The sequence below is a fragment of the Grampus griseus genome (assembly GCF_964374135.1).
Source record: "Grampus griseus genome assembly, chromosome: 6".
Lineage (NCBI taxonomy): Eukaryota > Metazoa > Chordata > Mammalia > Artiodactyla > Delphinidae > Grampus > Grampus griseus.
The window spans coordinates 56207984-56329879 of NC_139000.1; the positions used below are offsets into that span (position 1 = coordinate 56207984).

The following is a 121896-nucleotide window of genomic DNA, read 5'->3' on the forward strand; positions in this document are numbered from 1 at the left end:
TCCCTTATAAAGCTTGAGAGTCCTAGAAAAGGAAATGCTTATAGTGTTCCCCCAGGTAGCAGCTAGGAGTCTCTCCAGGGTCCACCAGGGGTCCCTTGCTTCATCCTAGCTTCCTCCACTGTCTATCTTTCATTGCTGGCCACTTGGATTTCACCTCTCTCCTCGGTCTTTTTTGATGGCATCTTAGTTTTGTTTTCATCCCTGGATGCTGCCTCTTGAATTAATTTAAGCACTTTATTCAGAAGTCTCTTAACAGTTGAACCCAGGATCTCGGGATCCTACTCCTGCATGAGTGGATTGAGAGCAAAGCAATAAAGACAAACTCTGCGACACTCCCCTTCTCCCAGCCACCTCCCCTCTACTTACAGCTTCTTCTCAACACTAGGGGGTGCTACTCACACTGTCATTTTACCCTATTTTGTGCTACACAAACCCCACAGTCATGCTCTTCATCCCTAAACTTCCATCAGTCACATCTAGTGACGAAACATTTATCATTAAAGCCTAAATCTATGACTCCCACTGAAATATGGATAAACCTTGCACCAGTTCCTCATGTAGAAAAAGACTTACCATTAACTAGGGTTTTGACCTTAACCTATAGAACCTACTTGCAACACTGAGAAGAAGGTCGGGGGAAAATTTTTTTGTTAATGTCATAGAATATCTGACTCCATGTATTCTGTGTATTCACTTCAGGACCAGGCAAGTACAGGGGACTCCTTGTTCTGATCCAAAATGAGAAGAGAGATATCCTTCTCTGAAGGAAGAGGTTGTTTGTGGCAGTAGAGGGAGAAGGAAGAGGATCAATAATTGGGATCAGTGGATGAAAAGAAAGAAAAAAAGGAAGGTCACACATGCCGAGGACTGAGGGGGTGGAGGGAGTGCAGGCATGGTGGGATTTGAGGGCCACCTGCACCTAGGAGCCTTGGGTAGGTATCGCTGGTCAGCTGGGGTGCTGTGGGCTGGGAGTGTGGCACGTTGTTCCGAGGTGGTGGTGGTTGTGGGAACAGAGGAGGAGCAAGCGCCTTGCTGAGTTCTTTGGGCCAAGCGGCTGTGGTGGTTGTTGCCATGGAGACATCGAGCAGTCAGAACAAGTCTGTTTTGGTTTGTATTGTAAATACCTGGGGGCGGAGACAAGATGGTGGAATAGAAGGATGTGACCTCACCGCCTCTTAAGAAAACACCAAAATCACAACTAACTGCTGATCAACCATTGACAAAAAAACGCTGGAACCTACCAAAAAAGGTATCCTACAACCAAAGACAAAGAAGAAGCCAAAATGAGACAGGGGCAAACAGCAGAAGCAAGAACTACAACCCTGCAACCCATGGAATGGAAACTGCAATCACAGAAAGCTAGACAAAACAAGATGGCAGAGGAATATGTCCCAGATTAAGGAACAAGATAAAAGCCCAGAAAAACAACTAAGTGAAGTGGAGATAGGCAATCTACCTGAAAAAGAATTCAGAGTAATGATAGTAAAGATGTTCCAAGATCTCAGAAAAAGAATGGAGGCACAAATTAAGAAGTTACAAGAAATGTTTAACAAAGACCTAGAAGAACTAAAGAACAAACAGAGATGAACAGTACAATAACTGAAATGAAAAATTCGCTAAAAGTAATCAATAGCAGAATTAGTGAGGCAGAAGAACAGACAAGTGAGCCAGAAGACAGAATGGTGGAAATGACTGCCATGGAACAGAACAAAGAAAATGAATGAAAATAAATAGGGACTTCCCTGGGTGGTGCAATGGTTAAGAATATGCCTGCCAATGCAGGGGATACAGGTTCGAGCCCTGGTCCAGGAAGATCCCACACGCTGTGGAGCAACTAAGCCCGTGCACCACAACTACTGAGCCTGCAATCTAGAGCCCACAAGCCACAATTACTGAGCTCAAGTGCCACAACTACTGAAGCCCATGCACCTAGAGCACGTGCTCCAGAGCAAGAGAAGCCACCGCAATGAGAAGCCTGCACACTGCAACAAAGAGTAGCCCCCACTCACCGCAACTAGAGAAAGCCCGCACACAACAACAAAGACCAAACACAGCCAAAAATAAGATATAAATTAATTAATTAATTTTTAAAAAAGAGATTCAAATTTTTTAAAAAAGAGAAGAAAGACAGTCTGAGTGACCTCTAGGACAACACTAAACACACCAACATTCGCATTATAGAGGTCCCAGAAGGAGAATATATAGAGAGAAAGGACCTGAGAAAATATTTGAAGAGATAATAGCTGAAAACTTCCCTAACATGAGAAAGGAAATAGTCACTCAAATCCAGGAGGCACAGAGTCCCAGGCAGGATACACCTAAGGAGGAACACACTGAGACACACAGTAATCAAACTGACAAAAATTAAAGACAAAGAAAAAATAAAAAGCAACAAGAGAAAGGCAACAAATAATGTACAAGGGAACTCCCATAAGATTATCAGCTGATTTCTCAACAAAAACTCTGCAGGCCAGAAGCGAGTGGCACAATATATTTAAAATGGTGAAAGGGAAGAACCTACAACAAAGAATACTCTATCCAGCAAGGCTCTCATTCAGATTTGACAGAGAAATCAAAAGCATTACAGAGAAGCAAAAGCTAGGTGAATTCAGCACCACAAGACCAGCTTTGTGACAAATACTAAAGGAACTTCTCTAGGCTGAAAAGAAAAGGCCACAACTAGCAACAAGAAGATGACAAATGGAAAGCTCACTGGTAAAGGCAAACATACAGTAGAGGTAGGAAATCATCCACACACAAATATGATATCAAAACCAGCAATCATAGCTGTATTTACAATAGCCAGGACACGGAAGAAACCTAAGTGTCCATCGACAGATGAATGGATAAAGAAGATGTGGTACATGCATACAATGGAATATTACTCAGCCATTAAAAGAAATTAAATTGAGTTATTTGTAATGAGGTGCATGGACCTAGAGTCTGTCATACAGAGTGAAGTAAGTCAGAAAGAGAAAAACAAATACCACATGCTAACACATATATATGGATACTAAAAAAAAAAAAAAAAGGGGTTCTTCAGAACCTAGGGGCAGGACAGGAATAAAGACACAGACATAGAGAATGGACTTGAGGATACGGGTAGGGGGAAGGGTAAGCTGGGACGAAGTGAGAGAGTGGCATGGACATATATACACTACAAACTGTAAAATACAAAGCTAGTGGGAAGCAGCTGCATAGCACAGGGAGATCAGCTCAGTGCTTTGTGACCACCTAGAGGGGTGGGATGGGGAGGGTGGGAGGGAGACCCAAGAGGAAGGAGATATGGGGATGTGTGTATATGTATAGCTGATTCACTTTGTTATAAAGCAGAAGCTAACACACCATTGTGGAGCAATTATACTCCAATAAAGATGTTTAAAAAAGAAAAAAGAAAAAAGCAATCATGAGGAGAGTACAAATGCAAGATATTGGAAATGCATTTGAAATTAAAAGACTAACAACTTAAAACAATCTTATCTATATATAGACTGCTATATCAAAACCTCATGGTAACCACAAATCAAAAATCTATAATATATATACACACAAAATAGAAAAAGGAATCTGAACATAACACTAAATATGGTCACCAAACCACAAGAGAAGAGAATAAAAGAGGAAGGGAAGAAATAACACCTACAAAAACAAATCCAAAACAGTTAACAAAGTGGCAATAAGAATATACATATCAATAATTACCTTAAATGTAAATGGATTAAATGCTCCAACCAAAAGATATAGACTGGCTGAATGGATACAAAAACAAGACCTGTTTATATGCCGCCTACAAGAGCGCCATTTCAGATCTAGAGATACTTACAGACTGAAAGTGAGGGGATGGAAAAAGTTATTCCATGCAAATAGAAATCAAAAGAAAGCTGGAGTAGTAATACTCATATGAGACAAAATAGATTTTAAACTAAAGATTGTTACAAGAGACAAGAAAGGACACTACCTAATGATGAAGTGATCAACCCAAGAAGAAGGTACAACAGTTGTAAATATACATGGACCTAACATAGGAGCAACTCAATATATAAGGCAAATACTAACAGCCATAAAAGGAGAAATTAACAGTAACACAGTAATAGTGGGGGACTTTAACACCCCACTTTCATCAATGAACAGATCATCCAGACAGAAAATCAATAAGGAAACACAGGCCTTAAATGACACATTAGATCAGATGTACTTAATTGATATTTATAGAGCATTCCATCCAAAAGGAGCAGAATATACATTCTTCTCAGTGTACATAGAACATTTTCCAGGATTGATCTGGGCCACAAAATGAGGCTCAGAATATTTAAGAAAACTGAAATCATATCAAGCATCTTTTCTGACTACAACATTATGAGATTAGAAATCAACTACAAGAAAAAAAACTAAAAAACACAAACATGTGGAGGCTAAACAATATGCTACTAAAAAACCAATGGATCACTGAAGTAATCAAAGAGAAAATCAAAAAATACCTAGAGACAAATGAAAATGAAAGCATGATGATCCAAAACCTATGGAATGCAGCAAATGCAGTTCTAAGAGGGAAGTAGCAGTATAGCAATACAATCTGACCTCAGGAAACAAGAAAAATTCTCATATAAAGAACCTAACCTTACACCTAAAGCAACTAGAGAAAGAAGAACAAAGAAAACCCGAAGTTAGTAGAAGGAAAGAAATCATAAGGATCAGAGCAGAAATAAATAAAATAGAGATGAAGAAAACAATAGAAAAGATCAATGAAACTAAAATCTGGTTCTTTGAAAAGATAAACAAAATTGATAAACCTTTAGCCATACTCATCAAGAAAAAAAATGGAGAGGACTCAAATCAATAAAATTAGAAATAAAAAAGGAGAAGTTACAACGGACACTATAGAAATATTTATAAAGGATCGTAAGAGACTACTACAAGTAACTATATGCCAATAAAAGGGACAACCTGAAGAAATGGACAAATTCTTAGAAAGGTACATTCTCCCAAGACTGAACCAGGAAGAAATAGAAATTATGAACAGACCATTCACAAGTACTGAAATTGAAACTGTGATTTTAAAACTCCCAACAAACAAAAGTTCAGGACCAGGGAATTCCCTGGTGGCACAGTGGTTGAGAGTCCACCTGCCAATGCAGAGGACACAGGTTCAATCCCTGGTCCGGCAGGATCCCATATGCCGTGGAGCAGCCAGGCCCGTGCATCACAACTACCGAGCCTGTGCTCTAGAGCCTGCAAGCCACAACTACTGAGCCCACGCACCACAACTACTGAAGAACACATGCCCTAGAGCCTACACGTCGCAACTACTGCAGCCTGCGCACTCCAGGGCCCATGTGTCGCAACTACTGAGTCCACATGCTGCAACTACTGAAGCCCGTGCACCTAGAGCATGTGATTTGCAACAAGAGAAGCTACCACAATGAGAAGCCCACGCACTGCAACAAAGAGTAGCCCCCGCTCGCCGCAACTAGAGAAAGCCCGCACACAGCAATGAAGACCCAACACAGCCAAAAAAAAAAGTCCAGGACCAGATGGCTTCAAAGGCAAATTTTATCAAATATTTAGAGAAGAGTTAACACCTACCCTTCTGAAACTATTCCAAAACATGGCAGTGGAAGGAACACTCCCAAACTCATTCTGTGAGGCCACCATCACCCTGATAGCAAAACCAGATAAAGATACCACAAAAAAACAAAAAATACAGGCCAATAACACTGAGGAACATAGACACAAAAATCCTCAACAAAATGCCAGCAAACCAAATCCGACAATATATTAAAAGGATCATACACTATGATCAAGTGGGATTGATACCAGGGACTCAAGGTTTTTTCAATATCTGCAAATCAGTCAGTGTGATACACCACATCAACAAATTGAAGAATAAAATATGATCATCTCAATAGATGCAGAAAAAGCTTTTAACAAAATTCAACACCCATTTATGATTAAAAACTCTCCAGGGGACTTCCCTGGTGGCGCAGTGGTTGAGAGTCCACCTGCCGATGCAGGGGACACGGGTTCGTGCCCCAGTCCGGGAAGATCCCACATGCCGCAGAGCGGCTGGGCCCGTGAGCCATGGCCGCTGAGTCTGCACGTCTGGAGTCTGTGCTCCACAACGGGAGAAGCCACAACAGTGAGAGGCCCGTGTAACGCAAAAAACAAACAAACAAACAAAACTCTCCAGGAAGTGCGCATAGAGGGAACATACCTCAACATAATAAAACCCATTTATGAAAAACCTACAGCTAACATCATACTCAATGGTGAAAAGCTGAAAGCATTTCCTCTAAGATCAGGAACAAGACAAGGGTGTCCATTCTCACCACTTTTATTCAACATAGTTTTGGAATTCCTAGCTACAGCAATCAGAGAAGCAAGAGAAAAAAAAGGAATCCAAATTGGAAAAGAAGTCAAACTATCACTGTTTGCAGATGACATGATACTATACATAGAAAATCCTAAAGATGCTACCAGAAATCTACTAGATCTCATCAATGAATTCGGTAAAGTTGCAAGTTACAAAATTAATACACAGAAATCTGTTGAATTTCTATACACTAACAAGGAAAGATCAGAAAGAAAAATTCAAGAAACAATCCCATTCACCATTGCATCAAAAAGAAAAAAATACCTAGGAATAAACCTACCTAAGAAGGCAAATACCTGTACTCCAAAAACTAAGAGACACTGATGAAAGAAATTGAAGATGACACAAACAGATGGAAAGATATACCATGTTCTTGGATTGGAAGAATGAATATTGTCAAAATGACTATACCAGCCAAGGCAATCTACAGATTCAATGCAATCCCTATCAAGTGGCATTTTTCACAAAACTAGAAAAAAAAAAACCTTAAAATTTGTATGGAGACACAAAAGACCTCAAATAGCCACAGCAATTTTGAGAAAGAAAAATGGAGCTGGAGGAATCAGGTTCCCCTGACTTCAGACTATATTACAAAGCTACAGTCATCAAAACAGTATCATACCGGCACAAAAACAGAAATATAGATCAATGGAACAGGATAGAAAGCCCAGAAATAAACCCACACACCTATGGTCAATTAATCTATGACAAAGGGGGCAAGAACATACAATGGAGAAAAGACAGTCTCTTTAATAAATGGTGTTGGGAAAACTGGATAGCTACATGTAAAAAAATGAAATTAGAACATTCTTTAACATCATACTCAAAAAACCCCACAAAATGTTTAATCCATTTTGACCTAAATGTAAGACCTGATACTATAAAACTCTTAGAGGAAAACATAGGAAGAACACTCTTTGACATAAATCACAGCAATATCTTTTTCAATCCATCTCCCAGAGTAATGGAAATAAAAACAAAAATAAACAAATGGGACCTAATTAAGCTCAAAAGCTTTTTCACAGCAAAGGAAACCACAAACAAAACGAAAAGACAAATCTCAAAATGGGAGAAAATATTTGCAAATGATGCAACCTACAAGGGATTAATCTCCAAAATATACAAATAACTCATGCAGCTCAATATCAAAAAAACAAATAACCCAACCAAAAAAATGGGCAGAAGACCTAGACATTTTTCCAAGGAAGACCAACAGATGGCCAAGAGGCACATGAAAGGATGCTCGCATTGACATCACATTATTAGAGAAATACTAATCAAACTACAATGACCTCACACTAGTCAGAATGGCCATCATCAAAAAGTCTACAAACAATAAATGCTGGAAAGGGTGTGGAGAAAGGGGAACTCTCCTACACTGTTGTTGGGAAGGTAAATTGGTACAACCACTATGGAGAACAGTATGGAGGTTCCTCAAAAAACTAAAAATAGAGTGCCATATGATCCAGCAATCCCACTCCTGGACATATATCCGGAGAAAATGATGGTTTGAAAAGACACATGCACCCCAACGTTCACTGCAGTGCTGTCTACAATAGCCAAGACTTGGAAGCAATCTAAACATCCATCAACAGAGGAATGGATAAAGAAGATGTGATATATATATACAACGGAATTTACTCAGCCATTAAAAAGAATGAAATAATGCCATTTGCAGCAACATGGATGGACCTAGAAATTGTCATACTGAGTGAAGTGAGACAGAGGAAGAGAAATATCGTATGATATAGCTTATATGCGGAATCTAAAAGGAAATGATACAAATGAATGTATTTACAAAACAGAAATAGACTCACAGACTTAGAGAATGAACTTATGGTTACCAGGAAGGGAAGGGTGGAGGGAAGGGATAGTTAGGGAGTTCGGGACTGACATGTACACACTGCTATATTTAAAAAGGATAACCAACAAGGACCTACTGTATAGCACAGGGAACTCTGCTCAATGTTATGTGGCAGCCTCAATGGGAGGGGAGTCTGGGGGAGAATGGATACATGTATATGTATGGCTGAGTCACTTTGCTGTGCACCTGAAACTATCACAGCATTGTTATTTGGCTATACTCCAATATAAAATAAAAGGTTAAAAAAAATAGATAACCAGCAAGGACCTACTGTACAGCATAGGGAACTCTGCTAAATATTCTGTAATAACCTAAATGGGAAAAGAATTCGAAAAAGAATAGATACACGTATGTGTATAACTGAATCACTTTGCTGTACACCTGAAACTAACACAACATTGTTAATCAACTATACTCCAATATAAAATAAAATTTTTTTAAAAAAAGAAAGTAAAAGAAAATTGTGTCAGGAGCTACTCTGAAGCTAAGCAAGGGAAAATTCTCAGCTTCTCACATCATTCTCTGGTCCCCAGACTCTGAAAGCCTCCAGCTCCACACCTCATTACCCTCCTCCCAATCATCTCTTAGGGAGATTCACTGCCCTAGGCAACAGAGGCTCAGAAATGGGGGATGGAAAGGAGGGAAGATGCTCCATTCCTGGCATGCTTAGTTGGACCCCTGAACATATTTCGCTGTAAAAATACTGCTTGTTGAATGGCCACGTCTTATAGTTCTGTTGGAACTCCACTTCAAAGCATTATAGGTTAAATATAGCTAACCACCATGTACAACATGGTTTCTATGGAGAATGCATTCTGAGTTCCACATAACTCACTTCTACAAACAAACCACTGGAATTCTGGCATTCCAACAGGGGGACTGCCTGTGCAACTCTCAAATGAGAGAGGAAGATATATTAATGTGTTTTGGGACTGTTGGCTTCATCAGACAAGGAAAGACTGTGTGTCTTTTTTGCTTGAGAGCCTTCTTATATTGCCTCCTGATCATTCTAGAGATAAAGAAATACAAGAGAACAAGTAAAATATAAGAGAACGAGTAAAAGTCGGAAGGAGGTATAATTTTAGCTTCTTTGGGCATTTTGATCATGAAAACTACTAAAGCAAATTGGATAAAAGTAAGCTCAGAAAATTAAGTTTACCTAAATTCAGATTATTAAACTGTACTTTAGCCACTTTAGTATAATTATGGGGGGGTGGAATTGGGGGAAAGTGGAGAAAATGACTCGTGCAGTCTTCTTACTGAAGCTGAAAGTCTAGTAAACTCTGAAAAGATGCCATTGCTAAGTGAGCTATAGCTCACTGTTTATGTGCAAGCTTAGACACCAAATCATATTTATCCTTTTTGGGGGCCCTTAGCAAAACAAGACATTTAACTTCTAGTACCTGGAAATATTTCTACATTGCAAGTTTTTTTCTGGGAAAAAAAAAAAACATGATTTGAAAATAGCAAGAGACAAAACAGGCTTTTTAAAATGATTCTTAAGTAATTAACATTTTTACATATAAGATATGTCTGGCAAATATTTAAAGAGCATTCGTAAGTGTCTGGACAGTGATTTTTTTTAAAAGTCCAATAAACCTTGATATCATTCATCTGAGCACTTCCTATGTGCTAAGGACTTTACTTCTATTATGTTCTTTAATCCTCACTAAAGTCCTTTAAGGAAGAAAGTAACTCTCCCATTTCATAAATGAGAAACTTAAGGCGGAGAGACTGAAGAACTTGCCCAAGTCTTCGAAGCCTGCAAATGGCAGAGTGGACACTTGAATCCAGGTGCATCTAACTCAAAGCCAGGCTCTCAGCTACTCTGCTGCCTCCCAAATGGCAGAAGTCCAGCTGCCACTATTAAACATTAGCCATTATTACCAAGGATTGCCCAGGGGCATCTTTATAGGGCAAGTATCATGTGCAAAACACTCCCAAAGGGTTTCTCTGCAGGAAAGAGTGTACTTGCCAGAGGAAGATGTTTTTGAATATTATTGCCAGTAACAAATCCTTAAAATTAATCTATACTTTTTGTGCAATTAACGATCTTTAAGCAAGTACCTATTTAGAAATAGACCATGAATAATGCAATCTGCATAAAAATAAGCACAATGTCTTATAGGGATATAGGTGTCCTGCTTGGGGAAGCTGGCAAACAGAGGGGGGACAGGCAAACACAGGTGCACGCATGTGTGCACACATATGCGTCCACCTTGAGGAGTGGTTCTGTTATCACCCAAGAGAAAGAGGGAGTCATGGTATGTTCTAGTTCCATCTCTAGCCTTATACAGAGGCTTGTTAATATTGGAAGGCTCAAGCCTGGTGACCTGAACTAGTTTGTTGCATAATCCACTCTTGAGGCTGTCGCTAAACTGTGGTGGAAGTTTGGATCATTTCCCCCAGGATAGCCCATAAAGCTCTAGAGCTGTCAATTCTTTCTCCTGGCAGATGAACAATGCCTATCAGTTCTTGTGGGTGGAACTTCATTGCTCCCTCCTCCCCCCGGACATGACTGCTGGGCTTCTAAAGTTATCACCCTCCACATCTCCTAAAATGCAGTATGTCGGAAATGCAACCAGTTTGCACCCAACAGCATTCCCCACCCCAACCCCCCACCAATTCCCAACCAAAGCTCTGGATATTCATGAATCATTATGACTGCTTAATCTCAGAGAGTTTTACTCAATTCCCTCTAAATCCCTCTGGATGGGTGAACAGGGACGGGCTTAGCTGCCCACAGCAGCTGCTAGACCCAGTATCTGTTAAAGCAAGGTCTGTATCTACATCTCAACCTCCAATGACTGAAAGGACCCAGCAGAAATCTGTCCTCAGGACTCTAAATTTTCCTTCTGTAGTGTCATATTCCCCAGGCCTAGGGAGTAAAGGAAAGCAGAGCCGTTGCCTTTTTTCCAGGGCAAACAAGCAGGTGCTCTGAATCCAGCGGTTCATAGCAAAATGTTCAATTTCTCCTTGTTTGGGAGGAAAGGTTGTTCTAGCTAGGGCAGAAGCTAGATTCCAAGTGGTCAGAACTGGAACAGTGTTTTCCATGTGGCATCAGGAGGTCAGATGGGCCAGCTAAATCACAATCCAGTAGGGAAAGCTTACATTGGAAAGTTGGCAAGACAAGGAGCTAATACATAACCCAAAGGCCGCAGGTTAGGATTTCAGAACAAGGACTTGAGAATCAGACAAAATGTGGTTCAGTTTACAGGGAGGTAGAGAGCAAAGAAAGGTGTCCAAGGGGACTGCTGTAAAGAACCTTAGAGTGTTTGTAAGTGAAACCAAAAGGATACATGGGCAGCTTCACAGCAAAGTGTGCACCCTTCTACCTCCTGCCCAGTCTTCAGGTGAGTTGGAACAGGTCCTCTTTCCAGTTCCAGGCCCAGGGGTATGCATCATACTATACAAAATCTCCTTCCTCAGAGCTGCGATATCACCTTGGCTCCATCTGAATATTTTGGTCTTCTTTGACCTCTGCTTGACCACAGACTAGCTGATATCTCATGTCCCTTCTTTCAGAAGATCTTCTGTCCAAAAGCTTTGCAGTTATGCCTCAGACAAGGTCCCAATCAACTCTCACTTAAGGCTCCACAGACCTGACTGCAGTCTGACTGGCAAACAAGATACCAATAAAACAAAAATCCCATGCCGCAGAGCAGCTAAGCCCGTGCGCCGCAACTACTGAGCTTGCACTCAAGCTTGTTGTGGCCCACGAGCCACAACAACTGAGCCCACGTGCCACAACTACTGAAGCCCTCGTGTCTAGAGCTCATGCTCCGCAACAAAGAGAAGCCACCAAAATGAGAAGCCCATGTACAGCAACGAAGAGTAGCCCCCACTCACTGCAACTAGAGAAAGCCTGCACGCAGCAATGAAGACCCAACGCAGCCAAAAAATAATGAAATTAATAAATTGATATTTAAAAAAAATCCAAAAGTCTTTTCATGGTCTTCAGAGCTTAGATCATCAATCTCAGCTTATTACCACAGCTTCCCATGCTTACCTCCTTCTAGCTTCACTAGTCTTTTTGTTCCTTGATCATTCCAAGCTCCCTTTCCACCCCTAGACCCAGGCCCTGCCCTGAATCCTGTACTTTATAAGGTCCCATCTAGCCTTCCTTCATTTATGTCCTTCCCTATAGGGCAAGGTCCACAAGACAAGGGACATGCCCACCAAGACCCAGTACCTCCCTATTAGATCACCCTATTAGATCATACGTGGGATTCCTAGGACAACAGAAGGTTCTAACCAAACAGCCTCAAGCCTGCCCCTAGAGCTTACAAGGACCTTTTCCCTATGTTCATCCTCCTGAAGGAACCACTCCCACTGGTATGTACATCTCTAGACTCTGTGTTACACAGCATGTTATGGAATACAGTGACACAGAAAGTAATTATTGAACAAAGAAATAAAATTACTCAACATATTTGGTTAGGTCTTCCCTAACCAAAGAAAAGAAGAGTTAAATTAAATGCAGTGCCTTCAGCTGTGCCCTGCCTGAATGTCAACTCATTAAAGCTTAGTTAAACCAGAAAGCCAGGGAAACTCAAAGCTCAAGTTACCCCCAAGAAAACTTTCGTTCTTGCCTCTTTTGATGAAAAGCCAGGAACTTGCTCCTAGTCTTCCAATATACACAGTGCTTCAAGGTTTGAGGATTAAACCCAGCATTTCACAAGGCTGTTGCCGAACTAATGCTGCAACACAAACTTTATCATTCACACTAAAGACCGTCTTTTAAAAATATTTTCCAAATCAGAATGTCAATCATATTTGGATTCTGGTGCAAAGATTAGAATAATTAGTACCTGCAATCTTGAAATAATTGCTCATGGACACTGGCTTGCTGACACAAACTAAATGATAAATGTAAATTAAAATGACCAGATGCTACGTGGCTATTCAGAAGGCCTATATAGAGAAGAGCAGCTGTCTTTCAAAACTTATCTCTGCTTACCTACATATTTATGTTTCCCTTTCGGTTAAACCACTTGGAGTGTGTGGAGGGCCATTTTCTTAACTCAGATTTATTAGAAAACAACATGAAGCAAAACTTTCTGCTAATTCTTCATTGGAGGCAAGGCAGTCCCAGGTAGGCAAAAGTGAATGGAAAAAGGCAAGTGAGGCAAGGAAGGAGAAAAAGGTAAATATTGGTTTGGTCAACCCAATACAATCTTTTTCGTATTTACTGAGCTGGCCATACCTTTAAAAGAGACTTAACAAGTTGTTTGGTAATGTAGGATATCTCCAGAAAGGCATTTTTGGAATTACTTCATCTTGGAATCTTTGAAGGGCAAGAAATGTATTTTTCAGCTTTTTTTCCATCTCCTTTTTCCCATAGGGCATTACTTCAATGCTGTTCCTGCCATGTAAAGACAAAGAGATTTTGATACTTCCTACTGGTGGGAATTGGAAGAAAAGCATTTATTAACTGATACTTGCATGGCAAATGCCAGAGGATAAATCGATGTGCTTCTGTAAAGATAACCATATCCTGCCCACCAGCCATGACTGGGACTGTCACCAGACTGGATGCATGGTGACCCACCATCATCCACCATCATCCATCTGGTTTTGAGAGAACATAGAGGTGAACTGAAAGGGAATATGATGGGGACCGACATCCCCACATCCTTCAAGTCCAATAGTAGCACTAATTGCTGCAATCCTTTCTCAGGTGAGGCACTGTTTCTAATTTACATTCTTGAATGGGGGTGGGAACGGTCAGTTTCTGGCACTTCCACTTGGCCTTTCTAAAAATAATGGCCCTTAATCTACATAGTGCAGGGAACCCATGTAAGAGTTCTGATATCTATTCCAGCTAATACCTATTCCATTTATACACTCAAGGACTAGGGAACTAACTACAGACTACCGGGCAGGTCTGCTGACTCACTGGTCCTACTGTGAATTGGACTTGGGCTAATACCCCACTTATCATCTGGTTATCATAACTTCCATTCTAACTAGAAGACCAGGATGGTATTTTGGGTCTCCTAATATCAGTGCCAGAGCCACCTCAGACCTCATATCTAACAGATTTGAAAAGCCTGAGTATTGCCCTTTCCTCTGGCGCAGTTACTCTGGTAAATGACCAAAGGTCCCCTTAGGGAAGGATCAGAAAAATATATTTCATATATACTATGGTGGCATTGCCAGACTCTTCCTCAAGGGGACCTGGTCTCCCCTTCAGTAAATGGATTCTGGGTCTATAAACCAATTTAGTTCTAGAAACTGGGTGATTTTTTCATTGTAGCATTGATGTCAGCTTTCCAGCTCTCAATTTTCTATTATACAAATCAAGCAATGCCCTGGTCAGTTCTCCATCTATCTTATCTCTAAAATCACCATAGATCCATGTAGGCCAAGGCACTCTAATTGCTACTCTGATTTTGATTCCCATTGCAGTAATTATGTCCATTGTGCCTCTGAGAATTGTCCTGCCACTGGTCTCTGTCATTCTGAAATCCCATCAACCTCATTGATATTAGGCAGCCTAACTTCCATGCCACGTATGCAGGCATGGCCTGCAGAGAACAGGCACCACCAAGCTTCCTAAAGAAACTGGCATACCTAGCACTAGTATATTTCTTACTGCCTTAGAGGTGGGAATGAGCTCTGGGTCCTTCAGGAAACATAATCAGTGATAGATTCTCAGGCTGTACATGGTAAATCCATTCTAACATTCCTGCTTCCCTAATGCATACGTCCTTTTTGCTTAATGTAATACCAAGTTGACTAGCAACATCACCTCACATACTCTAGGCCACTGTCATGACCAAGTTTCAAGGCGCCAACTTGACAGTGTGCTTAAACTAGCTCTAAGTCCTAGAGCATTGAATCCTTAATCATGGGAGAATACCCCCACATCAGTGAATTCTCCCCTAACCAGCCCTATATTATTCCCCCCATCTAATATCCCCCAAACCCACTCTTACACATATTCCCTTGTTTCCTGCTGATATATAGTGGCCAGATCCTGTCATTTGTTTGATAGGTAGTCTATTTCTCCCCTAAGCAGAGACTATACCTTTCCTCTCAGGCTGTGTTGAAATATAATCCTGGTTACTTGTCTGGAGCCAATAAGGTATAGTAGAGGCAGTTTTGAAGAGAACAAGCATCATCTTGTTAGGCCATTGCACAGCCTCTAGGAAAGGGGAGGCTGCTTTCCTCTGTCAAAGAAAGCAGGTAGATTCCACTGGCCTGGGAACATTCCAGGGAATTTTTTAGTTCAGGGTTCTTAGGTTTATCCACTCAAATATCCTCATTACACAGGTCTTTCTGCCCTCTAGCATATTCATGGAAGCTACAAATTTAATTTCCTTTACATCTCTACTGTCTTTATAATTATAATCTGGATCTGATTTTCAACCCATTCTACCCTGAGACCAGACTGCCAGTGACATCTCTGGTTTTCAGAGAATCCTTTAAGTTAGCAGTTAGCTGCCCCGAGTCTATCATTTTCTTTTAATAAGATTTCCACTGCCACCAAAAGCAGCCACCCCACATAACAAGTCTTATAATTACCAATTTCCACATAATGATCTCACAATGCCTTGCCTTCTGCCTCCCAATTAATCACGGGTGAAGTTTCATTAATTGTGATCCCACTGCCAGGGGTCATTATTACTGCAGTTACCACTGGGCAATAGGGTCTCAATTGCTTTTAGTCGAGTAGGCAATCCAACTCCAAAATTCCACCCTGCGAGTTTGTTTTTTACGGCTAATCCTGGAATCTATTTTCTTAGCTTCAATTCCCTAAAACACAGAGCCTGAGGCAAAGCTTTTGTGCTACTGTTTTATTGGGAGTGCAATTCCAGGGAAGCAAGAGGAAAAATGAGAAGTCAGCCAGAGAAGGAGAGAAGGCAAATACAAAGTAGAGCATTACTAAGTTGACCACAGCTTCATAAGGCATACAGTGGATTGTCCAGTGGTCATGGGACCTCTCTAGAAAAGCCATAAGAACCACTGTGTCTTGAAATCACCTGTTAGGGAGAAGAAAGGTAGGCAATTTATCCACTGATTCCTTCCTGTTTCCTACTGTATTTAGACAGGTTTGCCTCTATAGCATTAATGCCCCTGTATTTCTACATTCCCTCTGGACATCCACTGGTTCCAGATGGATCAGACAGGCCATAGAGTTACTGTGATAAGCAGCCAAGAACAATGGAACATAATGGATCTGAGAAGACATATAACCTAGGTCTTATGTACCCATAGCATAAATAGGGGAAAATGTCATCTCACAGCTAGAGCCATTCAGAGTCATTGTTAAAACTCTCAAAGAGAAACAAAGCTGGATGCTAGTTAAAGGCAGTAAAGACAGATTTACTCAGTAACTATGCTGTAGTTAAGGGAGTCCAGTGTAAACCAAGCTCAATTTTGATCCATGTAGAGGTGACTGGGCATTTTAAAGGGAGAATAAGGAAGTAGACAAAGAGTATACATAGGAGCTCAACAGAGTCAGGGAAGAGGGAAATTACAAAAAGTGGGTAGGGAGGTTGGTCAGTATGATTAGGCCATCTGAGTTTTCTAACTGGTTCTTATTGAAGTTAGTTACCCTCCCACAGAGACTGGGAGACAGGGGCCCTATCTTCAGATGTTGACTGAAACAGTAAATTCTTTTGGCATTTTGAGCTTTCCCAGGTAGGTACTTAAGGGGGAGGGGCTTGAACATCCCAGGTATATGGGCTTGAGCTGTTAGAAACCATGCTTTGTTTGTTCAGGTCTCTTAGTGTGGAAGGCAGTGAATGAAATTGTTTGTGCTGAGGGTCTGCAGTCCCTATAGGGCAAGTTTAAGGCCTAATTGAAAAGAGGGCTCAAAGGAACCTAAATTTGGTAAAGGAAACAGTCTTTGTCAGTACATCCAACTAAGGACTATGATACATATCCCTATCTGACATCAGCCAGTTCTGTAGGCTAGAACATCCCATACTATAGATGCAAAAGCAAGTCTTATAAAGGTGGTACATTTTACTGCAACACTTTTGTCTTTTATTTCAACCATTTTTTAACTTCCTGAGGGATGATGACAATGTTAAATGAGAAGATGCATATAAGAAAGCGTTCAATAAATGTTAGTTCCCTTACCTGTTAAACTTTACCAAGAGAACTTCTTTGCTCCCAAGGGTGATTTCCTCACCAGATGACCTCTTCAGTGGAGCCCTGGCCTTTCAGACAGATGCTCATGTACATTTATTTCCACACTTCTCTAAGAAGGTTGGGGCCTTTAACAGTTCAGGCCTGACTCACAGATGGAAGCCTCAGCCACCTTAAAATAAGACCCCTACTAGAGCTGCACATAGTCTCTTCAGATTTCAACTCTGTCCTGACCTCTGGGCATTCTCTTCTGACATCCACTGACTCCAGCAGGCCAGCCCTGGCTCTCCAAGCTAACTCAGTGTCCTAGAGCCCTAGTTAGGAAAAAAAGTTCAGAAACCCCAGTAAGAAAATTATCTTCCTTTGCAGTTGAGTACCAAGCGTGACAAAACAGCAAGAAAACCTGATAAACATCCCCTCACCCCCGACTCTGCTCTATAAGACACTGGTTAGATACACTGCAATTAGTCAAGATTAATTAAGCTCCTAAACCTCCAGAGGTGTTAATGACATAACTCTGGTTTCCTATGGTACAGAAAGAAATGGGTATTTTGTTGTTGTTGTTGTTGCTGCCGCTGTTTTAGGGGAAAACAGGCATTACCTCCTATTTATTATAAATTCACGTTTTAGTATCATTGACTTATTAGAGATATAATTTTTAAAGAACAGTTTCCTTCATTTAACTGGCTGTTAGTTTATTTAAATTCAGTTTAATGGCAAAGCCACCTGCGTAAAAAATGAGGGGTTGCCCCTCTGAAATTGTTTAATACAGATACACAGTCAAAAATCAGAGTAACCTCTGAATCCTAACCCAACTCTGAAAAACCTACCTGGTGTGCTTCAGAGGATCTACCCCCTACTGTTAAGATGCATTTGGACTTTTCAAACATCTAGCTTCAATTTTTTAAAAGAAATCTGAATATTAGATTGTGAAAATCTCTATCACAGAAAACCTAGACCAAGAGAATTATTTTCCGAAGAGTCATTTCTCTAGTAATAATACATTGGATCAAGGAGGGAAAATAACCTAGATGGGTTATTTTGTTATCTTAACCAAATTTTGTTAGAAGACTGTGGGCAAATGAGAATCATAGAATCTCATCCTTAACTTAAATATTTTGACTAATCACCTGCCTAACAAATGCTTAGTTGGTATTTTGCAGGTTCTTGGGACTTGTCCCAAATCAGAATCTATTAGAATAGTGTGTAAAGAATCTGCATTTTTTTTTTTTTTTTTTTTTTTTTTGCGGTACGCGGGCCTCTCACTGTTGCGGCCTGTCCCGTCGCGGAGCACAGGCTCCGGACGTGCAGGCTCAGCGGCCATGGCTCACGGGCCCAGCCGCTCCGTGGCATGTGGGATCCTCCCAGGCCGGGGCACGAACCCGTGTCCCCTGCATCGGCAGGCGGACTCTCAACTACTGCGCCACCAGGGAAGCGCCATGCATTTTTAACAGGCTATCCAAGTCATTCTTATGGCCATTGAAGTTTGAGAACTAGAGTAGAAGGAGGTAAGCACTCTCATACACTGCTGATAAGAGGGCAAATCAATAGAACTTTGTTGGAAGGCAGTTTAGTAGAAACTCTCTCAACCAACCCTGGATTAACTATGTTATTAGATAAACTGCACTCTATTCTTTCTATAAAACACACTGCTGGCCAGGACCCATCAAGTCCTTGATACCAGTATACTAGTCTTTGATCTGCCCTTACCATTCTGAACTATCTGCTTACCAAAAGTCAGTGTTTTTTATAAAAAAAAAAACAACTTTTATGCCAATTATACTTTTTTTAAAAGATTTATTTATTTTTGACCCCGTTGGGTCTTTAGCTGCTATGCGGGCTAAAGACCCAACAACTCTCTAGTTGTAGCAAGCGGGCTTCTCTCTAGTTGTGACGTGTGGGTTTTCTCTCTCTAGTTGTGGCGCAGGCTCCAGGGTGCATGGGCTCTATAGTTTGTGGCACGCAGGCTCTCTAGTTGAGGTGCGCGAGCTCAGTAGTTGTGGCGGATGGGCTTAGTTGCCTGGTGGCACGTGGGATCTTAGTTCCCTGACCAGGGATCGAACTGCGTCCCCTGTATTGTAGGGTGTTTTCTTTACCGCTGGACCACCAGGGAAGTCCCTGTACTTGTTTTATAATTATGTTATTTGATCAATATTATGTAAAAGAAAAGAAGAGTTCTTTCAGGGAAAACTAATTTGAATGATTTGGACAGATTCTAAAGGCACACATACAAACGTTGTCAAATTAGGAGTAACGGAACGGAATACTACTCAGCCATAAAAAAGAATGAAATTTTGCCATTTGCAACAACATGGACGGACTGGAGGGTATTATGCTAAGTGAAATAAGTCAGACAAATAAAGACAAATACTATATGATATCACTCATATGTGAAATCTAAAAACTAAAACAAACTAGTGAATATAACAAAAAAGAAGCTGACTCATCGATATAGAGAACTAGTGGTTACCAGTGGGAAAAGGGAAGGGGGGAGGGGCAATATAGGGGTAGGGGATTAAGAGGTACAAACTATTTATTATGTATAAAATAAGCTACAAGAATATATTGTACAATACAGGGAAAATGTCAATATTATATAATAACTATAAATGGGGTATAACTTTAAAAAATTGTTAATCACTATATTGTAGACCTATAACTTATATAATACTGTACATCAACTATGTTTCAATTAAAAAATTAAATTAAATTAAAAAGAAAATGGGGTTATGGATAATAAACAATTAAAATGAGATAAAGTTTTTTTTATACAAAATTCACTTTTCTTTACTACCAGAACTTGTTTAAAAAACAACAGTCTAATGTCTTTAATTGACAATTGAGAAGTTTAAGCTATTTGTTAGAGAACATCTATGTCTAATTACAAAGGTTATTAAAATCAATTGAGAAAAAAAGGAAAACTACAAATCCTAAATAATTCATTTGGAGGTCATTTATCCAAGAAACATTACATGAAACTTTAATCAAGGGTCCCATTGTCAAAACAATAACAACAACAAATTCCTTATATCTGTGAGTCTGTTTCTGTTTCGCATATAGATTCATTTGTATGATTTTTACATTCCACATATAAATGATATCATATAGTATTTGTCTTTATCTGGCTTACTTCACTAAGTATAATATTCTCCATGTTGCTGTAAATGTATTTCATTCTTTTTTATGGCTAATATTCTATTACATATATATAATAATATACACACACATTCTTTTTTTTTGAATTTTATTTTATGTTTTTGTACAGCAGGTTCTTATTAGTTATCTATTTTATACATATTACTGTATATATGTCAATCCCAATCTCCCAATTCGTACCACCACCACCACCATTTCCCCCCACCACACGTATTCCCCCCTTGGTGTCCATACGTTTGTCCTCTACATCTGTGTCTCTATTGCTGCAAACAGGTTCATCTGTACCATTTTTCTAGATTCCACATATACGCATTAATATACAATACTTGTTTTACTCTTTCCAACTTACTTCACTCTGTATGACAGTCTCTAGGTCCATCTACATCTCTAAAAATGACCCAATTTCATTCCTTTTTATGGCTAAGTAATATTTCATTGTATACATGTACCACATCTTCTTTATCCATTCGTCTGTCAATGGGCATTTAGGTTGCTTCCATGACCTGGCTATTGTAAATAGTGCTGCAGTGAATATTGGGGTGCATGTGTCTTTTCGAATTATGGTTTTCTTTGGGTATATGCCCAGTAGTGGGATTGCTGGGTCATATGGTAATTCTATTTTTAGTCTTTTAAGGAACCTCCATGCTGTTCTCCATAGTGGATGTATCAATTTACATTCCCAACAACATTTCAAGACAGTTCCGTTTTCTCCACATCCTCTCCAGCATTTGTTGTTTGTAGATTTTCTGATGATGGCCATTCTGACCGGTGTGAGGTGATACCTCATTGTAGTTTTTTTGGGTTTTTTGTTTTTTTTTGGTACGCGGGCCTCTCACTGCTGTGGCCTCTCCCGTTGCGGAGCACAGGCTCTGGACGCGCAGGCTCAGCAGCCATGGCTCACAGGCTCAGCCGCTCCCCGGCATGTGGGATCTTCCCGGGCCGGGACATGAACCCGTGTCCCCTGCATTGGCAGGTGGACTCTCAACCACTGCGCCACCAAGGAAGCCCTCTCATTGTAGTTTTGATTTGCGTTTCTCTAATAATTAGTGATGTTGAGCAGCTTTTCATGTGCCTCTTGGCCATCTGTGTGTCTTGTTTGGAGAAATGTCTATTTAGGTCTTCTGCCCATTTTTGGATTGGTTTGTTTGGTTTTTTAATATTGAGCTGCATGAGCTGTTTATATTTTTTGGAGATTAATCTTTTGTCCATTAATTCATTTGCAAATATTTTCTCCCATTCTGAGGGTTGTCTTTTTGTCTTGTTTATGGTTTCCTTTGCTGTGCAAAAGCTTTGAAGTTACATTACATCCCATTTGTTTATTTTTGTTTTTATTTCCACTACTCTAGGAGATGGGTCAAAAAATATCTTGCTGTGTTTTATATCAAAGAGTGTTCTTCCTATGTTTACCTCTAAGAGTTTTATAGTGCCGATCTTACATTTAGTCCTTTAATCCATTCTGGGTTTATTTTTGTGTATGGTGTTAGGGAGTGTTCTAATTTCATTCTTTTACATGTACCTGTCCAGTTTTCCCAGCACCACTTATTGAAGAGGCTGTCTTTTCTCCATTGTATATCCTTGCCTCCTTTGTCATAGATTACTTGACCATAGGTGTGTGGGTTTATCTCTGGGCTTTCTATCCCGTTCCATTGATCTATATTTCTATCTTTGTGCCAGTACAATATTGTCTTGATTACTGTAGCTTTGTAGTATAGTCTGAAGTCAGGGAGTCTGATTCCTCCAGATCTGTTTTTTTTTTTTTTTTTTCCTCAAGATTGCTTTGGCTATTCGGGGTCTTTTGTGTCTCCATACAAATTTTAAGATTTTTTTGTTCTAGTTCTGTAAAAAATGCCATTGGTAATTTGATAGGGATTGCACTGAATCTGTAGATTGCTTTGGGTAGTATAGTCATTTTCACAATATTGATTCTTCCAATCCGAGAACATGGTATATCTCTCCATCTGTTTGTGTCATCTTTGATTTCTTTCATCAGTGTCTTATAGTTTTCTGAGTACAGGTCTTTTACCACCTTAGGTAGGTTTATTCCTAGGTATTTTATTCTTTTTGTTGTAATGGTGAATGGGATTGTTTCCTTAATTTCTCTTTCTGATCTTTCGTTGTTAGTGTTTAGGAATGCAAGAGATTTCTGTGCATGAATTTTGTATCCTGCTCTATACCAAATTCATTGATTAGCTCTAGTAGTTTTCTGGTGGCATCTTTAGGATTATCTGTGTATAGTATCATGTAATCATCAAACAGTGACAGTTTTACTTCTTCTTTTCCAATTTGTATTCATTTTATTTCTTTTTCTTCTCTGATTGCTGTGACTAGGACCTCCAAAACTACGTTGAATAATACTGCGGAGAGTGCACATCCTTGTCTTGCTCCTGATCTTAGAGGAAATGCTTTCAGTTTTTCACCATTGAGAATGATGTTGGCTGTGGGGTTGTCGTATATGGCCTTTATTATGTTGAGGTATGTTCCCTCTATGCCGTCTTTTTGGAGAGTTATTTCCTAAACGGGTGTTGAATTTTGTCAAAAGATTATCTGCATCTATTGAGATGATCATATAGTTTTTATTCTTCAATTTGTTAATATGGTGTATCATATTGATAGATTTGCATATATTGAAGAATCCTTGCATCCCTGGGATAAATCCCACTTGATCATGGTGTATGATCCTTTTAATGTGTTGTTGGATTCTGTTTGTTAGTATTTTGTTGAGGATTTCTGCATCTATATTCATCAGTGATATTGGTCAGTAATTTTCTTTTTTTGTAGTATCTCTGTCTGGTTTTGGTATCAGGGTGATGGTGGCCTTGTAGAATGATTTTGGGAGTGTTCCTTCCTCTGCATTTTTTTGGAAGATTTTCAGAAGGATGGGTGTCAGCTCTTCTCTAATTGTTTGATAGAATTCACCTGTGAAGCCATCTGGTCCCGGACTTTTGTTTGTTGGAAGACTTTTAATCACAGTTTCAATTTCATTACTTGTCATTGGTCTATTCATAGTTTCTATTTCTTCCTGTTTAAGTCTTAGAAGGTTGTACTTTTCTAAGAATTCATCCATTTCTTCTAGGTTGTCCATTTTATTGGCATAGAGTTGCTTGTAGTAGTCTCTTATGATGCTCTGTATTTCTGTGGTGTCCGTGATAACTTCTTTTTCAATTCTGACTTTCCTGGTTTGAGTCCTCTTCCTCTTTTTCTTGATAAGTCTGGCTAAAGGTTTATCAACTTTGTCTATCTTCTCAACGAACCAGCTTGTAGTTTTATTGATCCCTGCTACTGTTTTCTTTGTTTCTATTTCACTTATTTTTGCTCTGATCTTTATGATTTCTTTCCTTCTGCTAACTTTGGGTTTTGTTTGTTCTTCTTTCTCTAGTTACTTTAGGTGTAAGGTTAGATTGTTTATTTGAGATTTTTCTTGTTTCTTGAGGTAGGCTTGTATTGCTATAAACTTCCCTCTTAGAACTGCTTTTGCTTCATCCCATAGGTTTTGGATAGTGGTGTTTTCGTTGTAATTTGTCTCTAGGTATTTTTTGATTTCCTCTTTGATCAGTGATCTCTTGGTTATTTAGTAACGTATTGTTTAGCCTCCATGTGTTTTTTTTTCCATTTTTTTCCCGTAATTGATTTCTAATCTCATAACACTGTGGTCGGAAAAGATGCTTGATATGATTTCAAATTTCTTAAGTTTACCGAGGCTTGATTTGTTACCCAAGTTGTGACCTATCCTCGAGAATGTTCCATGTGCACTTGCGAAGAAAGTGTAATCTGCTGTTTTTGGATGGAATGTCCTATAAATATCTATTTAATCTATCTGTTCTATTGTGTCATTTAAAGCTTGTGTTTCCTTATTAATTTTGTTTGGGTGATCTGTCCATTGGTGTAAGTGAGATGTTAAAGTCTCCCACTATTATTGTGTTACTGTCAATTTCCTGTTTTATAGCTGTTAGCAGTTGCTTTATGTATTGAGGTGCTCCTATGTTGAGTGCATAGATATTTATAATTGTTATATCTTCTTCTTGGATTGATCCCTTGATCATTACATAGTGTCCTTCCTTGTCTCTTGTAACATTCTTTATTTTAAAGTCTATTTTATCTGATATGAGTATTGCTACTCCAGCTTTCTTTTGATTTCCTCTGCATGGAATATCTTTTTCCATCCCCTCACTTTTAGTCTGTATATGTTCCTAGGTCTGCAGTGGGTCTTTTGTAGACAGCATATATATGGGTCTTGTTTTTGTATCCACTCAGCGAGCCTGTGTCTTTTGGTTGGACCATTTAATCCATTCACATTTAAGGTGATTATCGATTTGTATGTTCCTATTACCATTTTCTTAATTGTTTTGTGTTTGTTTTTGTAGGTCCTTTTCTTCTCTTGTGTTTCCCACTGAGAGAAGTTCCTTAGCATTTGTTGTAGAGCTGGTTTGGTGGTGCTGAATTCTCTTAGCTTTTGCTTGTCTGTAAAGCTTTTGATTGCTCTGTTCAATCTGAATGAGATCGTTGCCAGGTAGAATAATCTTGCTTGTAGGTTCTTTCCTCTCAGCACTTTAAATATATCATGCCACTCCCTTCTGGCTTGTAGGGTTTCTGCTGAGAAATCAGCTGTTAACGTCATGGGAGTTCCCTTGTTTATTATTTCTTGTTTTTCCCTTGTTGGTTTTAATAATTTATCTTTAATTTTTGTCAATTTGATTACTATGTGACTCAGCGTGTTTCTCCTTGGGTTTATCCTGCCTGGGACTCTTTGTGCTTCCTGGACTTGGGTGGCTATTTCTTTTCCCATGTTAGGGAAGGTTTTTAATATAATCTCTTCAAATATTTTCTCAGGTCCTTTCTCTCTCTCTTCTCCTTCTGGGACCCCTATAATGTGAATGTTGGTGTGTTTAATGCTCTCCCAGAGGTCTCTTAGGCTGTCTTCACTTCTTTTCATTCTTTTTTCTTTATTCTGTTCCATGGCAGTGAATTCCACCATTCTGTCTTCCAGGTCACTTATCCATTCTTCTGCCTCAGTTATTCTGCTATTGATTCCTTCTAGTGTATTTTTCATTTCAGTTATTGTATTGTTCATCTCTGTTTGTTTGTTCTTTAATTCTTCTAGGTGTTTGTTCTTTAATTCTTCTAGGTCTTTGTTAAACATTTCTTGCATCCTCTCGATCTTTGCCTCCATTCTTTTTCTGAGGTCCTGGATGATCTTCACTATCATTATTCTGAATTCTTTTTCTGGAAAGTTGCCTATTTCCACTTTGTTTAGTTGTTTTTCTGGGGTTTTATCTTGTTCCTTCATCTGGTACATAGTCCTCTGCCCTTTCATTTTGTCTATCTTTCTGTGAATATGGTTTTTGTTCCACAGGCTGAAGAATTGTAGTTTTTCTTGCTTCTGCTCTCTGCCCTCTGGTGGATGAGGCTATCTAAGAGGCTTGTGCAAGCTTCATGATATATACGACATCTTCTTCAGCCAATCATCTGTTGATGGGCCCTTGTGTTGTTTCCATGTATTGGCTATTGTAAATAGTGCTGCTATATCTTTTCAAATTAGAGTTTTCATCTGTTTGTATATATACCTGGGAGTGGGATTGCTGGATCATATGGCAACTGTATTTTTAGTGTTTTAAGGAACCTACTATACTATTTTCCATTGTGGCTGTACCAATTTACATTCCCACCAACAGTGTGGGTAGGTTCCCTTTTCTCCACACCCTCTATGGCATTTATTATTTGTAGTTTTTTTTGTTTTTGTTTTTGTTTTGCAGTACGCAGGCCTCTCACTGCTGTGGCCTCTCCTGCTGTGGAGCACAGGCACCGGACACACAGGCTCAGTGGCCATGGCTCACGGGCCCAGCTGCTCCACGGCATGTGGGATCTTCCCGGACCAGGGCACAAACCCGTGTCCCCTGCATCGGCAGGCGGACTCTCAACCACTGCGCCACCAGGGAAGTCCCTGTAGACTTTTTGATGACAGCCATTCTGACAGGTATGAGGTGATATCTCATTGTGGTTTCGATTTGCATTTCTCTAATAATTAGAGGTGTTGAGCCTCTCTTCATGTGCCTGTTGGCCACCTGTATGTCTTCCTTGGAGAAATACCTATTTAGGTCTTCTGCCCATTTTTTGATTGGGTCATTTGTTTTTTTCAATGTTGAGTTATATTTAGTGTTTGTATATTTTGGATATTATCCCTTTGTCAGTCACATCGTTTGCAAACATTGTTTCTCAGTCCATAGGTTGTCTTTTCATTTTGTTTGTGGTTTCCTTTCCTATGCAAAAGCTTTTAAGTTTGATTATGTCCCATTTGTTTATTTTTGTTTTTATTGCTTTTGCCTTGGGAGACTGACTGAAGAATATATTGCTATGATTTATGTCAAAGAATGTTATGTCTATGTTCTCCTCTAGGAGTATTATGGTTTCAGGTCTTACATTTAGGTCTTTAAACCATTTTGAGTTTATTTTAGTATATGGTGCAAGGGAGTGTTCTAATTTCATTGATTTGCAGGTAGCTGTCCAACTTTTCCTACAACACTTGTTGAAGAGACGGTCTTTTCTCCATTGTATCGTCTTGCCTACTTTATCATAGATTAATTGACCATAGGTGCATGGGTTTATTTCTGGACTCTCTATTCTATTCCATTTATCTACATGTCTAGGGAAGGATTATGCCTCCAGCTTTGTTCTTTTTCCTCAGGATTGCTTTGGCAATTCTGAGCCTTTTGTGGTTCCATATAAATTTTAGGATTATTTCTTCTAGTTCTGTGAAAGATGTCATGAGTATTTTGATAGGGATTGCATTAAATCTGTAGACTGCTTTGGGTAGTATGGCCATTTCAACAATATTAATTCTTCCAATCCAAGAGCATGGGATATCTTTCCATTTCTCTGAATCATCTTCAATTTTCTTTATCAATGTTTCATAGTTGTCAGTATATAGGTCTTTCATCTCCTAGGTTAAGAATATTCCTTGGTATTTTTTTGATGTGACTTTAAATGGGATTTTTTTAAACTTTCTCTTTCTGATATTTCATTATTAGCGTAAAGAAATGTAAAAAATTTCTGCATTTTAATCTTGTATCCTGCTACCTTGTTGAATTCATTTATTAGTTCTAATACTTTTTGCATGGAGACTTTAGGGTTCTCTATATAGAGTGTCATGTCATCTACAAATAGTGACAATTACCTCTTCCCTTCCAATTTGGATACCTCTTATTTCTTTTTCTTGTCTGATTGCTGTGGCTAGGGCTTCTAATACTGTGTTGGAAAGAACTGGTGAGTATGGGCATCCTTGCTCGTTCCTGAATTTAGCAGTAAGGCTTTCAGCTTTTCACCACTGAGTATTATGTTGGCTATGAGTTTGTCATAAATGGCTTTTATTATATTGAGATATGTTCCCTCTATGCCCACTTAGGTGAGAGTTTTTATCATGAGTGTATGTTGAATTTTGTCAAAGGCTTTTTCTGCATCTATTGAGATGATCATGTGATTTTGTCTTTCCTTCTGTTAATGTGCTGTATCACATTGATTCATTTGCATATGTTGAACCACTCTTGTGACCCTGGAATGACTCTGACTTGATCATGGTGTGTGATCCTTTTTTGTATTGTTGGATTTTGTTTGCTAATATTTTGTTAAAAATTTTTGCATCTATATTCATCAAAGATATTGGCCTGTAATTTTCTTTTTTATAGTATCGTTGTCTGGTTTTGGTATCAGGGTGATGGTGGCTTCATAGAAGGAATTTGGGACTGTTTCCTCCTCTTCAGTCTTTTGGAATAGTTTGAGAAGGATAGGTATAAGTTCTTCTTTGTATGTTTCATAGAATTCTCCAGTGAAGCCATTTGGTCCTGAAGTTTTGTTTGCAGGGAGTTTTTTGTCTTTTTGTTGTTGTTGTTAATTACAGATTCTATTTCACCTCTAGTGATCAGTCTGTTCAAATTATCTGTTTCTTCTTGACTCAGTTTTAGCAGGCTGTATGTTTCTAGAAACTTGTCCATTTGTTCTAGGTTGCCCAATTTGTTGGCATATAACTGCTCATAGTATTATCCTATGATTTTTTTTGTATTTCTGTGGTATCAGTTGTTATTCCTCCTCTTTCATTTCTTATTTTGTTTATTTGGGTCCTCTCTCTTGGTGAGCCTGGCTAGAGGTTTGTCGATTTTATTTATCTTTTCAAAAACCAGCTCTTAGTTTTACTGATCTTTTCTATTGTTTTTTAATCTCTATTTAATTTATTTTCTCACTGATGTTTTTATTTCCTTCCTTCTGCTGACTTTGGGTTTTGTTTGTTCTTCTATTTCTAATTCTTTTAGGTGGTAGTTTAGGTTGTTTGAGATTTTTCTTGTTTCTTGAGGAAGACCTGTATCACTATGAACTTCCCTCTCAGAACTGCTTTTGCTTCATCCCATAGATCTGGTAAGATTGGGTTTTCATTTTTCATTTGTCATGAGGTATTTTCTCATTTCTTCTTTTATTTCACTATTGACCCATTGTTTTTTTTAGTAGCATGTTGTTTAGTCTCCATGTGTTCATTCTTTTCCTGTTTTTCTTTCTGTGGTTGATTTCTAGTTTCATACAACTGCAATCAGAAAAAAATGCTTGAAACAATTTCTATCCTTTAAATTTGTTGAGGCTTGTTTTGTGATCTAGTATGTGATCTATCCTAGAGAATGTTCCATGCACACTTGAAAAGAACGTGTATTCTGCTTTGTTTTTTTTGGGGGGGGGAGGAGGATGTAATGTCCTGTAGATATCAATATCATGTAATTTGTCTATTGTGTCATTTAGGACCTCTGTTTTCTTTTTTCATTTATTTATTTATGGCTGCGTTGGGTCTTCATTGCGGTGCACTGGCTTTCTCTAGTTGCGGCAAGCAGGGGCTACTCTTCATTGCGGTGCGTGGGCTTCTCATTGCGATGGCTTCTCTTGTTGTGGAGCATGGGCTCTAGGCGCGTGGGCTGCAGTAGTTGCAGCATGTGGACTCAGTAGTTGTGGTTTGCGGGCTCTAGAGTGCAGGTTCAGTATTTGTGGTGCACGGGCTTAGTTGCTCTGTGGCATTTGGGATCTTCCCAGACCATGGCTCGAACCCATATCCCCTGCATTGGCAGGCAGATTCTTAACACTGTGCCACCAGGGAAGTCCAGGACCTCTGTTGCCTATTGAATTTCTGTCTGCATGATTTGTTCATTGATGTCAGTGGGGTATTAAAGTCTCCTACTATTGTTATGTTATTGTCAATTTCTCCCTTTATGTTTGTTGGTATTTTATAGATTTAGGTGCACCTATATTGAGTGCATATATGTTAACAACTGTAATATTCTCTTCTTATATTGATCCCTTTATCATTATATAATGCCCTTCTTTGTCTTCCTTTATGGCCTTTGTTTTAAAGTCTATTTTGTCTGGTATGAGTATTGCTACTCCTGCTTTCTTATCATTTCTATTTGCATGAAAAAATCTTCTTCCATTCCCTCACTTTCAGTTTGTGTGTGTCTTTCACACTGAAGTGAGTCTCTTGTAGGCAGTATATTATAGGTTCTTGGTTTTTTTTTTAATCCAATCTGCCATTCTATGTCTTTTGATTGGAGCATTTAGTTCATTGACATTTAAATTAATTATTGATAGGTATGTTCTTATTGCCATTTTAATCCTTGTTTTATAGTTCTTCTTTGCTCATTTCTCCTTTTTGTTTTTCCTTTTGTGATTTTATGGGTTTCTTTTGTAGTATGCTTGAGTTCCTTTATTTTTGGTTTTTGTGAATCTATTGCATATTTTTGATTTGTGGTTACCATGGAGTTCAAGTATGTTGTGACCCATAACTATATCTATTTGCTTTAAACTGATAGCCATTTGAGCTCAAACACATTCTAAAAGATCTTCACTTTTATACTCCCCTTCCCCACATTTTGTGATTTTGGTGCCATATTTTATAACTTCATGCTTATCCTTTCACTGTTAGTTGTAGTTATAATTGCTTTTATGACTTATTTTTATTGTATTTTAATCTATGCACTGGCTTATTTAAGTGATCCTCAATCCTCTTATATATGTGTCTTTCCTATTATGATTTTCTCTTTCCTATAGATTCTTGCTTGTTTTCTATTTTGCGAAGACCCTTCAATATTTCTGTTACGGTAGGTTTAGTATTGCTGAATTCTTTTAGCTTTTTTCTTGTCTGAGAAATTCTTTATCTCTCCTTCTATTCTAAACGATAATCTTTTGGGGTAGAGTATGTTAGGTTGCAGGTTTTCCGTTTTCAGGACTTTGAATATATCATGTTACTTCCTGCAATAGACTTTTATTATTGCTTCATAGACTTTTTTGTGTGTGTGTGGTACACAGACCTCTCACTGTTGTGGCCTCTCCCATTGCGGAGCACAGGCTCCGGACGTGCAGGCTCAGCGGCCATGGCTCACGGGCCCAGCCACTCTGCGGCCTGTGGGATCTTCCCGGACCGGGGCACGAACCTGTCTCTCTTGCATCGGCAGGCGGACTCTCAACCACTGCGCCACCAGGGAAGCCCTATTATTGCTTCATAGACTTTTGAAGTGCATTTATTTACCAGTGTCAGAGTGGGAAAAAATGAAAATGGAATGACTTTCTCTTTTGATTTTCATAAACCATTCTAGAAACGATTAAAGTCAGGCATACAGGTATATAAACATTTCCTTTGTCCCAGAAAACATCGTTGAGCAGCAATAACAAAAATATCTCACCTGGATTTTCAACAAAATTAAGATATTTGCAGTAGACATTATCTGTGGTTATAGGTGCTGGAGAAAAGGAACAGATTGTAAATTTTTCTAACTTGAATTTTGAAAAGTAAATTAAAAATATCTTTTATATCTATAACTTTATGTGATCATGATATCATATTTTAAACCCTAATGAAAGGTTTGGATTTTCAGAATAGGGAGAATTTCTGAGAACAAGCACACCAAAACTTGCCAGCATATAAGAGCCACTCCAGATTTGCAGACAAACCAGCCAAGCAACCACAGGCTTCTTCTCTTGCATTCACACATCAGGAAAGCCAAATCAGAACAATTATTTTTCAAAACAGTTTGTCTCAGTACACTCTTTTTTTTCTAAAACCAATATCTATTCTTAAGATAAAACATACGTATAGATTCTGTCTCTTTTGGTTATGTATACAAAACTCTTTCTTTTCTCACTACTTATTTTAGAAACTATTAATTTGAATTATAGAGTTCTTTATTTTTTAAGGAAAACATTTCATCTTAACTATCTAGCTTTAGAAAGCAAAATTCTTTACTTAAGCTATTTTAGGATTTATCTGATCTACTAAAAGGAAAAAGAGCTCTGAAGATAAACTCATCTAGTTTTTTTTTCTTTTTTTTTGCAAAGTAAAAAAGATCAGATCATTGTATTCTTTCTCACAGCGTTTTTTTCTATGCAGTTATTTTTTCTTATCTATTTGCCAGTGAGCTTACTAACATTTTAGATAATTGCATGTTCTAAGATTAATATTCAACATGTGGCTATAATTCATTCAACTCTTAGCAATCTGAGGTTCTACCTGGCTGAAGTAAATTTTAAATTCCTAAATTAGTTCTGGGTTTTTTTTTAATAGCATTTCATCCTTTACTTAAGGTATTTTGCTATTTGTAATTAGTAGTAAATTGTAATCCTAAAAGGAAAGTGAATAGTAAGAGAATTTTAAGTTCATGGATGTAGCATTATCCCATAGACTGAATTGTGTCCCCTACCCCAGAATTTATATGTTGAAGTCCTAATCCCCAATGTGACTGTATTTGGAGATAAAGCCTTTAAAGAGGTAACTAAGGTTAAATAGGTCATAAGGGTAAGATTCTAATCCAACATGATATCATTATAAGAAGAGGAGGAAACACCAGGGGCGCACCAACACAGAAAAAAGACCATATGAACACAGAGTGAGAAGACAGCTATCTGAAAGCCAAGGAGAGAGGCTTAGGAGAAACCAAACCTATGGATACCTTGATCTTGGACTTCCATCTCCTAACTGTGAGAAAATAAATTTCATCTGTTTAAGCCACCCAAGTTTGTGGTATTTTCTTATGGCAACCCTAGCAAACTAATACAACATCTGAGGCATTTAAATCACCAAGTATTTTTAAGCCACAGATAAATGCCTACAAATGATAATTTAAAAAAAAAACAAACCACAGGAATCTTCCAAACAGTGTAACAGAAAAATAATAAACTGGTTCTACACACAATAGCAAATAGAATGACCATGTTTTAAGGACTACATCATGGACTTCCCTAGTGGCACAGTAGTTAAGAATCCACCTGCCAGTGCAGGGGATATGGGTTCGAGCCATGGTCCAGGAAGATCCCACATGCCACAGAGCAACTAAGCCCCCAAGTCACAACTACTGAGCCTGCGCACCACAACTACTGAAGCCTGTGCACCCAGAGCCTGTGCTCCACAATGAGAAGCCACCACAATGAGAAGCCTGTGCGCTACAACGAAGAGTAGCCCCTGCTTGCTGCAACTAGAGAAAGCCTGTGCATAGCAACGAAGACCCAATGCAACCAAAAGTAAATAAATAAATTTATTTATTTAAAAAAAATGACTACATCATGGTTGAACTGATTGCTCCAAAACTGAGCCACATTCAGAGTTACCAAATTAATCACCATATATGTATAGGGACTCAGCCCAGAAAAGATACAGGGAAATCATACTTCCTCTGTGCACAACTACTACCTCTCTTATTGCCCTGATTAGACTTCCTGCTTCAAAGGAGACATTCAGGGCACCTGTTCTATTTCTACTTAGATTCCCAAACTAGAGGACATATAAAAACCCTCAAGCAATATTTTAAGAGTTGCTTTCCTAAAGTTACTGAATCCAAAATCTGACAAGGCCATGACCCTGTCTCAACTACATTCACTCTCCTTGAGTTTCTTTTGACCTTTTTGACAATTATAATTCATTTAGCATATATGCTGACTTTGGATAAAGTTGCTGGAGATATGCACCAATTTCAACCACATTCATTTCTAATCCATTATTTTTTTTTCCCCCACCGATCTATGAATAATTGAAATCCTCAAGTCATATATTTTGAGTATAACCCTACTTTTAAAACTTTGTACCTTGCTTCAATTTGTCACCATAATTTCATGATATCAGGAAGCTAAATGCAAATGCATTTTGGCTCTTAATTTTCACTTTTTAAAATTATATGCATGGGATATTTCAACACATGAAAAAAATAATCCAATAGCTCGCATTCTTTCCTATCTTCTCATTCACATGTCATTCCAGTCACTTTATCAAAGATCCTACACCACACTGTGAACCAAGTGTCTGCTCACTCTCCCCCACCTTTCCCACTGCAGCCTCACCTCAGGTGGTCTCTCATGCCCTCCTGCATTTGTCCATGCTATAGCAGCTTCTCTGTGGTCACATAACTTCTAACCACCACCTCCACAGTGAGGTTTGGTTCACTTCACTACTGGTGGCCTTGTGAATTCTAGGATCACCATCCTCCCTCTCCAATTACATTGTCCCCATGGAGAGGTGAGGTGGTAAGGCTGCTCTCCTGTTTACTGCCTTGTCTCTTAATTCCCTCTCCACTGTCCCCAAAACACCACTAACATAAGGCTGCAGAATGGGTACTATGCTTTTCTGAAAAATTGTGGGAAAGATACAGTGTATTACAATATAGGAAAAAACATAGAACTGGATGCTATATGAACAGAAATAAAGGTCCCCTTGGACCAGCACCTTAGTTCCTAGACTTGCTTCCACTACCCTCCTTCATAGTTCACTTTTACCCTCCTTTTCCCTTCACAGTGTGGTGCTAACCCTACTTTAGAAATATTCTAGTCCCTAACACAGGAGTAACATACTACTCGTAAGCTCTGTGCCTTGTATCCCATCTCCACCTAGAGCAATTCATCTGAAGCTGAACGTTTCCCCAAATCTGCATTGTTATATCTAGGATAATAGTCCTCGGAAATCTTCAGCAGAATTTTGGGACTCAAAGCATACACCTTTTCATGAAAACTTTGCTATTTTAGAGGACAGTTATGCCTCCTCACTCCTCCTATGGGAATCTAGTAGAAAACACACATGCACACACATACACATTCATGTGCACACATAGGTGCACCACATGTGTGCACAGAGCATATGCACACACGGTCACACACATGCATATATATTCACATACATGTGTGTATGTACCATACTTTTCCCAAAAAACAGAACAACCAATTGCTTATCAATATTCTTAAGTCAGGAATCTGTAGAACACTTAAGAAGATTTTATTTGTGTGTGTGTGTTTGTTTTGGGGGTTTTTTAAATTAATTTATTTATTTATTTTTGGCTGTGTTGGGTCTTCATTGCTGTGCGCAGGCCTTCTCTAGTTGTGGTGAGTGGGGGCTACTCTTCATTACAGTGTGCGGGCTTCTCATTGCAGTGGCTTATCTCGTTTCAGAGCATGGGCGCTAGGCGCACGGACTTCAGTAGTTGTGGCTTATGAGCTCTAGAGCACAGGCTCGGTAGTTGTGGCGCACGGGCTTAGTTGCTCCGCAGCATGTGGGATCTTCCTGGACCAGGGCTCGAACCCGTGTCCCCCGCATTGGCAGGCGGATTCTTATCCACTGCACCACCAGGGAAGCCCTGTGTGTGTGTGTTTTTAAAAAGCTTTTAAGTTTGCCTTTTCTTTACTTTTCACCAGATCAAATTCTCATACTGGGCTTTCTCCCTAATTAATCTCTGAAAGAGGAGGAAGAAGAGCAGAAAGCTTTTTAATTTCTCTATACAGATCAACCTGAGGCCAGGGGTAAGATTTACATTTTCATTTATGCCACCAACAGATAGAATTTTAAAATCCACTTTTTCTAAGAAGGAGATCTATATAATTATGTGTATATATATTACAATACACATATGGTAAAGTGAATACATCATAAGTGTATAGTTCACTAAACTTTTACATATCTAAACCCTGTTGTGGCCCCTACCCACATCAAAATATAGAATATTATCATCACCCAGAAGTTTTGCTTGTACTCATCCCAGTCAACACCAGCAATTCCTTTACTCCCCAGAGGTTTGACTTCTAAAAGTATGGATTAAATTTGCATCTTCTTGAACTTTATATAAAGGGAATCATATAGTATGTGCTTTTTGTGCCTGGCTTAATTTAATCAATAATTTTGTGATTCATTCATATTGTGGCTATATTAGTAGTTCATTCTTCTTTTATTGCTGTACAGTATTCTATTGTATGTATACGCTACAATTTGTTCATTCATTCTCCTATTTACAGACTTTTAGGCAATTTACAATTTGGCGCTATTATAACTAAAGCTACTATGACATTCTTGTACACATTTTGTTGAACATACACACTAATTTCTATGCCCAGGTTTCAAATTTGGTTTAATCAATTTGCACTCTCACCAGCAATGTACGAAAGTCCAGCTGCTCTATATTCTTGCTAACACTCAATATTTTCAGTCTTTTTATCTTGAGTCCATTCTACCAAGACTTGTGATAAGTTTCAAGAAACTAAATATTGTTGTGATATTCTTAAAAACAACTTTTATTTTTATGGGTAAAAACCAAAAAACCAATAATTTCTAATGTTTTTCAGATTGTATCATGATATATTCTGCAGGGTCACTCAAGAAATTATTAAATATAATTTTGCCTTATCAGGGATTAGATAAAATGATACTGGATCACAAATTTCAGGTAGATCAAAGTTTACCAGCATCAACTGGTCATGTGTCAAAAACATTCAGCCTCTACCAGAACACATATGAAGCACACTTACAGCAATAATCTGTGGTAGACTGAAATACTGGAAGATTGTGAGAAGTAGAGTAACAAAGTTACTAAAGCCATAAAAGATTATCAATGGTGATCTATTATGACTAGGACTGGTAGGAGTGATGTTTTAGATTAATTACAAAAATGGCCATAATTATTTCCCTCTCTATCCCTTTGCAATGAATCTTTGCAGCTCCTCCTTTTAAGAAGAGGAGTCAATTTTCCCTCTCCTTGAGTTTTGGCTGGTTTTATGACTTGCTTTGGTCAATAAAAGCTGGTGAATTGACCCTGTGCCAATTCCAAGTCTAGGCCTCAAGAGGCCTTGTTGGCTTATACTGGCTCTTGTAGAACCCTGCACATCCACCATGTGAACAAGCCCAGGCTAGACCTATATGGTGCAGTGACAGATCATCTCAGGTAAGGCCATTCTAGATTCAGCCAGCCATCATCTGAAAGAAGAATTATTCAGTTGGGCCTAGCCCAGATTGTTACCACATAGAATAATGAGTTAAATAAATGGCTGTTGTTTTAAGCCTCTAAGTTTTGAGATGGTTTGTTAGGCAGCAAAACCTAACAAATACAAGAAATATATCTCAAGTACTTGATGGAGAAGGAATTCTTAATTATTATTAGGAGAAATTCACATTTAAATTGCTTCTGAGTCCTGCCAACAGCTGCTCCTGATAGTGGTAGTCAACATTCACTGAATGGTACGTTAACTACTTACATGTGAAATCTCATTTATTCTTACCACAAATCTACTAGGTACCTAATCAATTACAGTTGAGGAAATTGATGTTTGCCTCACGTAGTTTACTCCAAAGTTGACTCCAAAGCTGACGCTCTCAACCACTGCATCACCAGCTAAGAGCGAGAAGCTTACACTGACCCAATACTACCTTTCCTGCTCATCTCAATTTACAGATAGTAAATTGATAGCCAAGAAAAGCTATGATCTGCCCAAAGCAGTTCCTTCTAACTCCCAGTCTAATATAGTCTTTTGTTAAAATTCTTTGTAGTCTATAAATTATATTAATGCTTATGATAAAAAATTGTGTTATTTTGTAAAAGAAAATATGTAGGCTAAATATTCTAGAAAAATTCTCTTTCAACAACCTAGAAGGGATAATAAAATTTCTTCACTGTATGGAAACCTTATAAAATGTAATTTTAATAGTACAGTTTTGGAAGGAGTGTATTAGATGTACCTGGTTTATTCACACTGTATAAATAACATTTTAGGTACCAGGGAGAAAATGAGAAAATGGGACTGTATTTTTGTAAATATTTCTCGCAATTGTGTTGTAATTTTTTTTGGCTTTACAAAGTTATATTTTAGGTTTTTAATTTGGGGTCTGGGAGTGAGCAGAGAGAAGGCAGACAGATCTTTTTTCAGTTTTGGAAATCCTCTGGGATATCAAGAGGATCGAAATCTGCTTCAAGGGCCTCACAAACATGATTTGCTTTTTGAACTAATAAAACACCAAATTAATTTAGCTACATGTAAATTTGTCAAGCAGAAGTTAGCACTTCATAATTTATCTCCATCTTGAGCTGACAGAACCCCTATTGGAAAGAGTTCCCTCAGGCTCATAAATCCAAAGCCATAAAATGCTTTTTAAAATAACACCAATGCTTCCCATCCCAAATTCTTTATTATCTCAAATCACTAACAAGATCATTTGAAAACCAGAATAAATTCTATTGACTGAATGCGCTCAGATGTTGTGACAAAAACAAAGGAAAGTAACCATTATTGAGTGCCTATGCAATAAAACTTTGTCTCATTTGGTTCTTGTGGCACTATGAGAGGTATTATTATACCCTTTTCAGGTACAGAAATCAAAGCTCAGAAAATTAAATAAGTCGCCCAATGCCATAATGCTGGTAATGAGAAGAACCCAGATTCAAATTCAGATCTATCTAATTCTAGAGCCCATGTTCTTTCCATCATGCTACATAACTTCATTAAATCTGCATTAAACAAACTAATTACTAAATGGATATCGATGTTATACAGTATTTCTCACTCATGTAAATCTGCAAAATAATGTCAACATGTGTTTTTAACTGGAAAATGAGGAGGGGGGCGTACCTTTCTATAGAAAGTATTTTAATGTCAGTAACCTTTCTCCTTCACAGGCAGTAATCCTTACAGCAAACTAAATATTATATTAGTGAGATTGAAACTATTTTTTCCTCTAAAATAGTCTAGGAAAAATATCTATTTTTTATCTCAATTTTCTTGTCCTTCTTCATAAACAGTAATAGTTTTGAGGGGCTCAATACCTTAGAACCTGGGAATTTAGATCATAAGAAAATGTACAGCAAAGTTTTTTCTATGCAGAAATTATAACTATCTGTATAAAAGAAGACATGATTTATCTGCCTCCCTGCAAAGAGGAAGTGGGAGGGCATGAAGAAATGATCTCAGGTGAGGTGGGATAGAACGATGAAGAGAAGTATCTTTGCCTTTAGAGGCCCTGCATATTATGCAGACTTGTTTCTTCTTCCAAGTAGACACCTGAATACTAGTTCCTCCCTCCCTCCCTTCCATCCTTCGCACTGTTTGTGTTGGAAACAAAGATTAATAGAGTAAGTCTCTGTTCCCTAGGCAATCAAAATTTTAATGGTGAAGACAATCATGCAAACAAATAATTACAGCTCTGAGTTAGATGTTAGACATATGAACTAAGTATGGGAATACAGAGGAAGTCTTTCCTTCAGCTGGGAGCTATCAGGAAAGGTATCCTCGAGGAAGTGGCATTCGCAGGAAATCTTAACATATTAATTAAAATTTTCTAGGCAGAGAAGGCATGGTAGGAAAGAGCCAGTCTGAGTTCAAAAGAGGGTAGCTAGAGGGGTCTAAAGGTAGGTGTTTACTGACCTTTACCCTCAAGAATAAAAGATGAAAAGTGGAGTCCAGTGAGGCTTTTCATAAATCAAAATTTAGTAAATCTGTCAGTTTTATTCAGTGTTGCTAAAATTTCTTCTTAATGCAGAGAAGCATGATAAGGATGGGGTTTGGGATGGGTTATAACCTAAAATAACTTTCAGGGAACACAATATATCTAAAGTGTCATAAATTTTATATTAGAGCTGGGGTCAGCAAACTATGGCCCATAGGCCAAATTCTGTACTCTGCCATCTATTTTTATAAATAAAGTTTTATCAGAACACAGGTACGCCATTCATTTACATATTGAGTAGAGCTGCTTTTGTACTACAATTGCAGAATAACTAGTTGCAACAGAAATTGTCTGCCCACAAAAATCTAACATATTTACCATTTGAGGCTTTAAGAAACTTTGTACTAGAGCTATATATCAACATGAGTGTCAGAAAAATAATACTGAGTTTAAAAAGTAAGTTTCAATGTTATAAAGAATCATGTTATATAAAGCTTAAAAAGACCCCAAATTTACTATTGTTTAGAGATACATGTATTAAAAGTATAAAGACAGGCATGACAATAATAAATAAGACAATGTTTATCTCTTTGGAAAAGGGAGAGAAAGAGGAATGTAAACAGAGAGGGGTTTTAACAATTTGAAATGTTTTATTTCTAAAGCAAGGTGGTGAATACAAAAGTGTCTATTATATTATTCTCTATACCTTTTTTTGTATGACTGATGCCTTTCATAACTTGAAAACTCTTGGTTGTACAAAAAAAAAAAAGGAAAAATTAGATGGAGGAGTTATGTTGCAGATTCTACTGCCCCCAGATGGCTGCAACATCTTCCATCCCATATACTGTTACAATGTGGCTTTGACACCACTCCCATCTAGAGGCGGGGTCTCTACCCCCTCCCCCTGAAACTGAGTGGGCTTTTGTGAATGTTTTGGTCAAAAGAATATCGTAAAAGTGACATCATGTGACTTTCAAACTAGGCAATAACAAGTGATACAGCTTACACTTTGCTCACTGGAATTCTCACTGTTAAAATCTTCAACTACCATGTAAGCAGCCTGACTGCTTTGAGGCAGCCATGCTGTAAGAAAGTCCAATCCAGCCCAAAGAGACAGACCACATGGAGAAGTCCTGAAACTTCTTACGGAGAGATGCCTAGCTAGTTCCCTACTGTTCTAGTCCCCGTTCTTCCACTTCTAACTGCATCTGACTGCAACAGCATGACATATTCTGATCCAGAGCTCCAGCTTTCCAACTAAGCCATTTCAGAATTCCTGTCCCACAGAAACTTAGAGACAGTAAAATGACTATTATTTTAAACCTCTAAAATTTGTTTTGCAGAGCAAGTTGTAAATGGAAGTTGAACACTAAATTGACCCCATCATCAGGAAGTTAAACCCTAACAGCCTTCAGTGGAGAAATCTGAGCAAAATTGATCCGAAAACCCTCAGAAAGGTTGAACAATAAGAAGGACCAATCTCAGAAGGCATGTGACTGAAAACAGGAATAAACTGCAGGTGTTTAATGAGAATCCCAGATCCCCACTCCTATTTGAACCATCAGGTATTCCAAAGAGCCAGAGCACTCACTGCAAGAAGGATGAGGATTATTCTCTGGACAAAATGAATGGGGAGGCCTCCAGAGAAATAAAAGACAGATAGCTGAAGGGTAAAGAACACTGGCTAAAGAGGAAGGATATGGGAAATTTAAGCTCTAATCCTGTCACTCATTGACTACATGTCCTTGTCCAAATCATTTTCTCCTTTGTTAAAGAGCTTAGACAGGAATAATCTATGAAGTAGATTTCCACAATAAAAATCTGTGGTTCTATTAAAAAGAGAACACCCTTTAAAATATGGCTAGTTTAAGTAAAGAATCACGATATGAAGTGCTTTTTAGTCAGTGGAAATTCTAGTTCACTTCTTGTAACATGTAGTTCTTTTAGAAATAGCATTAGAAACTATAATAGAAAACCTCCAGTTAAGGGACTTTTAATGTTTTGTTTTTCCCCACAAGAGACCAATTAAAAGAGTGTGGGCCTGTGGAAAACTGTATGAAGGTTTCTCAAAAAACTAAAAATACAACTATCATATGACCCAGCAATTCCACTCCTGTGTATTAAAAAAAACCCACTAATTCAAAAAGATACATGCACCCCAACAATGTTCATAGCAACATTATTTACAATTGCCAAGATATGGAAGCAATCTAAATGTCCATCAACAGATAAATGGATAAAGAAGATGTGAGATATAAATACACACTCTCTCACACACACACACATATACACACATGGGAATATTACTCAGCCATAAAAAGAATGAAATTTTGCCATTTGCAACAACATGGAGGAACTTGGAGGGTATTATGCTAAGTGAAATAAGTCAGATAGAGAAAGACAAATACTGTATGATATCACTTATATGTGGAATCTAAAAAATAAAACAAACTAGTGAATATAACAAAAAAGTAACAGACTCACAGATATAGAGAACAAACTAGTGGTTACCACTGGGGAGAGGGTAGGGAGGAGGGACAAAATAGGGGTAGGGGATTAAGAGGTACAAACTACTATGTATAAAATAAATAAGCTACAAGATTATATTGTACAGCACAGGGAATATAGCCAACAGTTTATAATAACTATGAATGGAATAGAACCTTTAAAAATTGTGAATCACTACGTTGTATACCTGAAACTTATATAATATTTTACATCAACTGTACTTCAATTAAAAGAAAAAAGGGGGAAAAAAAGAGGCTGTGAGCCAAGGTATAGGGAACTGAAGGAATATGTACGAATCTAGCACTGTAAAAATGTTACAATCCCTAGACCCAAACAAATAAAAGAAGGGGGCTTCCCTGGTGGTGCAGTGGTTGAGAATCCGCCTGCCAATGCAGGGGACACGGGTTCGAGCCCTAGTCCGGGAAGATCTCACTTACTGCAGAGCACCTAAGCCCATGTACCACAACTACTGAGCCTGTGCTCTAGAGCCCGCGAGCCACAACTACTGAGCCCACGTGATGCAACTACTGAAGCCCGTGCACCTAGAGCCCATGCTCTGCAACAAGAGAAGCCAACGCAATGAGAAGCCCACACACCGCAATGAAGAGTACCCCCGCTCTCTGCAACTAGAGAAAGCCCACATGCAGCAACGAAGACCTACCACAGCCAAAAGTAAATTAAAAAAAAAAAGAAAAGAAAAGAAAAGAAGGGAGAGGTTACCAGAACATGGAAAAGTGAGTCATGCAGAGCAGGTCAGTTTTGGAGGAGTAGTGACTTCCCAGGAAGGCGAGGTGACCTTTCAGGAAGAAAGCCAGGGGAATAAATATACTGACCTCCCTCTCTTCCCATCCTGCAGTTTCCTGTCTGTGCTTCCTCCCCACTGGCCAAACTCAGTTGGAAGCCTGAGAGCACTGACCCCATTGATGTACTCTCTGCCCTTGAACTCCAGGACAGCCAGCTGGTAGAGAGTGGCCCTGGAGGAGAGAAAAGAAGGTAATCATCAAAGATGTGCGGATGAAAAGTTGGTAATCAGAACTTTAGAGACCAGATTGAAATTCACTTTACATGTGTGTGTGTGTGTGTGCGTGTGTGTGTGTGTGTGTTAACTTTGAGACATTAGTTGAGAAAATGAGATATTGTGAGGGGTGATAAGATTCTAGAATAATTAGTTCTACGATCAATCTTTTATCTTTCTGTTTTGCCTCTTTTAACTTGAACGAATACTGAATCATGACAGATGGCATAAACTTTAGTATTTGCTTCTCATCCATGTAAGTAATTCCTCTTTTCTTTCCTTGCTCACATCCAAGTTGTTTCAGCTACACATCTGGTAATAAGGCATGGTATGTCAGAACTCTGATATGATGGTTTTTGTCAGAGAACTTCTATCTTGTTTTTAAAACCCGGCAGCTTCCTAAGCAGACAACAGCATTGCAGGGGAAGAGAAAACCTTAGTTACAACATGCACTATGTGGAGAAACACAGAAGGATGTATTTTGTTACATATAAAATCAGTCTTTGCAGTTATTTATAGCCTAAGTAACATACTATTCACAAAAGCTCATGTTTCCAGATGTAATTAATTTGGTCTGCACAGGACAAATTTATCTTTTCTGAGTCTCACAGCTCTAAGCCCTGTCCTGTCAATCATTTGGGATCTACGCTGACTAGATTAACACAAATCCTATACTGTCCCAGTAGATACCCAATTTTGACAGTAGTTTCCCTCCATCGCCCCCCCCACCACCAAGGGTTCTCCATGGAAGACCCACCACATTAAGAAGGACAAATTGTCTTATGGGAATGAGTACAGGAGATCTTGACTAGTTCCTCTTTCAGAACTTTTCTACTTCCCGGCAAAACTTTAGACCTGCATTTCCAACTGTCACTTAGATATCTCCATCTAGGTATATTTTGGATGCATTTCAAATGCTACACAGTGCAAAGGGAACTCACTGAATTTTCCCAATTTGCTTCCTCTTCTAGTTAAGAGCATCACCATCTACCAAAACCATCGTTTAAGTCTCCCAAACTGGAAACTTGGGAATTATTCTTAGCATTCCATTTTCCTCACTACTCATATCCACACATTCTACAAGTCTGATAGGCTTTATTTTCTAGAATATTCTAGAAGCTACCCTTTCTTCTCTCACCCATTGCCACAAATTTCACCAAAACTGACACAATTGCCTCTTCAATAAGCTTTCTGACAGCATCTCCCCCTCCTCTCCTTGTCCCTTAGTTTTTCCCTAAGGCATCCTTCCACATTCCTTCTTCTGTCTTTCCAAAGGCATATTTAATCACAACAGTGGACTCCTTTAAAAACCTTAGTTTCTCCCTGGGGCCCACAAAATCTACTGCTTTGAATGCTAATATTCACACTGTGTTCTTCTCCATTTAGTCAACCTTTCTCTTATATGCAATCTCTTCTGACCTGTAAAAATGCATACCTCCTGTCTTGGCTTAAGCACTCTCTCCTCTTTGGGCATTCTGTACTTAACTAAATCCTCTCCATAATAATAGCACAAAAATAATTTATTGTGTAGCAGCAAGGGATAGGCACTATGCTAAACACTCTACACTCATTAGATGTTATAAGCACCATTTTACATTGAGGAAATTGAAGTAAATAATTCGTCCAAGATCACATTTTAAGAAAACGGCAAAACTGGGTTTACAATTCAAGTCTATCTCAATCCGCAAACTGAAAACTTAAATGCTGCCTTCATTACAATATACCAGTTAACTCAGGTCAAGTTGTACCCCTATCTTTAAGCTCACAGATCATTCTAGTCCCCCTTCACTCATCTCTAATTGTTGTTTTAACCAACAACACACTATTTAGTATTAAATTACTCTTTAATTTTTTCTAAATCTTATCTGAATTGGATTGTAAATTCTTTGTGAGCAGAGAATTAAAAAAAAAAAATCTTAATATGCCTCCGCAATGGCATAGCATATCCTATAATAGCAAATAGCTATCTCTTATTGGGGCAGTTTATAAGCATACTTAATATTTACACATGTAATGAATACTCAGTGTTTGCTTTACTTAAATCAGGAGCAGACAAGATGAATTATATTTAGAGGATACAGTGAATGTAAAATTTTCAACAAGAGTAGAGACCGAAGTGTGTATCTGTATTCCATTTTTTTCTGTCCTTCCCGTGTTGGGCCATCTTTTTTTATCATACTACTGGACTTCTCTGTACTTGCAGTTATTTTAAGTGGTTATTACAAAAATGCTGCTCTACCTTTAGGGTAATAATTTCACCAGCCTGAATAATTACGTTATGGATTTTGGCCACTATTAAGTCCAAAGCTTATACATTTAGTTTTTTCTACCTTCATATGCTCTCTCCCTTCTTATTTGAAATAAGCCCACTGTTAGGTGTGTTAGGTAACCCTGCTTGGGCCTATTTCGGAGAATTTATTCCTGGTAGGCTCTCTGGAAGTCCTTTTCGGAGGTGTGTAATTTTGCATCCTTTAAAAGCGTTTTGCATGACCCCGCAATCCCTTAGGCCAAATGCTCACTAACCCGGAAGGTCCACAAACGGAAACCGCGAGAGGCCCTCCGGGCGGCGGCACCAACGCCTCCGTGGCCCGAGGTCCGGTTGTGAGCGCAGCGGGCCCGTAGAGGGCGATCCCAGCCGGCCCCGCAGCCTGCAGGCCTAAGGTCGCCACCTCGGCCCAGCGGCGGGAAACCCCAGGAAGCTGGTTTCCGCGCGAAGGCAGCATTCGGGCCGGCGGGAAACGAGTTCGCGAAGCAGAAGGGTCCCCAAGGCCTTTCCTGGGTGGCCGGCCCCACCAGGCCGCGTGGCTGGCGGTGTCTGGCTGAGCGCGGTGAAGCGGGTTCATTTCCTTACGTGCTTTCTCACAAATTTAGGCCGCGCCCGCGCGCACGCACACCGCTTTTCATGATCATACAAGTGCACGTCAGAGTTTCTCATCTTTGGTGTGTTTTTGAGACTACAGAACCGAATCGGCTAAGCCTGAGGAGTCGCTCGCGCCCTGGGTCGCGAAACCGAGACCAAAGGTGCAACCCATGTGGGCGGCCTTGTAACCGCCAGACACCCGAAGACTAGAGGGCGTGTCCAGGGCCCAGGTGCACGCTGAGGCGCAAGTAACGGCTCTCGGCGGCCCCGCCCCTCCGCCCCGCCCTCCCCGCACCCGCCCATTTTAGTTCCCTCATGTCCATAGCCACTTCCCTGGTCGCTTCCTCTTTAAGGCGGAGCCCGGCGTAGATCTCGCGAGATCCGGGTTGGCGCCGTGACCTCCATGTGGGAGCTAGAGCTCTATAAGTAAACACTCCGCGCGGTGCAGACAAGGCTGTTTCCCATTTGTGAGGCGGGGGCTGCGAAAGCAACCGCGCTTCCGACTGGTTCCGGTTTCCTTCCCTCCTCAGCTCTCTTAGGTGGGCTCGCGGTCTAGTATTCGCCGCCGCCTGTCGGGCCCGGCGTCTGGTCGGTCTTCCTCGCTTGTGCGCGCGCTCGCCCGCCAGCCGCGGAGAGCCAGAGCAGCCGGGGAAGCGGCGCGGGCCGGGCGGGGCGCGGCGCCCGGAGCGCAGGGGGAGACAAAGCGAAGCCGGCCCCTTCTCCCGGCGCCGAGATGTGGATCCAGGTTCGCACCATCGACGGCTCCCAGACGCGCACCATTGAGGACGTGTCTCGGAAAGCCACAATTGAGGAGCTGCGCGAACGGGTGTGGGCGCTGTTCGACGTGCGGCCCGAGTGCCAGCGCCTCTTCTACCGGGGCAAACAGGTGAGGCGCGCCCACCGCACCCCTCTGGAAGCCGGAGCAAGGGCAGCGGGGCGCCACGGGGTTGCGTGGGCTGGGCGGGCCGGAGGGCTTGGTGCACGGCGCACGCAGAGCGCACCTAGCTCCACTTCGGGTGGGCAACCCTCGAGACTCAGAGTGCGGCCCTGCGCCCGCCTACGGGGCCTAGCGGGGTCCTGGCCGGCCCCGTTGCAGGTGCGCTCGGCGGGGGCGCCCCGAGCGCCGAGACCTCACCGCCCTTACCAAGCGGGTCAGCAGCCGCAGGCACAGCCCGCCAGAGCGCCTGGGTTCCCTCGCTTCCCGCGCTTGGTGGGGTCCGGGGCCCCTGCAGGGCGGGGAGGGCAGCGGGCTCTGGCGGCCATGCCGAAGTGCGGGTGGGGAGGGTCGGAGGCCCCCCGCTCCCGGCCGCGCTGACCCGGCTCACGGCTCGTATCGCTTCCGTATCTCTGCCGGGCTCCCGGCTCCCAAATAGGAGGGGAAACATACATTGCTCCCTCTGGGGCTCAAGACCCGAAGTCTTCCTCCTTACTGTGGAAGGGATTTATATATACTGAAGATTCGAAGGGTTTACAGAACTTTTGGCACTCGTTTCCCTCACCTTTTTTCCTAGAATCGAATCTGTTGTGGGGCAGATTAGAGACCTGGGCTAAAGAAGCTGTTGATGTAACCCGGGACAGGTTTAAACTGCCCAGTGTTTGCCAAGGGGGTTGTTCGCAGAGTGAAAAGCAGTGTAAAAGATTTCGTCTTGCTCTTATTTTTCACCTTCTAATTAGACCCCTCACTCAAGCTTTTAACACAGCAATTGGAGCATAGCCAGCGGTACATACTTGAAGGCTGAAAGTGTTTTTTGGCGGTGAGGGTGTCTGTGGGCGTCGCTGGTAGTTGAACAGTTTAGCCTTGGTCTGGTCCATTGAAGAAGATTTTTCCTACTCACATGGCCTGTACCTAGAGACCCAGACCCATCCTATTTTATTGCCTTTTTTTAAAAAACAAAAACAAAAACGTTAATCCACTAAAGAAGTTGGCATCCTCCAGTTGGTAGATCATAGTTTGGCTCCAATCCTGTGGTTTGAAATAAGTGTAACTCTCTTTGATTTGGTAGAAGTAGCCGTTTTCCTACAGCCAAAGGGTTTGATAGGAATATTTTTCTCCCCTTCCTAGGCTTACCCTTTGAAACCTGCCCAGAAATTTCAGAGTAACAAGATTACACTCTGAGAAAGAGCCAGGGGTTTTTTTGTTTTCAAGTAAACGATAGCGTCTTTGATATGTGTTAGTAGCCAGTTTTATATTGATCTTCTAGTGTTAGACTTGTAAAAACAGCTGTTCAATTTAGTTGTAAACTTTGCTTTAGAAATAAATATCTGTGTATTAAAAACTATGTAGCTTTATATTGCTGTGCCTCCAGTGGCTGACACCTTTTTATCTTTTGGTCAAAAGCGAAAAGCATGTAATCGAGTTTATTGAATTTTATTTTCTAGCTAGGAACAATAGTACATGAATTCCTGGGATACTTTGGTGACTTCACCAGAGATAGAAATGAAGCGTGAAAATGTATTCCTGGGCGACACCCCTTACAGTCTAATTATCAAATATGATAAAAAGAAAATGTGCACCTGGCTGTCTTTAGGAGAAGGTAGGGATTGGGATAAATTCAAGGCAACAGGGTACATTTTCAGGAAACCAGGAGGCTGTTCCAGGTTCAGGGAAGAACTTGAGGATAACAACATTATGTACCTCCTAGCCCAGGACAGTTGATAACTCCCTACTTTGATTTCACTATAGGGATAAACCAGTAGGAATTAGGAATGGACCTTGGGTGCTGTACTTAGTTGGAGACAGAAGGAAGACATTGCTGAAGCTGTATTTGTTCCTTATGAGCTGACAGGTAGCCATGGCAGTGATTATTATCTCTATTCTCCTTTCCTCTTTGGTGTTCATAGTCCTTGGACAGGATAGTGTGTCCTACTATTGGATTGATGTCACAGGGCTGCCCTTATCCTGTAAAATGCCTTTGTGCTTATTAGAAAAAGGCCACCCCTTCCTCAAGATGCCTTACTTCCACATAGTGAAAAATGTCATAAATAAAAACAAATTTACAGTGTCCATGATGTAAATGGTCTCCCCCCTACCCCCACCTTTGTATGTTAGTCTGCCGCTTTTAATCCTTGGAAAACATCAGAATCACCTGTGGATATTTATTATAGATGCTCAGCTCACCCCAGAATTGCAAGTGGTTGAATTTAACAAGACCCCATGGGAGACTCTGATGAGCACCAGAGTTTGAAAATGAATGTTGAAGGATAGTCAGCCTCATACTAGTTTCTTACTGTTCAAAGTATGGTCCCTGGATCAGCAGGACCAACAGCATTAGCTTCACCTGGGAGCCTCACACCAGACCTACTGAAGTAGAATCTGTATTTTAACAAGGTCCCCAGGTGGTCTGTATGCAAATGAAGCTTGAGAAGCTCTGTAATTATGTGATTCTCTCTACTTTAGAGAGTCAGAATGGAGAGCCTCAATTCAGGGCTGTAAGTTCCAGTTAAAGTAGGGTAACCTCATTTGGATATTCTTCTCTGGGAAGTTGAGTTTGCACCCTGGAGGTTGGGGGGGTTTTTTTAAGGAAGAGTTATATTGGTGGATCTATACATCTTTTTGAGAATCCAGAGCTTTTCCTACTTCGAAGGGATTCTCTTCCCGCTTCTCTTTCCTTCCCTGTATCACTGTAGGGACTCTTAGAATAGATTGTAGATGTGGGGTATGAACCAGAACTGAAGAAAAACTGAGTAGTTAGTTGCCTTTTGCCCCTGGACTCAGTTTTCACATGAAGTACAAAGTAAAAGTGTTTGCCTACTTAAAGGAGTGAGGGAGTGAGAGTGAGAGAGAGGGGAAGAGGGGGAGAGGGAGACGGAGGAGTGTATATGCTGTGAAAGTGTAATGCCCTCCACCTGCATCCCTTATTAGCCCCTTGGGAATGACTTCTCTGCCTTCTCAGCCACTGCCAATTGGTGTTTGCTTCCTAGTTTTCCCTTGCAGCACTGTTGCCGTTCTTACTGTTACCTGGAATTTCTTTAACCCAATTCAAGGAAAAAATTCTAGGACTAGTCCTGCCTCTCTAATATTGTAAATTCTGCAGCCCCATCTTCTAGGATGGCAGTTATCAAACATTTTCTGCTGTGAGACATTGATGGACTGTAGTTAAATGCATGAAACCCATAGGTGTTTGTAATTTCCAAATTACCCAGTCCTTTTCTCCCCCACTCAGCATACTTTAAGTGCAGGTAATTTTCAATCAATACTTTCATTAAATTTGGGAGAACTTTAGTACTTATTCTTATTTTTTTTAGCTGTGCAGCTTGCAAGATCTTGGTTCCCTGACCAGGGATCAAACTTGGGCCCTCCACAGTGAAAGCTCAGACTCCTAAGCACTGGACTGCCAGGGAATTTCCAGTACTTTTAAAATAACATTCCAACAGTCTTCGCAACTCTTCACAATAGCCTAACTCTGTGGAACTTTCAGTGTGGTGAATAATAATCACTGTTTCAGGAAAACTGGGAGGGTACCTATGAATTAGGAAGCACTATATAATCTGGGTAAAAGTCGCTATCCTAGCGAGCGTGAGTAATTGAGGAAAAGTGGTTACTTGTTATTGTGGGCCTAATTTCTATTACAGGGCTTCATGCCTTCATATGCTTAGCGCTTCACTATGACTTAAGATACTACTTTTCCTTTCAAACCAAGTCTCACTTTAAGCAGCTTATATTTACTCTGATCACTTCCTAGAAACTAGTCAGAGGGGTTGGGTATAAGAATGCCCCCAAGGTCCCTCTCACTGACTCCTCAAATTTCAGTGGAAGTGTTTATGGAAATACTTTGGATTTCCAATTATTTCATCACCTTAACAGCTGTCTTCATTTTGGGGCATGCCCTACCAGTTAATTTGCATGTTCTGTGCTGTTAGTTTTTTCCCTACTTTGAACATGACATTTTTTTGTAGTTGTCATAATGTGCAACAGCTGTATGTTTAATCAAAGTTGCGCTTTTTCAGCTGTTACAGAATTGGTGTGTTCTTACTTGGAGGTGAGGGGGGGAGGGGATGCTGTTGGAGAAAGTCAAAATGAAGGTGTGAATGTGTAGTTTTTTGCTTCTTGAGGTTTTCCCAGGAGTTCAGGATTAGGAGTTCTTGTTTTTTTAATCAGATAAGCCATGTTAACATCATGTCCCTATAAGGGCTTATCTGCTTACTGACTTGGAAGACTCCTTAGACTTATTTGAAATAAGTATGTTAACTAATCTGTGAGATAATGTCTCATTTAATTCCCCCACTGGAAAATTTGAATTTCTCAGTCCCTTGTTCTGTTTAACGGTGTGAACACCTGTAGAGTGCAGGATTGTGCCAAGTGTATTCTTGGACCACTTGAATTAAAGTTACCTTACGTAGTACATTAGTAAGTTTGTCATTCAAGGACAGATTCTCATTCTTTTCTCTTTGGTTGACTTCTCACATACGGCTTTATTGTGTTAGAGCTGTGAATGGTGACAGGTATTACATGCAAAGAGGGAAGAATGACTAGGGATTAAATTGGTAATGTTTCCGGGGAAATGGTAGTTCTGAACTTCAAGGAGTTTAGAGAAATGGCCAACTGACTTTTATAAAGAAACAAAATGGAGACTTAGTTTCCTAGGCCTTCCGTAACAAAGTACCAAACCCTAGGTGGGTTAAGACAACAAATTTATTGTCCAGCAGTTCTGGAAGCTGGAAGCCAGAACTCAGGTTGTCAGCAGGGCCATGCCATCTCTGGCTCTAAGGAAGAATCCTTCCTTGCTTCCTTTAGCTTCTTGATGTTTGCTAGCAGTCCTTGGTGTTCTTGGCTTGTAAATGTGTCACTCCAGTCACGTGGCTATTTTCTCCCCTTGTGTCTGTCCAAATTTAAACTTTTTATAAGGACACCAATCACAATGGATTAGGGCCCACCCTTTTCATCTAGTTTTAACTTGATTACATCTGTAAAGATCCTATTTCCAAATAAATAAGGTCTCATTCTGAGTTACTTGGGATTAGGACTTCACCGTATTTGGGAGGGGTTGGGGGTGGGGCTGGTGGATGCCATTCAGTCCTTTATAGAGACCCTGCCAAAATACGGGTAAGTTGCAAGATAATTTATTCACTAGTCATCCTGGAATACTTTTCATAATACAACTTGATCGCCTTTACAGAGAACTTTGAGCAAGTTGGAGTAGCATAAGCAAGAATTGTAATTATTCCTGCTTGAATTTTTTTTGCTTGATTTTTAAAAATTACTGCTTCAGAAAGATAAAATGGTTAAATGTCCTTATGAACACAAGGTCATAAAACAGTTCACTTTCAAAATTCACCTTTCTTGTAGATTCATTAAAATACACAAAACTTGAAGTTTAGAGTTTTTCTGCCTAGGTGATGAGGTCACAGCAGCAGTGATAACATTTTTGGTTTCAGTGGCTATCAGTTTTCCCTATAGTTGATATAGAATGATTCTTAAGAATTTATTGAGGTCCTGAAAAGATGTTGTCATCAGAGGCCATAGGAATGGCTTCACAATCACTAAATTTCAGTGCTCTGTATTTTATTTTAATAATTTAGCTAGGACATTTGAGTAACTAAGGATGTAGAAAGATTGAGTTTTGAGAGAAGCATTTTAATCTTTTTCTATCCTTTTTTTCTAGTTAGAAAATGGATATACTTTATTTGATTATGATGTTGGACTGAATGATATAATTCAGCTGCTAGTTCGTCCAGACCCTGACCTTCCTAGCACATCTAAACAGACTGATGTACAGGCCAAACCCTGTTCTAATAGTCCACCTAAAGTAAAGAAAACCCCAAGGGTGGGACCTTCCGGTCAGCCGTCTACATCAACTCGTGATTTTCTTATTGATCCTGGCATTGGACTATACAAGGTATGTTGTCTTCCTCAGACTTCTGGTTAATTGTGAGAATATAGATATGTTCTCTTCAGGGTGTTGTGAACAAGAAAACATTGATTGCTGTTTGAGAGTAAAGATTGGGCTGTTAATATTTTAACTTTTACAAGTAATCTTGAAATACTAGTGAAAGATATATAGGCAAATGTATAAAATGTATATGTACAGTACAGAGAATAATAAAGCAAACACCTGTGTAATTCCACCAAGGTTAAGCAGTTCCTTTTTAAAGCCTCCTGTGTGCCCCTACCAGAACACATCTCCCTCTCTTTCCCTAAGAGGTAAACTACTTTTTCTCACTACTCTGGTCATTTTATTTTTCTTTAGTGTTAACTACTTATGTATGTATCTCTAAACAATGTTTTGTTTTGCCTGTATTTGAACTTTTACTTTTTTGCATATAGATATTTTATTTTTCACTATTATGTTATTCCGTTTTATTAACATGCCACAATACATTTATCTAATCCATGATTAATAGGTATTTGAGCTGTTTCCAGTTTTAGCTGTTTTAAACTGTGCTGTTTTGAACCAACTATGTGTATCCTGGTATACATGTTCAAGAATTTCTTTAGGAATTTTTACCTAGAAATAAAAGTGCTGGTGGAACTTCAGTGCATATTGTATCTGTAGATCAGCTTGGAGAATTGACATCTTTACAACGTTGAGTCCTTCATTCATGAATGATAGATGTCTCCATTAATTTAGATCTTTGACATGTTTCTCAATTACTTTTCTGTTTACATACCTTTGACTTATTTCTATTAGCTTTGTTTTTGATGGTTGCCTTTTAAAATTGCAGTTCGTTTGGTATGTAGAAATGCAATTGATTTATTTATTGACCTTTGTTATCTAGCAACCTCTTCAAATTCTAGTAAATTTTGTGGGAATAATTGACAGTTTTGCTCCATCTTTTTCTATCCTTATATTTTTTCTTAATTCTTACTGGTTGGGATAAACTGGGACCCAAACTTAATTTTCAGAGCGTTTTCAAGGCAAAAAATTAAAGATTGGTAGACAAAATGAATTAAGAAAATGCAAATAGAGATCTATGGAAAAATGCAAACAGATCCATAAAAATGGAAAGAATCAAAACTGGCAAAGAGTTGTATCAAAGTACCTGGCCTGGCTACACTGAGGAATTGCTTTAAACCCATGACGATATCTAAATTGACCCACAAATGTAAAAAAAAAAAAAAAAAGAGCTTTCATTTGTTCTATAAATTTAGTGTAATATTGATACTTGAAACATGATAAAAAGCACACTATTATCACTACATATTGATGTAAAACCTAAGTTATGTTTTACAAATAAAATTATAACTATATTAGAAGACCATACCTTGACTAATTGTGGTTTGTCAGGAAGTGGGATAGTTCATTTTTAAGAAATATTTTAATATTTCATATTAATAAACCAAAGAAAACAAATGATCTAATCTGTTTTCTTCATCTAAATAAAAATTTGAATTCATTTCTGATTTTTTAAAAAAATCCTTGGTAACAGGAACAGATGGAATAGATGAATATTTTAAACCACACCCAGCATCATGCTTAATGGTGGGGAAAAGCCACAAACATTCCCATTAAAGACAGGAGCCAGACAAAGAAGCCCGTTAATGCTATTGTTTAACATCTTTCTAGAAGTGCTAGATGATACAGGTAAGCAGAAAACAAAGTGTTGTAAATACTGGAGAAGGCAGTCTTTACTTAGGAATACCTGGAAAGCTGAGAAGATACCTTAGAGCATTATGAGCCATCAGCAGAGTGGCTGTTGAAATACCAGTAGCTTTCCTTACTGTGATCATTTAGTACAAGAAAAAAGTATAGTAACAAAACAAAAGTCTGCGAATAAACTTACATGATATGCACAAAACTTACATAAATTAGTGCCTTATGTAGTGCTCACAGTTCAGATTGAATTGTTAATATTGAAAGCCCACTTGCCAAATTGTTGTCTATGTCACTCATTGATTTCATCACTCTTTCAGTTACCAAAACTTTCTACTTGATATTTTTTCACATTATTTTAAAAATAAACTTGTTAGTTTAGAACAGTTTTAGATTTACAGCATAATTGGGAAGATACTACAGTTTTTCCATATATCCCACACCTGGTTTGCCCTGTTGTTAACATCTAACATCAGTGTGTGGCACGTTTGTTATAATTAATGAACCATATCTCATTAGCTTGTACCTAATGTCTTTTATGTTCCAGAATCCCATCTAGGACACCATATTACATTTACATTAGTATTATACTAAGATAGTTGTCACGTCTCCTTAAGCTCCTCTTGGCTGTGGCAGTTTCTCAGACTTTGTATTTGATGATCTTGACAGTTTTGAGGAGTACTGGTCAGGTATTTTGTAAAATGCCATGTTAGGATTCATTTGTTTTCCTCATCATTACACTGGATTTACATATTTTGGGAGGAAGAGCACAGAGGTGAAGTGCTATTTTCATCACATATCTAGGGCACTGTACTGTCAACATTCTATTTGGTGATTATAATTTAGGTTTTACATCAGTAGTAACTTACTACTGTTGATGTGAACCATAATCACCCGGCCAAGGTGTAGTGTGTGTCACATTTCTTCACTGTCAGTTTACTTTCCCCCACCCCCCTTTACATACTTTTTTTTTTTGAGATGAAGTCATTATATGCAGCCCAAACTGCATGTAGTCAGATTATCTACAAAAATTATTGGGAATTCTTTTATGCGGGAGACTTGTCTCTTCATTTCCTCAGTCATTTATTGACATCAGTATGGATATTTTTTCTCCTGTGTCCCTTCCATATACCCCCATTATTTTGGGTTCCTTTGATTTTCGTTGAAGCGCTTTCTTTCTGGCACTAGCGCTAGCGCTTTTCTTTCGGGCTCATCTTGTAAGTTTCCTGCCCCAGTCCTGCAGTCAACCATTTCTCCAAGGAGCCTTGGTTCCTTTAATTGGAGAATGGTATTGGAAACTAAGATCTGGGCTCTAGGTGCTCCTTGCTACTGGGGTGTCCTTGTTTTTAGGGCCCTCAGCTGACAGAGCAAGGAAATACATGCAGTATGTATAATAACTCCTGTATATCCATGTATCTATAAATATTTATGTAACCATCTGTGTCCATATTAAGCTTACATTATTACATTTTAACTTTTAAGGGCAACAGTTTAGAAGCTGCTACTTTTGACTTGATTTGTTTTGGGCCATGTAGGTATGAATTTGTTTTCATAGGAGAGGACCAGCTTATGAATCTGCAGATCTGAGATTAAGCAAGGTTAAGTAGTTAAGGTCAATTTAAATTCTCTGTTTAGCACACTTCTCAATACCCAGTTGTGTCCCCTCCCCCAAACTAATTCAGACAAGCATCATGAGAAACTACTTCTCTTAGCAGATCTTTGCTTTTTATTTGCAGTGTTAGCACTTTGGCTGTCAACTATCTCTAGTACTTGGTTTTGTTTTTTAAACATCTCTTATATTTCGTATTAATATATAGCATAGATGTTAAGGACTTGAGCTTTGTTGTCAACCTTGGTTTCAAATTTCAATTCAGCCACGTTCTGAGTTGGACAAATTTGGCAAGTAAGTACATTGTCTCCCTTTCCTCATTTAGAAATACACTTGGAACCTGGCATGTGAACTCTCAAAAGGCTACTGTTATTTGTAAAGTAATATGTTTAGTCAAAGCTGCACTTAACCTTCCTCTTTAGTTGAAGAGACTAACACAAACTTGCTTTTTTGGGTGAAGCTCGGTAATTGTCATAGATATTTGAAATTTTGACTAGTGACTTTTTCATATAGAAGGGTTTATTTCTGGATAATCCATTCATTGAATATTTAGATATTTAGTGTATATTTGTACTGGGTACTAGAAATGAGGGGTAAACAGATGATATTGCCCTCTGCCTTCATAATTATATTAGATATTCTTTTGGGCTAGCCTGAAAATGCTCAGAGGCTTCTACTTTTGACTTATTTTGAGTTTGCTTTGAATTTTGTCTGTTTTCCTTAGAGTGAGTCTCTGAATAGTGAGTATATCAAAATTTCATTAAATTGTGTCTGAATCATTTAAAAATTGGGAGGTTTTTTTTTCCTCTTCATGAATTCTTGCCTATGTAATTTTTTGCTTTATAAAGATTTTTCTCTATGGATGAGCAAACAGATTTGGAGGCTTTCCCTTCCTTTTGCCTAAGAATATTTTTGGACCTCATGATAAGCAGGCACAAAAAGTGGATTTTCAAAGTAGTGTACTCAAAACAGACATAGGTAAACATTTAAACTTTAAGATGAAATTTTAATCTGAAGTTGTTATCCAGTATCAGTCTTGTTTTGCCCTATTTGATAACTTTGAGCGATATTTGGTCAATTTCAGATAGCTTTTCATACGTTGTAAGAAACCAGATATCACTATCACGTTTAGAAAGTCTGTGGAAGATTGCAGAGGCTGGGTCCATCCATTCCCATTGTACAACACATTGAATCACACTGGCTCTAGGAAGTAATTTATTTTGTGAAACCAGGTGGACCTCTGATGCCTAAATTGGTTTTAATTCTGGTTTTTAGATGTGGAAGCTTTGTATGACTCACATCAGATCTTACTGTTGAAATGACTCATTCTGGCTTAAATAATAACTGTTTAGCATGATGATAGTAAGCTTTTAGGATTTAGCTAAGTGTGTGGCACTGTTAAAACTTTTTACATGTCCATGCTTATTGTAGCAAATAAAGAGGAAAATTATCAGTAATTACTAAGTAAAAATCATGGATTTCCTATATTTCCTGTCTTGTCTATAGTGCAGTGCTGCTTTATTTAACCTTGTTGATCATGAAATGTAATAGACAACAAATAAGAGTAGAACTTAACAAGATATTATGAAGTCAGTGTCCATAAATACCACTCAAATTAAGAAATAGAACAGCAGTACGCCAGGAGCTTCTCATGTGCCCCTCTTGATTAAACTCCCTCCTCCCTAGTTGTAACTACTACCCAAACTTCTATGGTAGTCAATACTTTACTTTTTATTAGCTTTAACCTTTTATTATACTTAACCTCTTAGTAACATTTAACCTATGTATGCATCGCTAATTTTCCTCTTTCTGAACTTTATATAAATGGAACCGTATTGTGTTTTGATTTGTAACTCTGAAGAAACACGGTATAATGAGAGAATCATGTTCAGAGTTAGAGAAACCTTTATCAACTTAGCTCCCATTTCTAGCTGTGTATCTTCTGAGGGCAAGTGTATTTCACTTCTGAACCTAATTGGAAAATAAGAATGACGTTGCATTGTAATTTTTAAAGGAGGTAACGTATATAACGTTAAATGGCTAATGTATTTACTAAATAAGCATGGTATGGTAATAAGACCGACCATACTATGAGTTTTAATAAGTTTAACATAGGACATATGTTGATACTTAGTGGAAGGAGAGTTATTTCATTTGTTCCTACTATATGTTTGCTAGGTTGGCACATCATACAGATTTGTCACCTACTCTCAATATACTGCAAAGTATGTTACTTTATAAAAGAAGCTGAGGCTGGGACAGGTTAAGTAACTTGTTCAAGGTTACATCTAGTAGGTGATAAGCAAGGGCTTAAACTGAGGTTTATCTGCAGAGCTTGTGTGTTTTCCACAGAACATACAAAGTGCTACAGCTAGCTATGGTAATTTCTCAAGTATTTGCTCTTGGTACTGTTTTATTTTTTAATGATTTTTCCTTGCCTCTCATACTTGGGTTTTTTTTGTTTGTTTGGGTTTTTATCAAATACTTGGACATGAAAGACTCTTCTCTAAATGTGGCTACAGGCATATCTTGGAGATAATACGGGTTTGGCTCCAGACAACCACAAAAAAGAATATCAGTAAAGAAGTCAAACAAGTTTTTTGTTTTCCAGTGCATACAAAAATTACATTTACACTATACTATAGCCTATTAAGTGTACAACAGCATAATTTCTTTTAAAAGTGTACATACCTTAATTTTAAAATGCTTTATTAAAAAATAACCATCTAAGCCTTCAGCAAGTCGTGATCTTTTTGCTGGTGGGAGGTCTTGCATCCGTGTTGATGACTGCTGGCTGATCCAGGATGGTGGTGACTGTGGCAGTTTCTTAAATAAGACAACAGTGAAACTTTGTCATAGATTGACTCTTCCTTTTACAAACAAGTTTTCTGTAGCATACAAGGCTGTTGGATAGCATTTTACTAACAGTAGAACTTGTTTCAAAATTGGAGTTGAGTCCTCAAACCCCACCACTGCTTTATCAACTAAGTTTATATAGTATTCTAAATCCTTTGCTGTTTCAACAATCTTTACAGCATCTTCAGCAGGAGTAGCTTCCATCTCAAGAAACTACTTTCTTTGCTCATTCATAAGAAGCAACTCCTTATCCATTCAAGTTTTACCATGAGATTACAGCAATTCACCCACATCTTCAGGATCCACTTCTAATTCTAGCTCTCTTGCTATTTCCATCACATTGAAGTCCTGAACCCCTCAAAGTCATCCATGAGGGTTGGAATCAATGTATTCTAAATCCTATTAATGTTGATATTTTGACCTCTTCCCATGAATCACAAATGTCCTTAATGGCATCGAGAACGGTCAATTTTTTCCAGAAGGTTTTCAGTCAGCTTTGCTGAGATCCATCAGAGGAATCACTATGGTAGCTATAGCCTTACAAAATGTATACTAATGAATAGTAGCAAAAACATAAGCTTTAAGGTCAAGGTGTCTTCAAATCCTAGTTTTACATTTTATTAACTTTCATTTGGAGCAAGTTAACTTGTCAGAGCCTTAAATTCTTATCCTGTAAAATATGATTTATTAATTATTAAGGTTAGTTAGACAAGCCTAACTAAAGGAGCCTTGCATAATACCTGGTATATGGGTATTAACTTCAGTACATACTAACCCCCACCCCTACCCCATGTGATACCATCCGTCAGAGTTCTGTTGGATACCTTAAGTGGTCTTAGACCCTCAGGAAGAGCTAGCTTGATTAGGTAATGATCTTGTATTAGTAATGTCTGTTTTTTTTCTTTTTAAAGAGTTTTTAAAAAGTTGAAGGGATGTCTCTTGGTTGTTGCTCCTGAAAGGGCTTTGACCTTTAGACGAATTCCCTCAGCATTTTTAGGACAGGATTTTTTTTTTTTTTAACCCAATTTCTTAGGTAACTCTAAATTTCTCTGGTATACCTGTCTTCTAATACCGTTTTCCTTTTGTTAGATTGTATGGTTTAGTTCTGGATCATCCACTAGAGTTGACTACATACATTTTGCATGTTTATAGCTCTGTTCTCTTTATATTTTCTTTGTTCTTTGAGGTACTAAATAATGCATTTGCTAGTGACTTGCTGTTGGTGGAACTTATCTCCATTTTGTATAGGTAGGTTCACTAGATTCTTTCCTTTGTACATGTGCGTAAGTCCCTCGTTTTCGAGTTTTATTTTCTGTTTAATACTGTGTTTTCTGGTTGGACTGACTGTAAATTATCTGTAGGATTCTGAAGAAATTAATGGAACAAATTAATATCACAGTCATAATACTTCAGAGTTCTGGCTTTTTGTTAGTGACTTTTTTTTTTTTTTTTTTTTTTTTTTTTGCGGTACGCGGGCCTCTCACTGTTGTGGCCTCTCCCGTTGCGGAGCACAGGCTCTGGACACGCAGGCTCAGCGGCCATGGCTCACGGGCCCAGCTGCTCTGCAGCATGTGGGATCCTCCCAGACCGGGGCACGAACCCGTGTCCCCTGCATTGGCAGGTGGACTCTCAACTACTGTGCCACCAGGGAAGCCCTGTTAGTGACATTCTTAATGAATGACATGCCAGAATAACTCTTGGGTACACAAGAATTATATTTTAAAAGTCTAATATAGATATGGGTAAGGAATAGTTAAAGAAAATACCTATTTCATTGAAGGATATTGGGAGGAAAGTTAATTTTCGTATTAGTAAATAACAGATTTGACAGTATAATCCAAAAAGAATAGTTTCGTTCTAATCTTTCAAATTACTTTAAACATGAATATCTGCAAATATTAACTATGATAACCCTCAAAATAACTTGAGTTATATTAATGTTTTTGAAGCAGTAGATGAAATTACGCTTCATTAACTAATTTTAAACTTTTTTTTAGGTAAATGAATTGGTGGATGCCAGAGATGTCGCCCTTGGTGCTTGGTTTGAAGCACGTATACATAGTGTTACTAGAGCTTCTGATGGACACTCACGTGGCAAAACTCCACTGAAGAATGGCAGTTCTTATAAAAGGACTAATGGAAATATAAATCATAATTCCAAAGAGAACACAAATAAATTGGACAATGTACCCTCTACGTCTAACTCAGATTCTGTTGCTGCTGATGAAGACGTAATTTATCATATCGAGTATGATGAGTAAGTGCTCATGCTATTGAGGACTTCATTCATGTTTTTGTTTGTAGAAGCAAAAAAATCTTCTATCTCAAGATTGTTTTCAAATAATAGTCTTTCAGAAGAAATCATCTAGGGGTCATGTTCGGTCTAGTACCATTTGTTTTTGTTTGTTTAGTGGTTGTAATATAATAAGAGCTCCTCAACATTTAGCATCTGGCTCCTAAGTGGTTTGTTGTTTTGGGTATCCTAATACCTGGCTTAATTTAATATGTAAGGGTTTCTCTTTGTCTGGTCCTCTATTAGGGTTTTTGCTATGTATTTTAATAATATTCTAGAAAGTATATAACAGTGTGTAATGTAATAGCATTCATTCATTTATTTATTTATCTTGGCCACGCCGTGGGGCATGTGGGATCCTAGTTCCCCAACCAGGGATCGAACCCACGCCCCCTGCAGTGGAAGTGCGGAGTCTCAACCATCAGACAGCCAGGGAAATCCCTGTAATAGCCTTTAGAATGAGGTTGAAATATTTTCTAAAAGCTATTATTGGGATAATTCACATAAAATTTATACATTTAAAGGGTACAATTCACTGTTTTTAATATATTCATAGGATTGTGCATTATCACACACTACTCTTAGAACATTTTTATTTTCCCCCCAAAAAACTATATGCCCGGCAATCACTTCCCAATCCCCCTCTCCCAACAAAAAAATTTTTTTTGAATTTTATTTTATTTATTTTTTTTATACAGCAGGTTCTTATTAGTCATCCATTTTATACAACAAAATGTTTTTAAATGTTCATGTGAAAACAGTATTAAGAACTTGCTTTGAGGGCTTAGACTTTAACACTGAATTATTTTCCTTACCTATTTTCAAAATCCTAGTACAAAAGTTACTATGGGGAAAGATTTAATGTTTATTCAACACTAAATTATCTTTGTCTTCATTCAAGTGATATTTTAATATGTAAAGAAAGTATGAAACCAAATCTTTATCAGGTGTGAGTTCAAGATCCTAAAATGGTTTTGATTTTTCTTGGCAAAAATGGTATAAAAGACTGGTGTCAACTCAGATTTCCAGGATACCTGGAAAGGGGTCAAAAGTAGATCCCTTTCATCTTTTCTGATACTTCTTATGGTTTTAGTTAACTTGCCAACGTGGCTTATTTCAAATGTGCAGTCATACTGTTTTTTACCATAGTAGATGATAATAGAAGCAACAACTAGCATGGGTATTAATATCTTGGATTGGCCAGGACTGGCAATATTGGTAAATCGAGCCTGGGATAGAAAGGGATTGGAGTTGATGTGTTAATAGTAACCAGTGTCTGGGTTTATGAATACCATGGCAAAGAGGCAAGAGTGGAGGATTTAAGCTATCTGTATATCGGCTGTCAACAAGTGGAGTTCTTGATTTGCTTCAAGTTTTTATTCTATTTCTTGGAGAAAAGAAGAAATAACTCAGAAACCTGCTACCTGGGACCTGATTCTGGCCAATAAAGGAGTTATTATTTGGCCCCCCCCAAGAAAAATTGTATAGAATGGCACAGTGTAGAAATAGGGTAAGAAGCTTTAAACACTGAGTAAACTAAGGCTTATTAAATTTTTTACAGTTTTAGGGGCTCTTAGTTGGTTTTGGAATAAGACTTTCCAAGGGATAGACCTGAGTTTGGTACAATGTTAGAACATAAATCACAGTATCTTAGCGTTTATTTGGTTATTTTTTAATGAAGAAGTTTGTCTTGATTAGAATGAATGTTGGTCTAAACCCAACATGCATGAGAAGACTAAAATTATCTGTCCAAAATAATTTTACATGATGGAATTGTTTCAGTGTTGGCAACTTAAAGATACGGTAGCTGAACTTTCTTTGAGACGTAAGATATCAGAAGCTTAGTAAATGTCATTCATATCTTCAAAAAGAGAAAAGGACTATACAGAGTAAAGTATGAAATAAATAAAATAGTTGAGTTTCTGGATAAGAGTCCCAGATAACAAAAGGCTGTTATAAGCATCTAGAAAAAATCATGATCCCATATGGATGTGATAAAGAATCCTGTTAAAGTTTCTTTCGTCACGGTTATCAGAAAAGTTAAAAACTATAGTCAAGTTCATGTTAATTTCAATAACTTATTAAACAAGTTCTCACATTCTTGGACGGAGGATGCATTGAAGACAGATTGTGGAGTATATGGCTTAGCAGTAGTAATAGATTCTTATTGAGTAGTAAGCTCCAACTTAGTTAATAGAATGTAGCTATCAAATAGTTACACTGTAGGATGTTTTATTAGAAGTAAGATATCTAGAACAAGACTGGTGGTGCTACCGTTTTACTGGCCTGGTTATTCTCTACTTGGAATATTGTTTTCCATCTTCGTACTTTAAGAATAATACCAACAGGACATGGTGCATCTTTAGAGTAGAGGTCAAAATGTAAAATCAACATGAAGAATAGCTAAAAGAACTAAGTATTTACATTGAAAAGACTGGGATCAAGATAGCTTTCATATTTTAAAAGCTCTGGGTGAAAGTTCTGTACAACATAGAAGGTAGGTTTCAGGATAACATAAACTTCCTACCAGTCAAATCTCTAAAGATAGAGAATGGTCTGCACTGAGGAGACAAAAACAAGCGTTGGCTATCTTCAACCTTAGACAGGGGGAATTACTAGAAATGTTACATTGCAAAGGGAAATAAAGTTAGAGGTCATTAATCCAATCACTCTAATTTTTACTTCCAAAACAGTATTTGTCAGACAATTTTTTTGTACTTAATAGACTTTAAGTACATACAGGCTGCCATCCCATTCCATTTATGATTCTAAATCTGTCATTTCTCTCAATGAATTAACTTCATTTTTCTCATAAAGTTGAAAGTAATCTGCTTAATTGTCTCCAAACTCTGAGTGCAGCAGTGCGAGTGCGTTTTGAACAGCCTGTCATTTAGCCAGTGCAGAGAGGTATTGTACATGGGACCAAGGAACCTGTTCAAGGAATTCTTCTGGGATTTGCAGTGTTTGTCAGTTTAAAATGGCACTGTTCAAAGGTTACTTTTGTAGTGACCTACAGGTCCTAATATATTAACCAGGCTAAATGAATTCTCAGTCTTTGAAATGAATTTCATTAAAAGCATTGCTGTCTCAGAACAAGATTAAGTAGGTATACTACTCTGCATCTTCAATCCCCACTCCAGTCAGAGCAGAGTTAAAACAATTTTTAATCTGTGAGAAGTGATACGTATTAAAATTTATAATGTTACTTATTAGGTAGATGTGTTCCACAAAACAACACTCCCAAAAGCCAAATCTAGTAGTTGACATTGTTCTAGAATCTTAGTGAAATCATTTGTTTGCTAACCTTATTCCATTTTTCCTCTCAAAATTATGGATATAAATATTCTGAGTGCATAAAAAGCAGGTTATGTTAAGAGATCTGTTTGAAATGTTTTAAGGTTTAAGAGTTTTACTGTTTTCAGGGGTCCCTTTTCTATAGATTCCTTGATGAATATAGACTGAATTGAGAGCTTCCTACTGCAAATAATATAAAGCAAAATTGTGGAGTTAACATCGAAGTGCCTGCTACAAAGAACATATATGTGGGTTTGTTCTGTTTTGTTTTTTCATGATGGCTATTCTGTACTATTCATCTGTCATCACCCTTGCCTTAGCAAGGGCTGTGTATTTTTAGAATTAAACCAATCCAGTAAGTACTTTGGGAGAAAGAGCTAGCAGTACAAATATTAAATCTAGACTTTAGAGATTTAGATTCCAACGGATTCTTAAATCTTCTGTAAAGTTTTAACTTCTTAAAAGCAGCTTTATTAAGGTATAATTCACATAGCATTCAATTCGCCCATTTAAAGTGTAAAATTCAGTGGTTTTTTTTAGTATATTAACAGAACTGTGCAACAGTCACCACAATCTAATTTAGAACATTTTGGTCTTCCACAAACCCCTTACCCATTAGCAGTCACTCCCTGTTTCCCTACCCCCACCAGCCCTTCCCCCAACCCCTCTCAGCCATAGGCAATCAGGAATCTTCTGACTCTGGATTTACCTATTCTGGACATTGCATATAAGTGGAATCCTATAACATGTGGTCTTTTGTGACTGGCTTTTTTCACTTAGCATAATGTTTCAAGGTTCATCCATGTTGGAGCTTATATCAGTACCATATTCCTTTATTGTCAAATAATGCTCCATATTACCACTGTTTATTTATCATTTTATGGACACTGGTGTTTTCTACTTTTTGCTGCTAGGAACCTTCATGTACTATTTTTTTTTGTGTAGGCATTTGTTTTAGTTTTTTGGCATGTATGTGGCAGCAAGATTGCTGGGTTGTATGGCAGTTATGTTTAACCTTGGGAAGAACTACCAGACTTGTTTCCAAAGTGGCTGCACCATTTTACATTCCCATGAGTTGTGTATGAGGGTTCCAATTTCTCCACACCCTCACCAAAACTTTGATTAGAACCATCCTATAGTATAAGAGGTATAATTAACCTACAACATTATGTTAGCTACAGGTGTACAGCATAGTGATTCAATATTTCTATACATCACAAAATGATCACACCACTAAAGTGTGTTTATTGGAGAATGACTATGCCTGCTTGAAACTTTTGTTTTTAGTGGTATTTTGGGCAGAAAACAAAAGGGAAGGGGATTCAGAAATGAGCAAGTGTCAAGGTAATATAGGCAATTATAAACCCGTGGAGTGGTTAAATGGTCAATTAAAGAAAAAGAATATCAAATTTTCCCTTATTTCATAGTAAGCTTGTACTGTATATTTCCATAGCTTTCTAAAAGATGTCTTTATTCCCATTAGTTACTTTCTGTAGTTACGTAAGGTTTAAAAATTTTAAGGGTCCTGAACATCTAAATTCACAAATCTGTGACTGCAGTCTTGTGAGAGTAGAGATCCTGAAGCTAATTGTGGTGATGAGCCATGATCTTGACTTATAGGGAAGTAGACTGGGAAAGGGGCAATCATTGCCTTAGTGTTTCTGGTAGATTAATATGTCTATAGCATAGCTTACAGCAATTTAATTACATTAACTCTCATGTGCCAGACTCTGAGCTAACTTCTTACATGAATGCTCATGTAATCTTTACAATAACTATAATGTTAGTTACATTAACTTCCATATGAAGAGACCAAGGCTTGCTTACATAACTTGCCAGAGGTAACATCTGTTAAATTGTCTGACTCCAGAGCTTAAGGGTTAACCAATATGCATTATTGCCATTCTGCCTTAAACATGGTACATGTAATTAGTAATAGCCTACATAACTTCAAAGGTCAACCATTTTGTATGACCTAAAGACTTGCTTTAGACTTGGCCTGGGTTTTAAAGCAGACAGCACTCATACAAATTTGAGTTAAACCCTGGGTATGTAAGCAACTGAGGCCACACTACTGAATTTAATCTTTACTCATCATTTGGCTGCTTTATCAACAGATAAAGGCTTAATTCCTTACCCTGCTTCTGTATTAAGAAACATCTGTTCTTAGTGGATTTGGTTTAGATTCCTCTTAATTAGACAAGCGGTTCTCAACCCTAGCTACACATTAGTTGTCTAGGAAGCTTTAAAAATATCAGTGCCTAGGACCCACCTCCATAACTTCTTGTATGATTGATCTTTGGGACCTCAGGGGATTGCTGTCTCAAAAGTTCCTCTGTGATTCTAATGTGTAGCCATGGTTGAGAACCACTGCCCTTAGACTAGCGGTTCTCAAAGTATAGTCCTGTCCAGGAACATCAACATTACTTGTTAGAAATCCAAGTTCTTGTACTTACTACAGATGTAATGAATCGCTGTCTGAAGGTGGCCTTGCAGTCTGTGTTTTAATAAGTCCTCTGGGTGGTTAATATGTATACTCAAGTTTAAGAACCACTCACTGATTGCCTTTTGTACAGCCTTATCAGTTGCTACTAAGAACCAATATGGGGGAAAGGGGTTGATATGACAATTTAAACATAGTAAATACATTAAAGGCTGGAGATGATATACAATACCTGAGGAATCTGAGTATTCATCTTTATTTTAGTACCTGTATAGGTGGCTTATGGCTTGTTGATTTTTCCATTTCGTTTCCATATACATAAAGGATTAGTTAAGTCTTTTTCTAAAAGAAATTATATTTCATTCCAGCTAAATGATCTGTATCATTTAAATGAGGGACCATTTTCCACTATGCAGTCTTTATCTGTACCTTGGCTAACATAGAAAGCAGTATCCATCATGTGTTTGTGGAGAATTTATCTTTTATGATGTATTGGTACATTCTTTTTTTTCCTTTTTAACCAATTGAAATATTCTGTTTTAAGTTTTGTGGCAATTTTAGTATATTATCATTCACATAATGTTTCTTTTGACTTGATAATTTCTCTGAATTCCCCAAACTTGCACTTCCTCTTAAGAACTCAAACCCCAACCCAGACCATATAAAAGGAAAGGTTAACATGGGAGTAGTATTTGCAGAATTAGCTCCAGAACCACTGTTTAAAAAGTATTCTTTATTTCTTCTGTCTGCTCCATCAACCGTTAAGTATTGGTAAATTCTTGAGTGGGGGAAAATACTCTGTAGTAGTTGAATATTCTGAGATCTAGTTCTGGCTTTCCTTTGAATTAGACTCTTAAATGCATCAAGTCAGTCGTTCTAAGACAAGCCTTCTGAATTGGACTTAGGGTTAATCTAGATCTCAGAATCTCCCCATATACCTTCTTCTAAGGATTCAACAGGTACATTTACAGGTCAGTTAAAAAGGTGCATTTGGGAATACTAGTCTTGTTAGTGACTTGCTTTTTTAAATTGCTTTATTAAATTTAGTGTTCTAATTTAGAGACCTTGATTTATAAATTGGAGCTGATTTCTATAAAGAGAAATGTAAGCTAGAAAACACATAGTAGTTTGAACAAGGAAGTATATATATAAAGAGGGAAAATGCTTATGAAAGTTATTTTATTTCTGTATCATATCGTAGTGAATTGTCTATGGCTAGGCAAAGTTGAAATCTTTAAACATGAGAGAGAGTTTTCATAGTGACATGAAAACTACTTATATAATCTCTCATGCTCCATATTGTTCACATTTCAAATAGAAATGTCAGTTTACCTCAGAAACAAACTCTTTTTGTTTTGACTTTTTAGTAAATTATTCTGAAGTACCCTTTTTAAAGCATGGTTCAATAATTCTCTTGTTAAAACAACACTATGTGCCAGGCACTATACAAGTACTTTTCCTGGATTATCTCATGTAATCCTCATTAAACAATCAATGAAGTGGATACTTTTCTAAGTGTAAAGAGGGAATAACTGAGACTTAGAGAAGTTAATATACCTAGTATTGAATAGGTGATAAGTGGTAGACTGAGATTCAGAAGAGCACATACTTAGAACCACTCTACCATACTACCTCTCATTTTGAGAGAAGCATGCTTATAAAATACCTTAATGTATAAATAAGTATATATAAAATATTATAAAGCAGTTATGTTTGCATATTTAAAAAATTTCTATCATTCTCTCCAGTTATCTGTCACAGAACAGAAACCTTAAATCAGTAAACACCTGTGTGCCTTTTTCTGTAAGGAAAATGCATAGCTCGCTAGTATTCAAAGGATTTTTAAACCAAATAGGTTAAACTGCTGCTTTTAACAGCGTGTCAAGGTTCTACCACGAGATTGAGATCAAATGGAAATGTCATAGCATCACTTAGAACTTGGAGGGTAACTTACGCTAGGCTACAATTAAAAGCTCTTCTGGCGAACGTCTTAGGATAATGTTGTCATTGCTGCCAGCATTCTCTTAAGATTTTTTGAGCTATTCTAAGCTTGTGGTGCATGCTTTTGAGTATTCTTAATTATGGCTACTGCAAATAGAAGTCAGTGAGCCAATTCTGAAAAAAATCAAGTGGTATTTTTAGATAAAAGTTGCTGTTCTAGGGCTTCCCTGATGGCGCAGTGGTTAAGACTCCGCCTGCGAACGCTGGGGACATGGGTTTGAGCCCTGGTCCGGGAAGATCCCACATGCTGTGGAGCGACTAAGCCCACATGCCACAACTACTGAGCCAAAAATAAATAAATAAGAATAATAAAAAAAAAAAAAAGTTGCTGTTCTATAAAGTAACAAAACTGATTTTCTTGAATGTATTGATGTGATCTATATCTAAAGGAATCCCAAAAATGTTTTAATGATGTCTGGGTTTTCATGGGAGAAAAGGAATAAGATTTAAAAAAATCAGATCAGAGTGTCATGTTGATCTTGAGTAGGGAGCTATAAATGAGAGGTTTAGTTTCAGAACCCTGGTGCAGTGACCAGTCTCCCCCATTGTTTTTTGGTTGTTACTGACATGTTTGCCAAAGACTTAGAATATTTCCTCTTTCTATGACTTGCAGTGTTCTAAATGGATGATAATCAAAAGGAGGGCAGAAGAAGTTAGATCTTTGACTTTATTGTTGCTCTTCTCTTGTGTTAAAAGATCACTTGGTGCTTAGAAAAATGACTACAGGTATCAGTTAAAATGACTACAGATTATCAGTTGATGTCACCTTTTCAAATTTATACATCATTCCTTTACATTAGTGTTTCTCAAAACGATGGTCAGCAACACTGCTGATTCACCCAGGTACGGTATTTATAATGCAGATTACTGGGGGATACCAGATCCCACCCCCACTCCCTGCATTGGGTGGGCCTGGGGTAGAGCTCAGGAATCCGCTTTTCAGAAAGCAGCCAGGAGCCTATTAAGTATACAGAGCATTGGTTCTCTTATAGGCTGTATAGTTTTAGTCATTAGAATCAGAATTTGCTTTGAATTCTAGGTCTTTGGTTGAGTTTTTTGCTTTGTTTTCTTTGAACTCATTCAGCTTTAATTTCCTCATCTGTAAATACCTACTTGACCATGTTCTTTTTTTCCCCTAATAACCTTGAAAAGTATCCAGTAATAATAGTCAAATTTTCTGCTTTTCATTTATTAATAAAGCCAGGTTATTTTGGTAAGTACTCTTAAATAATTTATCTTTGGCATAGGTATCTTTTAACCTGATTACATTGTTTCCTCTATTAAAACAGTTATACACCATTGTTAACATGTTGTACAAGTGAGATATATTTCCATGTAATATGTAAAGTCCTACTGTAAGCAGTTTTAAGTAAGTTATTTTTGTCTGTGAGTAAGCTTTACATTTAAGGTGTGAAACTGAGTAATGTCATCTGTTAGATTAAGAAATGCTTTCTTTTTGCATGTAGTATGACATTAAAGATTTGCTAAACTAGAACATGCCTCCAGGTGAATGTTGTCCTTATTTAAGCATTTTAACACCAGGAAGCCATGTTTTGAAGGAAGGTTTCAGTGATAGTGCTTTGCTTAATACTGTTTGAGTCTTCTAAAATGCTTAGTTAGCTTACAAGTCACCTAAGGAAATGTACTTTTACTATTTTATAACAAACCTGTTTTAAAAATTGTGCTTAATCAATTTCCCTGAAATTTAATTCCCCAGGTTTTACTCAATGATTTGTTAATTGAAAACACAATTGGTTTTTGCTAAAATGTCACATAGTTCAGGATAATCAAAAGCATGTACTCTGAAGGATATCTCTAAAAGACATCTAAAGAGTATTTGGAGCAATGAAAATGTTACTGGGAAAAACAAGCTTAAGGATATTTAAGGCTTATCTGAGAATGTAGACTTTATAACACCAAAGTGTTTCTAAATTCTCAAAGATGCAGAGTAGCTAACTAGAATAAACTTATACCTGTATTTGGGGTAATACCTTGACTTCAGGTTCTAAGAACAGAAGATCATGTAGAATAAGAGAAAAAAAGGACCCTAGTCTTATCCTTCCATAGCTGTATGTTGGCTCTTGGCACAGTGTAGTCAGCTTCAGTATGTTCCTTCTTCTCTGCTTCCGGTCTTTGGGGATATCTTGAGCCCTGTTTTAGAAGTTTTTCAAGCTTCTAACACTTCCCAAAATGTTTCAGTCTCCTGCAGTTTTCACCAGTGCAAATGCTGGAAGAAGTCAGCACTTGGACCAATTTGTAGAATTTGCAGTGGTTATCTTCAGCCGTACATTAGACTTCATGGGAGGCAGGGAATGCTGTGTTGGAGGCTGCCTATACTTAAAAAGACTTTCTCTTGTGTACTTGTATAAGTAACTGGAGCTAACTACAAGTTTCTTCGTTTTAAGAAATCCAAAAACATAATCTTTAAAACGCCTTTTTCTTATTATCTCTGTATAGAATTCTTTGTTCCCACTTAACTACCGTAAAACACAGTGGTCACAGTTTATTACATTTTATTAAGAGCTTTAGTTATACAAAAGATTTTTCTATTTAATGAGTTGCATGTTTCCAAACATCTGTAGGCCTGGTATATCCCAAACACACTAAAGTTTGAACGTGGTATCTGCTTCTCAATGAAAACTTGCTATTTTGTAGTGTTAAGTTCTGTGATAGAAAAATGTACAACTAGCTTTTAGAGTAAAGTTCTGAGATTATAAGGTAGAGAAGATACTTCTGTATTCCTGAAGGAGAGCCACAGGATACCAAGGATAAGGAGGTACAAAATACAGGGTTACCTAAGGGTAGATTAGTATGGCTGGAGTGTAGGAGATACGTGGTGAGTAGTAAGAAATGAAACTAAAGGTGAATAAAGATTTCAAGTTAAACATGGCAGATTAAGTTGCATGTTTGTCTTCACTCCTTCTTACACCCTCCTAGAAGACAGTAAAAGAATAAATGCGTAAACCCCCGAGGACAAAAAATATGATAGAAGTAAGACACAGAAGAGAAAGCAACAAAATTTTGGAAGGTAAGAAGCTAATGGGTAAATGATGCGTAACTTAGGCCAGAAAAAGCTGAAACCTAAGGATAAGCCAACAACAAGCAAGTAAATTGACATCGAAGAACCTTTGGAAGGTTCAGACCTTGGATTTACCAGGCACTTTGGACGTAGGCATATGGAATAAAACTGAGGAGAAGAGGATTGGTTTATTTATATGAAAGAGCATTTTAATCACTTCTACCCCACTCAAGGCTTAAATCAAGAAAGAGGAAAACAGGGTATTCAGGAAATAGGATTCAACACAGAAAGTAATGAAAGGAGATCCCAGCATGACAGCTGTGGAACAGGTCTAAGCCTGAAGAGCAAGTTTTCCAGATTAGAATAGGACAGAGGTCTCTAGAAGATGTTTTGCAACCCAGAACACTAGTAGAGTACCTGAAATGTCTGAACGTAGAAGAGTTTTAACACCTGTGGCAGAATGGGGATAATTAATATGTACATGGAAAATTAAGCAAGTAGCAACCAAAAAGAAGGGTTAAGTACTCAACAGAAAACAAAGTTGTGAAGGAAAGGATTTATAATTAAAGCATACTTCATTAGTTAGCTATGAACACTTATTTAGTCAACATGTAAAAAAAAATTGTAAAAAATACTGATTTTTACGAACAACTTGGTTTGTATAACATGCTTAAGAGCAAGAAATTTTGTCAATCCCTGCAAGATTATAAGTCCTAGAGCCAGGTGATCAGAGTTTGAGTCATGTCTCTGCTTCTTACTCCTGTCCAAGTAAGTTAACTTCTGTGCCATATCTGTAAAATGGGGATAGAATAGTGCCTCCCTCTATCCTAAGAGGTAAATACGTTAACACTTAGAGCAGTGCCTTGTGTTAGTAATTATAAGGAAGAAGAGATAGAGGCAAATGAGCTGTACATCAGGGATGGGTAGAATAACAGTTTGAAGTAAAAAGCAATGTGTAAGCATGTTACTTTAAAATATGCTGGAAAATAAAAGAAATAGCTAAAAGTTAAACAGTTGCATCGGGGGAATAGAAATCAGTGTGGTGGACTGGGGCAGGAGGCTGCGTGTCCTCACTGTAAGCCTTGAATGTTAACTTAGAGTTTTGTACTCTTGTGGGAAAACTTCAAAAAGTGGGAAGAGCCTTTTGTTTGGATTTTAACTTGAAGCGCAGAGCATTTTATTTTTTATTGTAAAAATCTTTAAACTTATGCAGAGGTTGAGAGAAAGAACTCATCACCTAGCTTCAATCATTATGAACTCCTGGCCAACCTTGTTTAATCCGTACTAGCATCCCCAAGCACCACCACTGGATTATTTTGAAGCAAGTCCCAAATCTTAAGTTTTTTCAACCAGAAATAGCCTTAGCAGTTGTGGTGGGCACAGTGCTCAGATCTTCAAGACAGAACTTGCTGACCTGCAAGGAATGAATGCAGTTAACTGATAACTTTTAGCCACAGCACTTTTGATATCTGTGACAGTGTTTGAGCCAAAGCCACACTCTTTCTTGGCATCCTCCAGCTGGTGACTAAGTGTGGCAGCAGTTCTAGGGCCTGGCAATTATGCCCAACATTGCTCCAGAGCTCACGATTGGATTGGCGAAGATTTTGTTTGTATCACACTCTCATGTTTCTCTTTCTCAACCCTCTTTTCCTCTCCTTTCAAAGTGAAAGACAGCATCGTGGTCTAAGGGCTATTGCTTCCTAGTCCTACTCTTTCTATTTTTCGTAGGTTCATCCTGATCTTGACATCTTTTTTCTCAGTTGAATACTCTAAAAGGATTCTTTTTAAAGTGTGCAGAAGACAGCTAACATCAGGCCAGAGATTTACTACTCTTGTTTTTTGTTTGTTTGTTTGTTTTTTGCGGTATGTGGGCCTCTCACTGTTGTGGCCTCTCCCGTTGCGGAGCACAGGCTCCGGACGCGCAGGCTCAACGGCCATGGCTCACGGGCCGAGCCGGTCCGCGGCATGTGGGATCTTCCTGGACCGGGACACGAACCCGTGTCCCCTGCATCGGCAGGTGGACTCTCAACCACTGCGCCACCAGGGAAGCCTGATTTACTACTCTTTAGAAGGTCTGTGTGTGGTTGACCTTTGGCTGGTGTTGGGGAACTTAACTTTCAGGAGGATTCTCATCATTCCTTGATAAAAATGGTTCACTCTGCACAAACTCTGCAAAAAAATATATTATTTATGCCGAACACCTGCTTCTGGGAGTCTGGAATTTTGGTATGTGCTAGACATTGAGTGCTGATGTGATTGAATCCCTAATAAAAATCTTGAGCATTCTTCACTGTATACCCCTGGTAGTAACATTACACACATGTTGTCGTATTCTGGACATATTAAGCACATTTTGTGTGACTACTGGGAGCGGACTCCTTGAGCTTGCACCTGGTTTCCTCTAGACTTGATTCCATGTGCCTTTTTCCTTTGCTGAATTTGCTTTGTATCCTTTCATTGTAGTAAATCATAGCCATGGGAAGAACTATGTGCTCTCCTGTGAGAATGAGTCACTGATCCTGGGATGGGGACCCTAAAGCATTAAAAAAAAATCCACACGAAATTTACAATAATTCCTTAAAGTCAAATAACCAGTCAATGTTCAGACTGACTTATTTTTTAAAAATATACTTGGGATTTACAGATAAGGATCAAGATTAAGATCCACCCATTGCATGTAGTTGATAGGTTAAGTCTCAACCTACAGGTTTCCCCTATTCTTTCTTCCTTGCTATTTATTTGTACAAGTGACAGTTTATTCAGTTTTCCCACAGTCTGAACTTTACTGATTACATTTCTGTAGTGGTATTTAACATGTTCCTCTGTTACTGTTAGTTTCCTGAAAGTTTATACAGTCTTCCCTTGGTATCCATGGGGGATTGGTTCCAGGACCTCCACACATACCAAAATCCATGGACGCTCAAGTCCCTTACATAAAATGGCATATTTGCATATAACCTATGCATATCCTCTTGTATACTTTAAATCATGTCAGATTACTTATAATACCTAATACAATGTAAATGCTATATAAATAGTTGCTTGAGCTTGGCAAATTGAACTGCCTTTTGGAACTTTCTGGAATTTTTTTCTGAATATTTTCAGTCAGTGGTTGGTTGACTCTGGATGCAGAACCCATGAGTATGGAGGGACGACTGTACTTAGAGGCTTGATTGTTTTAAATTTCATTATTTGTTAAAACTAGTTTAGAGATGGTATTTATTTACCTATTACATGGCATTGGGAGGCACATAATACCTGCTTCTTTCTTTTTTTGTTGTAAGATTTGGGTGTTGTCTGCCTGATACATCCATTGTGAAATTTGCTGCCAGCTTTTGCTAGTTTTAGTAACCATTAATCTTTACCTACAGCCACTATTTTATGAAATGTAGTAAAAATAGTGATACCTCATTCTCTCCTTCATTTATTAGCTATAATTTTTTCATAAGGAGCATTCCTCAACAAGCAGTTGGTTATATACAAAAGGTAGGATAAACTATTGATTCTTGAATTTTTTCAGTGTTCAGAATGAATAAATTCCCTAGCATCCTCCAGAGGTTGGTCAGTGAGATTTTTACTAAGTCTCATTATGAACTAATGGATTTTAATACTTGTTTTACTCTAACTCAGTTCTTTTTGGTGCCCAGATTGTCTCGTCTCTGGCCTGTGGAGGCTCCTTCAGGTTGAACCTGACATAATGAGGGTTTCTTTGCATTCAGGTACAATAGGAAGTCCCAAGCTCTTCTATTTCCTGCCCAGGCCTGGATTCAGCCATTTCTTTAAGGAGCCCTAGTTCTTTTTGTAAGAGCGTATAGTCAGCTGTTCATTGATACTTGTTTTGATCATGTTTCTAGGTCATAACATTGGAAACAGCTAGGAAATGTTTGTATTGATATTTCCAATTAATTTTAGAGTTGAGGGATTATCATTTAATATCCTTAATCTCTTATTTTTTCTCTTACCTTGAAAATCACGGTTTCTATTAATGTCACCACTGACTTGTTTTATTCTACTCATATGATGGTTTCAGACTAACAGTACCAATGTTGCGAACAATATGATTAGTGAAAAGTTGGTATGTTTTTTACTTTGTCCTTAGTAAATGGATATAACCCCACTAATAATGTATAGTTAGTGTATTTTCAAGTCATTTGTAATGGTATTTCTCAGTAGTTAAGCCACTTTTTTAATTTTGCTTTTGGTTTTTAGGGATTTCTCACATTTTGTAAATTCTGTTTTTATAATCAAGTGAAACATTAAACGATCCTATAGGTAAAACTTCAAAACAAGTACATTAAGAAAAAGTGTCCATCTTGGTTCCTTCTATCCTATTTCTTACCTCTTTTTGTAGTAACTAAATGAGTTTTTGTTTATCCTTCTGTCTCAAAATTATGTATGTGTGATTATTTGTATACTCATAAATACATACTACACACTTATATATGTACATGTACAAGTACATATTTCCACACACACTCATTAGGTAGAAAGCACACATAAATGCTGTTTGCATCTTGGTCTTTTTTTTAGTTAATGTCTCTCCATAGCAGATGTCATATTCCTTTTTACAGGAGAATAATATTCCATTATATAATTGTATCATATAGTAAGTAGTTTCCTATTATGGACATTTGATTATTTCTAGTCTTGCTGTTACAGATAGTGCAGCTATAAATAGCCTTGTGTATGTGTCTTTTCCTGGGGTTTTATGTCACTTAACGTTTGGGATACATTCCTAGAAGTGGAATTCCTGGATCAAAAGGTAAATATATAGGCAATTTTGCTGTGTATTGCCAAATTCCCCTCTACAAGGAGACAGTACCACTTTGTATTCCTATCAGCAATGTAAGAATGCCTGTTTTCCCACAGCCTATGAACAAATTGTTATCAGGTGTCACAAAATGTTTTAAGCAGACCTGTGTTTTAGAATCTTTGGCAAAAGTATAATGAAGTCTAAGGTGTAATCCTAAAGACAGGGAGTTGTGTTAGCCTTGACAGTAGTCTCAGAGAAATGCAGGCCTTCACTAAGGGTACAGTTCCATTAAATAAGTGTTAACAGTATATAGCATAAGGAGGACTTAGTAACTGGATGGAGGAATTGGGGATAACTCCAGTTTCTGGGAGTATGAAAATTTAGAGAATATTGAGCATCAGCAGATTATGGGATGGGGGAATTTCTTAAATTTGAGGTGCTCCTGAGGCATACGTGTTAGAGATGTAGTTGGATATGTGAATCTGAAGAGAGAATTTTGGGTTAGAACAGAGCTTCTGAGTCATCACTCTATGTGATGTTAAGATATGTGTAGATGAAGATGCCCAAGAAAAGAATAATAGTGATATTTGAGTCTGGGCGTGTTCTTGACTTTGGTAAAAGTAGTTTTTGGGTCCCTTCTATATCTTTTTATACAGCAACTGACATCATCTCTGGGTAGCATTAGAAAAAGTATACTTCACTTTCATGACTTTTACACACTTACTGTATACATAAAGATGATGTATTCATATGTTCTAATTCTTTAATTCTGAAATCATACTTAGTTTCAGGGCAAACAGCTTAAATTCCTTTGCTCTGATGTAGGCAATGATTTATTTTAACTCATCTCCAATAAACATGATTTTAAAAGTTTGTTACAAATATTTCCATTCATGGTATCTAATTTTGGCAATCATAAGTAAATGGAGAGCTTTTTACCAGTGAAATACACTTTTTTACTGTGTTAATCATACAGGGATATATGATAATGTCATGATGTAAAAATCACAATACAGCTGAGAAAAGGATCTCATCTAAAAGAATAGTTTTCTATCCTTTATGGACTTAAGAATATTTAGTCAGGAAACAAATTCACAACTTTAGATTTAGAAAAGCCCTAAAATACCTAGTTACAAGTCTTCTCCATTTTAGTTCTCAGAACAGCCATATGAGGTAGTTACCATTAGGTACGTTTTACACATGAGAGGTAGTCATATGTAAACTAAACACATGTAAAACAGCGAAGTTTAGTAACTTTCCCAAGGATACACGGTAGTAGGAAGCTAAAATGGAATTTAAACCCAGGCAGGTTGAAAATAGAACATATTTTGAGTGAAGAGACCAGTATGATAAAGGATTCAAAACCTTATGTAAGTTGAAGGAAATTCACTTGAAATGTTTTATACTTAGAAGATAGAGGAGGGCAGGGTGACAGACTTAGACTGTCAAGGATTAGATCTTTCGTGGAGAGAGTATATAGATTTCTTCATGGCACTTAAGCTATGGAACTCATTCTGTGTTTATCTTTGATCCAGTATCAAGTATATTTTCTTTCCTATGTCAGAGCTATGTGAAGACAGAATGGTTTTTCTTAGGGTTAAAGCTGGCCTCTCATCACTTACCATCCGAGCAGAGGTTGCATGGTTATTTGGGAGGCTTGTGGTAAAGGGGAGTTATAGTACTGAGAGGGTAAATGGACCAGATCGTTTCTGAGGCCGCTTGCTAATCCTGAGAATTTTCTTTCCCCAATTAACTAAAAGTTGAAGAAACTTGATTAAAATTCTACCCAGGGTTAATATCCATTTATTATAAATGAGTTAGATATACTGTGAGGGTCCTAGGCCTGTATAGTACTTGTTTGATTTGGAAGAGCCAAGGCTAGCTGCTAGAGCTGCTTCCAACTTCAGGCCCACTTTAATTTTGAGTAGGCCACTCAGTTGGTTAAAGGTTAATGGTTTCTTCCCTTAGTTTTCTACATTGTTAATGCTGTCACAGAACCGTACGATATTTAACTATTCTTGTGTTTCTGCAGCACAGTAGCTTATCAGACTTGAGTATGCTTGAGAATTTCTGAGAAGATTTGTGAAAATAGATCACTGGGCCTCACTCCCGGCGTTTCTGAGTCAGATCAGAAGTGGAGCCTAAGAGTCTGCATTTATAGCATGTTCACAGATGGAACCACCGGTTTGAGAACCACTGCTATAGTAGTTTGGCCTTTCCCAGTAGATTGAGTTTTCCAAGAGCAGGAACCAGATATTACTCATTTCTTTTAGCAAGCAATACATAAAGGCAACAGATCTTAATTTTATAGAAACCATTGTGGACTGTTACATTGCTGTTTTGGGCCTATGGATACCAGATGTTAGGCCAAAAAGTGAGGAACCTTGTAAAGCTTTAAGTTTGGGTCAGGTTTAAGTTTGTTAAGTTTACATTTAGAAATTCAAGTAAGATCAAGATTCTGCTAGATTTTTCACATGGTTCTACTTTCTGATACATACAAAATTCCAGGATTTTTTGCTCTTGTTTTTTCATTTTGCCATTACTAGGCAGCTAGCTACATGTAAGAACTGAAATTTTATCTTTCTCTTTCTGGAAAAATGGAGGCCATTGAAAATGTACTAGGTTTATGTTCTTATTATGTGTAAAGCAAATTGCAGAACTTGATGAACTGGTTCCAAGTTCAGGAGGAGGTCAGCATCTAGTCTTATTAAAGTAATTTTTAAACATGGGTTAAGAAAATGTGGAAAAGAAGAACTTGGGTTTTTTACTTACCCTACTCTTTATTCCCTATCACCACCACCATCCCTAAGCTAGCAAAGAATGACTTACTAAGATTTTAGCAAGACTCGTTTATTCTGGCAGTTAAAATCAGGAATAAATATCATTTACTTTAAGTGCCATTAAGAATAATATGATTAGGTTTTTATACATGTTGCATATAATTTTAGTCTTCCTTGGTGATAATCATAAGCAGTGTTCTGTGATTCTTTTTTCTCTATTCTCAGATATCCGGAAAGTGGTACTGTAGAAATAAATGTCAAGGATCTTCGACCACGAGCTAGAACCACTTTGAAATGGAATGAACTAAATGTCGGTGATGTGGTCATGGTTAATTACAATGTAGAAAGTCCTAGTAATAGAGGATTTTGGTTTGATGCAGAAATTACCACACTGAAGACGATCTCAAGGACCAAAAAGGAACTTCGTGTGACTGTTTTCTTGGGGTAAGATTCTCTTCACTGATGCTATTTAATTACTGAATTGAGTGTAATTTTTAGGTATTAAGCACACGTTCTTTAGTAAAAAGAAAAAAAAAAGATGGAATCTATGAAAGATGGAAATTTCCATAGAAGAAAACTTAATAAATTCTTGAGAATTTTTTATTAAGAATGGCCCTTAAATCTCCATTGCTACTTTAAGGCTGGAGGTATTATTTGAAAGCACCTTGGAAATAATTGAATATCTTATTAGAGAAATTCTTGCCTACCCCACAGGATTCTCCTAGGTTAAACCAATAATATACAAAAGCATTTCAATAGCTATGGTTGCTATGAGGATCTATGTTGATACAACACCAGTGAATGTCTACCTAGGCAGCTGTCTGCTGGACTTGCAAGGTAGCAAAAATTTTCTTTTATAGTAATTTAAGAACTTAAAACAAGCTTAATGAAGACAATTCAAAATGTAAAATGTCACCCAAGATTTCACATTACTCAGATATTTCCATTGTTAATTCTTTAAGAAATACTTTTAGATGTTTCCTTCAGGTGATAAAGTACTATGCATTGTTTCAAAGCTACCTTTTTACACTTGGGGAAATAGTAAACATCGTTTTGTGTTCAGTTCTTCTGAATGAAGTGTATTGGATAAATAGTCACTAATTTACTTTTTTAAAAAGCCTGTTAAAAGTATTTCCAGTTCTTATTACAATGTTTAAGTAAGCAACTTTGTGTATATGTTTTTGTGCATTTCTTTTCTTTAGAATGAATTATTAGAAGTCCATTTGTTGTGTTGAGCATTGGGGATACTAGAAAGACCCTGACAGTTTTCTTTTACTTAAGGGAAGCAGCCAAACTAACATTCTTGTCAAGTTCTGGTTAACTGATTATATATATTATGTATTATATATATAATGGACATATATTATCATATCTGTTATAACATGGAGGTGACAAATCTAAGATCAAGCATCTGCTTATGATTAATAATATAAAGCAGGGGTTGGTAAACTATGTCCCACTGGCTACCTGTTTTATGAAAATAAAGTTTTGTTGGAACACAGTGATCCCCATTTATGTATTGGCCATGGCTGGTTTTGTGTGTGTGTGCTCAACAGCATTGTTGAGTGGTTGCACGTGAGGCTTACAGAATCTTGAACTACTTACTCTCTGACCCTTCATGGGAAAAGTTTGCTGACTCCTAAGATAAAGAAAAAGAATATTGTGAGCTTATCTTTTAGAAAACAGTTTCAGAAATTTGTACAAACACAAGTGTGATTCTATTGCCAGGCTAAGGACGTAACAATTAACAGAGTTCTAAGCAACTTGAAATTCTGATATGGATACATATCATGAAGGAAAGGAGAAAGCATCTACATAAATTAGTTATCTAGGGACTCTTATAATGTTCTTGAGTGTAGGAAGTGGAAAGAAGCATGTTTACACAATGGGAAGAGATAACAGTACTCATAACATTGAGCTAAAAAAGCTTGCTATTTAAAACATGTTTTCCTGAGTAATTATGAGATACAGTTAGAATGGAGCATTCTGGCTTTAGGGACTAGAACTAAGATTGAGTGGAAATAATCGATAGGCAAATATTGGCTCATGAGAAAACGATTATATATGATGGCTATCCCAAAGTAAAACACACTGTCCTATAAAGGATTATGTTTGCTGTCATTTAGGTTTTTACTAGACATGTTAGGGATACAAGAGTCAAAAAGGAGTCACTGTGGCTTGTGGATGGGAATTTTTTTTCATTGTTAGAAATCTTTTCCCTTCACTGGAAAGAATGGATAAATAACCAGAGGGAAAGTATAAATATATTCTGCTGTTGATAGTTTGGGGCTGTTACAAGCAGTGCTGCCATGACATTATACCTCTCTCCTGGTGCTTATGTGCGTTAGTTTCTGTAGGATGTGTCTTGTCTAGAAGTAGAATTGCTGGCTTGTAGAAGTTGTGCATCTTTAACTTTAATAGATAGGACCAAATATTTAAGTGGTTGTACCAGATTGCACTTCCACAGTAGTATGAGAGTTCCCATTGCTCTGCATTCTTAACCACACTTACTTTTGTCAGGCTTGAGTTTTTGCTAGTCAGGTGGGTATATAATAGTATTCCATTGTGGCTTTGATTTACATTTCCCTGACTATTAATGAGATTGAGAACCGTTATGTTTATTGGCAATTTGGATATATCTTGTAAGGATCCTGTTTCAAATATTGGTGTGTGTTGTTGTAGCTAATTAGGTAGTCTGTCTCATTGATTTTTAGGAGTTCTAGAGAACTCCTAAAGTAGAGTAGAGACTTGACCATTTCAGTTACATGTGGAGAAAATGTCTACTCCAATTCTGTGGCTTATCTTTTTTCCCTATGTTTGAGTAGTAGTCGTAATTTTAAGGGGTTGAATTTCTCAAAAATTTTCCCTAATGCTTATACTTTTTGTGTCTTGCTTTAAGAAACCTACTGGGGGTTGGTCAGGGTTGGGGATAGGTGAGGGTGGTCAAAAGGTACAAACTTCCAGTTATATGATATATAAGTTCAAGGGATGTAATATACAGCATGGCAACTATAGTTAACAATACTGTACTGTATATTTGAAAGCTGCTTAGAGAGTAGATCTTTAAAGTTTTCATCACAAGGGAAAAAATACTGTAAATGTGAGGTGATGGATGTTAACTAAACTTTTTGTAGTAATCATTGTCAATATATACACATATCAAATCATTATGTTGTATACCTTGAACTTATACAATGGTATGTCAATTATATCTCAATAAAACATAGAGTGGGGTGGAGGGGAGAAACTTTACTCAGAAAACATAAAGATATTCTCCATTATTACCTTATAAAAGCTTAATATTTACCTGTTTTAGATCTTTAATCCACTTGAAGTAGGTCTTTTTGTACAGTGTGAGGTAAGGGTTAGACTTAATACATATGAATAATCATTTTTCCTGGTATCATTTATTGAAAAACCCATTTTCCCCTCATTGATCTTCAATATCACCTCATCACATATCTTTTTGTGTGTGTGTGTGTGTGTGTGTGTGGTATGCGGACCTCTCACTATTGTGGCCTCTCCCATTGCGGAGCACAGGCTCCGGACGCGCAGGCCCAGCAGCCATGGCTCACGGGCCCAGCCGCTCCGCGGCATGTGGGAACTTCCCAGACCGGGGCACAAACCCTTGTCCCCTGCATCGGCAGGTGGACTCTCAACCACTGTGCCTCCAGGGAAGCCCCACATATCTTTATATTTGATGCATCCATCTGGTCTCTATTCTGTATCATTGGTCTGTTTTGAGTGTCCTTATATAAGTTCCATGCTTTCATAATATGACAGAGCAGGTCTTCTACCTTGTGCTTCAATAGTTCTTCTCTGTTCTTAGCTCTGTGTAATTTCATTCGCGTTTTCCAGTCATTTTGGTAATTTCTACATAAAAACCATTGGGAATTTGATAGGTACTCCATTAAATGTAATCCATGGGTGTGATTTCTCTCCATTTACTTAGGTCTTTATTATGATTTTGTCATGTTTTTATTAGGTGGAACCATATGAAATGTTTTTATAGATCCAAAATATTTGAATGTTGGCCATTATATGGTTCAGCCTGATATAATTCTCTCCAGAGGTCTGATCTTATGTGTCTGTTATCCTTATTTAACCTCAGATACCACTTGTTATTATAAATCCTTTTTAAATTTCATTTTTCTCTTTGTTACTGGTATATAAGTAACCTTTGATTTTGGATCCATTAGCCTTACTAGAGTTAATAATTTTAATTCACATGTAGATTGTTTCAGGATTTTTATAATTGTAATCTGTGAATTATGACATTTTTGTGTTGTAGTTTTCCTTTGATTGCTAACTTTTGTCTTCATTCACCAGTTGCCTGTTAGTACATTGCTGAAAGGAGGTGGTGAGAGCAGGCATCTTTTTTTTCTCCTGATATCTCTTTGAAAGTTTTACCAATAATTATAATGTTTGACGGGTATTTTGTAGGTATGCTTTCCTGGATTTGGTTTGACAATATTTTGTATAGGATTTTTGCATTTAGGTTAATGAGTGAAATTTGTGTATTAACTTTCCTATCTTAGCTATCCTTTCCAAATTACGTTGGTTTTATAAAATTATCGTGTGCTGTAATATTTTTCTATTTTATGGTAGAGTTTTGTGTCCTTTGCTTGAATGTTAAAACTTCTCAGTAAAGTCCTTTGGGGCTGAGTTTTCTTTGTGAGAAGGTTTTTTGATTTCTGTAATGATTATAGAACTATTCAGATTTTCTATTCTTGAAATAGGATTTAATTTTCTAGGAACCTATTTTAATTTTAGTTTATTGTCATAAGTTTGGATAGCCTCATCTTTAACCTGTATAGTCTTTGTTAATGTTGTTCCCTTTTTCATTCCTGAGTTTAGTTTGTGATTTAATCTCACCAAAGGTTTATCAATTTTACTATACATTTACAAAGAACTAACCTTCATCTTTGATACTCTCTATTGTATTGAAAGTGCAATGGAAGAAGCAAATAGAGGACATGATTTTTAATCTGCCTCCGAGATTTGATAAGGGAACTGGGAGTTAAAGTTCATGCTTGTTCCTAATTTTTAGTTTGTGAGTAGCAAAAAGTGAATATGCTTAAACTGTCTAATTCTAGTTAACAAATTCTTTTTGATTAACAACGTTGTGTTAGTTTCAGGTGTACAGCAAAGTGATTCAGTTATACATATACAAGTATCTATTCTCTTTCAAATTCTTTTCCCATTTAGGTTATTGCAGATTATTGAGCAGAGTGCCCTGTGCTATATAGTAGGTCCTTGCTGGTTATCTGTTTTAAATATAGCAGCATGTACATGTCAATCCCAAACTCCCAATCTATCCCTCCCTCCACCCTTCCCCCCTGGGAAGTTCATTCTCTAAGTCTGTGAGTCTATTTCTGTTTTGTAAATAAGTTCATTTGTATCATTTTTTTTTAGATTCCACATATAAGTGATATCATTTGATATTTGTGTTATACTTCACTTAGTATGATAATCTCCAGGTCCATCCATGTTACTGCAAATGGCATTATTTCATTCTTTTTAATGGCTGAGTAATATTCCATTGTATATATGTACCACATCTTCTTTATCCACTCCTCTGTCAATGGACATTTAGATTGCTTCCATGTTTTGGCTATTGTAAACAGCACTGTAATGAACATTGGGGTGCATGTATCCTTTTGGACCATGGTTTTCTCCAGATATGTGTCCAGGAGTGGGATTGCTGGATCATATGGTAGCTCTATTTTCAGTTTTTTAAGGAACCTCCATACTGTTCTCCATAGTGGCTGTACCAATTTACATTCCCACCAGCAGTGTAGGGTGCTCCACACCCTCTCCAGCATTTATTGTTTGTAAAGTTTTTGATGTTGGCCATTCTGACTGGTATGAGGTGATACCTCATTATAGTTTTGATTTGCATTTCTCTAATAAGTAGCAATATTGAGCATCTTTTCATGTGCCTCTTGGCCATCTGTATGTCTTTGGAGAAATGTCTGTTCAGTTCCTCTGCCCATTTTTTGATTGGGTTGTTTGTTTTTTGATATTGAGCTGCATGAGCTGTTTGTAAATTTTGTAGAGTAATCCCTTGGCCGTCAAATTATTTGCAAATATTTTCTCCCATTCTGGGAGTTGTCTTTTCATTTTGTTTATGGTTTCTTGGCTATGCAAAAGCTTTTGAGTTTAGTTAGGTCCCATTTGTTTATTTTTGCTTTTATTTCCATTACTCTAGGAGACAGATTAAAAAAGATCTTGCTGCAATTTATGACAAAGAGTGTTCTGCCTATGTTTTCCTCGAGTTTTATAGTATCTGGTCTTACACTTAGGTCTTTAATCCATTTTGCATTTATTTTTGTGTATGGTGTTAAAGAATGTTCTAATTTCATGTTTTTACATGCAGCTGACCAGTTTTCCCAGCACCATTTACTGAAGAGACTGTCTTTTCTCCATTGTATGTTCTTGCCCCCTTTGTCATAGATTAATTGACCGTAGGTGCATGGGTTTGTTTCTGGGCTTTCTATCCTGTTCCATTGTTCTATATTTCTGTTTTTGTGCCAATACCATTACTGTTTTGTTGACTATAGCTTTGCAGTATAGTCTGAAGTCAGGGAGCCTGATTCCTCCAGCTCCATTTTTCTTTCTCAAGATTGCTTTGGCTATTCGGGGTTTTTTGTATCTCCATACAAATTTAAAATTTTTTTTGTTCTAGTTCTGTGGAAATGCCATTGGTAATTTGATAGAGATTGCATTGAATCTGTAGATTGCCTTGGGTAGTATAGTCATTTTGACAATATTGATTCTTCCAATCCAAGAACATGATATATCTCTCCATCTGTTTGTCATCTTCTATTTCTTTCATCAGCATCGTACAGTTTTCGGAGTACAAGTCTTTTGCCTCCTTAGATAGGTTTATTCCTAGGTATTTTATTCTTTTTGATGCGATGGTAAATGGGATAGTTTCTTGAATTTCTCTTTCTGATCTTTTGTTGTTAGTGTATAGAAATGCAACAGATGTCTGTATATTAATTTTGTAGCCTGCAACTTTACCAAATTCATTGATTAGCTCTAGTCATTTTCTGGTAGCACCTTTAGGATTTTCTGTGTATGGTATCATGTCATCTGCAGACAGTGACAGTTTTACTTCTTTTCCAATTTGGATTCCTTTTATTTTCTTTTATTTTCTGATTGTCGTGGCTAGGACTTCCAGAACTATGTTGAATAAAAGTGGTGAAAGTGGACATCCTTGTCTCATTCCTGATCTTAGAGGAAATGCTTTCAGCTTTTCACCGAGTACTATGTTAGCTGTAGGTTTGTCATAAATGGGCTTTATTGTGTTGAGGTATATTCCCTCTATGCCCACTTTCTGGAGAGTTTTTATCATAAATGTGTGTTGGATTTTGTCAAAAGCTTTTTCTGCATCTGTTGAGATGATCATATGGTTTTTATTCAATTTGTTGATGTGGTGTATCACATTGATTGATTTGCAGATACTGAAAAATCCTTGCATCCTTGGGATAAATCCCACTTGATCATGGCGTATACTAGACATTTACAAAAAAACTAACGTTCGGCTTTGATCCTCTCTATTGTATTGAAGGTACAAAGGAAGAAACAGAGGACATGATTTGTAATCTGCCTTGGAGATTTGATAAGGGAACTTGGAGTTAAAGTTCATGCTTGTATCTAATTTTTAATTTGTGAGTACCAAAAAGTGAATATGCTTAAACTAATTCTAGTTAACAAAATTCTATTTTTAGCTTGCCATTTTCTGTTTCTATTTTAGCTTTGAAGAAAATTCAAAACAGAAGTCTAGGGTTTAAATCAGTTTTTCAAAACTTTGGTCACTTACTCTTGTATATTTAATACTGTATGAAATTATACTAGATTAGATATTCCTAAGTAGAATTTGAATCCTATAGCAAAAAAAAAATTTTAACCTTACTAAAACTATGGATGTACTTAGTGTATTTTGTGTCATTTTTTAGGGTTTTATTTACTAAATTGTATCCATAGTTGTTTATCATGCCATCTCTAGTGATCTGATTATTGAATGTACCATTCTTACAGACTATGAACTTGATGTCCATATCAAGTTATAAATCAAAGCTCACTGTATTCCAACCATATTGGCCTCCTTGTGTTGCTTAATCATGTAAACACGCTCCTGTTTCAGAGCTTTTGTACATGCTGTTTCCTCTGACTGGTCTGCTCCACACAGATATTCATTTGGCTTACTTTGTCTTTTGTTTTATTTCTTTATTCAAATATCACTTCGAAAGACAACTTTCTTGATCACGCTATGTAAAACAATACAGACAGACAGATACCAGGCATAGGTGTGTGTGTATATGATTGAATTCTCCCGTAGTCTAACTTATTTTTCTTTATGATACTGATTATCACCTGACATTTATTATTTTCTCTTGCCCTACTTGTATTAGTTTCTTGTTATTGCTATAACAAATTACCACAGGCTTAGTGGCTTAAATAATAGAACTTACTATTTTACACTTCTGTAGGTCAGAAATCTTATGAGTTTCACTGGGCTAAAAGCAGTGTCGGCAGGGATGTGTTCCTTTTTGGAGACTGAAGGAAAATTGACTTCCTTGCCTTTTTCAGATTTTAGGGGCCTCCCAATTCCTTGGCCTGTGGCCCGCGGCCCACTTCTCCATGTTTAAAGCCAACAAAATTGTATCTTTGACTGTTCATTTGTAGTCACATCTTCATCAGCCTCTTTCTTCTTCCCTTTTCTACTTTTCAAGGCCCCTGTGATTACATTGGGCCTATCTAGATAATCCTATTTAAAGGTCATTAACAAAGTCCCTTTTGCCATATAAGGTAACATATTCACAGGTTCCTGGGCTTAGGACATAGATGTCTTTGGGGCCTATTATTCTGCCAAGCATACCACTGGAATGTTAATGCTTTGATTTTTTTGTTGTTGTTCGCTCCTGTGTGTCAGGCCCTGTTCTAAGCACTAGTTAAAATAAATGTTCAGTAAATACAATACTTCATAGAATCTGAAATTAACGGTTTTCCATATTTTAACATCTGAAATTATGATGTATCTTAAAATTGCTATTGGATGACTAAAGTTGGGTTCTTTCAGATATTTGAGTTTACTTCTGCTAGTCACCTTGGAGTGCCATCTAACTTGAAGTTAAATTTCCTGCTTGAGCTTTTTTAAACCACACAGGTAGTATGAATTCATATCTGCAGACCACAAGGTATGCCTGTGGTTCAACTCTCAGGGGATACTTTTTCTCCTTATACCCAGGGGTAATATTGAAACACAGTCATCTTTATTTTCTGTATCTGCAGGGTGGTTTATTTGCCATTTTTCTTTAACATGAGAGAAGCCATTTGTTGTCCTAGCTTTGAGGGTCCTTCTTAGACTGCTCATCTCAGGCTTTTTTCTTGCTTGAGGTTTCATAAAATAATATATCTTATAGTTGTTAGCTTTCATTTGGTGTCCCAACTTTATTTGAGGGTTCTTCTTATACTGACCCATTGCAGGCCAGTTTCTTTTTTGGTAGTATATAAAATAGAGTATTTTTACAATTGTTTATTAGATTTCAGTGAAATAGGGTGTTTCCTGAAGGAATGAATTGACTACCTGTTTTGGTTGTGATCTATGCCTTCATTAGTTTAGTCAAGAGGAAATGGATGTAGTAAGTCTTCAACTTAAAATGATAAATGACTGGAAAAGTGATTTTAGTTTTAAGCTGTCTGATTTTGTGACTTTATTGAAGCCCATAGAAGGTTTCTCTTTCCAGGTGGGGTGGAATAGCTGGCTGCAGATCAGCATTCTTACCTAGAACAACTAGAATAGCCAGATCAAGTACAGTTGTCATCTGAAAGGCAGCAGAGAAGTAAGGAGAACTACCAGGGGTATGACTCTGGAAAGGGAAGAACCTTAGGAAGCAGTTAGCTTTTTTTTTTTTAATTTATTTTATTTATTTATTTATCTATCTATTTATTTATGGCTGCATTGGGTCTTCATTGCTGAGCGCGGGCCTTCTCTAGCTGCAGCGAGCAGGGGCCACTCTTCGTTGCAGTGCGCAGACTTCTCATTGCGGTAGCCTCTCTCGTTGCAGAGCCGCAGGCTTTTGGTGCTCGGCCTGCAGTAGATGTGGCGTGTGGGCTTCAGTAGTTGTGGCATGCGAACTCTAGAGCACAGGCTCAGTGGTTGTGACGCACGGGCTTAGTTGCTCCACAGCATGTGGGATCTTGCCGGACCAGGGCTCAAACCCCTGTCTCCTGCATTGGCAGGCGGATTCTTAACTGCTGCGCCACCAGGGAAGCCTGACAGTTAGCTTTTGTAGTTGCTTTTTACCCTGGGGACTATGCTAATTATGGATACAGGGCAAACCTCACTGAACAACTGGCGGCAGTGTAGGGACAAGAAATCAGAGCTGTTGGCAGATATGTGGGATGCCTCAAGCATATAACCTGTGCTCTCTTAGGACTTTTGCCAAATACTGGGTTTTCCTAGGCAGGAGACTAAAAACATAAGTAAAAAACAAAGTGGAGTTTTTAGCAGTCTTAGAAGGCAAACATGAATTTGGGGATCCCTGGTGGAGTGGACCCACAGAATATACAACAGGCTCTTAGTTGAAAACTGTAGATGGTTAAGGCAGACAGATAGACTAAACCTTACCAAAGCTGAAAAACCAGCCTTGCCTCAGCAGAGTTGCTAATTAAAATGTTAAACCACTGTAGTATCTCTCCAGCAGAAGGAAGATTGGACCTTCTTAATGGTAAGATAATGTCTGAAGCCTCTAATGTGTTTTTTTTTAACGCTTTTCTTTCTTTTTTTAAATTTATTTATTTTATTCTTTTATTTTTGGCTGCATTGGGTCTTCGTTGCTGTGCCCGGGCTTTCTCTAGTTGCGGAGAGCGGGAGCTACTCTTCGTTGTGGTGCGCGGGCTTCTCATTGTGGTGGCTTCTCTTGTTGTGGAGCATGGGCTCTAGAGCGCAGCCTCAGTAATTGTGGCACACGGGCTCAGTAGTTGTGGCTCACGGGCTCTAGAGCGCAGCCTCAGTACTTGTGGCACACGGGCTTAGTTGCTCCGTTGCATGTGGGATCTTCCCAGACCAGGGCTCGAACCCATGTCCCCTGCATTGGCAGGTGGATTCTTAACCAGTGTGCCATCAGGGAAGCCCACCTCTAATGTTTTAAATATACTATCTACCATGGAATCAAAAATACTGTGCTGCCAAAAGACAGGGCCACATAATAAAAAACCAGAAGAAGATAAACCAATAACAGAAATGGAGTCATAAGTGATCTTGATCAAATTATCAGGCAGGAACTTTAAAGTAATTATAATTAATATGCTTAAGAAAATAGTTGAAAAGATAGAGAATTTCAACTGAGAATTAGAATCTATAAAATAATCATATGGAGAATAAGAAGTGAAAAATACAGTTTCTACAACTAAGAGTTCCTTAGGTTGGTTTATCAGCAGATAAGACACAGCAGAAGATAGGATAAACTCAAAGGCAAGTCAATGAAAAATATCCAACTAAAACATTGAAAATATAATGGAAAATAATACAGAAAAGACTGTTATATATGTGGGACTTTGTGAAGAGGTGTGTTTACATCTTTTTGTAGTTCCCCAAAAGAGAGTAGGGTGAAAACTATTTGAAAATGTAATAGCTAGAATTTTCCAAAACTGATAAAAGACGTCAGTCGAAGATTGAAGTTTTGTAGTTCCTAAGCAGGATAATTAAAAAGAAAACAGTGGCATATTGCAATAAGGCTGCTGAAAACTAAAGGTAGAATCAAAGGGAAGACGGCTGAGTTTTAACCAGGAGTAGTGTAAGCTAGAAGACAGTGGAATGGCATCTGAAAACACTAACTTTAAAAGTTCTCAACTTAGAAATACATTTTTAATGAAAATATACTACAAAAATGAAACCAAAATAAAGACGTCAGACCACACCTGAGAGAATACCAACCAACAGACTTGCACTAAAAGAAATACTAAAGGGAGTTCTTTAAGCAGAAGGAAGATGATCTCAGATAGAAATAAGGAAATATAGGAAATAATTATGAACAGAGGAAGGGTAACTATTTGAGTACAAATAGACTACTGAAAAAATAAGATTAAAATATGTGTAGAATAAAATCATGATAACCATGTGAAAGATGGGATTAGTAAATGAAGCTTTGAGATTCTGACGTGATCAGGAAAGTACTGAAAGTAAAACGTAAAGCAGATTGATTTTTCAGGTTTGCATGGTGCATTCTCTAAGAACCACTAAAAATTAATAAAATATTAGCAAATTAAGAGTGGAAATAGAATAATACAAAAGAAGGCAATCAAGAAGAGTAAGACAAAAAGGTAGATAAAATAGAAGACATGGTAAAATGGTAGCAACAAATATATCATCAATTATATTAACTATATATGAACTAAATATTATAAAGACAAAGATCAACAGACTAGATTAAAATAAAAACAAAACTCTTAGGCTGCTTATAAGAAAATCTCCTTAAATAATGAAATCACAGAATTTGAAAATATAAGGATGGATGGGATTCTAGGAAGAGGGCAACAGCATAGATTTTAATCTTCCTAGATATCCTTATAAAAACAAATAGAACGAAAAGATCTAATCCAAAAATTAAGGGCAGTATCTACAGACATTTAGGGTGATGTGGTATCTCCCACAAACACCAAGATAGCTGCTGAGATAAACAACTGAAAGCTACAAGACCTGTGCGGTATTGGTAACTATTACAAGAGGAAGAAGAGGGTAACAGGATATATGATTGACCCAAGAACTCCAAAATAGTAAGTTACCTCAGCAACCTATCTCACCTGAGAGTAGCAGCTATGGTGGCCATCTTTTAAGATGACCCCCAATAATTCCTTCTTCCTGGTACTCAACAACATAGTTCCCTCCCACATTTTATTAGGGTTGCTCTTTGTGACCAGTAGAATATGGCAGAAGTGATGGTATACCACTTCTGAGATTGGGTTATGGAAGCTTCCATTTTGGGCTCTCTCAGATCACTTCCTCTGGTGGAAGCCAGCTATTATGTTGTGAGAATTCAGACAGCCCGTTGGTCTTCCCCGAGTTGAGCCTTTAGATGAGACTGTAGGTCTGGTCAACAGCTTGACTGAAACCTCAAGAAAGATCATGAGCCAGAACTACCCAGCTAAGCTGCTTCCAAATTGCTGATCCACAGAAACTGAGGTAATTTTTGTTTTAAACTGCTAGTTTTGTGGTGACTTGTTATGTAATAATAGTTAACTAATACAGCAGCTGAAGCCAGAAATGGGTATGCACCCCAGTTTGGATGAGTATACGCAGTTTGCAGTAAGGTCTGAAGAGATTAGAGCCCTATGAACTCTCAAAATTAGTCAGCTAAAGTTCCATTCCAGGACAAAGTCCCATATTGAGAATAAACTACTAGGAATGCAGTCCAAATTGAGTAGGACAGGAACAGTAAAGACAAAGGAAAAAAGGGTCCAGTTAAAAATAGGGCAGGGGAATAGAGCCAGGAGATACCAAAAGGAAGTTTCTATAGCGTCATTTTTTAAATTAATTTTTGAGGCAAAATTTACTTAAAGCAATATGTACCATATAAAGCCACCACTGTAATCAAGATATAGAACCTTTTCATTACCCCCCACCAAAAGTCCCTGTGGGCTCCATCAGAGTCACAATTACTACTACAACCCTCAACCTTGGCCTCAAACTACTGATCTGCTTTCTATCAGATTAGATTTTAGCTGCCGTAGTTTTGAATGCTTCTCCAAAAAGCAACAACAACAAAACTGAGTTATGTGGAGCTCTGTGGCTGTGATCTAGCAAACCTAATTGAAGTTATACCCTCTAAAGGGTCAAGAAAATTTTATAAAAACAAGCAAAAGAAAAACATTGATGTGAAATCCATACAAAATTAGAAGAAAAAGAAAAAATAAGGAACCAGGATAACACCCTTACAAGGAAAACATCCCAGAAAGACATCCATGAGTCAAGAAAAGGTAAGCCAAGAATTTTAAGTCTAGCCAAACTGGCCTTCAGTATAAAGGCTGGAGACAAGCTGTCATTAACTTGTAAGAACTAGGGGAGGAATTGTTCTCATGAACCCTTCTTGGGAAATCTTGTAGAGAACTACTTTCAGACCATCAAGATGACTGTAGGCAATTTGACATAGAGTAGTGATAAACATTAAAAATATCTCTGCATCTAGAACTGGGACTAGAGGGAGGTACATAAAGGAGAAAGTGTAGTATGTAATGGTTTTATGGTCTGACACTGTAGATATAACTGTAAGACATGGCAGAAATACACAAAGAAATTTTAAAGTATTTTCTGTAGTCATAATGACAACTGGTGAAAATGTCATATGTAATGTGGGGTAAAGCAAAGAAGTACTTGTAGCATTCTAATTTAGGCATCCTTGGTGTCTTTGAGAACTAGGATTTTCTGATTGTGGGGGAAAGGAGAAAGAGAAATAATTGCCTTGTCAAAAGCAGACTTATCCTTTAGTCCTGAATTTGAACAGAAAGTGTTTGCATGAACTCATGAGGTATCTTGTATGTGTATTAATGTGTATGTCTAAATTTTGTAGCTTGGTCTAGAAATAGTGATCAATCCAGTTTTAGAAAGCTTTTCTAGTGCCTAAATTGTGGTCTTAAAATAACCATTTCCACCTAAAAGAAACTAGGCTTCCTTGGAGATAAGACTACAGGCTGGGGGGGCGGTCGGGGGTCGGAAGCTGGGGCCAATTGAGAGTAGCATCTACATACTCTACCGAATGTAAAATAGATAGCTAGTGGAAAGCAGCAGCATAGCACAGGGAAATCAGCTCGGTGCTTTGCGATGACCTAGAGAGGTGGGATGGGGAGGGTGGGAGGGAGGGGATATGGGGATATATGTATGCATATGGCTGATTCACTTTGAAACTAATACAGTATTGTAATACTAACACAGTATTGTAAAGCAATTACACTCCAATAAAGATCTATTAAAAAAATAAAGACACTGGGTGGGGGCAGAAAATGTACAAGATGAACTGAGAACAAAAATCTTGTCTTGCACATAACAAGGAAGCCCACAAAGATTGCTAAATTCTTGTCAGAAAGATTTGAGAATCAGCTGGAATATCCCATTGGCCAAAGATGAGGCGATTTGAACATCAATAAGGAAAATATCTAGCGTGGATTGAAACACCTCAAATACGTGAACTCCTAGTTACATAGAAACTCATCAATCAACTACATAGAATGTTTGAGAACTATGTTTTTTAAACTGCTAAAGAAAGCATTTCATCTATATTTGTTATATGAGCTATACCACTGAGTCACCAAGTAATTGATGAGCTCAGGTTTCTCTTTATGGAATTATTCCAGCAAATAAGTAAAAAAGGAATGAAAGAACTAGAATACCAACATTTTCCAATTCCCAGTGAATTAATCTAGGCATTGAGCATCTATGGCTGCTGTAGGAAAAGACAACTAAATAATTAGGTGCTTACTGATGAAAATAGACCTATAGACAGTTTTACCCAAAAAATGAACCTGGATTTGAGTAAACATTTAGAGCAAGGGTCAGCAGTTTTGTTCTATAAAGGGACAGATAGTAAATAGTTTAACCTTTGGCCGCCAGATGGTCTGTCGCAATTCAACTCTGCTGTTATAGCGTGAAACCAGCCATGGAGAATACATAAACGAATAGGCATAGTTGTGTTCCAGTAAAACTTTATTGTTAAAAACAGGCATCAAACCAAGGGTTTTCAGCCTTTACTCCAGATCCAACTACTGATTTACTGGAAATATAAATGACAGAAAAAACTAAAGTACACTTTGGGAATGCAGGTATCAAAATCGAGACCATGGGAAACTCTATAGGACAAATGGTGGGGCTTCTTCAACAAATTATAAGGAAAAATATTGGGAATTTAGTTTTTGAAACACAAAACTATATCATATACTTAGGCAGACAGGTGAGAAGATTGAAGAAAATTAAGGTAAATATAACTCATGGGAGGGAGTGAAGAGGTTGTGACTGGGAGGGAGGACATGAACTACTGAGGTAGTTGACAGTCCTCTCTCTTGTCATGGCTGATTACAAGGATGTGTACCTTATAATTGGCTAAACCATACATTTATCTATAAATTTTCTGCATTTGACATTAAAAGTTTTAAAAGGTGAAATGATTGAAAAAGTCACCAAGCAAATGGTAATCAAAAAAACCAAAGGTACACTTTTGATACAAAATGCATTACTAGAGATACAAAGACATTTCATAAGATTTAAGGATCCTTAATCTGTATGTACCCAATAATATATCTTCAAAAATACAAAGCAAAAGTTGATAAATTAAAAGAATTATACAAATCCACAGTCACAGCAAGAAACTTTGAAGAAGTATATGCAAACAGCTATAAACGTGGCTATGAAAAATATGGCTTAGTATTTGAAAGACTTTTCTTTGTAATAAGAGGTCATCTATTTACCCAGAAACTTGCCATATTTATTGGAAATATGTTTAAATCTTTCATTTTAATTGGGAGTATCATTTTACCTAGTCTTTAAGTTAAATTAAATTTACAAGATAGCTATCTTCTCACCAGATGATCTGAGTCTTGAATTTTTTTTTCCTGATATTAAAAGTGACACTTAACTTCAAATATTAATCATTGGACTTTTCCTACTGCTGGAAGCAATAACTCAGTGATTAGAATAGCTGTAATCCCCATTTGTAAATAGGAAGTGTTCAGCGAGTTTCCAAACTGACTTTTAATTACTATTTGTGTGTGATTTAGATTTTGCTGGCAGAGGTTAACCTTTCTTCCTTTTTTAAACAGGGGTTCTGAAGGAAAATTAAATGACTGTCAGATAAGATTCATAAATGAAATCTTCAAGATCGAGAAACCTGGAGCCCATCCTCTTTCATTGGCAGATGGAAAGTTTTTAAGTATGGATTTTTCTTACGGGCTGAGACTGCATTTATTGTTCATGATTGCCATTTTAACTGGCCAGGGAATAACTTTTGAGAAAGTATAAAATTGTAGACCATACAAATTTATTTTCAAGACAACCATTTTGATGTAAGATCTATTTTGGTTTAATGGATTTTTCTCAAATGATAAGATTTGTCTTCAAAAAATATTTTCTCATCTTGGCATTTTGCCATTTTCTTGCTGTTTCCTTTATTATAGAGTCTGTCCAGATTAAAAACCCACTTTGGTAATGTTGTGGCCATTTAAGATTAATTTTGAATAGTGAGACTTATTTTTATACTAGTAGAGCCTAAGAATAATAATGCTGGTTGAGCCCTGAATTTCTGGGAGGTAGTGAATGAGGTTTATGTCATCGTTAGGATGTTAGAGTGTAGCCTTCTCTCTTCCTTGCATATATTTTACTTAATATCATGTAGCTAGTTGGTAACAGAGGCAGACTAGATTCTAAGTCTTTTCATTCATGGTTCAGTCACTATCTTTGCAAATAGGTTACAGTGTCTCATACTCTGTCAATTCTGATTTTTTTTCTGGAGAACAATTCATTGACTTTATGCTGTGTGTCAATGTCTAGTATATTCTGGGAAAAGAAATATTCAAGATTAAATAGTTCTGCCTAACCTCTTCTTACCACAGTTGTGCAAGATTAGAACAAGACCAAGACCTTTTAACAGATCAATAAATAAGATTTCCATGTTACTGGTCTAAGCCATACTCATTTTTTGAGGCTGTGATGCTAATACATCTACGTGAATTAAGAACCTTAAGGCATACTGTGTATGACTGTTTCTGTGGTTTATGACTGTTTCTATGGTTTATGACTGTATGGTTATATTCTAGGAATAAAGGTAAACTTGATAAGTAAACTTATTTAATGTGACTTACTTGCTCTCAGTAAAACACAATAGAAAAAGAAGATTGACCAGGTTTTTCTTGTGTTTTCTCTCTCAGTGTATCTGCATATATATGTTGTTCTCTCCTCTGTCTAATGCTAATCATGTTATAGCTACAGCTTTGAACTTCTGTGTAAAGAAACCATTTCACAGCCAGATTGCCATTGACCAGATCATTCTCCAAACCAAAAATCTAAACATACCTTTGGTATTTTAGGTCTGTGAAATTTCCATTACTTATATGTTGTCACAGCTACCTTAGTGGAAGTGAAACAAAATTGTAACCTTCCATTCATTAGCAAGAATAGGCAGTGTGATCAGTCAGAAAGTTAGTACTGAAATCAGTGGCAATTTTCTTTCCCCGTCTCTTATTTGTCAGGTACTTCTTCCCTGTTTCTCTTAATGAACAATCAGCTCTGATACGGTAAATTCCTCGCGAATTTATTGTGTGCATTTGTAAGAAATTCAGAGTATAGAACTATATAAATTATAGAACTCCCAAGAGGTAATCACTCTAACAATATATGTCATTCTAGACATCTTTCTGTATCTATCTAATTCATCTTTGTGTATCTATACAGTTAATTTTGTGTAAAAAAATTTATTCTGCAATTTCCTTTTTGAATTTAACATATTTGGCTACCTCTGTATTATAGTTCTTATAAACTTACCTCATTTTACACAAAAATCTGTCCAGCTGTTAACTCTTTTGACATTTAAATTTTACTTTTGGTATTAGTGAGCATTACTATAAGATTTCTGTGTATATATGTATATTTTATAATTTCAAGTGAATATTTTGGCAGAAGGTGTTTGGGTTTAGATGGGGGAGGCTGGTGGGTTGGGGGAGGTGGGGGGCAATAAGCGGAACCTGTTAGTTGCCAGAGTTCTGAACCAATTGACAAGTAAGATAAAAATAAATAAATAAACTGTTAGATACTGCTACTAATGAAGAGTATATTGGCAAAACCAAAATGGTTTGCTAACTTCTAATAGCCGTACCCCTCCTAGTTCAGTCCACAAGGAAAGGTTTGGATCTGCAGAATAGGTGTTACATAATAGTTTCGTTTATTACGTAGTTAAATCCAAACAACTTTGTTAAAGTATTGTATTTTGCTGAAATTTTAATATATCTTACGGTGCCCTGTGAGTTCACTGCATTGCCCCTAGGCATCTCGATGCACATTTGGGGAACTTTAAAGTACTATACTGGATTATTTCTTATGGTTCTTTTCTCTTTGTTAAAAAAGCTGCGTGTTATTCTCATGGGTTTTTCTTTATAAGATTCATAGAGATAAAAATGATTTTAAGACTAGGCTTGCTATAATTTTGTTCTTAATAGGGAAAAATGACCCTGAATGTGACTTTTGTGGTGGAGACCCAAATAAGAATGCCGTTCTTGCTCCTGTCATATATGTGGTGGAAAACAGGAACCCAACATGCAAGTTCTATGTGATGAATGTAACATGGCCTATCATATTTACTGCCTGAATCCTCCTTTGGATAAGATCCCTGAAGAGGAATACTGGTATGATTATCAGGGGATTTTTGTTGCTACTGTGTTAAGAATTGAATGTGAAATGTGTCTTTGAAACACCAAAAGTAGATTTCTAAAGATACATAGTGTATATATTTTTTTGATAGGTAAGAGGTAGATTTATGAGGAGATACACATTCTGTAGGCAGAATGCGGTCCATCTCAGAAGGCGAGAGCGGCCTACATAGTGTATATTAAAGGGCTTAAAATTGTATAACTAATGGTTATTTGGCATTGATCCCTTTATTCAGTTATAACAACAGCTTCTGACCCAGTCTCTCGCTCCATTTTTTAATCCCTCCAGTCCTTCTCCAATATGAGTCCTGTGTTCTTTCAAAAATGCAAATTTGATAGTTACTCCTTTGCTTCAGAGGCTTTATGTTACTGTACAGGGCCCTGCACAGTGGTTTTTAGTTGATTTCTCCCACTGTATCCCTTACCACTTTCCTCTTTATTTCCCCAAATACTCTATACCCTAGCCAGATTAAATATCTTTCAGCTTCTTAAATAAGTCATGTTCCCTATCTTCTCTGGGTTTACACTTGATGCATTTTCTTCTTGGAAACATTTTCCTCTTTGCGTAACTTCAGGATGATACTCATCCTTCAGGTTTTCACTTAAGTATTGACTTCAACTGGGAAGCCTTTGTAGATGGTTCCCTCTACCCCTCAGTTATTTAGATGTGCCTATTGAATGTTTTATAATGTACTTAACAGTTAAGTGCTTCGTACATGCAAGACACTAATAAAGTGCTTTGTATGGATTATCATACATAATCATATGAGGTTAATAGTAGAACCAGGCACCAAGGTCAAATATACTTGCCAAAATCTATACTTCTACTGAGTAGTGTTAGCTACAAAGAGAAAGGATTAGAAAAGAGACTGGGGGGAAATGTTCCCAGTTAAAGTTATAATACGCTTCTTAAGATGTCATATTAGGAAGTTTTTTCTTTTTAGACTACGGTTCATGTTGTTAGCATGGAGGATTAAGTTAAAGAGATGACAGACTGTACTCAGAAATACTAACATGACCATTACGTAGCTGATACCATTGTGAAGAATAGATTGTTCTCCATTCCTTTGATCTCTCCCCACCTGTTGGGAAGGTTGTTGTATTACAGCAGAGGCTGTGTAGGGGTGGGGGAAGAAGAAAAAGGATACAACTTCTTCCTTTAACCCTCTGCCGCTACTTTGCATGGTCACACCCTGTATTTTACCATCACCAGTAATTATATTTCCTCTGAAGTCTCATGTGCTTCTTCCTCTTTGTTTCTGTGGATGATGTGTTGCTTCACTAAACGCGAACCTTTCTTCCTGCTCTCACAGTTTCGTATCCTTTTGCATTTTGAGGAACTTCACTCTTGCAGTTAATTCCTCTCCTGAATTGCCATTACTGGGTTATTCTCATTAGTATCCTAGAATCTCTTTGTTTTCACAACACATGCACATACACACTCTTTCCTAGGTCCCATTTCTCCCACCTTTGTATTGTGGGAGAAAGCTGCCCACTTCCTTGCTTCTCAGAGCTGTCACCACTGATTATTTCCATTTGCTCTCCTCCTGTCCATACCCCAGCACTCCAGTCTGACCTTCCCTCTCACTACTCAACTATATCTGCTTATATTAGGCTTACACATTTTATGTTGCCAAACCCAAGGGTCACTTCTGAGTCCTCTCCTTACTGTCCTGCTTACCTGCTAACTCTGTTTTTGTAGTTGGTATGATATCATCTAATCTCATTTTCTTCCAGCTTCACCGGCCTTTCCTTGGTCTCTTGTTGGTTTTCTCTCATCTACCACCTTTCAGAGTTTCCCAAAGCACTACCCATGTTTTCTCTCTTCATCCTTGCTCCCTAGATGACCTCATGTAATCATGAGACTTTAAATACCAAGCAAACAGCTTGGAATTTATATTTTCAGATCTAGTCTTCCCTGAGCTTTATATTCCCTATATTCAACTGCTTGCTTCACTAGTATCACAAAACTAGTGAGTCCAAATAGAGATCTTGATTTCCACAAACGTGTCCCCTAAAATCCCACTCCTCACCTAATTTTCAGTAGGTAATACGATCATCTCATCCACTTGTTGAGGGCCAAAAAGCTAAACACAATTTTGATTCTCTCTTCTCCCCACTCACATCCAATAACACATGAGCAAATCTTACAGTTCTCCATAATGTTTCTCTACTCTCACCACCCAGTTCAAACCACTATCTCTACCCTGAACTGTATAGTAAATGACTAACTAGTCTTGCTTTCACATTGTCTACCAGCTATCCTTCGTGCCACAGCAGCAGAATGATCTAAGTCCTGAATCAGGTTACTCACCTGTTTAAAACCCCCTAATGTCTTCCTGTTGCGTTTAGGATAAAATCTCAACCCTTGCCATCTATGACCTGCCCCCGATTACTTTTATGTTCTTCAGAACGTACCATTCCTTACTATGCCTCAGGACGTTTACATTTAACGCCTCTTTGCCTGGAATGTCTTACCTGGCTTCTTGATAGGAATCTCAGCTGGAATGCCTCCTCAGAAGCTTTAACTATTGTATCTAAAGACACATAACATTTCTAATCACTATTACCACCCACATAACCCTGATGTATTTCCTTTATAGCATTTACCACTTTCTGAAATTGTTTCATTGTATGTACTAGTTTTCCTTAACTGTTTACAAATATTTTGATCACAAACATTTATCCCTACCCAGTGCCAAAATAGTGCCTGGGTTCTTAACAAACCTGATGAAAAGATGGATCCCAGGGATGACTATAACTAGAAGACTGTCTTAGATTACTCTGTGGAGTATTTCTACATTCATGTTGAGGTCCTTCACTTTACCTGGAATTCCTTAACCTTAAATCTTCTTTTCCACTTCTCCAAATCATGTTGTCTGATATTTAACCTCTGAACTCATTTTCTCGTCAGAGATAATATCTGCTTTCACCGTAAGATCTTTGATAAAATTGTAGTTATAGGGTTAGCACATCAGGTAAAATACAATCTTTCTTACAACAAATTAATTTTTGGAAGCCTTCCTGATTTCCAAATTAGTAGGGATTTTACTTGATAGTATTTATTGCCGTATCATACATAATTTTACCTTGAATTTGTTTCTGTATCTCACTGCCCTACTAATTTTCTCAGGGACCGAATTGTTTACATGTCTCATAATTAGGCAGTCAAAATTAACTACTGGGTACAGGTGTCATTTTCTTTACTCTGTAGGCCACGTGGCATAGATCATTATAAAATGGGAAGCATAGAAAAAGAAATCTAAGACTAATAGGGGAGTGGCCAGTTGATCTTTGGATATACTCAAAGTTTCCATTTCTTGGTGACTCAAGAATAGTCCCATCTCATTCTATAGACATACTTATGCTTTGCTTTTTAGAAATGATATAAGGCAGATTATAATGGTGTACAAGTTACAGTAGAATGACCAACTACAGATAGACTAAAGGACAAACAAGTATAGAGAATTGAAATTGAGCTAGAGATAAAGCTAATATAAGCAAGCATCCTTGAATCCAGTGTACTTGTTATAATAAACTATACTTTTTGGGGGGGGACATTTTATTTGCAGCAATATTCTCTAATTAGAAAAATCATAAAATACCTACAGAAAGCTTTCTGGAGGTAATATGTGATTTTAGCAAGGTGACAGGACACCCGTTCAGCACCCGTTCAGCACGCAGATATCAATCACATTTCATTATGCCTGCAATTAGACTATATACATTTTTGAATCTGAGAGTTCTAATAACCAATTTAGATGGGGAGATGTATCAGTTGCATGGATCATTGTTCAGTCTAGAATCATCTATTCTTACCACTTTTGCTTTAATGATAAAAACTTTAAATGAATAATTTCCACTCTGAGGATTAGTGATAAGATCAGAGTTTATGGTGCCATTTAAATTGGACAGCCTTGTTTGGCTTTTGCACTGCATTTGAGAATTTGATAATAAAATATTTTAAGTTCTCTAAAAGAATGACAAGTTTTTTTCGGTGAGCTTAATCATGTAAATATTTTGAAAAGCTTAATACTGAAATGCTAACTGAAACTCTGTAATATACACCAAGTATTACATCTTAAAACTTGTTCTAACCTAGAAAGGCCATCTGTTATTGGCTTTAATATAATATTATCAAAATTCCTTTTCTTCTTTTTTTTTAAGGTATTGTCCTTCCTGTAAAACTGATTCTAGTGAAGTTGTAAAGGCTGGTGAAAGACTCAAGATGAGTAAAAAGAAAGCAAAGATGCCATCAGCTAGTACTGAAAGCCGAAGAGACTGGGGCAGGGTAAAGAAGGAAGTTTCTTTTTCTTCCTAGTTATAAGGTTTATAACTGTGACGCAAGTTACAGTGTTTCAGTTCCAATAGTAGTAACGGTATAAATGATGTTACGAATCTGAAATATTAACAAATAACCATATTGATTAATCATATAAATTGTTAAATATTAATCATATAAATTGTTTTTATTTTATCCACATTTTATGGGAATTAAGGGCTTTCTTTAAGATTTAACATAACTGATTTCTCAGTTTGTTCGGTACCTTGTAGGGAATGGCCTGTGTTGGTCGCACTAGAGAATGTACTATTGTTCCTTCTAATCATTATGGACCTATTCCTGGAATTCCTGTTGGATCGACTTGGAGATTTAGAGTTCAGGTATGTTTTAAATTGGCTTAGTTGAAAGGGTAAAATTGGGTATAGTTCAAATTGTAGCAGTGTTGATTGATTCTAAATGGACCAACCTAGGTAGTATCACATGGCATTCAGTTGTTAGAATGAAAGATTTCCTGTAGGATCGGTAGACTCTTGCTCATAGCTTAGCAGACAGAGGAGCACACATCATGGAATTAGGCTTCCTCTAAGCCTTTGAATCACTTCGTTTTACTATTCTGTTATAGTTATGGTAGTTAAAGTTATTAAGTGTTCTGAAGAACTTTTCTTGCCAAGAATTTAATATTTGAAATAGATCTTTAAGTCACGCAGTAAGTTCTCATTTAATGTCATTGATCTGCAAGGAAGCTCACTTAGGGTGTTTTCTTTGGGGATTATCCTCTTGAATGAATGTTAAGATATTGGTTAGAGGAAATGTCAGATAATCCAAGGATTAAATTACTTCTCTTTTCCTCTTGAAGAAAACTCTTGTACTTTTCTAATTTCTTCTTTAGAAAGGTAATTTTTTCGTTATGGAAAATTAGACCATTGCTTAGACCATTGATAAAAATTTTAAGATTAAAATAATGTAATACATATACATAGCATGGAAAGTTAAATACTAGAGTATGATTTATATTTTAAAAGCCTACCCTCTTTTTTCACCATTTTCTGTTTCTAAGAGGCAATCACTTTAAAGTTACTTTTTCTGAATTTACCTCCTTATTTATAAATAACATGTTTGTGTGGCTTTTGTCTTTATATTTTGGTTTTATTAATCTCTTTCAATGGAAGACAAGAATTTAGTTTAACACACTCTGTCCTCTCATCCTTGCAATGGTTATATCATAATTTTGAATAAATCAATTTTCAAGGCTTATATTATGACTTTGGATCTATAAATACAGTAAAAAAAAAAAACTGAGTTCAGGCATACCTCATTGCATTGTGCTTTGCTTCACTGTACTTCACAAATACTGTGTTTTTTACAAATTGAAGCTTTTTGGCAACCCTGTGTCAAGCAAGTCGATAGGCGCCATTTTTCCGACAGCATTATTTTTTAATTAAGGTGTGTATGTTTTTTAGACATAATGCTGTCATACACTTAAGACTACAGTATAGTGTAAATATGACTTTTATATGTACTGGGAAACCAGAAAATTTGTGCGACTCGCTTTATTGCAATATTTACTTTATTGTAGTGGTCTTGGAACCAAACCTGAAATATCTCTGAGGTATGCCTGTACAATAATAAATAAGATCTATTTTTTATACTATGTATTATTTATAATATTTATATATGAAATAAAAATTATAATAAAATACACTTAGTGTATTTTTAATTGCCTTGTTCTTTGTTTGCTTCTTTTTTTTGTATGCCTGTCATTCATTCCCAGATTGTAAAAGCCTCATTAATAATGGTGTAAGATGACTGAGGTCATTGGCCTAAGCATTTAGGAGGACAGATTTGCAGTTTAGGAAGTAGGGAAGATTCAGCATGATTTATTATCGGGGTTGGTGAGGTTGAGAATCAAATGGTCCTATGCTCTAAAGTACCTAAGTGTTTCCAAGGCCTAAATCCAGGTTCTGTTGCTCTTATCAGCTTCTCATCAACTTCTAATGTGCCTCTTTACCTAGCCCACTATACAGGCTTGGATTTACTCTGCTAAGAACAGTTGTGTGATAAACAAATGAATTAGAATACTTCTCTTAGGGAGTTTGAAGTACGCAAAGAAGTGACACTTAAGTTTAAGTGAGCCAGCATTGAAGATACATGGGGAAAAGTAGTAGGCCATTGAAATAGAAGAATTGCATGAATAAACTGAAAAATGGGTAGTATGTTTATCATTGAGTAGTTGGGCTCAGATGTATAGGCTCCATAATGGAGAAGCTGAAGATAAGGCTGGGAAAGTAGATAGCAGCCTGGTTGAGAGAGGGTAATATGTAATACTTAACTTGGGCTTAATATACTATTAAGACTGTTTAATACATGTTAAGCAGTTGGAAATTAAAAGCAGATATGTTCTCAAAAGGATCATTCTGTTTGTGATAGGTAGAATGAGTTTGAAGGAACAAAACTGCTGGAGGCAGTGAAAAAGGGTATGTTTTAAGTATTCATACTCAAACTAGGCTTATATCAGTGAAAGTAGAAAAAGATGGTTTTGAGAGATTTAGGCGATCAAATCAGCAATATTTGCGACCAGATGGGTTTGAAGAATACAGAAGAATGAGGCTGAAATGACTCTTGCCTTTTTGACTTGGCTAGGGAACAGTGCCATAATGAAAGATGAGAAATGAGAAAAAAAGAGATCTAGAGCACTTATAGTAAATTATTTTTTGCCCAAACTGAGCTGGAATTACCAATAGACATAGGATAATAATTATTTAATAGTTATTTTGAAACACAGTTCTAGGCCTGAGCAGTTTTAAGAGTTATCAGTTCAGTACCTGAAGGATATATAGTTGGGGAGAAGTAGTCTGTGAGCAAAACTTAGAATTCTGTGTGATATTCAGTTCTTAGTTGAAGCTTTTAGGATACAATAACATATGTGAAACCATTTTGTAAACGTAACTTAACGAACTGTTCAAAGGTATTTTGCCTTTCTCTTGATGTTATAGGTGAGCGAAGCGGGTGTCCATAGGCCCCATGTTGGTGGAATTCATGGTCGAAGTAATGATGGAGCTTACTCTCTTGTCCTGGCTGGTGGATTTGCGGATGAAGTAGTAAGTCATGATACAAACTTGTTCTTTAGAACCTGTCTTGATCATTCAGTAAAATACAGAAGCTTTGTCCAGGATAAATCCCATCTCTTTTAGCATCGTTTTTATGTTGAAGTAGTCAGTTTTTTACCAGTTAAAAAGTAAATCAATTGGCAGTCTTTAAGCTTTGTGTGTACTGATTATTGCAGTGAAAATTTTCTTTAGAGCTCATTTTTAATTTTGGACTCATTTACATTTTTTTTTCATTTTTTTCATCTTTTCTTTTATGTACATTTTTAATAATTGTCGATTGACATGTAGCATTAGAAATAATACAGAGATGTCTTTGCCCTTTATTCAGGTTCAGCCAGTGGTAACATCTTGCGAAACTATAGTTTAATATCACAACCAGGATACTGACATTGATACATTCAGGACACTGAACATTTCCCTTACCACAAGGATCCCTCATGTTGCCCTTTTTTAGCCACCATACTATATCTGCTCCCCCAACCCCCCTTAACCCCAGACAACCACCAATCTGTTCTCTGTTTCTATAATTTTGTCACTTCAAAAATTTTTACAAATGAAATCGTATAGTGTATAACCTTTGGGATTGGCTTTTTTTCACTCAGCATATAATCCTCAAATTGTGGCATGTGTCAATAGTTCATTCCCTTTTATTGCTGAGTAGTGTTCCATGGATATAGGTGTACCACAGTACAACCATTCACCTGTTGAAGAACATCTTGGTTATTTCCAGCAAATAATGCTGCATTAAAAATTGTGTACAGGTTTTTTTGTAAATATGAGTGTTCATTTTTCATTTCTTTGGGATAAATGCCCAGAAGTGTAATTGCTGGGTTGTATGGTAGTTGCATGATTAGTTCTTTAAGAAACTGCCAAAAAAAAAAAAAGGAAAAAAAGAAACTGCTGAAGTATTTTCCAGAGTGACTGTACCACTTCTTGTTCTTATCAGCAGTGTATGAGTGATTCAGTTTCTCTGCATCCTCACCAGCATTCAGTGTTGTTGCTTTCTTTTAGCCATTCTGATAGGTATGTAGATATAGCTCATTGTAGTTTTAGTTGACATTTCCCTAATGGCTAAGAGTGTTGGACATGATTTATTTATTTGCTATGTGTATATCCTCTTGGGTGGTGTAGCTCTTCAGGTCTTTTGCCCATTTTCTAATTGGGTTGTGGGTTTTGTTTGTTTTTACTGTTCATTGGATGTGTAGTTTGCAGGTATTTTCTCCCAGTCTGTTTCATCCGCGTGCTTTCATGGTATAATGATGAATTCAAGCATAGATAATGACATAGAATTTAACTATTTTTACATGATTATTTGCTGCTTGAAGAATAATCAGAAATGTTTTTGTTCTTACGTTTCAAACACTGTTGAACTTAGGTTGTCCCTATTATGCTCTCTCCTACCTAGTTCACACTACTTTTTCCTTTATAGCACTACCACAGTTACAACTTTAAAAGTCGACAAGGTTATAAATATGAGCATTGTGAAGTCAATCCAGATACCATTTGGAAGACTGTATCTGATCAATTTAAGAAGTATTCTGGACTGTTTTAGATGTACTTATTTATTAGAATCCTTCAAATGGAGTATACACTGAAGATGAAATTCCTTAACACCTTATTCTTTAAAATATAGACCTCAATTTTGGGTCAACAAAGTGAATTGAATGAAGGTTTTAGGACATATGGAAACACTTAAAACCATGAGATTTTAGTTATGACTTTTAATCAAAGGAAAAACTAGATGCAAAATAATTGACCTTTATTACAAGCAAGAATTAAGTAGAGAAAACTTCATTATCTTAAGTTCAGTCTGAACTAGTTAAAATAATCTTGCATTGAAGAAGAACCACTACTGAGATAGTGTTAGAATTAATTTACATACTGATAGTTACTTTTCTCGGTTTAAGTACTGAATTAGGCAAAAACAATAGCAATATAAATTTGTAGCTACTGGTGGAGCTAGTTTTTAATATCTTCTTTGGGCGTGTTTTTTTTCACATTTAGTAGATGCTATACAACTTTTAGTATCCAAATTCTTTTCTAACTTTCTTCTTAATGATAGGTAATTGTTTTATGCCAATATAATTTGAGTAAACCCATGGACTGTAAAATGTGGGGAACTTACAATGCTGTTACGATTTTTAAGTTTGATATTTAGCAGCAAACTTGGATATGGTGATTCACTTTGTTATAAAGCAGAAACTAACACACCACTGTAAAGCAATTATACTCCAATAAAGATGTTTTTTAAAAAAAAAAGCCTTGGATATGGCATAGATTGCTGTTGGGAAATCAGTTTTGGAGTATTTATTAAAATGGTGCCCTGTAAAGAACCTACAAATTAATATTGATAAGTTGATTTTAATAACATTGAATTAAACTAAACAATACTCCCAACCCATAAGACCTTATTTTGTAACATTCTATAAATTATTTGTATAAGAATAGCTATGTTTGGAGGTGTTGGAAGCTATAACTTTAAAATGAAATCTTTAGATCAAGTGATACAGCTTGAAGGTATATTACACACAAGATTGCATTTTAATTTTGCCTTATTTTGGTAGATAGATACCTTGAGAGAACATGTCAGCTTATAACATCCGAACCAAAAGTTCTGACTCTGAAACAAGAATTGGTGAATTATACCTGGGTTTAGGTGTTTTAATGCCAAAAATGTTCTCCTGCAGGACCGAGGTGATGAATTCACATACACTGGGAGTGGTGGTAAAAATCTTGCTGGTAATAAAAGAATTGGTGCACCATCGGCTGATCAAACATTAACAAACATGAACAGGTACTCTATATTGTTAGTTTGTAAAGACTGTTAAGAATTTGGGCTTTGTGTAAAAGTTGGATTATAGGACTATAATTTATAACTTACACTGTAGAGGAGAATCTTAAATTGTGAGTTAATATAGCTAAAATATAAATCCTATTACCTGATTAGTATATAATTACTTATAAGCTTCCTAACTTATTTCTTAGTATCATTTTTTTAAATGACATAATTCCCAGTCTTAATACATGTGCTTTGCATTTGGAAACATGTTGAAACCTTTAAAGGAAAGGAACCTATATAATTTAATGAAATTGAGGACAAGGTGGCTTATCTACTACCACATTGGTCAAAGTTATGTTCTACTAAACACAGATTTATCTTTTAAAGTGACAAACTTCTTTTTAGAGGAGACTAATGTGAAATAGGGTTATGTTTGGGAGCCACATTTATGTGCATAAGTGAAACATCAGATAACTTAATCAGAACTACACAAGGTGCTTTTAGGATTTATGATAAAATGTCTTTTATCTGTTAAAAAAGAGAATGTTTAGGTACAAAAGAGCCACCTTGTGCTGACTTTATTCTATAGAAATATTCATGATATTCCAGCTTCCACGGGAATAGAAAATTTAATAACTTCAAAATGTTTTATTTTGTAAATGCATGCTAATACCAATAATTAAGTAACCCAAACCATCAGATACCAATGACCACATTATAACCTGTCATACTGATAATTTTGTGATCATGAAGTTGAAATTTTTTGTATCCTATTATTAAGGGTATTTTGTGGAATACTGAGTAAAAGTGAGTATTTTTCGCTTTCCTGAGTCTAAATCACTCAGTTTTAAGTAGTGTGTCCTTAATTTCTGATTACCATGTGAAGTAAAGAATATACTTTATGATTTCAAGACTTTGTTGCATACCAAGTTACATAGAATCTGTTTTTATGTCTTCCTTCTATATTATTTCTGACAGTAGGATTATTTTATTGAACCAGCAGAGGAGACAGGTCAGATTTGCTGGTGAAACATTGCTGAGGTAGGAGTCCAGCCCCTACGCAGTCTTTTTCTAACAAGAAAGCAACTCTTTAGGAAGAATGATCTTAAAAGGAATTAGAAATATTTCGATGTGTATTGTCAATGAAAATGTATCTTGAATTTGCAAAAGGGCTTTTTCATGTTGTCAAATCTGAAAATTATATTTTCCCTTTAATAATAAGATTATTTGGCTTGAATGAAACTTCCTTTGTAACTACCTGCACTTGTAATGTACATGATAGATTCTTGTCAAGCTTTTGAAGAATCTAATAAATATACCCTGTTTATCATATGTCACAATCTCAGAAAATAATTGACAAGTAGTAAAAATGTTTATATTAATAAGGAAGGTAGTGAAAATGAAATAGAAACTCAAAACAATTTAGGATTGACTTATCACGGAGACTAACATTCCTTCAGGTAATTTATACATGAAGCTGTGAGTACACCTTGTGATTGTAAAGGCCTCTTAGGCAAAGGTACCTATATGTTTTATAAACACGAAAGCTGAGGTGAAAGCTCTGACCCATAGTATACTCTTTCCTGACGTGTATATGGTCTAATTCCTTTTTTGTTTCTCTACTAAGAGGTAGTTTGATACCTGCTTTTTGCTTTTGAGAAGTTTGTTCCTGTTTCTTCTCAGCTCTTCCACTTTATGAAACTGAAGAGGGCAGCAGGTAACCTGGCCATCCTTTATCAGGGCGGTTAGAGGCAATCGATTGAGCTGTGGATAGAATAATGGAAAAGCCTTGTTGTTTTGCCTAGTTTCATCCTCTTGGACTCTTTACACAAACTTGAACAGACTGCATACTTAGGTGAAACTAGAAGTGAGTTAATAATTCCAGTTAATGGTGCAGTCATTATGATGGAAGGTACCTGTGAGCACCAAAGCATTCCACTCATTAATGTGAAGATAGTACATATCTCTTTCTTAGCTCTTTAAGAGGATGAAGTATATGTATCTCAATAGGTATTCCATAAATAATACCAGCCCTAGAATTGATGGCTACATTTTCTTCTACCTCAGAGTTTTAATTCATCTCCCATTTGAGATAAAAAAGATAACTTGGTGACCTTTAACTCTCTGACCATGTCTATTAAAAAAATGTTTTAACAAAACACTTAAGTTCATTTACTTTAACTATGATAGAAAGATTATAGTAGATTAGTCATTTAGTCTTAAGGTCTTTTGTTTGGGGTTTTTTGGTTTGTTTTTGAGCTTGCATAAAAAGAACTATACCCTGAAAAAGCATGTTGTATCATATCTGATTTTACCAGATTTGAGGGGGGGGTATCTTTTTTTTAACCTTAAATGTTCTTAGTGGATTCTTCTCACTTAGGATATAGGTGTCTTAGAGGAAAAATACTAACTTTAAATACATTCTAGTTTGTCTTTTGGGGAGCAGGACTAAGTTTCCCCAAGGAAGGTCTTCTAACGTCTATTAACCTTACTGATTAATTACTACTAGGTGAGTACACATACTAAGGAAGCTTCAGCTAAATCCAGTGCTGCTTCCAGCTCAGTGTTCCTCCTTGTTCATGTGTCATCAGTAAAATGTAGTGATCTTGAGCAGCCAAAAATCTTTATTGTCATGATTTAGCACAGGTATTTGAATGCTTCAGTTTTATTTACACTTACCTTTTTACTGGAAGTCTTTAAAGGATATTCTCATATTAAACTTGTTCTTATTATCTTCTAAACTTTAAGGAATCTCTATTGTCTGGAATGTGGAAAGTAGACCTAGAAAGGTCATTCATACCTTGCTGACAAATTTATTTTTCTGGATTTCTTTCTACATTTTTCCAGCAATTTACCTCATTCCCTTATCAAAAATAACTATTACAACAATCACTTGCTTTAGTTTTCCAACTTTCTCCCTTCCCTCAACAAACGTTATTTAAAGAAAATTCCATGTATTTCTAGTTGTTTTCTATTATACGTGGCACAGATGTTATTACTTTCAGAAGAACCCTACAGGCTATCTGAGAACCAATCCCCTGGCTTGGGGGTGACATCAGAAAACTGATTTGTCTTCTCTGCTGGTGGGGGAAAGCATAATCCTATTATCTGGAATAATATGGAAAGAATCATAGAATCTTAACCATCAGGTAAGGCATAATTCACCTTTTAATTGAGCTAATGATGCGATTATATACTTGAAGAAAGATTACTTGGTATAAAGACTTTGTTTTATTTTTTAGGGCATTGGCCCTAAACTGTGATGCTCCATTGGATGATAAAATTGGAGCAGAGTCTCGGAATTGGAGAGCTGGTAAGCCAGTCAGAGTGATACGCAGTTTTAAAGGGAGGAAGATCAGCAAATATGCTCCTGAAGAAGGCAACAGATATGATGGCATTTATAAGGTGCTCTATCTGGCATGACATCTTGTTAGTCATTCTTCCTGGGCTTTCAAGACAGGGTTGCCACAGGGAACTGCTCTACTGTGGGTGGGCTAAAGGAAACAATAGATCATCTTGGTTGGTCTTTCTACTTTTTCTGGAAATACAACACGTACAAAACGATCTCTTAATTTTGACACTTGTCTTTTAAGGCTTATCTGAAGTCCCTAAAGGCAGAGTTATATTTTGGGTTAAGTTTTTTTTACAAGTATATATTCTCTTATGATAAAACTGTTCAAATAACTTGGCCGTTGTAGATATTGATTCTTATATCTTCCAGAATGATTCTAATTTTAATAGATTTTTCGAAGCGGAGCACATCATAATTTTGAAAATAGGTTGCATTCTTTGTTTTAAAAATGAAGACATCTACTGCCACCATTTTTATCTACTATTATGCAAAATTCTATTAATTAATGAGCATAATCTTGCTGCTACTTCAAATTTATAGCAATCTATACTTAATGGGAATTATCATAATTAGGAAATAAGGTCAAAACAATATTTAAGTGCATATTTTTTACTTACTATTACAGCAGAGCAAGTATCTTTCAAAGTTGCATTTAGTTCTGCCAAGTTTACTTAAAACACTAATATGACATTATAAATAAGTCTGAACTTTACATTTCAAACTAGTACTGAAATATTACGATTTAGGTGGTGAAATACTGGCCAGAGATTTCATCAAGCCATGGATTCTTGGTTTGGCGCTATCTTTTAAGGAGAGATGATGTTGAACCTGCTCCTTGGACCTCAGAAGGAATAGAACGGTCAAGGAGACTATGTCTACGTTTACAGGTTAGATTACATTTGTCTAGGCTACTTGTATTTTCATAAAAACGTACGCCTCTGTACTATCTATGTGCCTTAACACTGGATATAACCCACAGCAGTTGGTCAGTGGACTGTAAGGGGTGAGGAATGAGATCATGCAAGTATACGGAAGGAAAAGAAGTAAAAAAGTAGCATCCTAGGTGTCAAACTGCCCTAAGACCAAGAATTGTGCTTGAGGAAAGCTGGGCTTGACAATGAAATGTAAAATGCAGTTGACCCTTGAACACCATGGGTTTGAACTACATGGGTCCAGTTATACATGGATTTTTTTCAATAGCAAATATTTCAGTACATATCTGTGGTTGGTTGAATCTGCAGATGCGGAGAGCCAACTATAAGTTACACTGGGATTTTCAACTTGAGAGGATTGGCCCCGCCCTAACCCCCTATGTTGTTCAAGGGTCAGCTGTATTTCCAGTTCAATCTGGACTTGAAGTATGAGGGAAAGGGATACCTAAAATTTAGATATAAGAGGCCTTGAGAAGGGAAGTTTATCCTAGAGGGCACAGGGGGTGTGTCTCTGGTAGGGGAAGGGGGGAGGTGGCTTATAAGAGTGGTCTGCTTTCTACCCTTCTCACTTTTCCTCACCCCTTTTCTCTCTTCCCCCTCAAAGCTGCTTCCTTGTCCTGTCACCACCTTTAGTGCTTTGCCTTTTTTTTTTTTCCCTTTGCCCATGCTCAACTGTTAACCCATATAAGACTTTGTTGGTTTTTTGTGCATAATGGATGGTATGGCTACATTTCCCCTCCACTGCCTATACACCCTAGACTTTGTCCCTGACACTGACTTCAGAGCATGGTTTGAGTTCATCCTCCATCATTCCCCATCGCTGTGCTTCTCGTAAAGACTACCAGCTTTGTCATTTCCCCTGGCTCTGCCCACACTGCATGTGTAGGGGCTGAACTATGGGCAAGTGTCTGACCACCCAGGCAGGTGAGTGTGTCTCTTCTAGTGCAAGTCTGTTTCTGTTTTTGTTTTCTTTTTAAACTCATAGAATTGTTTAAATGAGACCCATCAGCTGCTAAAATAACTGTCAAAATAATTCCTTTTTTAACTAAATATTTTTTAAACCTATTGTTAAATCCATTTTCAAAGGATTTTTTTTTCAGGTCTGCTGTTCAGCAGAGCAGTGTTCTAGATAGGTTAAATTTGAAACAGTTGAGCAGAACAAAGCATATAAGCCAGTCAGCTATGATGAGTTAATATCATTGATGAGGCCTGTATAACATATTGAGCTTTAAATATGAGTGATATCACAAAGCATGTCCAAAAGAAAGCATAGCCAATAAAACACAAGGGTAATAGGGTAGAATTTATCCCTTAAAGCCTAACCTTTTAGTTGATAAAGAATTCAGTAATTTAGTGGCTTTAGGTCTTCTAAAAGCTCTCCCACCCCACCCCACCCCTGCCTCTTAATTTGGGGTGATAGAAATTTGGCCCTTCATGGGGTTTTTTGTTTTTAAGATTGGCTCCATAACTTAGTGTAACGCCAACTATATGAGTATCATCTATTGTGCTCTTTGGTTGATCTTCACTTACCTTCATATCTAATTCTACTTTCCTTTCTTTCTCAAACTTTTTAAGCCCCCTAGTCACAACTCCTAAAAAGTTCTTTCCTCTTTTTGATCTGAAACTAAGATCATCACTGATCTGAAACTAAGATAAAATGGAATATCTTTAACAGTCAAAGCTACATGGTTTTACACTGAATTGGGGATTTTTAATAGTCTTCTGTCCTTTTAATTCTGTTTCTTTAAACGTCCGTGTCCTTTATATAAATCTTTTCAATTTAGGGAAAGTATAGATTCCTCCCCATTCCCCTTTTTAAATTTCTGACAAGGATCTAGAACCCCTCTTCTCTGTGAAGCTTAAATCTACATTGTACTTTTTTCCCTCGTCAGTATCCAGTAGGTTACCCTTCAGATAAGGAAGGGAAGAAGACTAAAGGACAGTCAAAGAAGGCCAGTGGAGCCCCAAAAAGGCCATCTACAGATGGTAGGTAATGATTGCAGGACATAAATCTGAATAACATAGTTTCTAATAAAGAGAAATATTAAGGGAGTAAATTGAAAACTCATAAGAAATTAAAAGAAAAATGAAGGGTTTTTTTTTTTTGGTGGGGGTGGGGTGGGGTGAGCTTTTTGTGTATCTTAATAGTGTCAGAGCCTAAACAAAGTATCCTAAACTATATGGGAAAGTTAAATGCTGCTCTACGCTGGTTATCTTCATGCTAAACATAATTGGTGCCAGTTTACTCTTTCGTTTCATAGTTCTGCTTAGAACCACTTGTAGTGTGCTGATGTATTTTTAAATAAATCTAGATGATTGTCCAAGTGCCTCCAAAGTACCGAAAGCATCAGATTCAGCAGAAGCAGTTGAGGCTTTCCAACTAACCCCTCAACAACAACATCTAATCAGAGAAGATCATCAAAACCAGAAGCTATGGGATGAAGTTCTTGCATCTCTTGTGGAAGGACCAGTATGTAAATATTTTTTAATAAGTTTCTAATATTAACAAATGATGAAAAATATTTTCCCTATGAATTATCATTTTCACAAGTCAGTTAAAACTTGGTCCTTTTATCTAATCTTCTCACCCAGTACGGCCACCTTTCAGAAATGAGGCAGCACTTGATGCTTTTAAATTGATTTTTGTCCTCTTAGATGTTGGTTTTTTGACCTCTCTGTGCTTGAACTTGATCATTTATGGTGAGGTGCTGTTCATAGGAAGAATTTTCAGTTGTGGAACACATTCAGTTTAATCTAAAATTCATCAGGAAAGTTTTGTTATAGCTCAAAGTTACCTGATAGAACAAGTCTTAAGCAATTCAGCATAATTTTCAATGCCCACATGTTCAACCTAGGAGTAAAATAAACCAGCATTTATTTAAGTATTTCATATGTTTTGGATTTTTTTCCCTTTTTTTTTTGGTAATGATAAAATTTTTAAGTGAAAAGGAATTTCAAGGTTAACTGACATCTGGGTTTTGTGTTAAGCTGTGTTTTGCAATGAAGCTTTCTTATCAAATCCCAAAAGGTAGGGGTTTCAAATGTAAATTGTCTGTTCATTCTTTGCTCACTGTTCTTATTGTCTCTAATTTTGCTTATAAATTTGATTCTTTTGTTTTCTTAGATATTAGCCCCTTGTCATGTGTAATATCGGTACTCTTCTGCTTTCTTCAAAAAGAAAAGCTGCTGTTGTGGGTGAGGTCTAGTATCCTCTCTTGAAATTCCACTTTGTCATTTTTTAGTAATTTCTTCCTTCCAATGTTTTCTTCATTTTTCTGAGTACGTTGGCCAGAACTTCTTGTGTGTCTGAAATGGCGTTAATGCGTATCTATATGCCCCTTTTATGTGCATTTAGAGGGAACTCTCATAGTTTTTATGTTGCTTTTTGTTTGACAAATAGTCATCATTATGGAAACATCTTCCTGATACAGTTTGTAGACTTAGAAATGAATGAGGTTTATCAGATGCCCTTTGGATTGATACTGGAGGGTTTTTTTTCTTTGTTTCGTCTATAAATGTGATATTTTGGGTTGTCCTTGGGTAGAATGAGACTTACATGTTTAGAGGACAGAGAAAAGTGAGTTAGCTCTGTGAGAAGTGTTACTTGCTTTTTAGCCAAGAGAACCAGGTATATGGAGAGTCTGACTCTGGTACGTCAGATTCTTTTTCACTTAGAGCAAGTAAGAAACAGCAAGCAGTTGTTGGTCATGGTCTGATTATTTTCTGGTTGGAGAGGATACAGCTAGTTAGTAATAACTCAGGTGAGTTCCAGCTGTGAGTGGGCAGAAGACAAAGTAGCAGATACAGTTGAAGGATAATGCCACCTGAGTGCACATGGAAGTTCTCTTTTGCGCGTCTGTTGTCTGGGTTGGACGTGTATTAGGCTTCAATCTGTGGCTTTTCATATACCCTGTTTATCAATTTTAACAAATTATTGAAGTGGTCAAATCCTGCGAGACTTGGTAGGTATGTGCAAATCAAGTATACTTTTCAACCTCTTCTTTCAATGTAACTTTTATGTGAAAGTCACCAACTGACAGTTCTCAAACAAACAGAAACAATAAAAATCCTGCCCCTGGTGGCAGGATCTTACATACCTATACCTAGGTCAGGTGACTGTGACATTGCTGCTAGTGGTTACTCTGAACATTTATGTACTATTGCCCTGTGTAGGTTTCATGCCCTTTCTTTTCAGATAAATCAGGAACACATTTAGTAAGCCAGAAAAATCAGGTTTTGGCCAGCAGTGACTTTTAAATAAATGCATATATTACATATGTATGCTTATATCCAAACACCTTCCCAAGGCCCTATATGATCTGGCATCCATCCCTACCTACCTCTGCATTCTCCTCTTGCTGCTCTCTCAGGCCCAAACTGCTTTAGCCACAGTGACATCTGTGCTATTTAAACACACTCAACCTGTTCCTGTTCCTAGGCCTTTACACATATACCATCTCTCTGACTAGAATTCTCCTCTCTGTATCTTCGTGTGGCTCATTCCTTCATATCTTGTAAGTTTCTGCAAAATACTACACTCCTCAGAGAGGCTTTCCCTGGCTATCCTTTCTACAATAGACCCTCCTTACTCTTGCTTTAATTTGCGTTGTTTCCTCAGATACTACTATCTGAAGCTGAGTTTTTAAAAATCTGCTCTCCTAAAGGAATATAAAGTTCATGAGAGCAGAGACTTGGCCTTTTTATTACTGCTATGTAGATGAGTGCCTGGTACATTGTAGGAAATCAAAATGTTGATACTAAATACGCTCATATTACAGGCACTGTGGAGGTACTGGGGAAATATCAGTCATTAACAAAGTAGTTTGTCAGAGAGAAGGTACCTGGTATTAAAGTTAAGTTTTTTCCGCATCTCCCCCTAACTGGTATATTCTTCTAGTGTGTTGAATAACACTTCATTGATAATTCATTTGAGCTTTATAATCCATGCTTAAAAATAAGTTACTATCAAGACATAACTATGAAATGGAATCTTTGGGTTTTTTTTTTTTACTTGAAATTCCTGTAGATTCTACTTTTTTTTATTAACATAAAGAACAAACATAAAATATACTCTCCTACTACCAAAAAATAACTGAGTGGAGGATTATCCTGGTGACTATTCAAAAAACTACTTTTCCTTCTAGGTTAAACAAACAGCTTGGATAAGATGGAACCCAGTAATGGCTTTTGAAGATTATAGACTACCCATCTGATCATGTTTGCTTTATAAAGCTCGACCTTCTGTAATTTAGTCCCAATTTGAGTAAACAGTAGCACCAGGAAAATATGGGATTTGGGGATTGGGGCAAAATATCACAGAAAATTATTCTAGGTAAATAAATACGTTGATTCTTTGGGGTCTTAGATACTAGAGTATTATTGCCAAGTGCTTTTATCTTTTTAAGCATAAAAAATAAGTATTGAAGTTTTGTAAGAGAAAAAGATTGAATATATATAGATATATTAGAATACCATGGAGCTTTTTGAAAATAGATCTGTATGTAATGACCTGAGACAGGCTGTTCATGATTTTTTTAAGTGAAAAATAGTAATCTCTGGAATATGAAGTTTACTTTTTAAAGCCATATGTCCTGACTTTGCAACCTTTGCAACTCAGTCCTAAGATTTAAAAACTAATGTGTCTATCTTATGGATGGGATTTCTGCAGTTTGCTATTACACATTTGCTTGTAGTTACAATCACTACTTGATTTTTTTCTTAATAGAAAACATACTGAATGGGATTGACACTTTTTTCTCCAATTATTTGGAATTCTTTTAATATATTATGAAATGCTAACCTTTTTTTCTTCTCCTTGGGTACCATTCTAGAATTTTCTGAAAAAATTGGAACAATCTTTTATGTGTGTCTGCTGCCAGGAGCTAGTTTACCAGCCTGTGACAACAGATTGCCTCCACAATGTCTGTAAAGTAAGTAGAACTCCTTTCTCATTTTCCCTTGTTAGGCCAGAAGGCACACTAACCTCCAAACCTCTTTTCAGCACGCGAACAAGCATTTTTTTCATGAAGCAGAATAGATAAGGAACCTTGCTGGTTAGGAAGCATTTAATTACATCTTGGTGGTGAATCCATGTTTTAATTCTATAGTAATTCAAATCTGTATAGTCTCAACATTCTATCATGTTTGAAATTATTGAGGAGGGGTTGAAATAGAGAAGAAAGTAACGTGTTGTTGCTATTTTCTGTTACAGCTTACGTATGTTTCATATATTATAGTGCAAACTGAAATAATTTCGTGTACTTGAGGGGACCTAGAACAGATTCTGTCTGGCAGCATGCCCAGAGGAGTTGAATATTGTCTTATCAATGTGGTGTAAAAGGAATTTGAATTTCAGTCAAACCAAGGTTGGAATCTTGTTCTACTGACTGGTGGTTACGTGCCCTGACCTAACTTCTGAACTTAGTTTCTTTTGTAAAATGGAAACCGACCTTCCACATAAGTGTTAGTATGTGACCTTGAGTCAGTTAAGTAGAGCTAAATATATTTTTGGAAAGCACATTATACATTGACTTCATAAAATAGATATAGTTTTAAGCAGGGGATTCCTGAGTTGTTTTTCTTTTGTGCTCTATCAGGAAAGATCAGGATTAAAATCCAGCCTAGAAGGTGAGGCTAGTGGAAACATGCAGAATTCTAACATTCATTTTTACTGGATGAGGAAATTAATGTATACAAAAGTGGTCATTTACCTGAAGTCTCACAGTATGTGTTAGAGGTGGAACTAAAGCCACGTCTGTAGGTTAATTTTCATAGTGCAGATTCAGGCCTTGACAGTTGTTCTTGTTTTATGTTTCTCTTGTTGCCAAACAGTAAGTTTCTAGTTCTGTTTAAAAGCCTAGGTTGTTGAGTACTTTCTATATGCTTTACCCTCAGATGAAATGAGGTGTTTTTTTATTTTGTTTCATTTTGGTTCTGGTTTTGCCTTAGGATTGCTTACAGCGCTCCTTTAAGGCTCAAGTGTTCTCCTGCCCTGCTTGCCGGCACGATCTTGGCCAGAATTACATCATGATTCCCAATGAGGTTCTGCAGACTCTACTTGACCTTTTCTTCCCTGGCTACAGCAAAGGACGATGATTTGTCTACTTCTACTGTGTTGCTCCCCGTGGCTTTTTGGACAATAAAGAATCTAAAATGGTTGGGGTGGGGGGGGGGTGGAAGCAATGGTGGACCATATCTCTCACGTTCTGAAGCAGCTAATCCTCTTTCCTACGTAGCCATCATCTTGTGTGTGTAGTAAGAGGCCCATTTCTCAACTGTCTTTTAAATATCAAAAGGTAGTTCTTGTCAGTTTAACAACTAGTTTTAATGAGTAAAAAGTCAAAGCCTCAGCTCTAGTTGATATCCAAGTTATGATTTATTTTGCAACTACCTCAGGACAGAAAAGATTTATGGGGATTTTTTAAATCATTGAATAATTAGTTAAATGAAGTTTTAGCTACACACTGCCTCCCAAATATTAGTTGTGCCTGGTTCATGTAATTTGATTTTCAGAAAAGGAAGTGACACTTGAGATTGTTGGAATGAACGCAGCTTCTGTAGTGTGCATAATACATTTTTAATGTCTTCTTCCATTACAGTGTGTGTTTTGCAGGACAGGTTCATTTTTTTTAGCCAATTTTGTGAGCTCCATTGTGCTTTCTTCTGGTGTTTTATGCAAGCTGACTACTAATGAAAACAATATGAATGCATTGTTGCTGCATTAGTGTAATGTGGTGTGGTTTTGCACTTAAAAGAGGTATTCAGATGATCTAGTTGTAAATGTTCATGTGAAAAGCCTCTTCTGTACTAGTCAAACTGCTTTTAGTGAGTCTCACCAGTGGTTTTACATCTGCAGAGCATTGAGGACTGGGCTGACTTTTTGAGAGGATTGAAATTGCTTCATATTGTGATCCTAAATTTTATATTCACTATATTCCCTAAAATATACCTTAATAAATATTTTATGACCAGAAAAATAGTTCATCTTGTTTCACTTTTTTACGTTTGTCTGGCTTATATTTGTAGGTGTTTTTAAGAATCAGTCATTTCCAGAGTATTTCATTGTGTGTTTTTACTGAAACATTTTGCACAATTTTTTACTCTTAATTTTTGGTATTGAGAACTAGTATGAAATCTTAAGCACTAAGGGACAGATTTCACCCTGGGTTTGATCTTTTGGGTTGTTTTTAACTGAATGGGGAAAAAGTTTCAAATTAAGAACCAAGTGACTATTCTTTTATTTATAACAACCAAGTCTTATGTTCAATTTAAGCATAATCAGTGCTACTTATTTCACAAACCTGAGAATATTCTAAAACAGTTCTAGTTTCTGAAACTAAATTTTCATAAAACTTTTAATATTATCGAATCAGTTTTCCTACCCCTGAATTCAGAGCCATAAATATAGCCAATATTTATTGAATATTTGCTTGCATTTGTTCATGTGTGTTTATTTAATTCTGACAGTCCTAATAGGCAGGATTTCTTATCCTCTTCTTATGGATGAATATCAAAGGCACAGAAAGGTTAAGAAACTGGCCAAAGTTCATAGGGCAAGGAAGTGCCAGAACAGTGCTGTAAACAGGCTATCTGAGTCCAGACCTGGCAATCTACTTCTGGGCTATGTAGACTCTCACATTTGAATATAAGCCAGACTGGTTTCAGTGCTTTTCCTGCATTCAGTTAAGCTCAAAAGCAGCTCTGGGAAACACAGCACCGTGATTGGAGCTACTGTCACTTAGGGCTAGTTTTAAGCATTAGAATCATTTTTATTTTGAAGAATCAAATTTAAATTAGATTGAAAATGAATCATTAAATTGCATCATCTAGTATTTTATTTCCTCTGGCATTGGCCATATCGCTGCATGAAGGGTGGAGAATACC

The 121896-nt window shown here is 37.3% G+C and overlaps 1 protein-coding gene across 1 annotated transcript; it reads left to right on the forward strand.

The window, feature by feature from the left end:
* Positions 1-46003: 46003 nt before the first annotated feature.
* UHRF2 (ubiquitin like with PHD and ring finger domains 2) lies at positions 46004-120972 on the forward strand. Its single transcript, XM_082657591.1, is given in 17 exon segments — positions 46004-46455; positions 52172-52405; positions 60563-60822; positions 79374-79592; positions 95964-96073; positions 98352-98396; positions 98399-98537; positions 102729-102852; positions 103116-103223; positions 105837-105941; positions 108638-108744; positions 111972-112134; positions 112828-112968; positions 114906-114999; positions 115326-115483; positions 118845-118943; positions 119962-120972. Coding segments are annotated over 17 exon segments (2406 nt in total). The 5' UTR covers positions 46004-46302; the 3' UTR covers positions 120109-120972.
* Positions 120973-121896: the final 924 nt, after the last annotated feature.